General features: G+C 37.3%; 11 protein-coding genes and 2 long non-coding RNA genes across 24 annotated transcripts in view; 6 read left to right on the top strand and 7 right to left on the bottom strand.

Annotated features, from left to right (window-relative positions):
- The window catches only part of LOC110683055, a 14,582-nt gene extending 1,592 nt beyond the window's left edge, over nt 1-12,990 (top strand). Inside the window, exons 4-12 of one of the 4 annotated variants that reach the window (XM_021859401.1) lie at nt 1-322; nt 1,596-1,667; nt 4,453-4,506; nt 5,562-5,627; nt 8,719-8,784; nt 9,584-9,712; nt 10,380-10,430; nt 11,265-11,405; nt 11,497-12,990. The exon at nt 1-322 is cut by the window's left edge and continues 235 nt beyond it. In XM_021859401.1, coding sequence (XP_021715093.1) covers nt 1-322; nt 1,596-1,667; nt 4,453-4,506; nt 5,562-5,627; nt 8,719-8,784; nt 9,584-9,712; nt 10,380-10,430; nt 11,265-11,405; nt 11,497-12,531 — 1,936 coding nt within the window. In that variant the 3' untranslated portion in view covers nt 12,532-12,990. Of the gene's footprint in view, nt 323-1,595; nt 1,668-4,452; nt 4,549-5,561; nt 5,628-8,718; nt 8,785-9,583; nt 9,713-10,379; nt 10,431-11,264; nt 11,406-11,496 lie in introns of all 4 variants that reach the window. The other 3 variants (XM_021859399.1, XM_021859402.1, XM_021859403.1) reach the window with 3 other exon arrangements.
- Nucleotides 12,991-38,562: 25,572 nt separating this feature from the next.
- On the top strand, nt 38,563-43,156 carry LOC110683054 (5'-nucleotidase SurE-like). The gene is made up of 10 exons (XM_021859398.1): nt 38,563-39,150; nt 39,265-39,359; nt 39,782-39,849; nt 39,930-39,973; nt 40,159-40,236; nt 40,317-40,470; nt 41,975-42,127; nt 42,224-42,334; nt 42,465-42,530; nt 42,614-43,156. Exons 1-10 carry the CDS (start codon nt 38,765-38,767, stop codon nt 42,713-42,715), a joined length of 1,257 nt encoding a protein of 418 aa, XP_021715090.1. The 5' UTR covers nt 38,563-38,764; the 3' UTR covers nt 42,716-43,156.
- Nucleotides 43,157-55,633: 12,477 nt separating this feature from the next.
- LOC110682954 lies at nt 55,634-56,641 on the top strand. The gene is made up of 2 exons (XR_002503515.1): nt 55,634-56,032; nt 56,448-56,641. It is a non-coding gene; the product is annotated as an uncharacterized LOC110682954 (long non-coding RNA).
- A 14,482-nt stretch (nt 56,642-71,123) lies between these two features.
- Nucleotides 71,124-76,595, bottom strand: LOC110683053 (tRNA:m(4)X modification enzyme TRM13 homolog). 7 transcript variants are annotated; one of them, XM_021859392.1, is made up of 8 exons: nt 76,146-76,595; nt 75,654-75,719; nt 74,732-74,956; nt 73,258-73,307; nt 72,680-72,950; nt 72,353-72,566; nt 72,196-72,258; nt 71,124-71,539 (listed from the first exon to the last, which is right to left on the bottom strand). In XM_021859392.1, exons 5-8 carry the CDS (start codon nt 72,832-72,834, stop codon nt 71,438-71,440), a joined length of 534 nt encoding a protein of 177 aa, XP_021715084.1. In that variant the 5' UTR covers nt 72,835-72,950; nt 73,258-73,307; nt 74,732-74,956; nt 75,654-75,719; nt 76,146-76,595; the 3' UTR covers nt 71,124-71,437. The 7 variants fall into 7 exon arrangements, with proteins under 7 accessions (XP_021715084.1, XP_021715083.1, XP_021715085.1 ...); XM_021859391.1 differs by lacking the exon at nt 76,146-76,595 and adding an exon at nt 75,932-76,139; XM_021859393.1 differs by lacking the exon at nt 75,654-75,719.
- A 320-nt stretch (nt 76,596-76,915) lies between these two features.
- Nucleotides 76,916-78,180, top strand: LOC110682915. Its single transcript, XM_021859265.1, has 3 exons — nt 76,916-77,185; nt 77,267-77,410; nt 77,515-78,180. The coding sequence occupies exons 1-3, from the start codon at nt 76,916-76,918 to the stop codon at nt 78,178-78,180; spliced, it is 1,080 nt and encodes a 359-aa protein (XP_021714957.1).
- An 858-nt stretch (nt 78,181-79,038) lies between these two features.
- LOC110682914 (uncharacterized protein At4g04775-like) lies at nt 79,039-79,497 on the bottom strand. Its single transcript, XM_021859264.1, has one exon. The coding sequence runs from the start codon at nt 79,495-79,497 to the stop codon at nt 79,039-79,041; it is 459 nt and encodes a 152-aa protein (XP_021714956.1).
- Nucleotides 79,496-96,336, bottom strand: LOC110683051 (BTB/POZ domain and ankyrin repeat-containing protein NPR1-like). 2 transcript variants are annotated; one of them, XR_002503551.1, is made up of 6 exons: nt 95,581-96,336; nt 91,312-92,059; nt 89,429-89,620; nt 88,807-89,068; nt 88,511-88,604; nt 79,496-79,514 (listed from the first exon to the last, which is right to left on the bottom strand). XR_002503551.1 is itself a non-coding variant. In XM_021859389.1 (5 exons), the coding sequence occupies exons 1-5, from the start codon at nt 96,181-96,183 to the stop codon at nt 88,586-88,588; spliced, it is 1,824 nt and encodes a 607-aa protein (XP_021715081.1). In that variant the 5' UTR covers nt 96,184-96,336; the 3' UTR covers nt 88,486-88,585. The 2 variants fall into 2 exon arrangements, 1 of the variants encoding a protein (XP_021715081.1); XM_021859389.1 differs by lacking the exon at nt 79,496-79,514 and having other exon boundaries at nt 88,486-88,604.
- Nucleotides 81,028-83,977, top strand: LOC110683052 (heat stress transcription factor A-7a-like). Its single transcript, XM_021859390.1, has 3 exons — nt 81,028-81,850; nt 82,574-83,351; nt 83,458-83,977. The coding sequence occupies exons 1-3, from the start codon at nt 81,494-81,496 to the stop codon at nt 83,463-83,465; spliced, it is 1,143 nt and encodes a 380-aa protein (XP_021715082.1). The 5' UTR covers nt 81,028-81,493; the 3' UTR covers nt 83,466-83,977.
- Nucleotides 96,337-101,447: 5,111 nt separating the features above from the next.
- Nucleotides 101,448-102,429, top strand: LOC110682953. Its single transcript, XR_002503514.1, has 2 exons — nt 101,448-101,839; nt 102,254-102,429. It is a non-coding gene; the product is annotated as an uncharacterized LOC110682953 (long non-coding RNA).
- Nucleotides 102,430-104,927: 2,498 nt separating this feature from the next.
- On the bottom strand, nt 104,928-106,191 carry LOC110683050 (serine/threonine-protein phosphatase 7 long form homolog). Its single transcript, XM_021859388.1, has 3 exons — nt 105,888-106,191; nt 105,727-105,814; nt 104,928-105,637 (listed from the first exon to the last, which is right to left on the bottom strand). Exons 1-3 carry the CDS (start codon nt 106,184-106,186, stop codon nt 105,020-105,022), a joined length of 1,005 nt encoding a protein of 334 aa, XP_021715080.1. The 5' UTR covers nt 106,187-106,191; the 3' UTR covers nt 104,928-105,019.
- Nucleotides 106,192-106,253: 62 nt separating this feature from the next.
- On the bottom strand, nt 106,254-110,199 carry LOC110683049. 2 transcript variants are annotated; one of them, XR_002503550.1, is made up of 2 exons: nt 109,887-110,199; nt 106,254-106,654 (listed from the first exon to the last, which is right to left on the bottom strand). XR_002503550.1 is itself a non-coding variant. In XM_021859387.1 (2 exons), exons 1-2 carry the CDS (start codon nt 108,859-108,861, stop codon nt 106,618-106,620), a joined length of 2,157 nt encoding a protein of 718 aa, XP_021715079.1. In that variant the 5' UTR covers nt 108,862-108,916; the 3' UTR covers nt 106,254-106,617. The 2 variants fall into 2 exon arrangements, 1 of the variants encoding a protein (XP_021715079.1); XM_021859387.1 differs by lacking the exon at nt 109,887-110,199 and adding an exon at nt 106,742-108,916.
- A 7,496-nt stretch (nt 110,200-117,695) lies between these two features.
- LOC110683048 (microtubule-associated protein 1B-like) lies at nt 117,696-122,126 on the bottom strand. Its single transcript, XM_021859386.1, has 5 exons — nt 121,814-122,126; nt 121,116-121,244; nt 119,833-120,013; nt 118,843-118,886; nt 117,696-118,372 (listed from the first exon to the last, which is right to left on the bottom strand). The coding sequence occupies exons 1-5, from the start codon at nt 121,830-121,832 to the stop codon at nt 117,924-117,926; spliced, it is 822 nt and encodes a 273-aa protein (XP_021715078.1). The 5' UTR covers nt 121,833-122,126; the 3' UTR covers nt 117,696-117,923.
- A 14,591-nt stretch (nt 122,127-136,717) lies between these two features.
- LOC110682912 lies at nt 136,718-137,831 on the bottom strand. Its single transcript, XM_021859263.1, has 2 exons — nt 137,733-137,831; nt 136,718-137,401 (listed from the first exon to the last, which is right to left on the bottom strand). The coding sequence occupies exons 1-2, from the start codon at nt 137,829-137,831 to the stop codon at nt 136,718-136,720; spliced, it is 783 nt and encodes a 260-aa protein (XP_021714955.1).
- Between the last annotated feature and the right edge of the window lie 5,476 nt (nt 137,832-143,307).

Genomic DNA, 143,307 nt, shown 5'->3' with positions numbered 1-143,307 from the left:
GATGCCTCTGGAAAAGCAAAGAAAAGCTCCTCAAGGTTTATCTGAAGATCTTACTTTTGCTGCACCGAAAAGCAACAATATAGGAGGAACAATCTCAAATAGCATTAAGATGGGGAATAAATCTAGTGCTGTTATTAAGGGCAAAATAAAGAAGGTTAAGAAGATATCTGCGAAGGATGTCAATTCAGGAAAAAGTAAGATTTTATCTATAGATAGTGGGACTTCCTACAACATGAGTTCTGGTGGTGTTGATCCAATTGTGTGTGAGAAGATGGTGAAGCAAAGTGTATATGGTAACATAGGAAAATCTACTGCAAGGAAGGTATTGTCTTCTTTATGGATTTAAATATGTATTCATGAAATAAGTTTGATGTTTTGCTCAAAAGTTGTGAATATTATATTATTTAATAATTACTTTAAGATGACGCCTTTGTCTTAGGGAGTATGTCTTTATCAGTTATTTGCAATGTTGCAATCTTTTGGAATAATTTCTGTTTCTAATTATTTTCATGGATTGGAGAGGTGCCCAGTGGCTTTCCACTTCACTCACTCATTCTTGCTAGTTGGTACTAGCATATAAACTCTTGTTTCTTTCTAGAAGAAAAGAGGTCTGCTGGTGACACTTTACAGTGTGATCTTCCACGTCTGTCCTTCTTTCTATATCAAATATAATCTGTTTTGAAGTCCTCTTAATTTTATTCTTTTTCCTCTTCTCTATAGAGTTGAATTTGAGAACCTTTTGCTTTTGATGGTAGAATCTTCCTTGATCTCCAAATCTTGAGAGTTGTATGACTGTATGAGGTTAATTTTGTATGACATTTTGCTACTATTGCAAGCTTTCCAATAATAACTATTTTTTCATCTGGATATGTAGAAGACATGTATAAGTTAGGATAAAGCTTATATTATTATCTACTAAGTATTCAACGTGTGCAAAAATTTGTTTTCTTTCTTTCCATGGAGTTCTATTTATCAGAAGTCTGGAACATATCTATACTAATACATACTACGTAAATAACTACTGTGAGAGGTAGGAATTGCAAAGCAGCAGCTTCTCATTAATTGTCAACTGTTTTCATATTTTTTTTCAAAAAAAGAAATTCAACATTTGGTTGAGAGGTTCTGTGTAGCTAATTTAACAATACCTTAGATTAAATTTAAACTTATGTTTGCTGAAAATTAAAAGACTGAATCATGTATTTACTTAACTTTAATTGTTTATAAATAAAACTGATTTAATCCTACTTCATATATTCTCTCTTGAAAATTTTCACTGGATTATACTATCCTAAACCATTCCAGTTTTTAAGTCTATGAAAGATATAAAAGCGCACATTGATCTTAAGTAACCATACAAATGAAAATGGATAAACCATATAAAGTTTTCTTCTCACGTTTTTAATTACATTCTCCTTATTTATAGGTGGGTAGTTCTAGTGTTCTACCTTATTTCCGCTTCCATATGTATTATCTTCTGATGTTGGTGAATTTACAAGAAAGATTATGTCTTTTGATGACCACTATGTTTGGATTCAATATAAATTTATGATACTTCAAATGCTTAATTTTGTTGAAATTCTACTTTCCTTTGTTAGGTTGGAAATAATTGGCCCAAGAGTTGTGCAAAGATTCAGTACTCTCGCCAGGAGTTACTAAATATTTGGAAGGTAGGTGTGAAGTGTGGCTATGTTTGATAATCATATTCTGTTTGATTGGTCCTACTCAATGTTTCTACTTTGCATGTTCAATAAGTTTATATGTCTACTGCGGATTGCTGTATTGGTTCGTTAATTTGAGCTTAATACTAGAGTAGCATTGAGAAGACATGTGCCACTTATTTGGAAGTCAACTACTTGTTGTCTTCTTTCATTCTTTCTTATATCAACTTCAAAACTTTAAAATTATTAAGCCAAAGTTTGTGCTGACAAGTGACAAATACTAAGCTTGTTGATGTATCCTATTCTTGGTTTGTTTGGACTAGTTAGTGGTAAGTCTACATAGCCTGGAAACTATTCCTCCTCTTGTTAAAGTGCCAATGGTTTATTTGATGTCGCTGCTATTACAATATGGCTGTGAGATATCAAAAGTTGCGCATGATGTAAGTTATATGGAGTATAATGGATATCATACTAGTTATACTCACTCTAGTCATGTTAATTTTGAAAATTAGCAACTGATAATTGAAAACTAAGTCTGGTTTTCAAACTTGTTTTAATATATATAAAAAAAAAAAAAAAGAATTAAAACTTACAATAATAACAAACCAGCTGTCTACTGTTACATTTGTTTTCTTTTCATTTTTTATTTCTTTTATTACTTATTGCAATTAATTTTTTAATAAAAAGTTTATGCATTTAAAGTTATACCTCTTAGTATAAATGTACCTTGTAAGGATGAGATGAATGCTAGATTTACAAGTTTTCCTATGTAGTTCAGGCTTGAATATAATAATACTTAAAGTAGAAGGAGCAATTTACTGTCCAAATAAAAGAGAATAGGGTAAGAGAGCCTTTGGGGGGAGGGTTACTTAAGTGTGTACAACACGTAGGATACACAAACACTTAACCCAACACGTGTGTCCGGACGTGGTGTTGGAAACCGACACGCTTTGGATACACGACAATGTCTTAGACATGCCAAAAAAACCGTGTCCCCCCCCCCCCCTTTTTAATGTTTTATAACACTTGGACACGAAAGTGTACTATTATGACTTGTTTTGCCTTTTAACACGCCTCATCTTTGGAACACACTCTCTCTCTTTTATTAGGAGAGAATGTGAGGGTTATTATTATGGGTGTTTTCATAGCTGATTTTTAGAAATACAAAATGAAGGTGGACGAATGCAACGAGGTGTTGTTCGCTAATTAATAGAGTGAGGGGAGTGGAGGAGGAGATTAAGCCAAAAGAGAGTGTTAAAAGATTGTTAAGTGAGATTGTTGATTTCGATGTACTTTATTAGTTAATGTAATAGTGTGTGATCCGAGAAGAGGGAAAAGTGGGAATATAAAGAAAGAAAAAGAGGAAAGAATTAATGTGTGCAAGTAGTTTATGCTAATTCAATTTATAAAAATATACATCCTCTGTTTCCACTGCAATCTTAGCAACTTCGGCATCACGTTGAACAATAGTCAAGTCAGTCTTTTGGTTTTTAATTGCAATATTGAAAATTTTGCACTATTCACACACACTACTTTGTGGTTTATTTAGAAAAAACATAGTCATTTGGGGTTTTGTTAGATCCCTCTCGATATACAGTTCCACAATATGAATTTTTTTATAATTCTTGGTTAAGTATAATAAAAGATATTAATGGTATAATGTGTGCATTGGCAAGCATGAAAACTCTAACATTGCAATTAAAAATGAATGGAGGAAGTACTATCTGGATTAATGATTTTAAGACCAAGTCCTTTAATTTTGTTTATGCGATGCAATTTCTTTAGCGATTTGTTGAATAAACCTATTTTTTTTACATTTATAATATGAGTTGTCTTATGGCTGTACCTGTATCCCATAATTTGAGATTAATGTTTTTTCCATATCCTTTTTATACTTAAACCCGTGTCCGTACCCGATCTCGTGCATTCTAAGTGTACACACCTGACACCTGTGGCCAGTGGGATATTGCTGAGTTAAGGGTAGCAAGAACATCACATAATTACAATTTTGGGTTGTTAGTCCATTCAATGCATAAGGAATTAAGGATAATTCTTTCAAATCCTCACCTTATGCTCTTTTTCTTTGGATAATAAAGCTTCATTCACCTGTGTGATATAAGACTTGTTAGAAGTTTGGGTGCTTACCACTCATATATGTATTGTAATATGGTAAGGGGAGAACTGTTTGTTCTCACTCCCTCAGCTAGCCACCCTTGTTTAGCATAGTGTTTAGGATTTCTGAAGTGCATCAGGCTTGCCTTTGCTAAGTTTTTTATGCACTTATTGGTGACTTTGTTGGGATTCGAAATGTGGCAATGTTGTAGGTCTCACTGATGGATAGAAAAGTTACTAGGATTTTTGTAAGTAGGGTTTTTGTCTGTACAGTGTCTGTGGAGTGTGGATACTCTGGGTAGAGCTTGTATACCTTGCTTCTCTTTGGTGTCTGTTGACATGTTGCAAGGACTTTTCTTTGACCTTTCAGCTGTCCAATTTAAGCTCCAGTTTGATCAGCAATATTGTACCTCTTTACTGGCTTTAATCTTATCATTGATTTTTAGTTTAATAAATTTAATTCATGTCTAAATTCTGAAAAAAAACTATTCTTCTATATTTGTTGCATTTGAAACCAGTTTGTTTTTGGTTTCTTGTTTGTTTCATAGTCTTTATAGATTGTTGCTGGCTGATATTTTGTTCCAAGTCTCTGTCCTTCTCTGAAATGAGTTAGCTGAGATATATCATTACAAAATTCTTAGTTTATTATTCTTATGATATCTTTTACTTAATTTTCTTGAAGATGACGTCTGTTCCCGAGGATGTCCTGAAAATTGTACAAGAAATTGATGCTGAGGTACATAGTAAATACCAGGATTCTGCCGCTGGAATAATGACTGTGAGTTGTATCTGGCCGTTCTGATTGTTTTTCCCTCTTTGTGCTCTAATGTGATTGCTTGATCCTTTTTTTGGCTACATTATAGTAGTATGATCATATTCCTATGATCCTCTTCCTCACTGTCAAGCTTAGTATGATTATATGTGAATGTGAATTGGATGGAACTCATTTTGCATCACTTTTATCTATTATGTAACACTGCAGTAAATATTTCCAAATTAGTCATTGTGCATTATTGTCTGCTTTACTTGTATGCTTATAGAGTCATTACTTTCATATTAGTAGCGCTATCTATGGAATGTTGAAATTAAGAAAGTAGGTATCATCTATTTGGACTATGTGGTCTTTGTGAAGGCAAGGGCAACTGACAAAACTTTATTGTTTTCCCTTGAAAAATGCTTTGTTTTTCACATTGGGGTGCTTGTGTCAAGGAATGGTGGATTCTCCGATAATAGATGTTAGTGTTTGTTTCCTTTGGCAGTGTTTTGTTTGGGCTTCTCCATGGTGGAATATGAAAGGAGATTAGGGCCATTAGACTTATAATTGATTTGGAAAAACAAATTATTTTCAATAATTGCCACTTCTCCTTTAACTTATTTATTTTAATAGTTTCACTTGGAAAAGCACAGATAACCAAGCCATGGCTATAACTCATACTTCGTATTATTTTTTGTTAATAAATACTACCTCCGTTTCCAAAGTTCCCATAACATTAACTATTTGCGCACAAATTAAGGCATTTAGATTTGTTCCCCCCATCTCTTCAAAGTCCACCACAGGGAAGGTTTTTTCAGTTTTTATACTTTTGCTTTTCATCTCTACCTCAAATTTCACATCTTATTATTTTATTTTGTTTTGCTCTTATATTGCCCCCCCTCTCTTATTTTGTTGTTGTTGACTTTTGGTTCTCTTTGTTGCTGTTGTGTAAATGTTTTCATCACTCATGTTTAACACTTCCTCCTAGCCTATTGAATGCTTTCTTTTTTTTTGGTTATGTTGATCATTTATAACAGGATGCTGGCAGTGCTAAGAAGAAAAACCCAGGTCCTCCTACAGAGAATAAAATGGCTGAAGAAGAGGTAAAGAAATGGTGTCATTCGTTTATGTATGACAGGATATACTAATTATTTTTGTTGATGCTCTTTAGCTTTGCTGATGCTGTTAGTTCTAGATTTATCCATTTTCTGATTTTCTGTGCCTTTCTGAAGGGTCCAGTTTTGATTTTCATAATGACCTTTATCTTTCTGCCACATTTAACTTTGGCACTTTATATTTATTTATTTATTTATTTATTTATATATATGTGCATTATCATTGTTACTATGAAATGGAATATTAGGCTTTTTGGAAGTATGAACGTACAGGAAACTTAACAAATAAAATGAAACAATAATTAACAGACACCAGTAAGCTGGAAGTTAGCATAGGAAAGCTGACATGATAACTTCTGAAAGCAAACCTAATAAAAAGGTGTCGGGTATAGTGGGAGTGTCTTGACTATATACATTTATAAAGAGTGTATGAAGCCGACCGATTGATCCTCACAATTAGAACTCCTGGATTTTGTGAAAAAGGACAATCAATTAATCAATCAAAGCCTTAATCCCATAAGTGGGGTTGGCTACATGAACCAAAAGTGATTATTCCGTATTGTTATCCCCAAAAATCTTCCTTCTCCATCCCTTACGATCAAATACCTCATTCTCATGCAAATGCATATGCTTCATATCCTTCCTAACTCCTTCCAACCAAGTCATTTTCGGTCTCCCTCTACCTCGTTTAACCTCTCCATGATCCCACTCTTCCACTCTCGTACTGGTGCACCCCTTAGTTTTAGACGCTATTGAGGCGCAAGGCAATGCGAGGCCGGCTGAGGTGCAGGCCAAAACGCCTCGGTCTTCCTAGGCGTAGCGCATTCCAGATGGCGAGCGCCTCAGACCGCCTCTATCAAGGCGTAAGGCATACCCCCTGAGCTGCCTTATGTTTAAAAGCATGAGAAAAAGAAGTTCGGATTAATTTTTGTATATTTTTTTTTCCAATTGAAGCTTACCTAGTCTTTAGATTGATAATTCGAGCAAAAGCCCCTTGTTAATTGAATGAAATCACTTCAATTTGACCCCCAATTTAAAACCCTAATTTACGGGTTGCTTTGCAATTGAAGAATTGGTGGGTTCAGCTACGGCAGACATTGCTGGAGATCAATCCCCAGCGGTTTCCGGCAGCAGATTATACCGGCGGCCAGCGGTGGTGAGGCAACCCAGGCAGGGTTTTTTTTTTTGTTCTTCTATTATCTCTCTTCGACCTCTGCTCTTCTCCATTACGTAAAGTTTTTTTTCTTTATTATTTTTTCTGTTTTTTTTTTCTTTCTCTCTTTTTTTTTTTTATTTTTTTTTTATTGAAGTAACAAAAGCCTGCTCCTCCTCCTCTGACCACCTTCCCTCTTTTTTTTCTTTTACCAAAATAAAATAGTTTTAATTATTTATTATGCCTAAATTTGAGTATTTTTAGAAAAATAATAACAAAAAAGCAGTAAAATTTCTTCAAAAAGCACTAAATTAAGTAATTATCATTTTAATTTGATTTTAAATAAATTTTTAATGCTAAAAAAGAAGTAAAATAAAAATTAAAAAGTTTGCGCCTCATATCCAAAAGGCGTGTGCTTTCGCTTTGCGCCTAGGCTCCAAGGATCCTTTGCGCCTCGGTGCGCCTCACGCTTTTTAAAACTAAGGTGCGCCTTGGGGTCTCCATCTTACATGCGAAACAACGCAGTCGATATTCCCTTAGTTTGTCTGCAATGCCTGTAACACCCTCTTTCTTGCGAATAACTTCATTTCTGATTCTATTTCTTAGAGTGTTCCCGCACATCCATCTTAACATGCGCATTTCCGTAACCTCTATCTTTTTAATGTGCTCCTTCTTAGAAGCCAGGTGCATGAAAAAGGACAAGAACTGAAATTGTATATTTTATAGCTAGCATATTATGTGATATTATTTGTTTCTTGAATAAAATTGGATTTGTTGCTGAATCAAACAAAGATGTGGGAGCCAGGTGCATGAGATTTAGCTCTTTAGAATTGGGGACATGAAGACCTTCCCACTGCCCTTCCTCATCCCAACTCTTTCCTGGTTTTCTTCTATTCAAGCTTGAGTGTCTGAAATGATCTAATTAATATGGAGTAGAGTTTTAAACCCCAACTTGAGGGTGGTCAGAGAGACAAAGACCCAATATAACAGCTATCCTGGAGATAAATTGAATCTGTTCCCCACATGTGCATGGATTAAAATATTCTGTTTTAGATGCAGATTTATACCTATTGCTTGGAACCATTGAGGTTTCTTTTTTATCTGCTTTGTATGGTGTTGTTTGGGAGGTTTGGAGTAAACCTAACCAATCCATAATCTTTGTTTCATAAAATTGTTTTGAGGGGTTTACTCTCCAAAACCTCATTGATACATAGGTAGGTGAGTTCAACTTCAAATTACAATTAATCTTTATTCCCTCTAGCCCTGCCCTCATTCTTCATCCCTCCCCCCCCCCCCCCCCCCCCCCCCCCCCCCCCCCCCCCCTTCTAAAACACACACATCCAACTCTTGCTACTCCATCCTTCCCATCACAAACACCAAAACCATGACCCTCACAGGGGTATCCATTAGAAGTAGAACCCAAAGTTTCAAACATAGGGACATGGTCCTTTGATTGGACACAGATGTGGGACATATTCTAATGTCCTTTTTTTTTTAATCTCTACTCCCTCTTTTTAAAAAGTGCCCTAATTTGACTAGGCATGCATGCCAATGCAGAAATGTGACCAATAATATTTTTAGTTATCAATTAAGTATAAAATGTAAAAAATTGGTATTTAAAAACTATACATTGAGACGATTCCAACAAGTAGCCACATGACTATATTTTTTCATATGTATAAATTACTAACATTGGTCCAAGTGGATTATGTGAATTGTACAAAAACTCAAATTGGGATGGTTTGGAGGAGTACTTTTTTTCCTCTATGAATTTGTGTTTTAAGATGATTTGTTGAATTTAAATTGTAACTTACATTTTGTTTTTGATGTACTGGGCTGTTTTGTTTGCAGCATCCATGTTTGACGACTTGACATTGTTTGCAACATTTGCTAACATTTTTCATCTTGGTATTACCATCTATTCAGGGCTCAAGCATCCCAAAGAATAAAAAACGAGGCTCTTCTTCAGAGGCAAGGAAAGAAAAGAAAAAGGTTTTATTTATTTTGTTTTATTTTATATATTCTCTTTTATATTTTTCTAACATTGGATGGAGTAGTCAAGAAAAGCCTTTGTTTTTATGGGGCTTTAGCTTTTCTACTTGCATCAATCTAATATTACAACAATAGACTTTACAAGAATTCATGCGAAGCAGATTTTGGAGAAACCTAATGTTTTAAGATGAATATTTCTACAATCAATTTTTTGCCATTTCAAAAAGTTACCATGAGGGGGTTTGGGGAAGTATCTTCCAATAGAAGATATGGTGGTTCTTACTGAGATATGGTCTGTAGTTGGATATCTGTTGGAAGCATTGTTCCTAGCTCCTCCAGGGGCTCTTCTCAAGAGTGTGTTTCTCTGGATTGCCCTGTTCAGATGTAATTAACGACTGGAGCTTTCTTCATTTGCTTTACGAGTATCCAAATGATTCCTTATTATAGTACACTTTCCTATTGTGACTGGATACTACTACTAAGAATTATTACATGTATTTCAGATTCTAGATGCTGTTAATTGAGTTCTCTCATTAACAGCTTTAATAAAATGAAGTACTGAACTTCTATCTTGCATCCCGCAGTGATTCGCTTCTATATCTGTTCTGGAACTTAGTAATTAATGATCATATCTCTGTCAAATTTACTAATTTCTCTTGATCAATAAATTTATGTCTCTTTTTTTGAAAGTAATAAACAGAAAATTTTGTGCCGGTTGCTTCATTTTAAAAATTTTGTTTTGCTGCAGTAATTTAACTTTTTAGGTAACACATTCTTTTTTGCTAATTTAATTCTGCAGCAGAATAAAAGGAAGAAACGAGCAGAAATGGATAAGAAACTTGGTGTCAAGAGATTAAAACTTACTACTATCGTGAAACCAAAAATCATTGCACCCTGTCGCCATTATCTCAGGGGAAGATGCCAAGAGGTGGTTATATTTTAATATTTGAGGTTCTTTTTTTTTTTTTTTTTTTTTTTAAATTTTTTTTTTTTTTTATTATCTCCTGCTGTTCTATTATGATTTGAATTTAGATTGATGAATTATTTATTTTCACATTTGGATCATCAGCATGAAGCTAGGTGTTTTATTTTGTTTACTGCATTTGGTGGGTTATATAATTTTTACTATCAGAATTGATTTTAAGTTGTATATTTTGTATCTTCTGTCTTGTGCTATTCATGTGATGTTGCACCTTCCTTTTAGCATTTTATGTACCATCTCATGAGATTGCTTTTCATTTAGCTGTTTACGGCTCAATGGTCTACAGTTCTCTTGTCTTTTGATTAATTGTTCTTCTTGCGTAAGTCAAGTAATTGACCACATGTTTTGCATAATTTTATATATTGCGTAAGGTGGGATTTGATGATACTATGGAACAAATTTATGTAATATATGAATACATGCGTATGTCATGATATCTAACAAGTACTATGTAATTTATGCTTTGGATCCTCTAGTCTTTAGCCAAGTTTTACCTTGTACCTAAGGGCATGTAAAGTCTGATTATTTATTCAGTAGTGTTCCTTGCTAATTTGAGTAAATAGTTCTTTATATATTATAATAGGTTTCTCATGTATGCCTTTTCTATTTTCAGGGTGAGAAATGCAAGTTTTCACATGACGTGATACCACTTACAAAATCCATGGTACAATAATTGGTTATTGAACACTTTCTGTGGATTAACTGATTAGTGTTATTGTCTACATACATAATAGCTAGTATATTAAGCACTTTGTTATGTCTATTTGATGTTATTTTGTTCACCTTAGTAAAGGTTTCCGTACATGGTTAATGACTTGGAATATTAGGCATCTAAGAACCATAAGAAGTATCAAATAATCGAAGATGAGTGTAGCAAAAACTTTTATGCTATTATAACTGTATGGGAGCACCCTCAGGGATAGAATTCAAAATGAGGATTGTTGATGTAAGGTTGTTGCTGTGAAGGTAAGATAAGAATGAACCTGCTGTGTTGATTTTGGCATGGGTGACATCCCGTTGTGTCTTTCTATTACTTCTATATGTCTTCATTACTTCCTCCCTCCCCCCCCCCCCCCACAACACCCCGCCCCAGGAAAAAAAAAGAAACCTGGTCATTTGAAGTGATCAATTTAGGGACCTGGTTAAATGCTTGTTGGAAAATCTGGCCTGGCACTCGTTGAGCATTGATCTCATAAATTTTGATACCGGGAGAAAAAGACCAGGTCTGGATGAATAATCAATTTTTGCTCACACAGAAATGAAAGGTGTCCAGCTGAGAACTGGATTCTTCTTCATGCACTATGGTTTTCATACCATTGACCTGATGCCTCTTATAAGGCTCATGGAGAGGAGGGAATGAGAGATATAGCCTTGTCATGTGCGTTAAAGATAACCGTTTGTGTCATTACTCATTTTTGTCAGATTTGTTGCATGGACTTTTCTATTTGCTCTACTCTCTTTCTCTAGGGCTCATCCTTTTGTTCACTTTGTGCTACAGCCATGCTGTCATTTTGCACGTCAAGCTTGCATGAAGGGGGATGATTGTCCATATGATCATCAATTATCCAATTATCCATGTAACATCTATGTTTCTACAGGTTTTTGTAGCAGAGGTGATAGCTGCTCTTTTTCACACAAGGTATATTCAATTATTCATGCATCTAAGTGTCTTATCTTTAAAACCAGCTGTTTTATTTGCTGAAAATTATTCATGACTCGTGTTTCATCAGATTCCAGCTAAGGAAGTCGCAGAAACTTCTGCAGGAGTTTCCAACTTTGGGACTACTATTCCAGATCAACTTGACAAGTCAAATTCTAAACAGCAGCTTGATGCTAATGCATCCTTCTCTTCTGGTGTTGCGACCCCCAAGAATCTGAAGGAGAATATAGCAACTCAAGCCAGTCTGCCAGGAAAGGCACCAAAAGGTTTAAGCTTTCTTTCATCTGGAAAATCATCACTGAAGGATTCTGGTAAGCTTAAAGAACTTGATTTATCCCAGAAAAGTGGCAGTGCTACAGGAACTAGTAGTCAGCCAAATATAGCAACAACAGCTGTCAATGTAGTTAAATATTTGATTGATACCCCTGCTTTAGATACACAAGGAAAGGATTTTATCTCATTTTTGAGACACTCAGCTGGTAGTTCAGGGGATAAAAAACAAGCTAACCCCTCACATCATAGGGATAATTCTAGATTTTATTCATTTGGACAGTCCGAGAATGTGAACCCATCTCACAAAAGCGATGATCCTTCTGCTACTAGTAATCAGCTGAACAAGGGAATGTCAAGCAGAGTGCTAAGTGTTTGTGAGATGCCTGAGGCTAACCCAGCTTCAATTAGTCCCAAGCAAATTAGTATTCCGTCTTCTGGTGGATTTGCATATGATAATTGTGCTGCCAAATCACAAGCTACCTTGCCTAATAATGGGCATCTGGATTCCCAGATTAGAGAAAACGAAAGTGCAAATGGATCCGATAAGGCAGTACAACCGAAGCTTTGGGGTTCTCCAGCTTCTTCAGGTCAATCCCCAATCAAGGTTGGAGTTAAAAACACACCAGGCACAGCTCAAAGGGCTCTCTTATCCACGCTCTCATTTGCGGCAAAATATGGATCTGGGATAAAAATGACTTCAGCAAGTTCTGCCAAGGAGGTCACAAAGAATGAAAAGACTAGTAGTGGTAGTGGATGCACACAGGACGAACCATCAAAAGCTTCAGCAATTTTGGATTTCTTGTATAGTGGAAGCAATAAAGAGAAGCAATAGATCACTTCGTAACCTTCAAGGCTCCAAGGTATTAGTCTATGAAATTTCTTGAGAACACATAGCCTCTTTTAACTTGTAAATGTTTGAAAAGCATTGTGTTAGTGAGTAGCGGCATTATACAGTACTAATTTAAGTGACAAAACCTCAAGAGATGTGAAGTTTAGGTCAAAGATTTTGCCAAATTAGCTCACAAACGGTGACTTACGAGAAATTCGATCCCCTCTTCTCTACCCTCTATTAGTCGCGCACTCTCTCTCTCTCTCTCTAGTTTGAAGATTTTACATCATTGGCTTTTTTTTTTTTTTTTTTTTTTTTTTTTTGAAATTAGGCTGACTAATATTTGGAATATCAAGTATATTCTTCTCCTTGTGAAATCATTCATGTACCAATTGTACTTGTATATATGCATGATATAATAATAATAAGATATTTCTCAAAAATTGATAGTGATAAATTGATAATAAGATGTGTTTGTGAAAGAAACATATGCACAAGGGCTAGGGCCACCCACCATAAGCAGGGTAAAACCTTGAGCACATGTACAAACTTTGAGTCTGACACAACAAGCCATAACTTAGCTGTTCTACTTGATCTAACGTAGGGACATTTACAATTTTATGTCCCATCTCAAATAAAATGTCATAATTACTGATGAATTTTCAGTTATTTGTCACAATATTCACTTCCTCACAATAATAATCTTATCCAAAATAGATGTCATTACTTATTATGGTTATTTGTCAATGTATTCATACTTACCCACTCTTTTTATCTTATCTAAAAAAATATGTGATGATATCTATTGTTATACGTAGTACGGTGTGTCGGTGTAAGTGTTTTAAGAGTGAGACTATTTGATTAACGTTGGTTGTTTCAAGGGTAAATTAGAGAGTTTGTCAAAAAAGGTAAATTAGATAGGAAAAATAATGTTTTACTAGTGGATGCATAATTCAATTGAATACCAAGTTCATTGAATACCAAGTTCGTTAAAATCTTGGAGATGCTATTTGTGACTTTTTTAAACCAAAATAAAAATAACTTATTACTGGTGTTGTTCACTAAGCTCCTATGTCTTTCACCTAAGTCAGGGGATTTGAATACCCTAACCGCCCTTTTCTCTTTTCTCTTTAGGTTTTCCAAATTCAAATATTTCTAGCCTCGAAATATAGTCAACTAGGTGTGAAGCCTGTGCGATGCACGACTTTATTTTATTTTATTATTATTATTTAAGATTTGTATCCTTTTACATAATAATAATAATCATAAATAGACAAGTCATAAACAAAAAGACATTTATTATTATAATTATTATCATTGAATAACTATTGGAATCAATTAAAAACTTCTTTTTATTAATAAGATATAAAAATAAAAAATAAAAAACAATTTGTCAGGTTCAAATAGAATTCTCTCTTGTAAACCTCTATGTAGAGTAGTCTATTCTTTTTTTGTAATTCTGGTATATGTATCTCTGTGAATTACACTGGCAGGATTATCCTATTCCCCTCTTCAGCCCTAATTATGTAGTGTGTAGAGTATATCGTTTCTTTGTAATTCTTGTACATGTTTCTTGTGCCTTCGATGAATGATGGTGACAAGATTAATTTTTTCAGTCTCCAACCTTAGTTGTATCTTTGTTTAGGTTTGCATCTCCAAGGGTATTGTAAATTTCACTTTGTGAAGCCATGAAACTTGGGTCTCCGACTATGAAAAGAAACCAATTAATATTTTTCGATGTACTGTGTGGTTGATTGGCATTGCATGTACAGTGAATTAAATTAAGCCTATTTATAAAGAAATACAATAAATCGTATCTTCTCTACATAAATTTTATCATTCTTTGTAATCTAATCCTATTTTTTAATTGTTATCCATATCATTATTCCTTTTTTTTTTTCTTCTGTATATTCATACTACCTTTTAGATATTTGTGATAATAATTATCATATATAATGATTTTTATATACAGATACGGACTTACGACTATTGCATTAACTATATTTCTAAGGACACTATTTGGAAGAGGTAAACGACCTTGTTTATAGACAGTTACTTAATGCTAGTATGCAAGTGGAGAAAAAGGATAAGGACCCCATTATATTTGTAACAACTACCAAATAAAGTTGAGAAGTTGACATGGAACAATTATGCTGACTATATTACTATGTCATATTAACTAAATACGGAGTAGTATATAAGGTCATGTTGGAGTAGATCTCTAGTGTTAATATGATAGTTTTCCATCTTTAAAAAATAATTTTTTTTATTTTTATTTTTAAAGTTCAATGTTATGATAATTTTATATAAATTGTTCTTTAATATGTTGTATAAGTTTATCTTATATTCAACAAGATTATGATTAAAAAATATAAATAGGTATGTTTATAATTAACTTACCTTATTTAAAAGTATAAATATATGTTTTCATATAAATAAGATGATTATTATTTGTAAAAATCTTGTTGGAGTTATTATTATTATTTTTTTTTAATCTTGTATTGTAACTTATGATATTTTTTTGGAGTAACTCTCTTGGTTAATATGTTGTATAAGTTAATCTTATTTAATGGGATAGCGATTTTTATTTTTTTCTAGCACAAAATCATACGTTTTAATATGATAGTGAAATGTAAGTTATAGTTAGTTCTGAACACAATTTAGTGGACCTAAACTTATTTTTTAAAATTTTCTTTTGTGCTATATTAAATTATTAACACATTAACTTCAAAAATTTTTATGCCCTGTTAACTTGTAGCCTTGAAGTGAATAGGCTTTAAATGAATTGAACTTAACTTATCAACCCACAACTAACTTAGTCAAACTAAAACTAAGTGTTAGAGTTGTAAAATTTTTATTAATTTCCAAAGGCATCCTTGAAATTGAAATAAGTCGAATAAGTATATCCAAATACAAACTAAAAAAAAAAAAAATAGTGTATAAACTCTTGTTGGAGTTATTATTATTATTATTATGATTGTTATTATTATTATTATTATTTTGATCTTGTATTATAATTTATGATATATTTTTGGAGTATCTCTCTTGGACTCTTTGTTAATATGTTGTATAAGTTTATCTTATTTAATGAGATTATGATTTTTATTTTTTTTTACGGCACAAAATCATACGTTTTAATATGATAGTGAAATGTAAGCTATAGTTAGTCCTGAATACAATTTAGTGGCCCTAAACTGATCTTTTTTAAATTTTCTTTTGTGCTATATTAAATTATAACACATTAATTTCAAAAAATTTCGTGTCCTATTAACCTATAGCCTTGGAGTGAATAGCCTTTAAATGAATTGAACTTAACTTATCAACCCACAACTAACTTAGTCAAACTAAAACTAAGTGTTAGAGTTGTAAAAATTTTATAAATTTCCAAAGGCATCCTTGAAATTGAAATAATACGAATAAGTATATCCAAATACAAACTAAAACTAAGTGTTAGGTTTTTTTTTTTTGGATAATTTGTAAATTACCACCCAAAAAATAGACCAATTTTGATATAACCACCCAAAAAATATTTTATTTTAAATTACCACCCATTAAATTAAAAAAACGAGCAGATTACCACCCATTTAGAATTTCCGGTGGAATTTCCGTCAGTGGGCCCCACTTTTTTTATTTTTTTCCTTTTTTTTCTTCTATTTTCTAGCTTTCTCACTCTCTCTCCCCGATTTTTTCACTCTTCTTCTTCCTACCTTCTTTCTTTCTTCTTCCCAACCACCACCACCACCATTCCATCATCAACAACAACAACAATAACCATACTACAGTACTACTACTCCCTTCTTTTTTTCCGCGTTTACCAAACGCCCCCTTATTTTATACGGAGTACTAATCATTTTGAGGTTGTGATGATTTTGTTCTTTCCATTGTTGTCAATTTCAATTTGGTATTGTGTAGGATAATAGTTTTTGAGTTGGGTAATTTACCCATTTGGCTTGGCAGCAATTTAATTGAGATGGCTTGGCTGTAATTATGAACCATTACCAACATCATCATCTGCAATTATGAACCCCACCAACATTCCCATCTGCAACATCTTCCACCCCAGCCAAATTTCCCACCCCATCGACATTCTCATCCGCAATTAATCAAGGGGATTGGGGGTTTTCTGAAATTAGGGTTCATGCTTCAATTAATTGGGGGTTTATTAAATTAGGGTTCTTATTTTAATTGAATTGGGTGTTTTTTGAAATTTCGAGCAAAACCAATTATTACAAAAGTTGTTAATTTTATACAGCTGATATGTGGAGGGAATTGCTGCTGTTTTTGCGCTTCTTGCGGTGGCTGGTGCGGCTGTGCGAGGTGGAGGAGATGGATGGGTTGGTGTTGTTTGCGTGAGGATGGATGTTGCGAGATGAAGCAGGGGGCTGTTTTGGGCAGCGATTTTTGGTGGTGGTGCTGGGGTTAAGGGTTGCCAGAGGTGGTGTAAAAGGTGGAGCAACGGTGGTGGTGGTGGTGGTTGGAAAGAAGAAAGGAAGAAGGAAAGTGAAAAAATCGGGGAGAGAGAGTGAGAAAGCCAGAGAATAGAAGGAAAAAAAAGGAAAAAAAAAAAAAAAAAAAGTGGGCCCACTGACGGAATTTTCACCAGAAATTCTAAATGGGTGGTAATCTGCGCGTTTTTTTAATTTAATGGGTGGTAATTTAAAATAAAATATTTTTTGGGTGGTTATGTCAAAATTGGTCTATTTTTTGGGTGGTAATTTACAAATTATCTTTTTTTTTTTTTATTTTTTTTTATATTTTTATTTATTTATTTATTTATTTATTTATTATTATTATTACTATTTTTATTTTTTATTTTTAATTATGTATTGCCATATTGGTAATTCCACCACCCCAATGCTAAAAATCTCTTCTTCTTTTTTTTTTTTCCTTTCTTTTCCTTTGAAACGAAATAATTAATGGTAATTTTATTTATAAATGGCATTCATGATCTTGGCTTTATTGCTTACCTTATTTGAATAATTCTATGTGGCATACACGCTACCTATTGATTAATGTTACTTCTACAAAATTTCCCTTTTTTCTTTTTTGTAGTTGGGAAGTATGAGAAATCTAATTAATATAATTATAGTTATAGAGTTTTGTCAAAGCTTATTTAGTTTAACCATATGTGTCATCAATGACGAATTGACGACTATGTGATCTACAATTGAATAATTTATCATCTTTGTCTTCACCAAAAAAAAAAAATAATAAATAAATAAAAAATTATCGTCTTTGTTTATTACTTCTTGCTTTGTATTAATTTTGAGTTCTACTATTATTATACCAAGGGTGTTATACTTATATTTTTAAAAAATTAAAAATTAGTAAACTAAGGGTGTTAAATAATATTAAAATTGATATAACAATTCAAAAATAACGTAAACAAAAGTATTATATAATTTGCTGTTAATAAAATATAAAAGAAAAACTATCATCTAGAATCTCGAAAGTTGTTACATAATTAAAAAAATTAAAAAAGCTAACATAAGTATTATTTGTTACTATCATCTAAATCTCTATTTCTTGACCATGGAGTTTTATTAAGTTTCGAAAGTATCCTTGATTCATAAAACTAAACCTGCATCATACACAAAGTATACAAATTAAAGGGTTATTATTAGTTTACTATTAAATAATCTATAAGATAAAATTAGACTTAATAAGAAATATTTAATAAATTATATATATTCTAAAAAATATATACCTTTATCTTCTTTGATGTGATTTGGTCGGATAAACCATGATCCTTCTTCATTGAATCAATATTATTAAAAGGGCGTTTTGCGGGTTCTTCAATGACCGTAACTTCATCTTTTGAAGCATCCTCATTATCTTTAATGACATCTTTATTCTACATCAAAATTATTTATGTAAAGTTTTAACAAATTTAAATTTTAAATTCATGACTTCTAATAACACATTAAATACTTGTAACAATTATTTAGTACCTCAATGACACTTTTGTCAAAAATTCTCATCACCATAAAAGTTTGCCGAATCGTTGTACGATTATAAGCGGTGATTTTAACTTTGAACACTAACTCTCTTCCAATGATATTTCCAATCATATTTGGAAATTGTGTATCATCATCTTCATTGTCATTATCATCATCATTATAATCATTAATCTGTAAATTTTGATTGAAATAAGTGATAAAAGCATTTGTAGAACAATTTAATCTTTAAACCATTTTAAAAAGTCAAATATTAAAACCTTTCATAAGTATGAGCATCAAAAAGAGTACTTGCATCTTGTCCTATTAGTTTCTTAGCTTCTTCATCAAAAACTACAAATATTGTTGACCCACTATGATCGATAACACTAAGCTCCAAATGATATCTGATCGAGAAAAAAAAAATAATGCATGAAGATAATTAGGCATTATATAATTTATTATTAGTTTGATCTAATATTGTAATATGGATGAAGAAGAAATTTGAAACGAACCTTGGGATGGGCCTTTCAATTTGTTTCTCACAAGGAATGCACCAAAAATATGTTTTCCTTGGAGTGATACGTCTTTTACATGTTGGGCATGTGATATAATACCAACTATTTTCACTCATAATTGCATCCACTTTAGCCTTGCAATAAAAGATCAAATCCTATATGATTTTAAAAATAAAATTAGGTTTGAATTTAAGATTTATCATATACTTGTATTAAATATAATAAATTGATGTATTAAAATACCTTATCCTAAAGTTTTTTGCGCATGATTCATAAGCGTTAAAATATTAACTTTTTTAGAGTTGATTTCTCCCGATCCAACGTTGATATGCTGAATCTCAAGTTTTCCAATGGTAGCATTATCTAACTTTTCACTGCATTATAATGATCATATATAAGAGATAAAGTCATAAACACAAATACATTTATTATTATTATCATTGATAAACTCTTGCAATTAATTAAAAACTTCTTTTTATTAATAAGATATAAAAAGAAAGAATAGCATAAAAATTAAATTTATTGAATCATAATACCTCCATAAAGATTTCAATTCATTAACCTCAGAAATTTGAAGATCAATATTAATTTTGGTTGATGCAGAAGTATTTAGATTAATTTTTTCCTGTAAACAAAATAGTAAATATAATAAATGAACATCAAAATGGTAAATTAGGTTATTAGTTGTAAATATTAAAAAAAAAAGTTGTTATAATGACTAATATATGATACTTACCATTAGAATATTTGACCATTGTTGAAGTAATAATTATACCAAAAGGCTTAGTAGAATCAGCAAGTAAGTCTTTTTGCCTTGAATAATCAGGAAATACATTATCCCAAATCTTTAATTGGATTCGTTGTCCTCTAACCATGATGTCCAAATGCAAATAATTTACTAATATATCTAAAATTAATCAAATATAAATAATTTTAAAATAATAAATCTTAGTTTATCGTGATTGATAATAATAATAATAATAATAATATATACAAATATATTAAAATAATGATTACCATTTGTCTTCTATTTCAATTGAATCTCTAACTTCGTTTACAACCATACCAACCACATCTTGCAAGACAAAGTGATATAAAAAAAATGATTAGTAAAACGAACGATAACATTATAGAATTTTTAAAATAATAAAAATTGAAAATATGAAAAATATATACCAAGGAGTCTTGCATTACTACTGATCTAAATGTTGTAATTGAACAAAATCAAATCTATTCAATGAAATTTTATTATTATCTACAACACCCTTGACAGTTGTATTTTGAAAAAATCGTATCATTATCTTGTTATCGCTCACAACACGATATTCATTTTTGTTAGGTACAACGGAAAAATATGAATCGTGTAAACTTTGCCTTCAAATAGTTTTGAACGAAATTGTTGGACAAATTTTTCTTTGATGGAAGCATGGACATAATCACCCTGCACATGAAAAATAATATTGTAAGTTACACAATGAATTTGAAAAAAATATTATATATTATTCAATGATTTAAAACGATAAGTATGATCAAATAAAAAAAAAATTAAATGCATACCTCTTAGTCAATTAAAACCATGTCCAAACTAATCAAACTATTATGTTTTCGAAAGTTCAAAACATCACAAATCCTTGATACACGCACTTTAATTTTTTAATCATTTTTGGAAGAATTAATTTCTCGAATCGACAAAATAGACCTAAGAAAGCAATGCAATGAAAAGAAAATAGTTAAAAATAATATTACGAGTAACAATAATTTGAAATATTTTTTTTTTAGATTAAGGAATTAGACCGACATATTTTTAAACCACAATATAAAATCCCAAATTATTTTGTATGAAGTTTTGTGTGATTCTTTGGTGGTGCGTGAATTAAATTAATGCTTATTTATAATAATAACAAATCATAAGCTAATTAAATCAATTCATATCTTTTTCCCAACTTAAATTTTATCATTTTTCAAATTGTTAATTTTTAAAAATTCCTAACAGTCCAAAAATTTATCCATACAACATCATTATTTATTTTCTTAATAAACTATGGAAATATATATATGTATGGCTTAATCCACTACGTATCATTGATTGGATTCTTTAGATTTAATTGGATTCTTTAGCATCTTTTATAAATATCTTAATCCACTTTTAGATTTAATTGGATTCTTTAGTGAAGCAAATCCTAAAGTTTTTATTTGATAAACATAATCCTACGTGACATAGTTTTTTTAAGTTATTATGTTATTTTTTTTAATAATTATTATCCTTTATAAATAATAATCAAAATTTTATAATGTTATTTTTTTAATAAATAATTATCCTACATGACACACTTAAATTACAATCCTACATATCGCATTTTAATCCTATGTGGTGCAAAATCATAGTCTTACGTGGTACTCTAATTATTTGTTTTTTATAACAAAATCCTACGCGTCTCTCTAAAAGCTCGGGAAAAAACTCCCCTTTATATATATACTAGTTTTGTGTCCGGGCGATGCCTAGATGGTTGATAAAAGTTGAGGATAAACTTTTTGGATTGAATGTTAAATACGATCATATAATCCCTTTTGATAATGCAGGAAATTTAGACTAACTGAATTGAAATATATTTTATTGAACTGAAATTATTTTTACTGAACTAAAAGTATTTTTACGAAAACAAAAATTAAATAAATATACTATACTATAAATGGATCTTATTTTAAAGAACTTTTTAAAACGAATTTTATGATGGAAATAATACCAAATTATAAGATATTTATTAAAAGTTATGATTAATTTTGTATATATTCAATATTAGAAGTATATCGATAATAAAACTCTATACAACTTTTTTATCTTTAAAAATATATCCAAACTCGCTTACTTAACATCATATGTGTCACAATAATACTTATTTGTCGCCTACGTGGCGTGACACTTGGCAAAATTTTCTTATATACAACATTTTTATCTTAAAAAAATTATCCAAAATCCATTTACTTAGTATCATATGTCACAATAATATCTATTTTTTGCCTATGTGGTGCGACACTTGGCGAAAAACTGGAATGCCAAGTGTCACTGTCTCGTGACCTGGCTGCAAGACCGGCTTTATATATTAGTGATATATGATATGATATTAGATTTACTAATTTTTTTTTGGAAAAATTGAAAGAAATAATCCCAACTTTGCTCGATTCGCCCAAAATAATCCAAACTTTGGATTATTTTTTAATAATCCGAACTTTAATGTGAATTTTCTTCTAATGGTCCTAGGTGACCTATAACCAGTTAAATAGGTATTTTTTTATAAAAAAATAAAATTTAACTTACACGTGTCACCACGTGATTGGTCAAAAAATACTAATTAACAATTAAAACAAATTATTATTAGTTACTAAACAACACTTAACTACGTAAATATAACTAATTATTTAAATATAATTAAGAAAAACCACCACCACCAGCCAACCTCCCTGCCGCGGTGCCCCCACCCCCGTCGCGCCCAGAACCACCAATTCCCCTCGCCGGCGCTGCCCCTCCCCTACCCCCTGCGTCGCCACTTAATCACCATAAACCCACCACGAAATCCCCTTTTCCTCGCACGAAATCCATTAAATCATCACATCATTGGAAGAAAATTCACATTAAAGTTCGGATTATTAAAAAAATAATCCAAAATTGGGATTATTTTGAGCGAATCGAGCAAAGTAGTGATTATTCTTGTCAATTATTCCTTTTTTTCCGATTATTTTTTACTCAATCTTTAAAATTTTATTTATGTTATAGTCATTAGTTTCAGTAAATCTATACCGTTTAAATGTGGTGAGTGTCCCTATAAAGTGGATTAGCTAATAGAGTATTTTAAGTTGAATTTAGATTTGGTTTTATATTGTAAAGTTGTTTCGTTGAAAATGAATTATGTGGGATCACAATTCACAATTGCAATAAGTTCCAAATGCTTATATTCAATTAGATGAATCAAATGACAGTCATCCTAAAGTTACAACAAATCGTTTAGACTATTTATTGAATGTTAATACACTGTTCTATTGTTAAGTAGCATTTATAACTTATATTTATAATCGACATAATCAAAATGGAGTAGTAATTCTGCAGATTTACTGGCTAACCCTGTACTACTTACAAATAACAATGCATCTTTATCGTTGTCAAAAAAAAAAAAAAAAAAAAAAAAAAGCATCTTTATCAAATTAAATGACTTGTTAAGCTGACAATTAATTGTAAATTTGTTTGTTACCTATAAACAAAATGCTGAGAGGCCACCTCTTCACTAATTTGATCTGATTTATACAATCAATGCCTGGGCAGATCCTTAATAATTGTAGGACCTTATATTAATTAAATCAATTTTTACTTGGTATTTGATTGCTTGATCTCATCAAGGTTATGTTGTCCTTTCCATTTTTTTTTTAATGGTAATTATTTTTCTTAGACAGGACATGTCAATCAATATATCCCCACTAGATATGGAGGGAATCGGTTTACAATATTCTACAAAGAAAGGAGCCCAGGTTAATCTCAGAGATTAACATTCTATTTTATCTCCTCTCACAACTTTATACATTGAAAACTGTGCCACTTTACTATTTTACTTTTATCATTTAAAAAATAAAAGAAAATGATTAGGTTATGAGTAGAGATATATTTAGAAATTTATCTCAGAAAGAAACTTGAATTTACCCAAAGATTATTAATACTAGCTAAATTGGTAGAACTCTCGAGGATGATATAGGATCATATCTTGGTTGGAGTAATAAAATTTCTTTGTTTTAAAAGTTTGGCTCACTTTTCATTGAGAATTTCTCTACCTCAAGTAGCTTGAGTCCTACAATGCCCTTACCTAATTTCTACAACATAAAAACTTACTTCAATGTCCTTACTTGAATCCTAATGCCCTTACTTCAATCCTAGAGGGCTCAAGGTACTTGAGTTAACAGAAGCATTTTTTTTTTCCATTTTAAAACTCCATTGATCATAGAAGGGCCCACTTTTCTATTCACAAAATATATAAATACAGCTAATTACTCCCTCCGTTTTTAAATAAATGAAATGTTTTGATTTTTACGGAGTTTTAGAAAGAGTATTTGAATTTTTAAAATAATAGGTAGTGGGGTATAAGTTTGAGGAGAGAGAAGAAAGAAAGGAGTTTTGTGAGGACTATTTATTAGTAAAAAGTAGAAAGAATATTATTAAACAAAGAGATAGGTTACTTAAAAAGACATCGTTTGAGAGTGAGGGATAGCTCAAGTGATTAGAGCTTCCCTCCCGGTGCCAGGAGATCTGATTGATTCTCACCCACGTCCTTGTGACTCTCTAATCACCAAAAAAAAGGACAACGTTTTATTTATTTAAATACGGCTGTAAAAAGAAAACGTTTCATTTTTTTAAATACGGAGGGAGTACACAATGCCCTAGGTAATTGAGGCAGAGAAATTCTCCTTTTCATTATTAGTCTTTTTAAATAGTTTGACTCAGTTCTACTTTTTTACCCCTTTTATCTCACTGTCTTTACATTTTTTTTTTTTATATAAATTTTACTTTATCTACCTTATAGTCCTTATTCTTACATTATATTTTTGCCCCATGTCTCTTTATTCATTTTCTTTCTTACACCTGCTCACCTTTTCCGTGCATCTATGGAAAACAAGATTATACTGTAATAACAACCAAAAAATCAAACTTTTGGAAAGTGAGAAAATATTACTGTAATTATTTTGGACAACTCTTACTCGTATAATTTAAGCTGCAAATCAATAACAAATTAGAGGGTTTTATTTGATGTGAGGATTAAAAAAAACATACATAGCCATTCACCTCTCAATATTTATGAACATAATTTAATACAAAGTACGACAAGATCTTTGGACTTGAATTGGAATATGTGTTTCTGTGCTTAATGATATGTTAGGTTATTTTCATTACGACCTATATTTCTTTATAACGGTGGTTTAACATGCTTTTTGGATTTGAACATTTTTTTTTAGTTTGAAATATAAAATGATGTTAAATTCCCTTTAGTTTCTTTCATTTTAGGAAAAATAAGTTCAGACGAGTTTAAATAAGGGTTAATAAGAGTGTGTTCTATTCAGAGTAGCTACGATAAGATGAATTCAGGTGAATATAACATAAGCTAGTTTATAAGTATGTCCTTTGTTTGAGGGGCCAGACAATTGGGACAGAGGATTAGAGAATCCCTACCCCTATAAACACCTTCAGTCTCTCATGATTTAAATTCCATCTTTTAGGATTTAAGGTAATAAACCTATCAAATAAGTCAACACTTTGTCGGTAAGTAGATTGTATCTTTGTACTATTAAACTTTGAACAACTAACTTTGCAGTAATATATAGGTCAAGGCTATTAACATAAAACAAACTCCATTAAATTTACACCACTAATCTATAATATAATTATAGAGTCAGTGGTTTCTCCAAAACTACAATTCTCATCCACTACCTCTTTTTATTTATTTGTTTTTTTTTTGCAATACCCTCCGAATAACTTCCACCTTTTTTTAAAAAAAAAACATCCAAATAACTTCCACTTCTCCTTTTTAATATTTTTTCTAATAACACACATACCATCCATTTTACTTAATATTACAAAAAAAAAAAAAAAAATTACCTATTTTATTATATCATTAGGAACCCCAAAATTACAAGGAATTTATATTATTATTGCACTTTTTTTTTTTGCATCAATCTTTAAATTATGTTTTTCTTAAAAGAAAAAAAACCACCATAATGTTCACTATTTTCCGTTAAAAATCACAATTAATTTTCTTTTATATTTTTAAAAACAATCAATAACCACCTTTTTACTAATTCAATAATAATCAAAACAAATATGTAACGTTTTCTGTCTGGTTGCCACACCATCGTGTGACCGACTAACACACACAAAACACTAACCAGGTTTCCCTTGTAGGAGTAACCGCTGACCGAGTAACCCCTGCTCGATTGAGTAACCCTTGACTGAATAACCCCTGATTGACTGAGTAACCTTTGGTCGACCTTTTCCCTGATCAATCAACCCTGACTAACGAGTAACCCCTGATCGAGCAAACCCTAACCGAGTAACCCCTAACCGACCAAGTAATCCTTGATTGATCGAGTAACCCTGACCGACTGAGTAACTCCTAAACAAATTAAATAGCCTGGTCACACGGTGTGGCCAGCTATATATGAAACTTTGTGAAACAAAAATTGTATACATTATGTATTCCATGCGACTAGCCACACCGCGTGAATACTTGCAAAAGAACAAAGTAACCTTTATAAAATTGATTGATATTTCAAAAAATTGTTCAATAATTTACCTTATTATTAATTCAATAATCATCAACGAAAAAATAAAATAAATATATACAACACGTTATCTATGCGACAAACCACTGGTGTGGTTGCTTGCAAAAGAACAAACTAACTCTTATAACACTGCAAAGTTACCCTTATAACACTAACGGGGTTACCTTTATAACACTAAATGGATAACCCCTTTAAAACTGATAAAGTAACTCCTGTTTCGGGGTTTTCTGATGTCCTGCGGGAGAGTTACAATTCCGAGACTGGAACCGGACGCCTGTACCTGCAAAACAAACGGATGCTCCGGATGATTGGAGATCCGCCTCCGACGGTCAAGTTAGTACTTGATTAAGGAGTAATTAATGCGGAAATTAATGTGATTGGGTCTCTCTAGGTGAGAGTGGTTAATGGGTGTAATCTGCGTAATCCCCCTTAATCTCGGATTAAGGGAGGTATTTATAACCTCGGGAAACGTGCCAATCCTAGGTTTAGGTTAACCTTGGGCTGATTGGGCTTCCCTCGGAAGTTGGGCCTAGGTGGCCGACTTCTCCATTAGGCATGGAGTATGCCACGTGTCATGACATAATAGGTCCAGGGTGGACGAATAAGCGTGTGCCACGTGGCAAGCCCTGAGAGGTCCAACTGGGGGACACTTGGCAGGACCTGATTGGCCCACGTGGCGCATTCCGATTGGTGGGAGAAAAATCCCCTAATAATTTGCCCCTCACAGGTGGCACGTGACTGGTCACGTGTTACCTGTGACAGGTGTCGCCCTGTAACAGGCGACGACCTGCTACAGGTGTCACTCGGCGAAAGGCCGAGAGATTCTCCCGCCCAAATTTTGAATTCCGGAAGTGACCCTTCGCCTTCTCACTTCGCCTACATAAGGGAGTGTTGCCTTCAGTCATTTTCACACTTGAGAACTTTGTGAGAGAACATTCGGACCCCTGAACTTGCTCTGACATTTTGGACCATTTCTGCCTACCGCCTGCTCTGACAAGCCGACTGCAAAGGATTTTCAGAACTTCATCAATCGTCTCTCGTTCAGGTAACCGTCGGTTCTCTTACTCTTAATTTTCTCTTTACTTTATTCGTTTTTGAAATGGCACCACGGAAGCACACGACACGACCTAGGTTAGCGATCAGCCGGTCACCGGGGATGGCTGAATCTAGGACTAGGAGTGCCGCCTGCCCTTTTCTAGACCCATCTTTGCCCTTTATACAAATTCCGACTGTATCTGTGTCTATGCAGAACATGATGGCCAGAACAAAAAAGACTGATAGGATCTCGAACTCAGACGACTCCTCCCACAGGGTGCCGATTAGTGAAACATCTGACCAGGCACCAGATGTGGAAGTGAAACAAAGCGGCTTGAAAGCCGGCAGTTCTGAGGGAGGAGTCAAAGTGACCCCTTCCCATTTTACAGTTGACAATTCTACATTCTCTCCTGCTCCTTTTGAAGGAGAGGAGGCGGGCCCCTCTGGGAGAGGGGAGGAGTCGTCCTCTTCGGACTCGTCAGAGGACGAATCCGAGTCTAGCTCTTCTGTCCATGCTTCTCTGGACACAGAAGAGAAAAACAGTCGCCTACAAGAGGCGAGGCTTTCTCACGCAGTTGAGAAGGGGGACAATTGGGCGGAGCCATCCGCCTCTCACCGAGAGCAAAATACCCTCTACTACTGCACGGTACCTCGGGGCCGGATCACGGCCATGCAAGAGAAAGTGGGGAGCTTTATCGCAAACCACACAATGGGCCCCGACTTTTTAGTGTTCGTGCCGGATCCAGAAGACACAGTCGTTTGGCCGGATGGTACTAGTTATGATGGCGTCTGCTTTGGCTGCTACGAGGCGGCCATCAAGGCTGGGCTGCGCTTCCCACTACATCCGGCTGTTCAGCGGATCTTGGATGGGTATGAGTTGGGGTTATGGCAGTTAGCCCCGAACTCATGGGTCAACGTACTCGGCTATGTGGCCGGGTGCGAACTGCACGGGGTGGAGCCGAACTTCGAGGCTTCGCCCACATGAACTACCTCAGCCGGACCCCTAAGGCAGGCGGTACCGGCTGGTATCAATTGACGAGCCACAGGGGCTACCTCATGACAAGAGGTAAAGAAAACAAATGGAAGGACTGGCGGAGCACGTTCCTTATCATTGAGAGTTCAGACACAAAGCTGAACAAGCGCTTCAACAGGTGGAACAGGAATCCGCCCCTTCTTGCAGGCGGCCGCAGCATGCCGCCTGTTCCCCCCAAGGCTAAGAAAGAGATCCTGGATAAAGGACTCTTTAAAGTAGAGTCAAGGGTCGACTCTACTACAGGGGTACGAGAGCAAGTACCTCTGTACTGCGTCCCGAGCTTCAAATGGCTCTACGACGAGTACTTTTTGGCCGCCTGTGGCCTCAGCAGTCGATGCTCAAGAGGTAGCCGGCCTGTCGAATACTCTGTTGTTCCATGTATTTCTGTTATGACTTTTATTAACTTTGCTATTTGTTTTTGCAGCGGGCGCCATGAGCAAAATTACCGCCTCCAAGACTGCGGTGGCCATGTTGCGGGCCTCCATCATGCAACAGTCTTCAACCGACTCCCCCAACAAGGGGGCACCCTTGGTGGGCTTCGAACCTTTCACTCTCTTTTTGGAGTTGTGTTTATGCATATACTAACTTTTTTCTTCTTTTTTAGACGGGCGCTCCAAGAGCTTCTTCTTCCCAACAGCCGGACTCCAAGGCCCGGAGGACGACTGTTGCGAGCTCTCCTGGTTCTGCCAAGAAACATGCGGCGGCTGAGAAACAGCCGGCCACTCCTTCCAAAACTTCAATTGGGCCGCCTAGAAGTATGAAGTTGTCCTTGTAAACTTTAGACTTGCTCCCTTCTTTACTAGGTCTAATCCGTTTGTCTATGCTTAATGCAGCCGGCCCTCAGGAGCCTGACTTGGTCGAGGTGGCCAAGTCTATGATCAAGGCCGTTCCTCCAGCTGAAAGGGAGGCGGTTAGGGGTGTCGACACCCTTGACCTAGACGGGATTGCAGGAGTCCTTGCTGAGGTATACTTAACATATTTTTGAGTATTTGAATTCCAGGACGCATTTTTTTTTTTTTTTTTGTTTGGAAACTGACGCCTGTTCCCCTTTTTACTTAGGCCCTGCTCAGAGTAAACGGCCTCCGTAAGCCGCTTGACAGGAAGAACAAAGAGGTAAAGGCTGCAAAAGCTATGGCCGCCTCTGACTGTGATAAGGCAATGTTTCAAATTGCCCAAAATGAGGTTTTGACAATTGATATTCTTTATTATCAGGCGCAAGCTACCGCCGCTATCCGGGCTCAGTTAGAGGCGGCCCAGAAGAGGAATAGCGAGCTGGAGGCGACCATCAACAATCTCAAGGCCGAGCTGAGACCTCTTCGCCAAAAGCTGTCCTCATACGACACCTTGGAGAAATCCTTGGCGGCTGTTAAGGAACGCCTGGTGACCCAGGAGAAGAGTCTTACTCAGGAGCTCTCGGAAAAGGCCGAGCAAGAAAAGAAAGAGCTGGTCCGGGAGATGATGGAAGACTCTGCTCAAATCCAGCGCATGAATTGGGGCCGCCTCTTCCCAAATGCCGACTTTGCCTCCTGGGAAAAAACGTACCGCTAGTGTTCTGATAGATATAATCAAGAGATCCTGGCGGCTGCTGAGGACGAGGCGTTGGAGGAGGAGGAGCAGCCGGTAGTGGCGCTTGTGCCGCTTGGGGGTAATGCATCGAAGAAGGATGCAGCTGAAGCCGAGTCCAGCAAAAAGAGTGCTGACCAGGCGGCAGCTGCTAATATTGAAGATCTGCCCCCTTCTTAAGCTTTATGTCTTATTTCCACGGCCTGCGTGCCGTTTGTTTGTATTTACCCGGCCAGGGGGCCGGGGCTCTGAATATTTGGCCGGTCTTTAATGACCGGCTTCCTTTTAATGAATATTTTTGTTTTGCTTCAAATTTGTTTAAGTATTGAATATTCTGATATTCAATTGCACACTATACCGACTGTTTTACATGGCCGATAGTTGCAGACAGGTACGGATAGTTAGTCACGCCGCCTATGCCCCTGGACGACTGGTTGTCTATTTCCAGGCTAGGCGATCAGTCGGCCATTTATCCAATCGGTATTCGACCCATTTTAAAGACTGGATCCCCTTTAGGCAGTCGGTCCTGTCATTTGTAAAATTAACCAAGTAGGAAAGTGGTTTCCTACCTGTCATGTTTTTAGGCTAGAGACTTTAGGCAATCTAGGCCGACTGTTCCCCGCCACATTTAATCTAGTGTGAACAGGTGCTGTATGAACACCTTTTTAGTTTCATACTAAATTTTTAAGGAGTGACCAAGTAAACATGATTGTTGTCTAGTCGCCGAGTGACTGAGTAGTAGAGGTTTCAAGCGGTGGGTACCGGTTGCTCCCCTTTATTCGCCAATGTTTGTTGGCTATCAACTCATAAGATACCGACTGTTCTTATCCCAAGTAGTCCAGTCGGTTGGTTGACACGGATGGTTACTGCGAACACTTGTTTGACCTGATTAGACAGTTAAGTGAGAGGTATCCTTGTCCGGGAAACAACTACGTGGTTGTCTTGTTTAGACAGTCGTATAGGTGTCGTGTAATGATTTTATAGAACAATGTTCCACCCAAAAGGGAGCTGCTCTCTGCGACGAATTTCATCCGGATGGATGCCGTCGGACGCCTGCTATAACGTTGGGACATGTCGGATTGAATTTTTATATTTTGATCAGTTGGCTTGACGCCTTGTCTGATCATTTTAGCCATGAGCCTTTGATAGTTCTTGGTGAACTGTATTATGGGAGAGTAGCCGGTTGAGTGAAACAAGCGGCGTGCCCCTCTTAAGTAAGAATAAAAACTAAATATGGAGAGTAGCCGACTGTTTGTTAGTAGGCGTGCCCCTCTTAGTACAAAATTGAATGAAACAGCAAACTTTTATTAAGTAGCCCTTGACTATTTACATCATTCAAAGGAAATATTTCTTAAGATTATGTACATTCCAAGTTCGAGGCAACGGTTGGCCGTCTGGTGTTTCCAGACGGTAGGTACCGTCCCTGACCTCTTCACAGATTCGGTAGGGTCCTTCCCAGTTGGGAGTTAGTTTGCCAGACTCATTAGCCCTACCAACTGCTTCCATATTTCTAAGTACAAAGTCCCCCACTTTGAGTGGACGCTTGTGTACTTTTTTGTTGTATGATCTAGTCATTCTCAAGCGGTAAATTTCATGGCGCAAGACAGCGTTGCCCCTCCTTTCAGGGAGTGAGTCTAATGCCAGGCGCATGGCTTCCCAGTTTGCCTCTTCGTCATATAGCATTACTCGAAGAGTCGGCTCGTAGTGTTCTATTGGAAGAACAGCTTCCGCACCATAAGTTAGGAGGAATGGAGTTTCTCCAGTCGCCCCTTTTTCAGTCGTCCTAATGGCCCAGAGAACATGTGGTAATTCATCCGCCCATAGGCCGCCTGCTCGTTCAATCTTTTTCTTGAGACCGTCTGAGATGATTTTATTAAAGGCTTCTACCTGGCCGTTTGCTTGTGGACGGCCGACAGATGCAAAGTAGTGTGCAATTCCTTGGTCACCCAACCAGCTTTTGAGAACAGGCGTCTCAAATTGGGGACCATTATCAAAAACCATAGACATGGGAACCCCGAACTGAGTGATGACATTTTTCCAAATGAATGAAATTACATCCTTCGTCTTGATTCCCTTTACAGCCCCCGCCTCTACCCATTTAGTGAAGTAGTCGACTGCAACAAGTATGTACCTCCTTCCTCCTGTAGCAGGCGTATATGGACCCAGAATATCCATGCCCCACTTAGCAAACGGTAGTGGGCTATGAATGGTAGTGAGGTCAGTAGCCGGACGGTGAATTAGTTTGCCAAACCTTTGGCACTTGTCACATTTTTTCACCATCTCCATTGCATCTGCTTCTAAAGTAGGCCAAAAGTAGCCCTGCCGCCTTGCCCGTTGAGCAAGCGTCCTACCGCCTATATGGGAAGCACAGTAACCAGAGTGAAGATCGTCTAGTATCTCTCGCCCCTTTTCTGGAGTAACACACTTCAAGAAGGGTTGAAGGTACCCCCTATTGTGAAGTTCTCCCTTTATCATTTCAAAACTGGTTGCTCGTTTTTTCAGTGCTGCCGCCTGTTGATGATCATCCGGCAGGGTACCGTTTGTCAGATATGCCCTGATTGGATCCATCCAGGTTGAGCTTCTGTCTAGGATTCCAATAGGGTCTTCCTCGATGCTTCTCTTCCCCATTACTTCCCAAAAAACAGTTCGAGGAGTATCACAAGAAGCGGATGATGTTAATTTTGAAAGTGCATCCGCCTGGTTGTTTTCTGATCTCGGCACTTGAGTCAGACGAAAATCTTCAAGGGATCCGACCGCCTGTCGTACCGCCTGTAAATACTTGATCATGGCCGGATGGGTTGCTTCGTATTCGCCATTATACTGACTCACTATCAATTGTGAATCGGAACAGGCGTCTATCTTTCGTGCCCCTGCCGCCTTGCAAATGCGGATTCCAGCTAGTAAAGCTTCATATTCTGCCTCATTGTTTGAGGCCTGAAAACTGAAGCGTAGAGCATACTCGTACCTGTCGCCCTCTGGCGACTGACATATGACGCCTGCTCCACAACCATTTGATGTAGAGATTCCATCCACATATACCTTCCAGACTTGGTCTGGATCTCGAGAATCAGGGGGACGAGTCATCTCAACAATAAAGTCAGCAAAGGCTTGCCACTTCACTGCTTTTCTAGGCTCGAAAGTAACTTCGAGGCTCTGTATTTTTATGGCCCATTTGATCATTCGGCCTGACGACTCCATGGTGGTCAGTGGCCGCTTGATAGGTTGATCTGTATACACGACGACTGCATGTGCCAAAAAGTAGGGCTTCAATTTTTTAACAGCCATGAAGAGTGCAAGACCAAATTTCTCCACTAAGGGATACCTCAACTCGGCATTTTTAAGTACATGACTGACAAAGTAGACCGGGAGCTGACAGCCGTCTCTTTCAGCAAGAAGAACAGCGCTTAACGCATGATCAGAGACGGCCAGGTACATGTAAAGTACTTCTTTGGGTAAAGGGCTGACCAGCCTCGGCAAGGAATGCAAGTGAACTTTCAATTTCTGGAAGGCCGCCTCAGCATCCGGCCCCCATTCAAACCTTGCCTTCTTCTTAATTGCCTGGAAAAAGTATAGGCATTTGTCGCCTGATCGGCTTAGAAATCTTCCCAAGGCCACCAGACAACCTGTTAACTTCTGAACGTCTCGGATGGTACGAGGCGACTGCATGTCGATGACCGCCTGCACCTTCTCAGGGTTCGCCTCTATTCCTCTCTGATTGATAAGGAATCAGAGAAATTTCCCAGACTCAACTCCAAAGACACATTTCTTGGGATTGAGCATGACATGGTGCCGCCTGAGTGTGGCGAAAGTTTCTCGGAGGTCCGACAGATGATCTTTTTGAAGTTTAGACTTGACAATCATATCATCAATATATGCCTCGACATTTCTCCCAATCTGAACAAAGAACACAGTGTTTATCATTCGCTGGAAAGTGGCCGGGGCATTCTTAAGACCAAACGGCATGACCGTGTAACAGTATAACCCCTGATCAGTGACGAAGGCCGTCTTCTCCTGATCTTTCTTCCATAAAGGAATTTGATGGAAACCAGAGTAGGCGTCCATAAAGCTCATCAAAGCATGGCCGACTGTTGAGTCGACCAGGTTATCAATTTTAGGCAGAGGGTAACTGTCTTTGGGGCACGCCTTGTTTAAGTCTGTGTAGTCTACACACATTCGCCAGGTGCCATTCGGCTTTTTAACAAGCACCACATTTGCAACCAGTCTGGGAAGTAACATTGCTGGATGAACCCTGCATCAAGTAATTTTTTAACTTCGGCGGCTGCCGCCTGACTTCTTTCTTCGCCATGGTTCCGCTTCTTCTGCCTTACCGGCTTCTTTTTCGGATCCACGGCCATTTTATGTACCGCCAGATCAGGACTGATGCCTGGAATTTCATGGACTTCGAATGCAAAGATGTCCTTGTATTCTTTCAATAGTTTGTGAAAGTCGTCACCCAGGACCCTTAGAGCAGTCGTCCCAACTTTGACTGTTCTGTCAGGACGCGAGTCATCTAAGATCAGGTCCGTATGCTCACCAGCTGGCTGAGGGCGGAATTCATCCGACCGCTCCTCTGCCAATGATTGCTATTTTCTGTCTTTTCTTGCGGCCCCCGTCTAGGATGCCTTTCTCTTCTTGCCGCCTGCTTCTTGAGCAGGCGCACTCTCCTTGACATTGTCAAGGTCTATTTTTCCACCACTCGACCCAGCGGCCATAACAGTGGGCTTGACATCCGAGAGATAGCACTCTCGGGCCATCCTCTGATCTCCACTTAGGGACCCGACTGTTCCATTATCCCTCTCAAACTTGAGCAACATAAAAGATGGGATTATAACAGCCTTGGAATTATTCAGGGTTGGTCGTCCCAAAATCATGTTGTAGGCCGAGAGTTCTTCTACTACCAGGAACCGGACTACCATGTGTCGTCCTTCCCCTTTTTCACCCAGGCGGATGGGTAAATCCACTCGTCCCACTGGGTGGACTCCTCCTCCTCCAAACCCTACTAAAGGGTGGGATGCCGGATGTATGCAATCAGTCTGATATTTTAGTTTCGACAGACATTTTCTACTGATGAGATTCGAGGAGCTTCCGGTATCTATGAGGATTCGGCCAACTCTCTGGTTGGCCACTTTACATTCAATAACGATAGGGTTGTCATGCGGCCCTCTTACCCCTCCTAGATCTTCTTCAGTGATGACAATCTCATGAAATGAATATTTGGAGGGCCGTTCTTGGTGAACGGAATTTACATCTAGCCGTCTGATATTGTCTTTGTTGCCCCTAATAGTGGGGCCGCCTCCTGAGAAGCCGCCTGCAATGGTGTAGACGGCTGCATCATCTGTATCGGAGCTGTCGGCCTGTTGATTCTTTTTGGCCGACTGCTTTTTCGAGGAAGTGTTCCCCGTAGATTTCTTGACATAAGTGTCAAGATCACCTTGCTCAGCCAGGCGGTCCAGATACCGCATGAGACTGATGCATTCATTGGTGTGATGACCAACATCTTCATGATAATCACAGAATTTTTCTTGGTTCCGGTTGTTTGCAGAACCCTTCATGGGGACCGGCTTCTCAATTGAGATCCGTCCCTTGATTTCCTTTAGGATAAATTGGCTATCCTTGTTAAACGCATACTTTGGGGAGTACGGTTTGAATTCTTTTTTCTTCTTCTGGGCCGGCTGTTTAGAGGAATCAGCCGCCCAGACCTCTTTTCTCTTCTCATCTTTGTTTGACGACTGTTTCTGTCGTCCTTCTCTTTTGTCGGACCTTTTCCCGTCTGACTGTTTTGCCGTACTACAAAGATTAGTCGCCTGTATATAGGCTTCCGCTTCAATCAAGGCCTCTTGAAGAGTCGCCACCCTCTTTCAGACCAAATCAAATTTGAAGGTCGACCCGTCTTTGAGACCTCTGAAAAAGTCAGTATAGGCTACTTCATCCGGTAACCCTTGAATCTGTATTCTCATCAGGTTAAACCGCCTGATGTAAGAACGAAGCCCCTCCTTCTCGCCCTGCTGAATCGTTCCTAAATCAAGGGTCGTCTTCTTCGCAGGGATGTTCATGGCGAAGTTGGAGGTGAATAAGTAAGCAAGCGTCCTGAAGTTATTTACACAACCAGTCAGCAGGTTGCCGAACCATTGTTGTGCGATTCCTTTGAGAGTCGCTGGGAAACACTTGCACCAAGTGGGATCATCCAACCCTTGAAGGTACATTAGGTTGGTGAATGCCATCAGATGGTCTTCTGGGTTAGTAGTGCCGTCATAGGCGCCTACTAATACATTTTTCACTTTGGCTGGCTGAGCGGCTTCAGTAATTTCCTTGGAGAAGGCCGACGGCTGTTCGCCAAGTCTAAGCAACCGTAGCTGCCAGTCTATAGGTTGGACATTTTTTGCTGCATGTCCACCAAACGGAGGTGGCTGCAAAAAAATACTGTTGTTGCGGTACAAACGGTAAGTTTGGTACCGCCTGGTCGCTATGAAAGCCGGACTGACGGGAGGTGCCGCCTGACTGACTCTCATGATACGACTGAGTATGCCTCATCGAGGTATTGCGCAGACTGTCTTGGAAGTTTGAAGTAGAGGCCGACTCTGACAATCGGTCACTCTTCTTCTGCTCTAGCAGTAGCCGAGCATCTGTGTATGTTTTCCTCGACCCGTCCGCCTGAATATGACGAACAGGTTTCCTCTTTCCTGGAGTAGGAAAACGGTATTTTGTGAAATCAAGGGCAGGCGGCTCCCACTTCCTAGATTTAGGATGAGGGGTCGCCTCTCGCCCTTGAACTGGCTTCCTCTTCCGTGAAGTGGAGGGTTTCTTAGCCGACTGCTCCTTGTCCAGAGCAGGCGGCTTCTTGTTGATCAACTCTTGAATTTCTCCCTTGAAGTCCCTCATGAAGGTCATGAGTTCGTTCCTTGTGATGGGAGCAGACCCATCAGTCGGCTGCTGCCGAACAGGCGGTGCGCCTGCTGGCTCACTTCCAGTTTGAAGATGTTCCCGTTCCCTCCTTTCGGTATGACGGGTACGTCGGGCCCTTAGGGTCCCGTCTGAAGCTGTGTGAGCTTCAACTTCAAATTCATTCTCAGTATCGTGGTCCGACTGAACTAGAGGGTCGTCCAGGGGACGTCTCTCTTCAGGAGCCGGTACAAACGTGGATGCCATCTCAGAAGTACTCTCCCCACAGACGACGCCAAAAATGTTTCGGGGTTTTCTGATGTCCTGCGGGAGAGTTACTATTTCGAGACTGGAACCGGACGCTCGTACCTGCAAAACAAACGGATGCTCCGGATGATTGGAGATCCGCCTCCGACGGTCAAGTTAGTACTTGATTAAGGAGTAATTAATGCGGAAATTAATGTGATTGGGTCTCTCTAGGTGAGAGTGTTTAATGGGTGTAATCTGCGTAATCCCCCTTAATCTCGGATTAAGGGAGGTATTTATAACCTCGGGAAACGTGCCAATCCTAGGTTTAGGTTAACCTTGAGCTTCCCTCGGAAGTTGGGCCTAGGTGGCCGACTTCTCCATTAGGCATGGAGTATGCCACGTGTCATGACATAATAGGTCCAGGGTGGACGAATAAGCGTGTGCCACGTGGCAAGCCCTGAGAGGTCCAACTGGGGGACACTTGGCAGGACCTGATTGGCCCACGTGGCGCATTCCGTTTGGTGGGAGCAAAATCCCCTAATCAACTCCCATAATAGCTGGCCACACGGTGTCGCGAGCCACAGTGTTAGTTATCATATCAAAATCAACTTTCCCGTATTTGAAATATAAATTTTGTTATTAAATTTTTTATTTTTTATTTTTAATATCACTATGTAAAATATATACCGTGCATTTATGCACGAGTACACTCTAATTTTATATACAATTTAAGAGTTGTTTTTCCAACTTTCATTCGCAGCACTCCAAATTCTCATCCTTGCAATTCTAGTCAATTTATTTATTTTTTTTTTTAAAAAAATAAACCAATAACCACCCTTTTTACCCATAACTACCCATATCACTCAATTAAAATCTAGCCCTTCTATTTTTATTTATCTTAAAAAAAATAACCAATAACTACCCTTTTTACTCATAACTACCCATATCACTCAATAAAAAAAAAACCAATAACCAGGCCATCCTTTGATAACTTTCACTTCAACTTTTTTTTTTCCTTAGACATATATACTACATATATCCCGTGCATGGGCACGGATACACTCTAGTAAATACTCTCTCCGTCCCATAATACATGAGACGTTGGAATTTTTTCACTATTCATGCATTAGCTTTGACCATACTTTTTTACTAACATAATAAAAACATATTTATCATAAAATATGTTGTTAAATAGGTATTAATATAAGGTTTCACTATATAATTTTTAAAATAATTTTCATTAATACTTAATTATATAACAATAAAGTTAAACTAGTATATTGATATGTGTACAATGTTGATTATGTCATATATTATGAGACAGAGGGACTAATTAAGTTAAAAACATCCAAAAGAGCAAACAACGTAAAGACGTGGAAACCATTAAAAATAACTGTCACCAAAATAAAATAAAAAAGAAAAAAAATCCAAAAAAATTCATAAATCTCTCCCTCCAATTTATCCATCTCTCCACGTCGGAAATTCCACCCCTCAATTTTTTTATTTTTTATTTTAAATTTTGACATCATCATCATTTTCATTCTTCCTCTGTAAAACTAGTTAAAATAATTGTTCCCAAAATTTCTCTCTGTTTCATTTTCTCTCTCCTCTGTAGAAAGAGAAAGTAAACCTTCCGATCAAACCCCCAATTTGATTTGATTCCATTCCTTTCTTCCCAATCTAGGGTTTCTTCTTCAATCAATTCAATCATGGATTCTAGCAGAAGAAATGCTTTACCTCCCTCCCTTGTTGCCAATCTTCAGCAAGTTTTGTCTTCCAGAAAAAATGTTGAACAAATTCAATCACAAACAACTTCCGAATCAGGCAACGAGTTGACTCAGTCTTCTTCTACTCAAGAACAGCACCAGAAATTGGAGAAAGAGAAAGAGGTTGAAGAAGAAGCTCCTTCTTCTTGTTCTCCTACTACTGCGAATGATGATGACGTTGTTGTTGTTGTTGCTTCTGAAGAACCGAGCTCGAAACCGGTGATTTTGGTTACAAATGGTGACGGAATTGAGTCGCCTGGTCTTGTTGCTCTTGTTGATGCGCTTGTTCGTAATGGTCGCTTTGATGTTCACGTTTGTGCTCCTCAATTGTTAGTCCTATTTTAATTTTTTCTTTTTTTTGGAATTTTTTTTTTTGGATTTTTTTTTTTGCGATTTTTGAGTGATTTTATTTGGTTTTGTTGATGAAATGGTTCTTTTTGTAGTGATAAATCTGCATCTGGACATTCGTTGACAGTTCGTGAGACGGTTGAGGTAAATTCTGCTGAAATCAGTGGCGCTACCGCTTTCGAAGTTTCTGGTAATCTTTCTTTTAGTATTGAACCTTTAATTGTTTGTGGAATTGTTGATAAAATTTCATTTAGTTATTGATTTTCTGGAAAATGTGATTGGTTTGAGCAATGTTTGTTGATTGGAGATTAATTATATTATGATTAATTAATAATCATGATTAATTCTGGATTTGTTCAAAAAGGTTTAAACTACATTGTTGTTAGTCTGTTAATGAGACTTTAGATATTTCTTGCTAGTGATAATAACCGACTATTGCGATTTAGTAATGAACTCTTGGCCATTTCGTTGTGGATGCCCTATAGTTTTAGGTGCTTAAATTCCTTGGTTGTTGTTGAACTAAGACCTTTGAAATGTTATTATTTTGGATTGTATCGGATTTGATGGGTTCGGCAGCAAGAGCCTGAGTCTTTTGTTTTACACTTTGACCAGGTACACCTGCAGATTGTGTGTCATTAGCTTTATCTCAGGCATTGTTTTCTTGGTCAAAGCCTTTATTGGTATGTTTTCTGAGGTGTATCGCTTTTGTGTTAGTAATCGATTTTCTCATGTTTATGATATTATAACTGAAATTTTTTAGGTACTAAGTGGAATTAATAGAGGATCAAGCTGTGGTCAAAACATGTGAGTATTTGGTGGAATGGTGGTTTCCTATCCAACATTTTCTTATAGTAATCTATGGCTATTCCATTATGCAATGTAACAAATGGTTAAATAAAATAATATTATGTTTAACCTTTCTCTCCCCGTTTTTTCTGCCTTGTGTTCCAAATGTTCTTATCTGTTGGTCTTTTAAAATGTGTGTCTAGGCTGTATTCGGGGGCTATTGCTGGATCAAGAGAGGCATTGATATATGGAGTACCATCAATTTGTATGTCATTGGACTGGTAAGTATCTTTCTTGTTGCTTTTTTTTTTTTCTTTGGTTGTCTTCTTTCTTCATTATTTTTAAATCAATTATGCTGCAGGAAAAAAGATGTTAGCTCTGAAAATGATTTCAAGGATGCTGTTGAAATTTGCCTGCCATTGATAAATGCAACAATAAAAGATATCGAGAATGGAAGTTTCCCGAAAGGCTGCTTTCTTAATGTAGAGATTCCAAATTCTCCTTCCTCAAACAAGGTTTGTTGGTGCTAGTGTTTCTATGTCACTCTTCTTTTGCCATTTTAGTGTCTTATAACACTGGTCTAATTTTGATATGGAACTTGTTGTATGTATCAATGAAAATTTAAGATTCCTCTGTGGGAGAGATTTGTTCAGCATATGCTAGGTATAGCCGTGTAGACTATCAGGCGTTTAGAAAACTGTGTTACTAGTTCTTTAATCTTTAATTTCTCTTTCAGTACATGAAGAATTTACGGAAATTTCCTTTTGAACTAATTTTACTGACCACTTTTTATTGTTGTTGTATGACGTCCTGCCGTATTGAAGATGTTATGACATGGATAGTTAACTGCTTAGTTTTTGCAAATGCATGACATGTCAATAGATATGGTAATTACAACTTACATGTTAAATCCAGACTCTTATTTATGAGGGATTTAGGGCTGGACAAGGCAATTTATCCATCCTAGTATCCTACCTCACAAATTGGGATAGAATAGTTGATTGCAAAATCATGTATGACTCTTTATTTTGCTTGTTCTCGGCTTTTTAGCTGGCTCGCAATAACCTCATGTATTCTGTCCCACTGGAATCGTCAAATTTTTCCTTTTTGGTTTACAATTTGACTATTATGCTGTTAAAAACTAATTAACTTACAATGTGAAGATATTAGGTTCGTTTAAAAGTGCATTTTATAAGAGTACGTTTTCAGGATTTTTACCAATGTAGAGAGATTTAGATAATAGTCAAACTTATTTAATTAACTTTGCAATGTCGCTTGGATAAAGGGAATACTATGTTGGTTTGGAGAATCCAATCTTTTGTGAATGTTGAAACTGGGTGTTCAAATAATTCGCTGAAATGCACTGCATGGTGTGATTACATAATCATGAATATTAGTTTCCATTCAAACCAATATTGCCACTGCAGTGTTTAAGGAAATGTACAACATCTTAGATTTGAGTTATTTGATTAATGTCTATCGACTGGATTAGAGTTTCTGCATGCTGAGAGTTGTATGCTTTAAATTGTCATTAGAGGGTATCTTATTGGTGGAAAATAAAGCCTCTTTTTAATTGTCATTAGAGGGTATCTTATCGGTGGAAAATCTAAAGCCTCTTCACTTTTAATAATCTTGGAGTAATGAGGATCTTTCTTCCATTTATCTCTTTGTCTTGTGTCTGACCGCATCACCAAGTTAAATAGCTCATCTATGTTGATGTTTTAAGGCTGTTGAGGTACCAGGAAAATCAGGAGGGTAAGACACGTGGTAGGGGGCACAAAGTTGGCATGAAAATTTTTGTATTTTGGTTTGTGCAATACCTACTATGTAATTTTTTTGTGGGATGGTTATTGGTCATCACTTCTGCGTGGACCTGCAGTTCAGGGCCCTTCAAGCACTGATTCAATTGTTAGTAATAATATCATTAGTCATTAATGTATTAAAGGTGTGTTCAAATTTAGAAACGGTCCTGCTATGCTGGACAACTAAACTGATTAGTTTGTTTGCTGTTCTTGGCAGGGTTTCAGATTGACTAGGCAGAGCCTGTGGAGGTCTAGTCTATCTTGGCGAGCCATTTCTTCATACAAACATCCGTCTGCAATGAATTTTATGGCCAATCAGCAAAGCCTTGGTATTCAGCTTGCTCAGCTGGGACGAGATGCCTCAGCAGCTGTGAGTACTTTTTTTTTTTTTTTTTTTTGCTTCACGGGATACTGTAATGCTGTTTGTATATTAATCCAATTATGGTATATGTTACATGTTTTCCAGGGTGCAGCACGCCGGCTGAATACAAATAGAAAGACAGTAGAGGTTGAATCTGTTGGGGTTGCAGGTAAACCAAAGACCAGACAAACAATTAGAAAACATTACCGTCTTGAGGTATGTAATTGTCAGTTATGTCCTGCTGTTTTTGCCAGAAGTTGACCCATCACTTTGTTCTTCTGGCTCTTTTGTGTGCTTCGTAAATATTGTGAATGAGTAGTCAATACGTTCTTTGCCTAATTTGCAGTTCTTGGATGAGGAGAAGGAAGATGCAGATGATGAATTAGATTTTAAAGCAGTACAAAATGGATTTGTGAGTTCTAAGCTTTTTAGTCGATAATTACAGAGCTACACTTTATTATCTCTTTGATGAACTATGTGTTTTCGGAATGGCAGGTTGCTATTACACCGCTAGCCTTGTCTTCAGATCTTCAGTCAGAGATTCATTTATCTGTCTCAAATTGGCTATCTTCAGTCCTTGCAGCATGGGAACAATAGCGTCTCCTTAACCCAGTACCAAGTAAAAAATATTCTTACTTGCAGACGGACAGTCGACAACTCGACATACATTTGGGCTGGTTTCTTTTGCCTCCTTTGATTGAAGAAAGCACATATATTATTTGTTCATGTGCTGACTTAGGTAGTTCAGTGTGAGTGATCTCCGTTGGAATTTGAACTTTTTTGTCAACTGCTTTACTTGTGAAAATGATTATCCGTCATGTTCTAGTCTCAGCCATTCGAATTATTTGTTGTACAGAGGTCGTTGGACCTTTTTCCATATTGTTAAAGAGATATAAATGCACGTCAATTCTTAACTTGTTTATGCTCTATTTGGTTGTAATGATGCACCATAACTCTTTTTATGTGTGGAGCTTGTAACAGAGATACCTCCCTGTAAATTTCGCAAAGACGAAAGAAAGGCATTGCTATTTTTTGGGATGTTTTATAACTTAACATGCATTAATTTATCAGTTTGTGTCTTTCATTGTCTCTTTTTTTTTGGGCTTGGTTGTTGCCATTATGTGCTTTTATGCAAGGAAATGAAGTTTTTATTTGGCTGACACATCCATATCTGAGTAACGAAAATATTACTAATATTACTGTCTATATATAACTTCTTCCGTAAATCCATAGCCTGTACAATATAATTACCTGTACAAGACAATAGGAGTTCATCCATTTACCAATTAGTTGATTCAGTTCTTTATTATCATTATTGTTTGGGTCCAATTCAGTCATCCTAATTGGGTCGGTCCAAATGATTTAATTACAAAAGCCCAAAACAAGGATCAACTCTCCAAAGCATGCTAAGTCAACCAAGCCCAGTTAGCATGGCAAGCCCATCTGACTTGTGGCCCACTCATCCATTGAACAAGGTATAAAAGCCTTCAATTTTCCCTCTTACATTAATTCACAATCAGCCTTAGGCAATTAATTCTCTTGCATAGCTTTATCTCTCAATACACTGAACTGACTTTAGCATCGGTGGGGCCTTCCTCGGCACAACCCCCGAGGCTAGTTTACGTGTGTTTGCTGTGCAGGAAATCCTCGGCTCAGTCTCCACTTGGACCGAGTTCAGTCTTCTCCCACCGAAGAGAGCCTGCCGAAGGTCCTATTGTTTTCATACTGAAACAATTTGGCGCCGTCTGTGGGGAAGACTTTAAAAAACAAGCCATAAATCAACCAATCTTAGCGTAAAAATGACTAAGATCGGTAAGAGTGCCAAGAGTACTAAGAAAAATGATCTTTCCTCTTCGAAGAGATCTAATTATGGTGAGAATGAATCCACCAATTCCACCATCACCGAAACCTTCTTCTTCTTCAAAGACTCCCTCTTCCCCGAAAAGGGTAGCATCGAAGAAGTCACCCTCCCATCATACTCGCCAGCCGACAAGTTTGTCTAGGCCGAATCAATCAAGTGCAAAGAGTCCTCCTCCACGAAGCTTACATTCTCAGTCTCAACTGAGAACAACTCCTCAAACAGGGCCCTCTACGGAGGAAGTGCTGAGAGCTATTGCGGTCTTTATGGACCTTATGAAGGCCCAAGCAGGCAACTTTCCACCACCCTGTGATCACTCACCTCTTCCGCCAAGAAACCTTAGAAGGAGGATTGGCCAAGAGGATAGTGGACGGGCTCCTTCCTTCAAGGAGCTCGGGGACAAGTATGAGGTGGGCACTTGGAGGACCGAGCTAGAAAGGAAAAGGTACCCCCAGTTATTTGACAATTCCAAAACCCGGGACTTAAAGAGCTACAAAAGCAGCAATTCCACCTCCGCGTGGCAAGAGCCTGCTCGCCTAAACGTTAACGAACGTTTAGGCTCAAGGGAGATGAGCGTGCATAGTCGCCTCACCTACCCAGGGGGGACCGAGCCATACCTCGAATCGTCTCAGCCGAGAACGAAAACCACTTCAACCTCTTTAAGAGGAAGGAGCGAGGTCCCAACAGCTAGACGTAAAGGGAAGACCGTTATGGTTCCTACCAGCTCACCCTTCCAAAGCTGGATATTGGAAGAACATGTGCCAAAGGTAAAAATCTCGGCGCACATCACTTGTGACGGTACTTTGGACCCGAAGTACCACATTGCCTCTTACGAGGGGCACATGTACCTTAATCCCAGGTCCGAGGCTACTTGGTGTAAGTACTTCCCAACCACTCTCAAAGGTGTTGCACAAGCGTGGATCACCAAGGGGGTGAAAGAAGGCTCAATAACCGGTTGGAAGGATCTTTCCAACAAATTCAAGAGCAAGTTTTCCACGGAAAATCGCCGAGAGAAAACAACTGCATAACTGATGGGTCCGCAGCAAGGGCAGGACAAAAGCCTCCGAGACTATCTGACTCGCTTCAGCAACGAGTCGTCCAGAATCACAAGCCTGGACCAAGAGCTAGCCGTTTTCGCATTGCGGAATGGCCTGCAAGCTGGCAAGTTCCTTGACTTCATGGTCATGCATCCCCCGCAAACCTTGGAGGAAGCTTTAGATATCTCGGATAAATACATCCGGGCCGAAGAATGGAATAAAACAAAGTCCTAGTCCCAATCCGGGGCTGGGAATGCAAAAGGACAACTGTCCGAAGGCCATGGACAGAGGAAAGGGAAAGCAAAAGCCTCTGAACCGTCCTCGGCTCCTGAGCCGAAGAAAGAAAAGACCCCCTATACGGGAAGATATGATTCTTACACTCCTCTCACTCTTCCACGTGCTAAAATCTTTAGCATAACTAAAGACGAGGGCAGGTTCAAGAAGCCAAGGCCTTTCCCACCATGGCATTAGAAAAAAGGCAAGGACCGGTGGTGTGAGTTCCATGAATCTCCTGGACAGCACACCGAGGACTGCCTCCAGCTGAAAGATCAGATCGAGGACATGGTCCGAAAGGGCTACTTGAAAAATATCTCGCGGATCGCCGCAAAGAGAAAAGGGCCGAAAAGGATCCTCGGCAAGATCTAGATTTTCCCCGAAAAAAGGACAAGCCGAAAGGCAAAGAAACTCCTGATATCCTTGTAATTTCTGGAGAAACCTCCCGGATTGCATTAAAACGCCACTTGAGGGGCTTGACCTATTAAGTGAATCATGCTGACATTCGAGCACCTCAGCCTGCGGTGTCGAACATCCTGTTCACAGCTGAAGACTGCCGGGGGGTGGTGTACCCCCATGACGACCCGTTGGTTATTGTGACAGGCATTGCAAACCACAACGTCTGGCGAACCATCGTCGACGGTGGTAGCGGTGCGAATATCCTCTTTCGAGGAGCATTCGACCAATTAAAGTTGGAGACCAAGTACCTGACCCCAGTACCCCATTCCCAGTATCTGGATTCAATGGTTCTTCATCGTATCCTGATGGGAAGATCCTTCTTCCTTTCACCATCGGCAAGGGCCGAGCAACCCGGAACATCATGGCCGAATTTTTGGTCGTGGACGTTCCGTCGGTGTACAACGTGATTATGAGGAGACCCCTCATTCACGAAATTCAAGGAGTCGTCTCAACGTGCCATCAGACGATGATATATGTTTCGGATGAGGGACACTCTGAAAAAATTCTGGGTAGCCAAACGGAGGCCCGAAGATGCAATCACCTCAAACCATCCAAAAGTCGCCACGACGACTGGGATGATGAGGAGAAAAAAGAAAAGGACCGATGCACAAAAAGACCTAAGGGTTTAAGTGCTTCGGCCTAGGGCACCCCAACAAAAGAAAAATCTCTGGGGAAGGAAAAAACTGGTTCCTCATCTGAGCCGAAAGACTCAGAATATCAGCCAAAGTCTGGGAAGCCTGCTAATATCGAAAGTAGGCCCGATCGAGAAGAGTCTAGTGCCAAAGCTATGGAACTGGACAATCAGACTGAATTAATAGAGTTGGTCGAAGGGGATTCTGAAAGATGTGTCAGCATTGGGCTAGGACTTGATCCGAGCGTCCGTGTTGAACTCATCCAACTCCTTCGGGAAAACAAAGATGTGTTCGCTTTCTCGGCAGCAGACATGCCTGGGATTGATCTGAACCTTATCTCTCACAAGCTTAATGTCGACCCTACATGTCGGCCAATTAAGCAGAAGAAGCGGAATCACTCCATAAATAAGAACCAAGACATCGCAGCCGAGGTCAAAAAGCTTCTGGATGCAGGTTTCATTGAACCTTGTTAGTATCCAGAATGGTTGGCCAATGTGGTGATGGTTCAGAAGGCAAATGGCACCTGGAGAATGTGCGTTGACTTCACAGATCTAAATAAGGCCTGTCCGAAGGACTTTTATCCCTTGCCGAGGATCGATCAGTTAGTCAACTCGACAAGCGGGCATACCCTGCTTAGTTTTTATGGACGCATTCTCGGGGTATCATTAGATCTTCATGCATTCCGATGACCGAGCAAAAACGGCCTTCGTTACAAGCGTCGAGGTGTATAACTATAAAATGATGCCCTTCGGATTGAAAAATGCGGGGGCAACATATCAAAGGCTGGTTGATCAGGTCTTCGCCGAGAAAAAGGAGCGTAACATGGAAGTCTATGTTGATGATTCTATCGTCAAAAGAAAAAAGGACCAAGACCATGTCACGGACCTGGCCGAAACCTTCGCCACCCTTAGAAAGCATCAAATGAAGCTGAATCCGAAGAAGTGTGTCTTCGGCGTGAATTTAGGCAAGTTCCTCAGCTTCATGGTCAGAAAAAGGGTGATTGATGCCAATCCCGCCAAAGTTCAGGCAGCTCTGGATCTTCCCGAGCCAAAACAAAGAGGGACGTTCAGCGCCTCACTGGCAGAATGGCTGCCCTGTCTAGGTTCATCTCTAGAGCCTCGGACAAAGGGTTGCCCTTCTTCAAAGCGCTAAAACTCCAAAGGAGCTCATCTAGGAAGATGAGCTAAAAGAAGCCTTTAAGAAGCTCCGTGAGCATCTGTCTCAACTCCCAACATTGGCACCGCCAGTTGAAGGAGAATCTCTATACTTATATGTGGCAGTCAGCTCGGCCACTATAAGCGTGGTGTTGCTAAGGGAAGAAGAAAAAATTCAGCAGCCGATCTATTTTGTCAGTCACACTCTAACAGATGTCGAGACTCGCTACCCCCTACTCGAAAAAGTTGCATACGCAGTAGTGGTAGCCGCTCGGAAGTTAAGGCCCTATTTCAATTGCCATCAAATAGTGGTCTTAACTGATCAACCGCTTGAAAAAGTCATCGGCAAAGTAGAAAAATCTGGTAGACTAGCAAAGTGGGCCTTCGAGCTCACTGAGTTCAGTATCAGCTACTAGCCGAGAGAAGCTATCAAGGCTCAGGCCTTAGTAGACTTCCTGGCCGAGTGTTCTTATCAAGAGACACTTGATGAGGAAAATAAATGTGGACCGCTTTCACGGATGGATCCTCCACCGTGAATGGTTCGGGGGGCAGGGTAGTCATAACCTCGCTCGAAGGCAAGTCGTTTGAATATGCACTGAAATTCTCATTCAAAGCTTCGAATAATGAAGCCAAGTATGAAGTAATAGTCGCTGGCTTGGAGCTGTGCATAACATTGGAAGCCAAGCATGTCTGTTTAAAGACAGACTCTCAGCTCGTCGCAAATCAGATCCGAGGTGAATATGAGACCAAAGAGCCCTCAATGATAGCTTACCTTGCAAAGATCAAAACAGTCATTGCGAAGCTGAGATCTTTTGAAGTCGAGTTGATCCCAAGGGTCAAAACCCACAAGCCGACGCACTCTCCAAACTTGAAAGTTTGACTCTAACTGAGCTGAATCGATCTGTATATGTGGAAGTGCGCCGAGAAAGAAGTGTGGACCAAGAACTTGAGGTTTGCTGCGTCACACACGAGCCGAGCTGGATGGACCCCATCCTAGCTTACAAATTTCGGGGAGAGATTCTCGAAGACAAGAACTTAGCCTCTAAGATGAAGAGAATCAGCTCAAGGTTTATCGTCTTCAGAGGAGAGCTTCTGAAAAAGTCCTTTCAGGCCCACTACTGAAATGCGTGGGTCCAACAGATGCTGACTACATCCTTCGGGAGATCCATCTCGGCATCTGCGGAAACCACATTAGGGATTAGAGCCTTAGCCCATAAAGCGCTAAGGGCTGGATATTATTGGCCAACCATAATTCTGGATGCTAAGGAGCTGGTTAGAAAATGCGAAAAATGTCAAAAGTTCGCACCAGTCATCCATCAGTCATCCCGAGATCTTCAGCCAATCTTGAATCCTCTTCCATTTGCTCATTGGGGACTGGACATTTTGGGACCATTTCCCAATGCTCCTTACCAAAAAAATGGCTGATAGTCGGCATAAACTATTTTAGCGAGTGAATTGAGGCCGAAGCAGCCTCGAACATCATAGAGCAAACTGTCAGGAAGTTCATCTGGCATAACATTATCACTCGCTTTAGGATTCCGAAGATCTTTGTATTCGATCATGGGAGGCAATTTGATAATTTGCCGCTAAGGTGGTACACTGATCAGTTCGGCGTTAAATTGGCATATTTTGCAGTATGTCACCCGCAGAGTAATGGTCAGGCTGAAGCTGCGAATAAGCAGATCCTCAACGCTCTCAAGAAGAGAGTTGAAGATCAAAAGTCCAAGTGGATAGAGGAACTTCCAGGAACTCTCTGGTCACTTCGGACAACAGAAAAAAAGGCAACGGGGCATTCACCTTTTGAGCTGGTGTATGGATCCGAAGCCAATCTTCTAGTGGAAATTGGCTCAGAAAATCTACGAGTGAATCTCTTCTCAGCTAAAGAAAATGAACAACTTATGAAAGAGTCCCTTGACTTCTTAGACGAGATCCGAGATTCGACTCGAGATAGAATGGCTGCATACAAGCAGAGAATCTGCAAATTTTACAACCGAAAAGTCCATGCAAGACTTCTCAAAATTGGGGATCTTGTTCTTCGGAATGCTGCTGCTGTGCAAAAAGGCCGCATTCATTGGAAACTCTCAGCCACTTGGGAGGGACCCTATGAAATATACGGTGAGCTTTAGCCAGGAACATACTTCGGCAGTTGGATGGTACTGAGTTGAAAAATCACTAGAATGCCGATGTACTTAAGAAACATCATGTGTAAAGCCCTTCGGGGAAGAACAATCTATGTAAGTGCATCTTTCTTATTAATGAAGGGCGTTTGAGCCACAATTTATTCAAATTCAGCAAGTTTCTATTTTTTGTCTTCAATGGTTTTTGAAAAAATTCAAGGTTTCCCGCGGTGCTGCCCGAAGTATTTCCTAATGAGGCATTGTACTTCGGCAAGCCGTAAAACTTGCCGAGACGAGGATAAATGATAAACCCCTGAAGCATTTCCTAATGAAGCATTGTACTTCGGATGAATCAGTTCCTCCAGGCAAAGAGGCCATAGACGCATCCGAAACATTTAAAAAATAGGAACTGATAAACCCCCGAAGTATTGCCTAATGAAGCATTGTACTTCGGACGAATTAGTTTCAGGTGATAATTGCACCTCCAAAGTATTACCTGATGAAGCATTGTACTTCGGATAGATCATTGCCCTGGCATCGTGTTTCGGATGGCCGTTCCCTCGGATGAGTTACAAGGATCAAGATATATTGTTCTCGGAGCCTAAGGCGTATGGATAACAAAATCAGATTTCTCAAAAACAAAATAGTATGGAAAAGGAAAATGAGTAGAAACTTTAAAGTCTGAATTATTACAAAAATTTGCCGAGGCTTACCAAAAAGTCGAAGCAATCACCTCAAAAACCTGAAGATCTCATCTTCAGATTTCTTAGGGGGGAAAGAGGCACTCAGCTAGCAAGTTCCGAGCCGAAGCTTAGTTCTAAGTAGAAGGAGCATGGCAAAAGGAATGAAAGCAAAACAGTGCACTCACAGCAAATCAAGAAGTTCTCAGCTAAGAATATCTCCAAGTCGAGGTTCAATACTTAGAAATTTTGTTAAAGAAAGTTCAAAGACCAGCTAAGTAAAGAAAATAAGGCAATGGAAGAGGAAAATTGAGAAAAATATCATATACATTCAAACTGAGGATTTCAAAGTCAATTACAACGAAATCTTAAATCGGCAGCTGCCCACAAGCGGAAAACACAGCTGCCGAACCTAGTACAAAGACTTAAAGTAAACAAAATTAAGTTTGTACAATTCATGGCAAGCTAAAGCAAAAGAAAGGCAAAAAGCAGATGCGGCGATAATATTACTTAAGCACATGTTGATCCGCAAGATTCTGCAGACGACTGCCTGAGTTCCTATGCTTCGGCTTTGGCTAGATCAGCACTAGGAGCCTTGGAGGTCTCGGCACCAGAAGAGGATGAGGCAGGCTGAGTAGCATCTTTTTCCTTTATTGCAGCCTCTTCCTCTTCTCGCGCTTCTGCCTCGGCCATCCGAGCAAGAAAAGCAAATTCAGCTAGGTGAGCATTGAGCAGATTCGGATGGTCAGGATCCATTTACCATTCTACGGCCACATCCTAGTTGATGCTCGGATCAGCATGGAAAGCGAGGCGTCGGGCTACGCACTTTGAAGCCATTATCGAAACCCTCATCATACTGATCTTGGGTGTAGATTCTGACTTGTAGAAACGTTTGGGTAGCCTCGAGATCAGCCTTGGCCTTAGCAGCTTCATTAGTTTGGACTTCAAGATGGTTCTGGATTCCCTTTAGCTCAGTTTTGGCATTAGAGAGCTCTGAATCCTTGGCTTCCAGTTGATCGCCTAGTCGCTGAATCTCAGCCTCAAGCTCGGATTGCTTCTTCTTCGCTTCAGCCTCAGCTTGGGCAGCCTTCACATTGAACTCGTCCGCCCTCATCGGCCGAACTTCAGCTTCCTGCTTCATTTTTTGCTCAATCCGAGCCTTGAAGCTAGGAATATCAGTAGCCCTATACTCATGGATCAAGGCTTTACCTTCGTCAATCCAGGGAAATATGGACAACTCGATTTCCCGACAGAAGTTGTGGAAGTTGTCCACCATTTCGCCCATTTGAGTCTGGCTCGCAGCAGATTCTTCTTCAGCCTTTTGGCTCTTGAGTTCTGCAAGCCGAGCTTGGCACTCTGCTTCTTCAGCCTTACTCTTCAACTCCTCGTTCATTCCCACAGCCATGACGTGGTTATGAACGACCTACAAGTTTCAAGAGTGAGTTAGCTGAAGAAAAGGTCTTAAGCGAAAAACTTGAGTAAAAGTACTTAAGTAAAAAAGTTTAAGTCAAAGCAAGCTACCAGCATTAACAACTTGTGATTCTCAGCAAATGGGTCTGGTACCCTAACAAAGGGCTCGAACACCCTAGCAGCAGCTCGAAGGGCCCAGACCTACACCTTTTCCAGTTCGGAAAGGCCAGAAAGATCACCGAAGAACTCGATAGCCGAGGTTCGGTGAGATAGAAGATTGTTCCTGACAGCCTCCGGAACAGTTGATAGTGGGGCAGTCTCAAATCCCATCTCTAAAGACTAGAAGGTCCGAAAAGAGCTTCCAGCAGAAGTAGAAGGAACATCAAAATTCTTCGGCTCTTCAACTCTTCCCTGGGCCTTCTTAAAATCTCCAGGCCTCCGAACAAGAATCTAAACGTCATCGTCCTCAGGCTGCACGATCAGTGCATCAGCCTATCTCCGAACCTCTTCAGCAAAAGGTTCGGCAGTGTGCCGAGGAGATTGAAGGGAATTGTGGATGGGAGGAGTCCTCTGTTGAACTTCCTCATCCCGAATCTCGGGAGGAGGAGGAGGGGTCTTCTCTTTAGCAACCTCGGCTTGGTCCTCATCTAGCCAAGGTCTCTTCGCGGGGGGCTTAGTAGCTGGAAACTGCCCCGGATTTATTACAGCTCTTATTCTTCTCTGTTCAGCCATTTCCTCGGCTAAAGACTCGTCTGAAAAGGATGGTATGTTAGATGGCTCTCCTTTGCCCTCTTCTTCTTCGTCAGACTGCAACAGAAGAGACAGGGGGGCAAAGAGTAATGTCAGCATCATAAAAAAAAAAGAAAAAAGAAACTCCAAGCCGAAGCTTAGTACTTAAATTTTTTTTTGAAGAAATTCAAAGAAAAGGCTAAGTAGAAGGAGCAAGGCAACGAGAAAAAGGAAAAGAGAAGAAAGATTAAGACTCACCGAAGTCTTCAACAGTTGCTCGTCCTCGGCACTAAGCACATGAGGTCAGCAATAAAGGTTGTTTGCTCAGCGCGTTGGTCAGAAACTCCAAAGTTTCCTGCTCTAACAGCGGCAGCAGCAACAACTACTTGTTCTTTAGGGCCCAACAAACAAAATGGGTCCTTCTTCAAATACTAGGGTTTCTGCTTAGAATGTTCGGCAGGCTTGACTATCTCGAGTGTTGAAGGGCACAGTGAAGGGGCCCGATCTGAGGGATTAGTTATGGCTGGGGCATTCCTCGTCACACGCGTAGTAGCGTTTATGCCGAGTTTGTTATAGTCAAGGCCGCAGTTCCCTTCGTGCAGCACTGAAAAACCAAAAGTAAAGGGTTATTCTGTGTGAAAGAGCACAACCAATAAAAACAGAAAGAAAAGTGAAGGAAAATCAAAGGCCTTCGGCCCCAACCGGACCCCTTACCATCCTAGTACTTTCGGCTGAGGCCGATAGCAGTAACATCTTCTCTTTGAAGATGTAGTGATAGCATGGCAGCCAAGTCTCCGGCACGTGGGCCATTTGGCCAGTGCCCCCCGGATTTCTCTTTTGCCAAAGAGGGTAGCAGCTCAATTTCTTCTGCTGAGAACTCATCCGGTCCAATGGCGCTCATCCGAGGATCTGGCATACTCAGATACCTAGGCCCTCCAAAATAATTCGGGTGATCCTCCTCAGTAGGAGCCCGAATCCAAATCCACTGGCCTCGCCAGTCCTTATCAGATGTATCGTTCGGCCAGGTGGTCAAATACCCCCTTTGGGTCTCAATTCTCCACCACCATGATGCTCGTCTGATTTCTGGTTCGGCATCAACTTATGCAATTTTCGGAATATGTGGATGCTCGGCTCAAATCCGTAGAACAGACACACCCAAAGGAATGTCATTACTCTTCGGATGCTAGCTGGAGTTAATTGGCACAACGAGATGTTGTACCCGTTCAGCACCTCCATAACGAATGCATGCAATGGAAACCGAAGCCCAAACTGCAACTTCTTGGTATACACTCCGATGTAACCAGGAGGGGGCCTATGAATCCTATCTTCGGTAGTGGGCATTCGGCACCAATATCCATCTTCCTCCATAATGCTGTAAAATACTTCAAGTTGCTCGGCAAAGCTATGGAGGGCACTTCCGTTGACCCACCAGTCATACGGAGCAGCATTCATCAACCTAGCATTCTTGGGTGGGTTATACCACTCAGTAGCCCCATATGGCAGCTGCCGAGGCCCATGCGTTGAACCACTGCTAGAAGTGCTTGCCTCTTCCCAACCTCGGCGAGGCACAGAGGCCAGAGGTATCACTGGAATGGGAGGCTCTCTCAAAGAGGCCCTGGTTTCCCTCCTAGGGTGAGAGGTTTGGCTGCTTAAAGGCGACATCGGCCCAAGTGGCCGATTACGCCGAGCACCCAATTGAGGAATTTCCTCCTCTTCTTCAGCAACCATTGGTCTTTTTCCTCGGTCTTGAGCCATTTTTATGCGAATAATCGAGAAATCGGGAAAAAGGGGAAAGCTTTGAAAAACAATGAAATCTGAACAAGTTTCGGAGAAAATTACCTTTATTAGATGCAGAATTTTTCGATCTATTTGTTCAGAGCAACGAATTTCAGTATAAGGTTCGGAATCGCAGAGAATAAGGGAAAGAAAGAAATCGGTTTGCAAGGGAGTTGGCGAAGTCTGGGAAGAGTGTTTGCGAGAAGTGATTAAAGAGAGTGGAGAGGGAGGTTTAAATAGGCTTTCCGGAATCAAGAATTCTTGGAGTCAGAACCGCCAAAAACCCCACTAATTCCACTTAAATTCAACCGTTAAACACTTCCCCAAGTTAACCACCCACTAAAACCTTCCATTTTCAATTCCCTAATTATTCTCCTTAAACGGCAGTTAAAACATCAATAACTGTCCAAATTCCAAATTCAAATTACAATCATTTGTTTCCCTCCATTTTGTAAGTCAAAACCCGACCCGTCATCCTTTCAAATTGGGTCTGGGGGGCCAAGTTGTTTAGGTCCAATTCAGTCATCCTAATTGGGCTGGTCCAAATAAATTAATTACAAAATCCCAAAACAAGGTTCAACTCTCCAAAACATGCTAAGTCAACCAAGCCCAGTCAGCATGGCAAGCCCATTTGACTTGCGGCCCACTCATCCATTGAGCAAGGTATAAAAGCCTTCAATTTCCCCTCTTACATTCATTCACAATCAGCCATAGGCCTTCCTCGGCACAACCCTCGAGGCTAATTTACGTGTGTTTGCCGTGCAGGAAATTCTCGGCCCAATCTCCACTTGGACCGAGTTCAGTCTTCTCCCACCGAAAAGGGCCTGCCGAAGGTCATATTGTTCTCATACTGAAACAATTAGTTTCATCCAACTTTTTCTTACATCCAGGTTGGCAACAGGGCTGCCCAACTCCTAACCTTGATAAAACTTATCAAAGGATAAATTTGTAATTGCATAGTAACACCTACCTTGCTCCCTTAACAACTAGTAAACGATATGGACAAAAAGTCTACACTTTGTTAACTGAGGGTAACAGTACTAACACTGCATTTTTTGTGTTTTTATGATTTTATAATACAAAAGTTCTTTTTATTTTCAAATTTTCCACTTGATAAGTTTATTCAGTGTTAAGAGTTAGGAATTTCCCTCCAATTTGCCTTTTTACACTTTCTCCTACTATTTTCATTTTTTTTTTACACATACCAACTTTTTACGCTCTCGTTTAGGGGTGAAAGTAATATGGTTTAAAACCGAAAACCGAACCGAATTAACAATTCGGTTTGGATTTTTTCGGTTTTCGATTTGGACCGGTTCCAAAAATCCAAAACTGAAATATTTCGGTTTGGATTCAGTTTGGGGCTTCAAAAAACCGAACATCGAAATTCCAACCGAATTATACAAGCCCAGGCCATTTCCCCTTCATATATAAACCTAAACCCTAATTTTCTTTCCCTCTTTTCCATTTCCTCTTTCCTTTCTTCTGAACTTTAGATCTCCGTATCTCCCTGCCTCCCTCACCAAGTCACCACCTCCCTAAATTCTCCCCCTTTTCTCACCATTCACCACCTTGCGCGAACACCACCACCTTACGACCTCCCTCACCACCTTGCGTGAACTATGAGTTGCGAATTCTGAGTTGCGAGTTCAGATCTTGCGAATTTTGGGTTGCGAGTTTAGATTTTACGAGTTGCGGCTCCCTCACCACCTTGCGCGAACACCTCCCTCACCACCTTGCGGCTCCCTTGTGCGTGCTCCCTCACCAACACCTCCGTCACTTTCACTCAAAGGTAACAGATCTACTCCGTTGTTATTTTTGAATTAATTCCATTGATGTTGGTTGTTTATTTTCTGGTTTTTTCCCCAATTGTGTTGGTTGTTATGTTTGAAATCTTCAAATTAATTCCATTGATTGTTGCCCTTACTTAGTCACTTGTTTTTTAGATTATACATCATACATTAATTTTATTGTTTTAGTTTGGTTGTTCTATATTTTAAGCTTGGAACTTTAAGTTAGATTATATGTTTATATATTGTTCTGAATTTTGAGTTTGTTGTATTATATGTTGTTCTAAGGTGTTTATATGCTGTTCTGAATCTTAAGTTTGTTGTATTATATATATTTAAGCTCTTTTACTTCTCTATATATGGCTATGCATGGTAAATCTTTCAATTATTAATTGCCTTATTGTATGTACTATGCAGTATGAACTCTGAAGGTTTGAAGAGTTGAAGATGCGGAAGCTGCTGCCATCATGTTGAATCTGTTGCTATGTTGAAGCAGCCATGTTAAATTTATTAGTTGAATTTTAAATGAGGACTTTTATTACATTTTTAAGACTTTTGTTATGTGAAATTTTATTCTAATGGCTGGCTATTTATTTATTTATTTTATTATGCTATCTCCTAATTTTGGAAAATATTAGGCTATTTTAAAGGCCAAAATTATAGGTCCAATAACAGGCCCAATTTTTTAGGCCCAAAACAACAGCCCAACAAAATTCTGTTTGGATTGGATTCGTTTCCGAAAACCGAATTATTTCGGTTCGGATTGGATTGGATTCAATCTAATTTTGGTTTGGATTCGGTTCCAAAAATCCGAAACCAGAATAATTCGGTTTGGATTCTATTTGGCCAATAATCCAAATCGAAATCCGAACTTTCTCCCTTACTCTCGTTTGCCTTAATTTTTTGTGCAAACTGTAGATGTTATGAACATTATGAAAAATAGGTAGTATGTTACTTGTATATGTTATGTTTTCTTCACTTTTGATACAAAATAACAAAGGAACAACAAAATTGCAATTATATCCTCCAACTTCAAGTTGCAAGCTTGCTAGAATGTTGGAGTTTTGTTAAATTTGTGTGTAAATTGAGGGAGAAAAAACAATCAAGATAGAAATTAAGGGTTTTAATCTAATCTAAACACAAGGTTAAGCAAAGATTAAGAGAGAAGTCACAAAGATTATAAGTAGAGAAAGAAAATCTCAATCAAATTCAAAATATGGCAAAAGATTCAAGTTTACATCCAACATAGCCCTATCCATATGGTAGCTTACATAACCCTAAAGTTCATAAATAATAGTCTTTGGATTTCATGTGAAGATTAAAAGATTAAAAAAAAAGATTGGAGCTTAAATTCGTCCATCAAACAGGAGGCATTGGAGTGGGCGCTCTAGCAATTGGAGCAGTTACTCCGGCAGGCATTTCGCTCGACTGCTACAGTTAAGCGCAGATGCGTGGAAAGAAGGGGGTGTGAACACGCATTTAGGCAGTGGCGATGCATGTACAAGGAAGTGAGGTCAAGTGACCCCACTTGAATATAAATTTTTTTTTTCTTATAAAACACAGGGTTTTTTTTTTTTTTTTTTTTTTTTTTTTTTTTTTTTGTGTGTGTGTGTGTGTTATAAAATTTAGATTTTTTCCATAAAATTATCCACTTGACCCCATTAAAATTTATAAAATGTATTTTAAACTCGTTAAATATTTTTCCTGGATTCGCCACTGCATATAGGTAGAAGCGACCAACTTAAATTTTAATGATTATAACTTCATTGTTTCTCGCTCACGCTCAATTTGGACACATTTTCTATCTATGTAATGCTCATGGACTCTAGTTTAATACTTAACTTGAATCACTTCAAAATTCCTTGTATTGAACATGTTGGTGTTTGAAGTTGAACAGTTTATTTTGATCAAATAGACAAATACTAGCCTTTCTTTATTTTACCCGTGTAACTGTATTTCTATGTTTCTATCTCCAACTATGTCGTCATTATTCACTAGAGCCACGTCATAAAATAGGATACTCATCTAAAGAGTTGTTTAATTGGAGCCCAAAAAATAACACCAATCAAGTCATATCAATATTTTCCATAGGTTTTGAGGATGCTCCGGCATCAACTTTAATGTTATGTGTAGCAATACTTTTCAATCACCTTAAAAAATAAGCTTCTATTTAAGGTACTAAACATAATTATAATTTTTTGACAAACACCTTACATAAAATGTAGGAAATTTTGGAAACAACTACCAATTTAAGTCCCCATTTTGAAAACAACTACCTTTTAATTTTTTTTTTTAAAACAACTACCACAAAAATATTAAAAGTTAGAGTAGCACTACCACATGTGAAATTCTGGCAAGAATCTCCGGCAACTGGTGATTAGGGGATTTTGCTCCCACCAATCACCATCTGACAAGTGGACCAATCAGGTTCCGCCATGTGTCCGTCACATGGGCCAATAGGAGCCTGCCACGTGTCAAGCAATGATCCGTCCACCATGGACCAATTACGACACGACACGTGTCCTTCCCATGACACTTGGGATAACCGGTCACCTAGGCCCAACTTCCGAGGGAAGCCCAATCAGCCCAAGGTTAACCTAAACCTAGATTGGCACGTTTCCCGAGGTTATAAATACCTCCCTTAATCCTCATTAAGGGGGATTACATGCAGATCACGCTAAAAAAGCAGATTACACACATTAAACACTCTCACCTAGAGAGACCCAATCACTTTAATTTCCGCATTAATTACTCCTTAATCAAGTACTAACTTGACCGTCGGAGGCGGATCTCCAACCATCCGGAGCATCCGTTTGTTTTGCAGGTACAGGCGTCCGGTTCCAGTCTTGGAATTGTAACTCTCCCGCAGGACATCAGAAAACCCCGAAACATTTGGCGCCGTCTGTGGGGAGAGTACTTCTGAGATGGCATCCACGTCTGTACCGACTCCTGAAGAGAGACGTCCCCTGGACGACCCTCTAGTTCAGTCGGACCACGATACTGAGAATGAATTTGAAGTTGAAGCTCACACAGCTTTAGACGGGACCCTAAGGGCCCGACGTACCCATCATACCGAAAGGAGGGAACGGGAACATCTTCAAACTGGAAGTGAGCCAGCAGGCGCACCGCCTGTTCGGCAGCAGCCGACTGATGGATCTGCTCCCATCACAAGGAGTGAACTCATGACCTTCATGAGGGACTTCAAGGGAGAAATTCAAGAGTTGATCAACAAGAAGCCGCCTGCTCTGGACAAGGAGCAGTCGGCTAAGAAACCCTCCACTTCACAAAAGAGGAAGCCAGTTCAAAGGCGAGAGGCGACTCCTCATCCTAAATCTAGGAAGCGGGAGCCGACTGCCCTTGACTTCACAAAATACCGTTTTCCTACTCCAGGAAATAGGAAACCTGTTCGTCATATTCAGGCGGACGGGTCGAGGAAAACATACACAGACGCTCGGCTACTGCTAGAGCAGAAGAAGAGCGACCGATTGTCAGAGTCGGCCTCTACTTCAAACTTCCAAGACAGTCTGCGAAATACCTCGATGAGGCATACTCAGTCGTATCATGAGAGTCAGTCAGGCGGCACATCCCGTCAGTCCGGCTTTCATAGCGACCAGGCGGTACCAAACTTACCGTTTGTACCGCAACAACAATATTTTTTACAGCCACCTCCGTTTGGTGGACATGCAGCAAAAAATGTCCAACCTATGGACTGGCAGCTACGGTTGCTTAGACTTGGTGAACAGCCGTCGGCCTTCTCCAAGGAAATTACTGAAGCCGCTCAGCCGACCAAAGTGAAAAATGTATTAGTAGGCGCCTATGACGGCACTACTAACCCAGAAGACCATCTGATGGCATTCACCAACCTGATGTACCTTCAAGGGTTGGATGATCCCACTTGGTGCAAGTGTTTCCCAGCGACTCTCAAAGGAATCGCACAACAATGGTTCGGCAACCTGCCGACTGGTTGTGTAAATAACTTCAGGACGCTTGCTTACTTATTCACCTCCAACTTCGCCATGAACATCCCTGCGAAGAAGACGACCCTTGATTTAGGAACAATTCAGCAGGGCGAGAAGGAGAGGCTTCGTTCTTACATCAGGCTGTTTAACCTGATGAGAATACAGATTCAAGGGTTACCGGATGAAGTAGCCTATACTGAATTTTTCTGAGGTCTCAAAGACGGGTCGACCTTCAAATTTGATTTGGTCTGAAAGAGGGTGGCGACTCTTCAAGAGGCCTTGATTGAAGCGGAATCCTATATACAGGCGACTGATCTTTGTGGTACGGTAAAACAGTCTGACGGGAAAAGGTCTGACAAAGAGAAGGACGACAGAAGCAGTCGTCAAACAAAGACGAGAAGAGAAAAGAGGTCTGGGCGGCTGATTCCTCTAAACAGCCGGCCCAGAAGAAGAAAAAAGAATTCAAACCATACTCCCCAAAGTATGCGTTTAACAAGGATAGCCGATTTATCTTAAAGGAAATCAAGGGATGGATCTCAATTGAGAAGCCGGTCCCCATGAAGGGTTCTGCAAACAGTCGAAACCAAGAAAAATTATGTGATTATCATGAAGATGTTGGTCATCACACCAATGAATGCATCAGTCTCATGCGGTATCTGGACCACCTGGCTGAGCAAGGTGATCTTGATACTTATGTCAAGAAATCTACGGGGAACACTTCCTCAAAAAAGCAGTCGGCCAAAAAGAATCAAAAGGCCGACAGCTCCGATACAGATGATGCAGTCGTCTACACCATTGCAGGCGGCTTCTCAGGAGGCGACCCCACTATTAGGGGCAACAAAGACAATATCAGACGGTTAGATGTAAATTCCGTTCACCAAGAACGACCCTCCAAATATTCATTTTCTGAGATTGTCATCACTGAAGAAGATCTAGGAGGGGTAAGAGGGTCGCATGACGACCCTATCGTTATTGAATGTAAAGTGGCCAACCAGAGAGTTGGCCGAATCCTCATAGATACCGGAAGCTCTTCAGATCTCATCAGTAGCAAATGTCTGTCGAAACTAAAATATCAGACTGATTGCATACATCCGGCATCCCACCCTTTAGTAGGGTTTGGAGGAGGAGTCGTCCACCCAGTGGGACGAGTGGATTTACCCATCCGTCTGGGCGAAAAAGGGGAAGGACGACACATGGTAGTCCGGTTCCTGGTAGTAGAAGAACTCTCGGCCTACAACATGATTCTGGGACGACCAACCCTGAATAATTCCAAGGCTGTTATAATCCCATCTCTTATGTTGCTCAAGTTTGAGAGGGATAATGGAACAGTCGGGTCCCTAAGGGGAGATCAGAGGATGGGCCGAGAGTGTTATCTCTCGGATGTCAAGCCCACTTTTATGGCCACTGGGTCGAGTGGTGGAAAAATAGACCTTGACAATGTCAAGGAGAGTGCGCCTGTTCAAGAAGCAGGCGGCAAGAAGAGAAAGGCATCCTAGACAGAAGCTCAACCTGGATGGATCCAATCAGGGCATATCTGACAAACGGTACCCTGCCGGATGATCATCAACAGGCGGCAGCACTAAAAAAACGAGCAACCAGTTTTGAAATAATAAAGGGAGAACTTCACAAAAGGGGGTACCTTCAACCCTTCTTAAAGTGTGTTACTCCAGAAAAGGGACGAGAGATACTAGACGATCTTCACTCTGGTTACTGTGCTTCCCATATAGGCGGTAGGACGCTTGCTCAACGGGCAAGGCGGCAGGGCTACTTTTGGCCTACTTTAGAAGCAGATGCGATGGTGATTCACCGTCCGGCTACTGACCTCACTACCATTCATAGCCCACTACTGTTTGCTAAGTGGGGTATGGATATTCTGGGTCCATATACGTCTGCTACAGGAGGAAGGAGGTATATACTTGTTGCCGTCGACTACTTCACTAAATGGGTAGAGGCGGAGGCTGTAAAGGGAATCAAGACGAAATGTAATTGCATTCATTTGGAAAAATGTCATCACTCGGTTCGGGGTTCCCATGTCTATGGTTTTTGATAATGGTCCCCAATTTGAGACGTCTGTTCTCAAAAGCTGGTTGGGTGACCAGGGAATTGCACACTACTTTGCATCTGTCGGCCGTCCACAAGCAAACGGCCAGGTAGAAGCCTTTAATAAAATCATCTCAGACGGTCTCAAGAAAAAGATTGAACGAGCAGGCGGCCTATGGGCGGATGAATTACCACATGTTCTCTGAGCCATTAGGACGACTGAAAAAGGGGCGACTGGAGAAACTCCATTCCTCCTAACTTATGGTGCGGAAGCTGTTCTTCCAATAGAACACTACGAGTCGACTCTTCGAGTAATGCTATATGACGAAGAGGCAAACTGGGAAGCCATGCGCCTGGCATTAGACTCACTTCCTGAAAGGAGGGGCAATGTTGTCTTGCGCCATGAAATTTACCGCTTGAGAATGACTAGATCATACAACAAAAAAGTACACAGGCGTCCACTCAAAGTGGGGGACTTTGTACTTAGAAAAATGGAAGCAGTTGGTAGGGCTAATGAGTCTGGCAAACTAACTCCCAACTGGGAAGGACCCTACCGAATTTGTGAAGAGGTCAGGGACGGTACCTACCGTCTGGGAACACCAGACGGACAACCGTTGCCTCGAACTTGGAATGTAGATAATCTTAAGAAATATTTCTTTTGAATGATGTAAATAGTCAAGGGCTACTTAATAAAAGTTTGCATACTTAATATTCAATTTTGTACTAAGAGGGGCACGCCTACTAACAAACAGTCGGCTACTCTCCATACTCAGTTTTTATTCTTACTTAGGAGGGGCATGCCTGCTGACAAACAGTCGGCTACTCTCCATGTTTAATTTTTATTCTTACTTCAGAGGGGCATGCCGTCTGTACCTTTACAGTCGGCTACTCTCCATTGAGTATTTTACTCTATCTTCAGAGGGGCATGCCGTCTGTACCTTTACAGTCGGCTACTCTTCATTGAGTATTTTACTCTATCTTCAGAGGGGCATGCCGTCTGTACCTTTACAGTCGGCTACTCTCCATTGAGTATTTTACTCTATCTTCAGAGGGGCATGCCGTCTGTACCTTTACTGTCGGCTACTCTCCATTGAGTATTTTACTCTATCCTCAGAGGGGCATGCCGTCTGTACCTTTACAGTCGGCTACTCTCCATTGAGTATTTTACTCTATCTTTCGAGGGGCATGCCGTCTGTACCTTTACAGTCGGCTACTCTCCATTGAGTATTTTACTCTATCTTCAGAGGGGCATGCCGTCTGTACCTTTACAGTCGGCTACTCTCCATTGAATATTTCTCTATCTTCATAGGGGCACACCGTCTGGACATATAGTCGGCTAATCTCCATAGAAGAGGGCCGACTGGTTCCAAACACACATCCACCCCCCTTATACTTAAAATGATCAAGGCCTGGCCGACCCTGTGCCTAAACAGGCGGCTACCTTCCTTTTACTTAGCACCTACGTTCACCAAGAACTAACCAAGGCCACAGGCCGAATGATCAGACCAGGCGCCAAGCCAACTGATCCAATCTTCAAAACTAATACGACCTGTCCCAACATCATAGCAGGAGTCCGGCGGCATCCCTCTGGATGAAATTCGTCGCAGAGAGCAGCTCCCTTTTGGGTGGAACATTGCTCTATAAACTAATTACACGGCACCTATACGACTGTCCCCAAGGGCAACCACGTAGCCGTTTTTGAGACAAGGATAACTCTATCACTAACCAAACCAGTGGTAGCAGTTGACATCTGAGTCAGATGACCGCCTGTATTACTTGGGATAAATGCAGGGGGTACCTCTTGAGTTAATAGCCAACAAACATTGGCGAATCAAAAGGTTCAGCCGGCCTCCGCCGCCTGGTACCTTTACTACTCAAGCAGGAGTGACGGCGACTGAGTAACACCAAAGTTAACTCATAGTCACTCTCTCAAACTTAGTATGGAGCCTAAAAGGTATGAGTCGTCCGCCTGTTTTTAGAAACAGGGGCTCTCAACCACTACTCCTGCTAGGTTAACAACCTATGAGTTAAAAGCCAACAAACATTGGCGAATAAAGGGGAACAACCGGTACCCACCGCTTGATACCTCTACTACTCAGTTACTTGGCGACTAGGTAACAATCATGTTTACTTGGTCACTCCTTAAAAATTTAGTATGAAACTAAAAAGGTGTTCATACAGCACCTGTTCACACTAGATTAAATGTGGCGGGGAACAGTCGGCCTAGATTGCCTAAAGTCTCTAGCTTAAAAACATGACAGGTAGGAAACCACTTTCCTACTTGGTTAATTTATATGACGGAACCGCCTGCCTAAAGGGGATCCAGTCTTTAAAATGGTTCGAATACCGATTGGATAGATGGCCGACTGATCGTCTAGCTTGGAAACAGACAACCAGTCGTCCAGGGGCATAGGCGGCGTGACTAACTATCGGCCATGTAAAACAGTCGGTATAGTGTACAATTGGATCAGAATATTCAATACTTAAAATTTGAAGCAAAACAAAAAAAATTCATTAAAAAGAAGCCGGTCATTAAAGACCGGCAAAATATTCAGAGCCCCGGCCCCCTGGCCGGGTAAATACAAAACAAACGGCACGCAGGCCGTGGAAAGAAGACATAAAGCTTAAGAAAGGGGCAGATCTTCAATATCAGCAGCTGCCGCCTGGTCAGCACTCTTCTTGCTGGACTCGGCTTCAGCTGCATCCTTCTTTGATGCATTACCCCCAAGCGGCACAAGCGCCACTACCGGCTGCTCCTCCTCCAACGCCTCCTCCAACCTCTTCCTCAGCAGCCGCCAGGATCTCTTGATTATATCTATCAGAACACTGGCGGTACGTTTTTTCCCATGAGGCAAAGTTGGCATTGGGGAAGAGGCGGCCCCAAGTCATGCGCTGGATTTGAGCAGAGTCTTCCATCATCTCCCGGACCAGCTCTTTCTTTTCTTGCTCGGCCTTTTCCGAGAGCTCCTGAGTAAGACTCTTCTCCTGGGTCACCAGGCGTACCTTTACGCTCGCCAAGGATTTCTCCAAGGTTTCGTATGAGGACATCTTTTGGCGAAGAGGTTTCAGCTCGGCCTTGAGGTTGTTGATGGTCGCCTCCAGCTCGCTATTCCTCTTCTGGGCCGCCTCTAACTGAGCCCGGATAGCAGCGGTAGCCTGCGCCTGATAATAAAGAATATCAATGGTCAGAACTTCATTTTGGGCAATTTGAAACATTGCCTTATCACAGTCAGAGGCGGCCATAGCTTTTGCAGCCTTTACCTCTTTGTTCTTCCGGTCAAGCAGCTTGCGAAGGTCGTTCACTCGGAGCAGGGCCTAAGTAAAAAGGGGAACAGGCGTCCTGGAAATCAAATACTCAAAAATATGCTAAGTATACCTCAGCAAGGACCCCTGCAATCCCGTCTAGGTCAAGGGTGCCGACACCCCTGACCGCCTCCCTTTCAGCTGGAGGTCCGACCTTGATCATAGACTTGGCCACCTCGACCAAGTCAGGCTCCTGAGGGCCGGCTGCATCAAGCATAAACAAACGGATTAGACCTAGTAAAGAAGGGAGCAAGTCTAAAATTTACAAGGACAATTTAATACTTCTAGGTGGCCCAGCTGGAGTTTTAGAAGAACTGGTCGGTTGTTTCTCAGCCGCCGCATGTTTCCTGGCAGAACCAGGAGAGCTCACAACAGTCGTCCTCCGGGCCTTGGGGTCCGGTTGTTGGGAAGAAGAAGCTCTTGGAGCGCCCGTCTAAAAAAAAAAAAAAAGAAGAAAAAAGTCAGTATATGCATAAACACAACTCCAAAAAGAGGGTGAAAGGTTCGAAGCCCACAAAGGGTGCCCCCTTGTTGGGGGAGTCGGTTGAAGACTGTTGCATGATGGAGGCCCGCAACATGGCCACCGCAGTCTTGGAGGCGGTAATTTTGCTCATGGCGTCCGCTGCAAAAACAAATAGCAAAGTTAATTAAAGTCATAACAAGAAATGCATGGAACAACAGAGTATTCGACAGGCCGGCTACCTCTTGAGCACCGATTGCTGAGGCCACAGGCGGCCAAAAAGTACTCGTCGTAGAGCCATTCGAAGCTCGGGACGCAGTGCAGGGGTACTTGCTCTCGTACCCCTGAAGTAGAGTTCACCTTCGACTCTACTTTGAAGAGTCCTTTATCTAGGATCTCTTTCTTAGCCTTGGGGGGAACAGGCGGCATGCTGCGGCCGCCTGCAAGAAGGGGCGGATTCCTATTCCACCTGTTGAAGCGCTTGTTCAGCTCTGTGTCTGAACTCTCAATGATGAGGAAGGTGCTCCGCCAGTCCTTCCATTTGTTTGCTTTACCTCTCGTCATGAGGTAGCCCCTGTGGCTCGTCAACTGATACCAGCCGGTACCGCCTGCCTTAGGGGTCCGGCTGAGGTAGTTCATGTGGGCGAAAGCCTCGAAGCTCGACTCCACCCCGTGCAGTTGGCACCCGGCCACATAGCCGAGTACATTGACCCAGGAGTTCGGGGCTAACTGCCATAACCCCAACTCATACCCATCCAAGATCCGCTAAACAGCCGGATGTAGTGGGAAGCGCATCCCAGCCTTGATGGCCTCCTCATAGCAGCCAAAGAAGGCGCTATCATAATAGGTACCAGCCGGCCAGACGACTGTGTCTTCTGGATCCGGCACAAACACTAAAAAGCTGGGGCCCATTGTGTGGTTTGCGATAAAGCTCTCCACTTTCTCTTGCATGGCCGTGATCCAGCCCCGAGGTACCGTGCAGTAGTAGGGGGTATTTTGCTCTCGGTGAGAGGCGGATGGCTCCGCCCAATCGTCCCCCTTCTCAACTGCGTGAGAAAGCCTCGCCTCTTGTAGGCGACTGTTTTTCTCTTCTGTGTCTAGAGAAGCATGGCCAGAAGAGCTAGACTCGGAATCGTCCTCTGACGAGTCCGAAGAGGACGACTCTTCCCCTCTCCCGGAGGGGCCCGCCTCCTCTCCTTTAAAAGGAGCAGGAGAGAATGAAGAATTGTCAAATGTAAAATGGGAAGGGGTCACTTTGACTCCTCCCTCAGAACTGCCGGCTTTCAAGTCGCTTTGTTTCACCTCCACATCTGGCGCCTGGTCAGATGTTTCACTAATCGGCACCCTGTGGGAGGAGCCGTCTGAGTTTGAGATCCTGGCAGTCTTTTTTGTCCTGGCCATCATGCTCTGCATAGACACAGATACAGTCGGACTTTGTATAAAGGGCAAAGATGGGTCCAGAAAAGGGCAGGCGGCACTCCTAGTCCTAGATTCAGCCGTCCCCGGTGACCGGCTGATCACTAACCTAGGTCGTGTCGTGTGCTTCCGTGGTGCCATTTCAAAAAAGAATAAAGTAAAGAGAAAATTAAGAGTAAGAGAACCGACGGTTACCTGAACGAGTGACGTTGATGGAGTTCTGAAAATCCTGTGCAGTCGGCTTGTCAGAGCAGGCGGTAGGCAGAAAGGGTCCAAAATGTCAGAGCAAGTTCAGGGGTCCGAATGTTCTCTCACAAAGTTCTCAAGTGTGAAAATGACCGAAGTCAACACTCCTTTATATAGGCAAAGTGAGAAGGCGAAGGGTCACTTCCAGAATTCATAATTTGGGCGGGAGAATCTCTCGGCCTTTCGCCGAGTGACACCTGTAGCAGGTCGTCGCCTGTTACAGTGCGACACCTGTCACAGGTAACACGTGACCAGTCACGTGCCACCTGTGAGGGGCAAATGATTAGGGGATTTTGCTCCCACCAATCACCATCTGACAAGTGGACCAATCAGGTTCCGCCATGTGTCCGTCACATGGGCCAATAGGAGCATGCCAAGTGTCAAGCAATGATCCGTCCACCATGGACCAATTACGACACGACACGTGTCCTTCCCATGACACTTGGGATAACCGGTCACCTAGGCCCAACTTCCGAGGGAAGCCCAATCAGCCCAAGGTTAACCTAAACCTAGATTGGCACGTTTCCCGACGTTATAAATACCTCCCTTAATCCTCATTAAGGGGGATTACATGCAGATCACGCTAAAAAAGCAGATTACACACATTAAACACTCTCACCTAGAGAGACCCAATCACTTTAATTTCCGCATTAATTACTCCTTAATCAAGTACTAACTTGACCGTTGGAGGCGGAGCTCCCACCACAAGGAGTCTCCGTTGTTTTTGCAGGTACAGGCGTCCGGTTCCAGTCTCGGAATTGTAACTCTCCCGCAGGACATCAGAAAACCCCGAAACAACTGGGTCTCACATTCTACATTTCCCTCCAATTTGACCATGAAAAATTACCTTATTACCCCTCTTTTAATTTACACCCAACCACCTTCCCTTCTCCTCAATTAATTCCCGCCTAACTCTCCCGTATTCTATGTTCAACCTCCATTGTCAAGTTTATCTGAAATTCTCAGAGTATATTCGCAGTTTCTCACCTCACACTTAGGTCATTGAATTCGCCCCACTATTCCCCACCTTTTCTGTCTTTGTCGCGGTGGTCCAAAGTTGCAACGAAAGTGGAGTTGTCGTTTCTACATTGGGACAGTTGGAGCTTTAATGGAGAAGGGGATGATGGTGACAGCTGAGCAAGGACAAATTCCACTTAAAGTCAGGTATAGTTTGTAATTTTAATTAAAATCTATGGCGTTTTGTTTGGGAAAGTAATGTTTGACTTGAACCCTAATTTTTTATTGAACAATGTCAGAACTGGAAACCCTAAATTAAGTAAATTAACTTATAATTAAGCAATTGGAGTACCCAATGCGACTAATTAGTTAAATAATGTTGTTGTTACTGCTTTGATTTTTAGAAATTGTATTTTTTTTTTGTTGGAGCATGTGTTGTTGCTTTGCATGTGTTTATAAATGGCTAATAAACAATGAATTGAAATTTGATTAAACAATATTTAATTGTAGGCCTGTTCCTGAGTATATTGACATGAATATATGGGTATGGGGTGTGTTTGAATATAAAAAGGGAAAGACTGAGTATATTAGGGGAGGAATGTTTATGAAGTTGAGTTTCTAGTTGAAGGAGTTGGCTGTGAACAGTGTAAGGAGAGCAGTGATACAAGCTTATGACTTGGTTCTGAAAAGAGTTCCTATGAACTTCAGTGTATGGTATAGGTTGCATGGAAGAAATTTGACAAATAGGAGGAGGAAGTTGGAATCAAAAGAGGACTTGAGGAATTTGGTTAATAGGAGGGATATGAATGACAGGGTGATTATATGGGTTGTAGTTGAGCCTGATAGCCCACAAATTAGGCCCAACCCCAATGTTAGGTCCAAAAATCCAACTTATGTTCCACCTAGACCAGCAGCCCAAATTCTGTCCAACCCCACCAAAAAATCACCTCCAAAGAAGCTTAAACTCATTAAAAAGGAGAGTGTTGGTCTGAGAAGAAGTTATAGGCTATTTCCTGTTAAAGCAAGTGGTGCAAATGTGGATTTAGATGGTTTGGTTGTCAGTAAAAGGGAGTTTGAAGAACACATGGCTAGAAGAGGCCTAACAGTGACTCATACATCCAACACCACTCAACAAACATCAACCTCCACTCCTCAGAATCCCATTGAATGTGAAAAAAATCCTTTAACTACCTCTGAGCCCAATGTTCCTTCTGTGAACAACAACTCCACCATTACCAACCCTAATATTGCATCTGCATCTCCCCTAAGTACTGGAACACCCAGAAGAAAGAGTGTTGCTGTGAGGAAAAAGAAGACAGGGAAGGCAGTACAGAAGGAGAGGAAGACAGGGAAGGGAGTACAAAAGGAGAAGAAAACAGGGAAGGGAGTACAGAAGGAGAAGAAAGGGCAAGGCACCAAGAAAGCAAAGAGAGTGCTTGACTTAGGATGTGACTCTGACTGCAGTGATGAAGGGCAGTGGTCAAGTGATTTAGGGTTCTCTGACCTTGATGTTGATTTTGATCCATGTGAGGAAGATGATGATGAAGAGTATGGCGAGGGAGACAAGTCTGTAAGGGTTGCAGCCAGGGCAAATGGTGAGGGTACATCTCAACCCACAGCACAGGATGACATCAAAGTGAATGCAGACAGTGTGCAACAAGAAGATGTGGTCATTGGTGATGTGCAGGAGGTTGAGTATGATTCTGAGGAGCTGAGAAGTTTACATGGATCTGATGATGAGGTAAATCCATACCCAACCTTCAATCCTGAGGTAGATTTTAAGAGTAAAATTAACTTTTCAATTGGTTTGAAATTTCCAAATGTTTATGCAGTTAGAAATGCAATTAGGAATCACAACATTGAGAATACTTATGATTATTATTTGTTGCATAACAGTAGCAATAGAGTGACTGCATATTGTAGGAATAGGTGTAAATGTCCTTGGGATAAAAAACATGGGAAATTGATTGAGTGTAAGTGTGGTGATGAAAATAAGTGCAATTTTAGGATATATTTTAGACAGTTGAAAGGTGAATCCACTCTTCAATTGAAGACCATGAACCTGAAACATACTTGTGGGTTTTTTCATTGTAATTCAAAAGTGAACTCAAAGTGGATTGCAATGAAGTATCTGGATGATTGGAGGTCAGATCCTAGTTGTAAGTTGGCAAGATTTAAGGATAGGGTGTACAAAGATTTGGGCATACATATCAGTTATTACAAGGCTTGGTATGCTAGGGCTAGAGAAAAACTGATACTGTATAGAGATGCATCAGAAGAGTATGCAAGGATTTTTTACTATGGGTATGCAATTCTAAAATACAACCACTACTACATTTTTGATCTATTGCAACCCCTAAATCCGTTGCATTAGGCATCAAAATCCGTGGCATTAGGCCTAATGCAACGGCCATGTACCGTGGCATCTACTGGCGTTGCAGTAGGTCTAATGCAACGGCTTATGACACCTAATGCCACGGCACCACTGATCCGTGGCAATAGATCAATACATGTTGCAACGGCATAACTTATCTATGGCAATAGAGTACTGACTAATAATTATGATGAAATTGAACCTATTGCAACGGCATAACTTATCCGTGGCAATAGAGTACTGACTAATAATTATGATGAAATTGAACCTGTTGCAACGAATGAAGCTAATTAATAAAATGGTAGGAGTACGTATCTACTGCAACGGATTGATCATTGTTTTTTTTTTTTTTTGTTGGGATGGAATGGTAATATAATATTAATTAGTCAGTACAAATCTAAATATACTAACATAAACAAATTAAAGTATCATTTATATATAATAATTATAATGCAAAATACATACATTACAAAATATTACTTGCCTATTTTTGATATGACATACCGTACTAATAATAAATAAAAGTTAGATAATTAATTTGATCGTCCAAAATACAAATTGTCAACATATATATAAGCCGAAATATCCAAATCTTCACAAAGACGGAACTTGAATAAGAGTCGCCAACATATATGCACCATTTGTTAGATGGCTAGTCACTATACTTCGTACAATCTTGTAGTAACCTTGTGCATATCTTGTCAAGAACACATGCAATTAAAATCTTTATTTCCAATTTCTTCCTGCAAGTAAGCTGGAATTCTGGTTATAAATAAACTGGACAAAACACAGTATGAAAGCATCAATTAGCCTACCCAAGCGACTTAACTGAAGGAGAGTCAAGCCTCATACAAATTTCATTTGATATCTGATTAATAGTAGAGAAAGTAAATTGAATTCATTGTGTATGGTAGGTTTAACATTCAAAGATACTAAATATAGCAGATCACGCTAAGGACAACATATACTACGTGTTATTCTGCCCCTCTAGGTGCAAGGGTGGGGATTAAGTAAATCATCAGGATGCTGAACCCCAAAGAAAAAAAAAATAAAAAATAAAAAATAAAAAAAGAAAAAAAAAGAGCAGTATTAATAATGACACAAGTTAATAAGTTTTTCTCAAAGAAATTTCCACTATGAAAATTAGGTTAACGCCACTTCCGCAACAATTATAGGTAATGCAACAATAAGTTTAGTTAATTGTATCACAAAACAACAGTATGGTTTTGAAGTCAATTATGTTTTATGATCATGTTGTATGCATATAGATTATTTTATGTACTAAAGCATAAAAAAGCTCAGAAGAGGATATTTCTAGGTAACGCAACAATAAGTTACTATACAAAAACATAACATAGCTCACACGAGGATAAAGGCCTCAAAAAACCAGACATAAGGTTTTAGGAAAACCTTACGGTCAATTCTCAAACGCTCCAATGTTAAGTTGTCTATCTGTGGTAGACTTCGATCAGCCTAAAGTTTAAGATACTAAGATATATGAGCATAAATATAATGAGTTTAGTTACATCTTATATGAGCATAAAGAAGTGTTTTAATGTACACTGACCTTTAGCTTGTATGCCTTACGCTCAACCAAAAAGACCTTATTGATCCCATAAAAATCAGCTAATATTTGGGTTAAGTAACCCCCGCCAGCTCCAAACTCAACAACAGCAGAGAGATCAGATTGACAGTATTTCTCAGACAAAACCCCAAAATCCTCCAAGTTGCCAAGAATCGATGCATGTTGGCGGACATGCTTCTCTTGGTATGGCAATTTCCTTAAAGCACAAACAAATTAAGTGTACCAATCAAACAAACAGCATTTATCAATGCATACAAAAATAAATTCGATTCAGTGAAACACGAAAAAAGAAGACAGAGAAGCACATACCTGTCATTCTGTCTCTTAATCCAATCATCACAGGCATTAGGTATCCTATAAGAAAGCTCTATATCCTTACAAATTAAAGTATGAAGAGAGCGGATCTTGGAGAGTAAGTAAGGAAATTGAGGAATACTCAAATTATAAACCCAATTTCGCTTCATCTCAGAAGTAAATTCAGCATCTTTATACAAATTAGGGTGAAGAAAATTATACGCTGCCCATTCACTCAGAGGGGTGATATTTTTTATTTTTCATTGTATAACCAGCGGCTTCTTACCTGAATACACAAGAAGAAGAGAAACAAAACGAATTGAATCCAATAACAAGTCGAAAACAAATTATATTAAATTGAAACTTACTGGATTCTGTTTTTCATAAATTACATAAACCCTAGAATTTTGTTTTTCATAAATTACATAAACCAAAATTATTAAACAAGTAAAGAGAATAACATATAAATTATTAAACAAGTAAACAGAATAACATATAAATTCTCAGTATAATCAGAACATTACTTTTCGGCAATTAAAAGAGCATACTAAACCCGAATGTATATAGCAGATCACGCTAAGGACAGTATATACCTGCGAAAATCTGAGTAGAACGAGCACTAAGTTATATAGCACAAAAACACCTGCAAGCAACACAAAATTCTGCTCAGCTCACTATAACAGGCAGTAAAAGACAAACTCGTTCATAAACAATACATCATCGCACAAGCCAACATTTCCTCTATATTATGCTCCTAAAGTATGTACAATTCAATGATCCAATTAATACAAACCAAACAAAACCCGTCACTTTAAGATCTATAAATCGGGAACCAAACCAAAATGATGCCTCCACTAATATAATTTTTCCCCCCTAAGACACGATTTTTCACACAGCAACAAACAAATTCAAAGTTCACTTTTTAACCAAGAACATTCATATTATTTTTTCTTTTCTTCAGCACAATGGCATATACTGAGAATTTTAAATCCAAAATGTACTCACCAATAGCTAATTATAAAAACTATAAATTAAATCTGAAAACCTAACAACAGTATGATAGGCAAGCTTATTTAAGCCTAAACTATAATCAAATAATCGATTAAGCTAATTTACACAGAAATGTATATAAGATCAGACATTTTAAATATTCTAATTATCTAAATTACAATTCATTTGTTCCAGTTGAGTAATCAACGTAGGTAAAGATCATTTTCGTCACAGTGTTCTTTAAACCAAGCTCGTTTTTCCAGTAAAAGTCCAATAACAAAAACCAATTAGCATGAATAAGCAAAATAAAGCTCCAAGAACTCATTACCTGAACCACCTTGATCAGTGAAGATACCAACAGATAGCTCAACTCAAAAGAGAGTGGTCATATATATAGTAAGGGTAAACCGACCCTCTTAAAGCTAACTCCTTCCCCAGAAAAAGACAAGATATGAAAAGGCCTTAAAAACTGGCCAAGCTTTTTCTGCCTAAAATTAGGATTCTAAATCATATTTCCAACATAGCAGTTGCCATCACCAACCATAAACAGTAAAAATCCAGCAAGCAACGACCTCAATTGACACAAAAGCAAAAGAAAAAGGAAAGTAGGCACACACAAAAAAAACAATCTTAATCCAAGCAGCACACACCCACCATAAATACAAGCAAAACTTGAGTTCCGCATCACCCAGTAAGGCCTTGCTAAACGCATACCCACCCAAAAACAATGAATGAAACAATTAGAAATCCTAAACGGTAAACTATTTATTATAGATAAAAAAAAAATCAAACTACACTTAGGTCAGCCTAAATTGCAAACACTCTCTGATTATTTAGCAGCAATAACTAAACTATTAACCTAAAAACAATGCATGAAACAATTAGAAATACTTAACAGCAACCTAATTATAAATCAAAATAGATAATTACCAATTCAAACTACAATTAGCTCAGACTAAATTGCAAATACTCTCTGATTAATTAGCAACAATAACTAATCATAAGAAAAACCAGAACACCCCAATTAAGCTACAATTAGACCATAGCAAACTGCAACCACTAACTCAAATTGCTTACCTCTGCTTATCCGAGTTTATAGTTGCTGTCAATTGAAAACCCACACCTCGAAACGCCATTAGAGCTATCAATTAACGCAAAGGCGCCGCTGCGCAGTCGGAGGTGATAAACTGAGAGGGGAATTCAGCAAAACTTGAAGAATCTTGCTCTAAATAATTTGAACCCCTCAAATTCTGCACAACTTGAAGAATCTAGCTCTAAATAATACTAAACCCCTCAAAATTTCTGCACAACCGAAGAATCTGGATTTTAGTTCACCTTTTTTATTACTAAAACAATCTCAAACAAGATATAGCTTTAACCAGAATGAAGAAGGTGAAAATCCATATCAAAGTATAATCATTCTTCTAGTATTTTAAGAGCCACCATCAAATAAACAATACAAATCAAGATAAACCATATTTGCATAAACTGTCTGCCTTAAATAGAAAACTTAAGAGGCAAAGTAAGTTAGGCAGAAATGCTATAGTATGATACATCACTGTCCTAGTGAACAACTTCCATAAATCCGGTTGACACACCAAAGCATGAGACATTGATATCGCCCAAGTGTCGTTGCCTTAATTCACATTGAAGAGAAAAATTAAGAATCTACTAAGACTACTACCAATCTATCATTGACTCTTCATTATCCAAATCAAAGGGTGAAAAAAGAGGAATTACAGAAAGCCGAGGAAATCAGGTTTGGTTTTCAAGCAATTACGACCCTCTATTTCATTTTTTGTTTGAAAGAGGGAAGTGTTCAAAAGGAGAGCAGTGGAAGAACGGTAATCATAAGAGAATATGCATGCTGTGAAATAAAACATTCACCAAAAAGAAAGCCACAGAACTAGTACAGCCTAAAGCCAAACATACACTAAACAACTAAAGTTAAAAAGGATACTACGAAATAAACTACAAGGTATTAGCCAAAAAGTAGAACCTGTAGGTTCCAGCATACCAACTGCTCATGCACCTGCTTCTGAAGACTCAATAATGGGATGGTGGGCTGCAATTAGCTCACAAACAATTCAATGATCTCGTCAGCCAATACATTTAGATCAATTGAATAGTAAAGAATAAAAAAAATTGAGCAGAATCAGAAAAATTGAAAACACAAAAATTTAAACAAAACGCAAGGAAACCATAAATAAGATAAAAAAAAAATGTAGTACTACGGTAAGACTGTAGAACAGGAAGAGTATTAAGAAGATTGCTCACCTTAATTGTTCTCTTTCTCTCAATTAAACCAGCAAAAATGCAAAATTAATTTAACAAAATTGATGACATCAGAATTATTGAAGCAATTACTTACGAAAACCCTAATTAAAAAAATAGTAGCTTAATTTTTGAGAAATTATAGCATTTAACAACTAAATAGAGCCATTTTCAACAAATTATACTAGAATAAATTTAATTATTTCAAAATACATACCATTAACTTGAGATTAATTGAGTTCAGCGAGAGAGGACTGGGTTTGAAGGTTAGAGATGTAGGATTCGGAGTCAAAAGGAGGGAGAAAGAGGTTGTTCTTGAACCATAAAGGGGTAAATTCGTAGATTGGGTCGCCGAAGAGGTCGGTATATGAGCGCGGTGGTGGTGCAAGTGGTGGTTGCGCCATTGTTGGTAGTTTTCAGGTCTGGGTTTTAAATCAGATGCAACAACTACAACAAAAACGTACTCCTTCTCATCTACTGTGAAAATATGAGATCTGAGAAGATGAGAAAATGGAGAAATTGGAAAAATGGTACTGTGAAAATGGTCCTCTATAATCAATTAAGGTGAGAATGGGGAAAATTGGAGAAAAGGGGGAAAATGGTACTGTACTTGAGAATTGTGAATAGAGGGAAGCAAATTAAAGACAAGTATTGTTCAAATATTTGGTGAAAAAAATAGAGGGAAGAAATGCGCACTTCTAAATTTTTCATAATACAACACATACCGTTGCAATAGCTCTCATTTTTTTAAAAAATAGCTAGGCTATTGCAACGGCTCTTTTAAAGCCGTGGCAATAGCTCTACCTCTAAGAACATTAGTGTTAAATCCGTGGCAATAGCCTACTCTATTGCAACGGCAATTAAAATACCGTTGCATTAGCCTTTATTAGGCCGTTGCATTTGGTAAAAAATGTAGTAGTGAACCCTGGTTCCAGTGCCATAGTTGTGATTGATGGCATTAACAAACCTCCCCCTTTTTTTCAAAGAATGTATGTTTGCTTGGAGGCTTGCAAAGTGGGGTTTAAAAGGGGTTTTAGGCCATTGCTAGGTGTTAATGGCTGTCACCTTAAGGGTGCTTTTCCAGGCCAGATCATGATTGCAGTCAGTAAAGATGGGAATAATAATATATTCCCAGTTGCATGGGCTATTGTGGAGGTTGAAAACAAGGACAACTGGACTTGGTTTTTAGATTTGTTGTTGAAGGACACAGGCTTTGAACAAGGCCATGGACTAACACTAATGTTAGACAGGCAAAAGGTAAGTTTACTGATGTTAATTGGTATTTGGTTTATTATAACAGTTAATGTATCTTTGGCATGTGAATGCAAATACATACAGGGCCTGATTGAAGCTATTGCAGTGGTGGATTCAAAAGCAGAAGTCAGGTTTTGTGCCAGACACATTTGGGCTAATTTCAAGCTCAGATTCCATGGTGATACTTTTAAGGAGCTGTTTTGGAAGGCAGCAAGGTCTACAAATAAGGTATTGGTTTAATGTTGAGCTTTTCCTATAATTAACTATGTCCCTATACAATATTCTGTTTATGTGATGATGATATTGTTTACCTTTGTACTTGTTTGGATTAGGCTGATTTTGATGCTCAACTAGAAAGCATAAGGCTCTTAGATGAGGAGGCATTCAACTACCTAGATGCTATCCCACCACAACATTGGGCAAGGCATGCTTTCAGCACTTTCTCTAAGTTAAACATGCTGCTGAATAACCTCTGTGAGACCTTTAATGCTGTGATCAGAGATGCTAGAGATAAGCCTGTCATAACATGCCTTGAATGGATTAGAAGGTATGTTATGAGAAGGAACACAGAAAAGTGGGAGGCAGTTCAAGCTCAGGAGGGGAGGTTTATGCCTTATGTGCATAAGGTGTTCAAATGGATTGCATCATATGCAGCAAAGTGTACTGTTGTGCCATCTAGGTTTGATGTGTGGGAGGTGGATTATGACTGTGACAGGTTTGTAGTGAACCTAAATGATAATACATGCACATGCTTTCACTGGGAGTTGACTGGTATTCCATGTCCTTATGCCTGGGCATGTATTGTGAAAAAAAGACTCAAGCCTGAAGATTATGTCCATGAATGTTACACAAAGCAAACATACTTGGAAGCTTATACCCCAACAATCAAACCCATGCCAGGAATGAAGCAATGGGAGACATCCAACATGGTTCAACCATTGCCACCTCTAATCAAGAAGATGCCAGGGAGACCCTCCTTGAAAAAGAGAAGGAAGTAGCCAGGAGAGGGAGAAGAGTCAAGGTTCATAAAGAGGCCAAAAAGACAGAACAAATGCTCAAACTGTGGAGTTGCTGGCCATTACAAAAACAAATGCAAAAATCCTTCTGCCCCTCCTTCATTAGACAAGGGTGGAAGGCCCTTTTCAACAAATTCTTGGACTGTCTCGAGAAGGAAGAACAAAATGGAAAGGGTTGTGAGACAGGTATGAGTACTTCTATTATAATTGATTATCACAGTTGTTTTTTGTTATTAATTTCTTGTTTATGTACTCTTTTGTTGATGCAGGATGTACCAGCTGCAGGGACCCAAACCATGGATCCCCAATGCAGTCAGGAAGGGTCTTCCAATGTCATTCATCAAGCACAACTTTCCTCCCAGGCTTCAGCAACAGGAAAGGCTAAATAAGTTGCCAAACCAAAGCAGCCTCCAAAACAGCCACCCAAATCAAAGCTACCTGTGAAGTCAACAAAGAAAAAGCAAGCAGCTTGGAAGCCTTGATAGTTTAGGCTTAGTTTAGTTAGTTAGTGTCTATTAGTATTAAGTTCTGTAGTTTTATAAAACAGTGATACAAAAGTGAAAGTTTTTGCTAATCTTGCAAACAATGATGTAATTATGTGTGCTCTCATTTTGCCTAAAACAAATTATGAGCTTTTGTGGTCATTTGGCCTAAAACAATTCTCATATTTGTGTTATATGATTCAACTTTTATTTGCAAAATAGAACATTGCATTTTCATTTCATATTCATCATCAATTACAATCAAACATGCACATATCATTTGAAGTATTCCACTTCCACAGTACTTCTAACAAAATTAGTGGCATTTACTAATTGTGCATTAACTAAGTACAAAAACTCAAAACATAAAAACAAATGCTAGGTACATAATCATCATCCCAAATACAACATAGAAACCCACTGTCCTGTAGCCTGATTTGGCAGGGGAACTTGAGTTCTTCAACTCCAAAGATGAACCTTTCAATTTCTTGCTGAATTTTTCATTTTTCTCAACCAATCTTGCGTTTTGATCTTGTAGCAAACAAACCTCTTGCTTCAAATTAGCAATTTCTGCCTTCATCAGCTTCTTCTCCAACACAAGCTGGTTGGTAATCACCCTTTGCCATTCCACAATCTCTACATCAATCCATTCAAAAAAGTTGTATCCACGCCTACCAGTATAGGCATCATAAAACTTACACGCAACAAACTTTCTTCCAGGATTGGTGCTAGTCCACGAAGTCTCGACTTTGGGGGGGATTCCACAGTAGCACTTGCCAGGAATAGGTCGAGCTGATTCATAGGATGAATTGGACATGATTCAATTCGTAAAATCTTGCAAAAACATGTACAACAACCAATTAATAAACCCTAATGTCAATAAATCAATTCAATCTACCCAAAAATTGCTAATTTAGCGAAACCCTAATTTCCCCAATTTTTCCCAATTTCCCCAATTTTGAATCCAAATTAGCATATAAGATTCTCAAATTACCTGAGGTAGCGTTCAAGAAATTATTCCTCTTGCTCAATTTGTGAAAAAAGGAGAAAATTTGAGAAATTTATTGGGAATTTTTGTTTAATTAAAGCTCGAACAATAGCAGTTATATACAGAGGAGAGAGAAAAAAAATTGGAGGGAACTGTAGAATGTGGGACCCAGTTGCCGCATATTCTTGCCGGAATTTCACATGTGGTAGTGCTACTCTAACTTTTAATATTTTTGTGGTAGTTGTTTTTAAATTTTTTTTTAAAAGGTAGTTGTTTTCAAAACGGGGACTTAAATTGGTAGTTGTTCCCAAAATTTCCTAAAATGTATAATGGTAAAAAGGACTAAAATTGAGATACTATTTTGAGTAAAATCTAAAAACACAATATTATTTACTTATTTATCAATCTAAATCATCTCTTATTTTAAATTTAAAAATGTTACTCGCTTTATGTTTGCGCCTTTTTTTTATACATTTTTAGAAAAAGTGGATTTCAAATAAGATAATGAGGATTGATTGGAAAAAAAGGTGAATAAACAAAATAATGGGTAAAACAATCTGATATTAGCGTTTCATTGATTAACAATAATGTCAAATGAGTAAACTTTACACCTGATTGAACCTTGCCATAAGTTGTATGATACATGGGCTGTTTGTATTTTCTTAATTTTTATAGTACATTAGTTTATGTTTAAAATTCTAAATCATGTTCAATAATTTTAGCTGAAATTTATTTTAAGTTGAATAATAGGATACTAATCCATTTTGTCATCCCTAACATACACGATACACAAGGTGTAAAACAGTAAAAATGCAATCCAATCAAAATCGTATCCATGTTATGAAGAGGAGCCCCATGCGGCCATACCTCATGCGGATAAAATGAGTGCCACGTACCAACAAAATCAATTCTATCCTAATGAAACCCCTTTCACCTACCAAATTGGTCCACATCAAATCAAACTACAACCAAAAACATACAAATATGCAACCATTTTCTTCTAATTTTTTGAAAAAAAAAAACGAGTAATTTGTATTATAAAATTTAATTTATTATTAAAATTATGCATTAATAAACGTGAAAAAAAAATTAAATAAACACGTTAACTAAAAAAAACAGAGGTAGCAATATCTTCGGCTATTTAAATCCAAAATTATAATATTTTGATATTTAATAAGTAGACTTTGAGATGAATAAAAAAAGACTTCACTCGACTATGGTTTTTTTTTCTTATGATTAATTTGATTATTACGAAGTCAAATGTAAATTTGATTTTAAAAAACGCACTTCCTCTGTTTTCTATTAGTTAACACATTTCTTTTAGGTGCGTTTTTTTTTTCCTTCTCTTTTTTGTAAGTTAAGAGAAGACATTCTATCGGATTGAAATCTCAATTCGCAAATCAACCAAATATGAATACGTGGGCAAGCCGGCAACGACGCTAAGGTCCTTTGGGAATGAGAGATAAGCAGGAATTGTCACCCCCAAAATACCCTATTGAAAAATGATTCTATTACTTTAAGTTTGTGAAATACAATTCTTACCATTAGATCGAGTATTATTTGATTAAAAAAAATTAAAAAAAGTGCTTCAAATCAAAATCACACACCATGTACTTACTACAAATGGCAAGTCATCACCACTTCTAAGTGGACACTTTATAATTATTTTTGGATTTTTACACTTTTTTCCCACCTCCCCCTTTCCATTTTTAGACACCCATCTTTTTCATTCTCTCTCCACCTCTTCACAATCAAATTCCCAAAAAACAAAAAACCCCAAAAACCATTTTTCACTCTGCAAATTCTGAAGTTCTTTTTGCAAATTATGGACCCCAACAACGAGTTATCACTCGGACTACAACTCAACGGTGGAATCGGTGTTGAAAACAAGCTTAATAATGTTAATGGAGTAACAGTGAAAGAAGAAGAAGTAGTTGAAGAAGAAGAAGAAATTATGGAGATGCCGAAGCCACTGATGAGTTTACATGAATTTGGACCACCCCCTTTTCTGAATAAAACTTTTGATATGGTTGAAGACCCAGAAAGTGACCAAATTATTTCATGGGGTGAATCTTTTAATAGTTTTATTATTTGGGATGAACATAAATTTTCCACTGATTTGCTTTCTAAGTATTTTAAACACTCCAATTTCTCCAGCTTTGTTCGTCAGCTTAACACCTATGTAAGTAATTTATCTCCATTTATTATTATTTGGATTGTTTTTGGTTTAATTTTTCTGGTTGTGATATTTTCATTGGGTGTTGATTGCTTTGTTTAGCTTAGACGGGATTTGATCTCGGGTTTTAAAAAGTTTTGTGTAGACGGGATTTGATCTCGGTATGTTTTGTGTAGACGGGATATGTTCTCGGGTTTAGTATGTTTAGTGTGGAGGTATGGACATTATGTTGTAGATGGAATTTGATCTCGGGTCTTTGTAATGCGTCTTAATTCTTTTTTAATCAATTTTTAATTGTTCATGTGCTTAATACACTCATTTAAATATATAGCTATGTGAGTACTTTGTGTACTGTATTTTAAATGGGTGACATTTTGTTTATTGGGTATTGTATTTTTTATCATCCCTAAGATGTAGGACTTTAATTATTTTATGCCAAAATTAATATTGCTAATAGTACCCTTTTGGATGAACTTGCTGCTAGATTAGATGAATTTACAGTACAGTGATGAGTTATAGATAGAATTGAAAAGCATTGATTAATACAAGTTGTATTCTATTGCTCATCCTATTGATTGAACTGGTTCATTTATATGGTATGAGAGATTGAGAGTATAATACGACTATCATTTTTTGGGATTTGAGTTTTGTATTTCATATAATATTTGCTGGTCGTATGAAATTTATGTAGTGATTTTGATATGGATGGATACTTGGTAATTGGTATAGGGATTCAGAAAAGTGTCAACAGCCCATCCTGTTAGATGGGAGTTTGCACATCCAGGGTTTCAGAAGGGCAAGAAAGATTTGCTGAAGACTATAAAGCGGCGAGTCCAGGGTAATGGTACAAACAGCAATGCTAGATTGCTGCATCAAAAGGAGACTGAAATAGAAATTCTTAAGAAAGAGCAGGAGGCACTGAAAGTTGAGATATCTGATCTGAAGCAACAGCAGCAGAACTCGGACACGTGCTTGGCTGCAATGGGAGAGCGTATGAAGACTGTTGAATGGAAGCAACAGGAGTTCATTATGCTACTTGCCAAGGCAATGAAAAAAACTAACTCATTTGAGCGGCTGCTCCAAAACTACAGGCAGAACAAAGTTCTGGGTGGTGGAGAAGTACATAAGAGACGTCGATTGGTCTCTAATGATAATTTTTTGGAGTCATTTATAGCAAAGCATGGTGATCAATTCCATAAGGAAGAAGTTTCTGCTGCTCACTTAGAACTAAAGTCATATCTTGGCTCCTCGGCGATTGATTTAGGCTCTAGCTTAATGTCGGACCAGAAATCTAACCTGACATCCGAGATTAGTAGTCCCGACTTATCTTCTGGCAGCTACATAATGTGGGAGAAGCTAATGGCAGATGATGTGATATGTGAAGGTAACAGAGAGGAAGCAGGGTTTGGCGTTGATCAGAGTAAGATTGTACATGAATTGGAGGACTTGATTAAGCCTTGCAGCTTGATTGGCTATACTAATGTTGGTGAAATAGCTTGTCCATTAGGTAATAAAAACTTGCTTATTTGTTACTACTTTCGCTATTGGTTTAAGAGATAATTCCTTTATTCTTAAAATTTATAATACTAACATAATGTTTTCTTCTTGAGCAGGACACTAGGACACTTAAATGTTAGATGCAGCAGGAAAAGGAAAAGAAACCAGATCACTTTCGGATGGTTGGACAGAATTAGAAGTTTCGATAGTTTATTTAGAACTGTGTAGTGCCTGTAGTTATATTATCTAGCTAATTTCATGTCGATTTTACTAACAACGTAGAGATTACTTTGTATTAGACATAGATTTTTGAGGAGAAAATGTTGATGAACGTTGTATAATCCCTTTGTATATGCATGACTGTCCAGTGGGCTTTAAAGTAAGAGAATACCTTTGGACATTTGAAGTTGTAATCAGCAGGATATTAGCAAGTGTTAATTGTAAACCTTTGTAGATCAGTTTTAATCAAGTATCCATATCTTATGTATTTATTCATATAAATGCTTGATTACAACCCATTAATTTTAAACCTTTGTAGATCAGTTTAATTAAGCATCTATACCTCAATTATTTATATAAAAGCTTGATTACAACACTAATTTCATTTTTTATCCAATCTTTTTGTATTTGGCTTTTACTAAGCAAGAAACGGTCGAGAGTATATTATAAAGTCGGGTATAGACGACATTTGCATTGTAGTTCATTTACTAAGCAGATGGATTGACCACAGCTCAAGAATTTGGGTCTCACGGCCCGTGCCCAGAAGTTTTTGTGAGACCCTAGCAAATATCATCCCATAAGCCTAAAGTTCTCAAAATACTCGCCCTTTTAAAAATGGTCTAACCGATCACGTGGTCGCTTAGGAATAAGTCAAGAGTTTAGACAAAATCCTTGAGCTAAAGTGCTAAACCCGTCATAAATTGGTTTGAACCGAGCAAAACTAGGCCAAGGACCAAGGTTGATCTACTCAAATATTAACCCAACACAATGGAACACTTCTACTCTTCATGTAACAAAAACGCCCTTAACACTTAAACTCTTCATTTAACAAAAACGTCCTTTATAAAGGTCGCATTTTAGGGACCTCTTTTTAATTTTTTTATTCAAGCAATACTTGTAGTACTATTAAAACATCATCTATCATAAAGTTGGAAAATAAGACCGCATAAATATGCCTCTCAAATACAGGACAAAGTGGACAACTCTACACTTGACATAAGCTTAAATAATGATTTGTGGCAGTAATTACTCGTATATTAAAATAAGATTAAGGAAATCACCAGAAAGTTAATGGGGTCCTAATCTAGTAAGTGATCTACAAATCGACACTTGTCGGATTCGTTTTGGTTGTTAATAATGGACACTTGTATTTATGTATGAAGCCGCAAAATGCACATTAGTGTGGTGGGTCTAAGTGTAATTAGGACTTTTATCAATGAAAAGAAAAGTGCTTAAATAGTTGAGATTATGTAACGTAAAGCAAACAAATGGGTAGGATAGTTTTTGACTGTTAGCATGATTATCTCTAGATGTATCCTTGAAGAACTATTCATCTAATAGGAATGACATTAGTACGATTAACGAAAGTGGTTCGTTTATTTATCATTTTGGGTTTAAGTGAAATTGTGTGTTGTAGTTTGAATAAAATGGCAATAATTTTGAAATTGTTTGACAGAAAGAGTACTTTTTTTTTTTGGAAGAATAGAGTACTTTTTTATGGAGCATATTGCTAGTGGCATGTAATAGTAATGCTCATCTATTGTTACATTTCTTCCTCATGCGTGTTTCTTAATTGATACAAGTATAATTTAGTTGCTGCTGATGTCCCCAAAAAAAAAAGAAAAAAAAAAAAAAAAAAAACCCTTCAAAATAATACTATGTATAACGGTATAAGTGATGAACTTAAGTAAACTTATTTTGTTAATAGAGTTAGAATATGTACCTCATTTTAATATAGAAATATACGTAAAAAGAAATACTTTAATTTTTCAATTTACCTTGGACAGTAATGTTTGGTGAATATGATCCTTCGTATTAACAATCTCTAAAAGGGACTAATGAATGAAATGTACCCAAGTAAATGGATTGGGGACCCTTATTATCACTTTCTCTACACCTTCAAATTGTTGAAATTATTTTTTTATTTTTTAGTTTTTTTTTTGTGTTCCACCCGGTTCACCCTTTGAACTAATTCAGATTCGGGATCGGTTTTGGGTGGTTAGATTCTAATATTCAATCCAATTAAAAATAATAGCATCCTACTATTCCTTAATGCGGGTTGACACATCATTATTACTAATTAAGTAATTAGGATTAAGGAGAAAAAAATGGACCCATTAAGCTACATTAACTCGACTAATTACTACGAAAAACATTTGGGACTTGCCTATCGGTTCACCCAAAAAAAAATTGACTTTAACAAGCAACCATTTAAACAGTGGAGTACGTACATTCTCCTTAAAATTTGGCACTACTTTGAATCGGTTAGCCATATCATAAGCTATTCGTGCATATTTTGTTGTTGTCTCGTCTTTAGTTTGGCACTATCGTCTAGGACATTGTAGGGATCATATTTAGGGGCCGTTTGGTTGGGGGTATTCAATAAAGAGAAAGGAAATCAACTGTCGTGATCCCCTTTGTTGATGTTTGATAGGCAAATTCAATTATTCCCTTTACCCCTCCCATTACCCCATTTTCCTCTATTTTCATTCCCCACCTCCTAAGGGAATCACCCTAACCCCCAAACTCCTCTTCACCCAACTACCTTGACCACCCTCGAAACATCAACTGCCCACCGACACCACCGCCCAACCACCACTAGAACCATCGCCTAGCCACCAACAAATCGTCGACACACTGACGCCACCACCCAGCCACCACCGCACCACACTCCCCACCATCGAAACAGCTAGCCACCCCACCGAAACCCCTTGCCTCACCCTCGCCCACCACCGAAACCCCTCGCCTCACCTTACCTTGCCTTACCCTCCCTGAAAATCACCCCACCGAAAACACCCTAAACCCACCCTCCCCGAAAACATTCGCACTAAAATCGACCCAAACCCACTCGAAAAATCCACCTTTTGTGTAAACCACCTAACCCAATTCGACACAACCACCACCCATATCTCCAAAACCTCCAGATCCACCACAAAACCACCCCAAAAAAATAAAAATTGAGAGAGAAGAGGGCATCAACGGCAGTAGAGGGGAGGGAATCAGTGTGGCCAGGCAGGCGACAGGGGAGACGGTGGCAAGTCGTGAGGAGGGTGGTGGCTAAATTGGTGGTGGTGGTAGGTGAATGGTAGATTTAAGGGGTAATGGTGGTTGACTGGTTGTAAAAGGAGGAGAGTAGTGATAGTTGCAAATGTGATTCCCTTTGTTTATGTAAAACAAACAACAATACAAAAATGAGGGATTAGCTTTCCTTTCTCCTCCTTTCCCTTTGTTGATTCCATTTTGTTTACCCTGTGCGAACCAGACGACCCCTTAAAGTTTTCTTCCAAAAATTGAGCCTATCCTATGTCTTAAAAAGACAGCTCTCCCGTCCAACCCAAAAAAAAAAAAAAAAAAAAAAAACGAGACAGCTCCATTCTTGGTCCCTCTCCTGATCAAGTAAAAAACAAAAAATATTGCCTTTTTTTTTTTTTGGTGATACTGGACAATAAGAGAGCCTTTCCAAAAGCTGGCTCGAGAGGAGAGCCCATGGTCCTATAAAAACCCCACATCCATCCCCATACAACTGATGTGGGACTCAAGTCTCATACCTTACAATAGACTATAACACTTTCCCCTGTGGCACTCTATCTTCGACATAGCACGTACAAGTAAAATAATCGGACGTAGAGTAATTGCTTGTATGTGGATTTCCCAATTCCCAAGTTTCAATATTAATCAAGGCTTGATCTAATGAAAATGTTTATAATCTTTATATCCCTCCCTCGACTAGGTGGAGAGTTTTTTCCCCCTACTTTCAATAATCATACCACTATTACCTTCGTTCTTTTATGTCTGTATCATTTGTTTTTTGCACACTCTTCAATGTAGAAACTTCATCATTTTATACATCAATGAATTTACTTATAATCAAAGTGTTTTTTTTTTTATTTGACCACATGATTACTTAATGTGATAATAAAAAGGAAGGGAGATTATTATTGTTACAACTATTATTACTAGTATTGTTTGTACATGGATAACTTTAACTTTTGAAGTGATATTAGGCCGTAAGTCTTCTCTTAGGCCCTATTCATTTCACCTTACAAAAATATTATTCAATAAAAATAATTTCAATTCAGTAAACATCAGTAATTTTAAAAAAGATTTATAATATAGAATCAATAAAAATAATTTCAATTTAGTAAAAATAATTCCAGTTCAACAAAAATAAGATAAAGACCTTATTGAGATAATTACAATTTACTTTTAGCTTAATCATACAATAAAAAATACAAGTCGATTTGTTGCTTAATTTGTCATTTGGGAGATAGCTAAAGAGCAAAATAATTGATCATGGATAGACCGTGTGTATGGTATATCTAAATGTGAAATAAAGTTAAGTGAATTCATTTATCATTCAAAAAGGATGTGTTTCAATATCTCAAGTTGTCTAAGAATCTGCCGATCAACTAGCACAGATACAACAATTGACAATTCAACACCAAATTTTGTCTAATCTTCTACTACATCCGTTTTTTTTTGTTGCCACGTTTTGACTTTAGCACTATTCATATTCCCCTTTGATCGTATTTTGTGCTTTATACGTAATGAAAAATATAGTCATGAAGGATCTTGTTAGATTCGTCACGATATATATTTTCAAAATATCAATTTTTCATAATTTTAGCATATCGGTAATAAAAGATATGAATGGTTAAATTTGTGCATTGACAAACATGACTAAAGAAACGAAGGAAGTATTAATTTAAGAACCAAGCCTTAATAAGGTATAGTGAAGATCTTGATTCATTTTTTCTATCAGGACAAGCCGACAAGACCTCAATAAATTTTTACTAACAAACTGTGACTAAGATGAGGATGCTCCAATTCAAGTAATTTTTACTAAAAAACAGTGGCATCTCGTCTCTAATACCAATTCAGCCATTGGTCAAGATCATAATTTCCAATTGTAAAGACTACAAAAATTTTAAACAGAACAAAAATGTGTACCTCGATTTATTTTTTGCGGTGTGATGAAGAATAATTCTTGAAATCTGATAGTTTATCTCACAAAAGAGTATGCCTTCAATGGTAGTACCTAAATCTGGTATAATTATGATTTTATGAAGATGTATAGAATACAATTCTTTCATGTAATAGCTAATCAATCGGTCAAAAATTATACTACAGACCAAAAAGATAGCAAGAATAGTCGAGATACAAATAGAGAAAAAAGGTAGAAAATTTATCATACATACATATCATACAAATGAAGGCATTACGTGATTATGCTGCCAAGGGATTACCTTTTGAAATTGGTCTTACCATAAGGCCTCCCCAACGGTGTTGATGATGATGACGACGATAATGTGGTACGATCATACTCTTCTTTATCCTCTGTAAAGGCCTTAGTTAAAGCGTCTTGTAGTTCTAAATATCTTTTTCTCTTCCTTTGTCTTTCTTCTGGGGTATCTTGTCCTAAAAATGCAAGCTGAGATAGATCCTCGGCGTCCATAATCTTATTAAGAACTTCAGAGCACCGGGGAAAGAAGCGCTTTCCAAGCTCAACTGCCAATAAAAAATATTATTAGAACTATGAATAGTTGAATACTCTATGCATATACATATCCTCAACCCTCGGTCCTAAACAAAATAAACTCATGAAATTGTAGTACCAATCGTACATTAAAGAATCTTAAACATCATTTCCAGTTCAAGCAAACACAAATCAAATGACAGAGTACTCTTATATGGCGTTTGTGTGTTTACCCATTGTACAGTGTCCTAGAAATTTTTGCTTCTAAGTGTTTGTCATATTAGGAGAACATTCCTTACAAATTTGAAAGACATTTCAAAAATACAAGAGGAATTAAAAACCAAAAAGGTAGCATCTTATAGGAACAGCGGAGTATTTAATGATGTGTTTACCAGTTTTAGACAATGCGTTCATCCTTTGTAGATGCTCCGCTTTCAATATAAAGGGGGCCTCATTCAAGTCCACAGCATTTCTTCGTGCATCCGCTATATTTTTTGACAATGTAAATTCAGAAGTACCATCCACTTGAGCAATATCCATAGCAACCTTCGCTTCCATTGGAAAAAGTAGCCGTGCAAGTGCAACTGTTAAAAAAAACGGCTGAGCATTAGATACTGACATCACAATCAATAAAAGGCATATGCCACAAGGAGGGAAAAAACGGGAAGATAATGTGAAAGGGGGGAAAAAAAAAAAACCTATGATAACGAATTGACCAAAATTGATACTCAGTAAACGTATCTCCAAAAAGTGGGAGAGAAAGAAAAGAATAGGAAGTTAACTAATCAATACTTCAACAATCTTCCTATAAAATCCTCCATTGAATTTTAATATGTAGTTTAACCATCAGCAAATTATAATATAATCATCAGCAAAAAGTCTACGACTTTTTTCAGGTTATAGCAAATATTGCATGTCAACTAATATCAAACACCAGTTACCACACATGGATAGGCAATCTAAAATAATAATAAGATAAACCTAAATGATGTTCAGAAGCAACAAGAATACAAACTTTTGATATGTATAGGTTTGTACAGTATTTTTGTGTTTTTTAAGAATAGTGTTCAACAATGACAGCAGAAAGCAGGCAACAAGATATCCAAAGCTCTAATACAATTATGTTGGGGAAGGATAAATGCCCTTGCATAAAATTGACCAAATCAAGCATTAGGAACCCATCTAAAACAAAGTGTTGTTGCATTGTCACATTTCACAAACATCTGTGCCGGCATGTCTGCTCAGTGCTCACACATGTGATGCCTGCAGCTTTAATAGGCAACCACCAATCATCGATTATAAATATCATCTGAGCACTCACTAAAAACCCAACATCCAAAAGTTAACAAAATCTTTAGAGAAAATGGGAAAGCAAGAAGATTTGCAATTAGTTTCACTTGAATATCCTGTAAGCATACATTTTTTCAAATAACAGTTTGTTAGCCTCGTGACCCTATCAGAAGGTTCAAAGAAACCTTTCTACCCAAACATGAAGTAAAATTTTCTTACAGGAGGTTAATGCTAGGCTGCAGATACCAACTTTGCTACTACATCATCCAAAGACAAGTCTGTGATTGATTGCACTTCAACTTCAGAAAAAGAACAATTAAAGCAAGAGAACCCCTTCATATCATTGTTATTACCAGATGACTCGCACACTCACACTACTAATTTCTTCTATGAGGGGGTGTGTATGGAGGGGATGTTTAGGGGCCAGAAATGGAATACAAAATCCAACTAATAGATGGATGCCAAAATAATTATATGCATAAACTGAATCCTCAGCACACCAAGAACTAAGATACTAAAATGAACTTGAACCTTCTTCCCCCATACCCCCATTAGAGCATTTTTATGCTACTAAAATAAAAAAAATTGTTAATACAGATCAAATTTGGTTTTGTTATGACCTGCTGCTAGCTTATTCCATCGTACTGTATCTGCTAGCAGTTGGGGAATATGTATACTGGGTAATCTCCAATGGTTAATGCAGCATTTATCCCTTTGGGGATTTGGTATGGTAGTGCTCCCAGTGTAAGTAGACTTGTTAGTTGAAGTTATCTTGGCATGGTAGATATTTGAACATAGTAAAAACTTTCCAGGAAGATGTGCTATTTTGATTCCCTAATGCAATGATTGGTTTGGTTGTCAAATAACACATTTATAGGCTTGTATAATCACTTCTACTTCAGCCCCAAAAAACCAGACTACAAGGTGGATCACACACCATCATATATTAGCAATAAGTAAAGTCTGCATTCAAATATAGCATTACCTCTATTTTCAAGATATAAAAGCTTCATACGGAGATCCTCCCCTGCCTTTGCAAGAGAAACAGAACCTTCCCCAAGCAACGGTTCTCTTCTTTCAGCTTGTTCTAGTATTTCAATGCACAGACGGTCCTTTGGCGCGTCCTTTCCTTGTTCTGTATGTTTAAGAAAATCTACATATTTTGTAAGTCTCTTTGCTATCTGCAGTGCCTTTCTTCCATCTGAAGTAGTATCTGATGGACGGGCTCCCTTGGTCAACAGGGATACAATTATTTTAGGCTCTTTCCTCATGGCTGCAATGTGTAGCACAGTATAACCCCTTGGATTCGTAAGATTCACATCTGCAGTCCCAAGCTCAAGAAGTTCCGTGGTAGTCTTGGCATCGCAATGTTCAACAGCATAGTGAAGGGCATATGCATCATCTAGAGTCGTATGCCGCTCTTTTAAAAGCATTCTAACTAACTCGACATCATCAGATTCCAAAGCTCTGTGTATTCTCTTCACGTGTTTATCAGGAAACTCAACAAATCCAGGCTCAGTAAAACCAAGTTCCTTGCGTGTGTCAATTATTTGTTTCACAATAGGCTGTGGCAATGATTTATCAAGAGTGGTGACATCAACATCAGATCTCACAATTTTGTCAATACACCTTCCCAGCAATCTTTCACATGCATTACCGCACAATTCAGCAACAGATAATACTATTAGAACATCATCTGGTGCGACCTTGTCAAGAATCTCCAGTAGGTGCCTCTGCAAGCACAAATTTTATTAAGAAATTACTAAGCCAATGTAATTAATGCTGTATTGACAATTCATAAAGCATAGTGAAACCTCTGGCCTAAAGATATTTTGAGACCAGTATTCCAGTGCAAGCTTGGCAGTGCCACATAACAATCTAACATAAAATTTTGCCCAAAAAACAAAAAAGCTAACATAAATAGAAAGTTATAATCTTGGCAATATAAGAACAACTCATCCTTGAAGTTCCTCCCTTTGTCCACAATATCAAACATACCTCCTATGCTTGTTCCTAAATAATTACAAAACCTCTGATATATAGAAGAACATTCAAACTGCCACAAGTTAGAGTTAGACTGTTAGATAAATGGGAAGAACGAATGATATTTGCCTTCAAATCCCTTCTTATAGCATATGATAGTGGATGGGATGAGTTTTTATCAATGCATGCATACGTTAACATGATAGCATCAGACAAGCTTTGCATAAGTGGGATCTAGAAAGATGATGTTACCACCAACAAGCATGTGAATCTAGTATGACCATTACAATTGCAAACTCCAGCTTAATATTATCCACTAGATTAAAAAACTGACTAACTTAATTGCTATGGACCTATGCTTAGAAACTCTCTCAGTTTTATCTTACTCTTAATGCAGAATTTTACAGGTGAGCTTTTATTATGCTTTATTATTAGTAATAATGGGGCTTTGAGCTTCCAAAGTTGTACTAGTTACTCATACTCATAGCCATCATTGGTATCAAGAAGTTCATAAAGCCAAACATAGTCAGCCTCTGAGGCGATGGAAAGAACAAAAAAAAAACAAGCTATGACCCATTAAAATCATGATCAACACACCCATGGAACAGGCAAGTCCTCAGAGCCATAGCAAATTACAACATAGATATAGACGATTAAGAAATATAAGAAATACTATGGCTAAAAGAAATAGTAAAAATAGAAATATAAATTACAGAAAATACTACTCCGCAACTATTAATAGCGACACTTCTTAATGGGGTCTAACTTTAAGTTTTCAAGCTCAAGAATCTTTTCCGGATTAGACGTAATAATTATGGATTAGACTCTATCCAATCATCCATTTACTTCCAATGGGCAGAAAGTACATTTTTATTTCAGCAAGCTGATCAATAATTTTGACTATCCAATCATCCATTTATTATCAATGGGCAGAAAGTACTTTTTTTCAGCAAGCTGATCAATAATTTTGACTACCCAATTATCCATTTACTTTCAATGGGCAGAAAGAAATTTTTTTTCAGCAAGCTGATCAATAATTTTGACTACCCAAATCATCCATTTACTTTCAATGGGCAGAAAGTACATATTTTTTAGCAAGCTGATCAATAAGTTTGACAACAGTTGAGAGCACCATACAGAAAGACTGATCTATGTTTTGGACATGTGTATCGTAGTCCTAAACAGCTGGTAAATCTCCTGCAACTTGGTTCCCAACCTCAGGCTTGAATCTGCGGCCCTTATAGTCAAGAGTCCTCCTAAGAGAGTGCCAGACTTAGTGTCCTCAAAAGTAGAGTTCCTGGCTAAGGAGATAAGTCATATTACTTTATTCTCATGGAGTCAACCAACATAAACATTTTTTTATCCAATGAGCACTAAGACATTAACCATGATCAAATGTGTCTCACCCCTAAAGTAAGTGCAGTCAGACTATAGGTTAGACGACTAATGCCTTATGCGCCAACCCTTGGGGAACCTAGCACCAGAAAGCAGCTTTTCACGTTCCAGCACCATCCTTAAGGGAAAGCCAGCTTTTGTGCTTATAAATGATGGGTGTTTCAAACTGGTCTCCACCCATCTTTCACGGGTGTACGCATTTCAATAAATCATTTAAGCTACTATATAAGAATATAAAGTAATCAATGGATTTGCCAAAATCAGTAAATCATCTAAGCTACTACATAAGAATTCGCAGTATCAAGTCATCATTAAAAAAAAAAAAAAAAAGGCTTCAACACATAAAAAGGCTTCTTCATCTTTAGTGATAATGAGTCTAGTTGTCTACCAAAACCCAGCTCCCATTACTGGCCTTATAAATCTAAGTAAAACACTTAATGGAACATAGACCTTGAATCCACCTCCCATGTGCTCCACATTGGTTCTTTTATAAAGATATGTCATCAGGAGTGTTTTAAATAACTTAATCAATAAGGATGCCCTACATATTTTTACCCTTGCCTACGAAAAAGCTTGTAACACCAAAACCATTTGGATTTCCATTCTTTTTTTAGCTCAAACTCTGTTTAACTCTAACTGATTGACAATTACATGATGTTGGTCACTCGAATAATCATAAACGGACAAAAAAAAAAAAGCTAATCCTTTTCTCCATTCAAAACCATTCATTGCTAAAAGAAAAGCTGCCTAAAAGTTCCAGGTCTGTAATAATGTGAAAAATGGCCCCAATAACAGCCAGATCAAAAACCTGTATCCTGTTCTATCTTCATCATGAGCTAAATCCAGTTTGCTAATATGCTTCCCTTTACAGTGCTCAGAATTTCAAGTCCACCTCCTATTTCACTGAATCATATATTCACTAGATTAGAAAATGTACATTATTTTCATAAATGTCAATCATAATCTTCCTGTTGAAGCTGCATTTTAGACATATTGTCATTAGGCCAACTAATCCTGAAATGAAAAAAACTTTGGTCTTTTCTTAAGATGACTTGGTTAAGTTAATCCCAACAAATCAATATAAAGTTCAGATCCTAAAGCAATGGTGCAGCACAAAAATGTTTAGTACTTTAGTTTTAAGATTGCCAATTACCAAGCACACAAATTCTTCAGTAACTTTCAAGGTAAGTACTTATTGTGCCATACTGCCATCCTTGAACTGAACCTGCAGCACACTGATCACTAATATATCCATAAAAATCCTCACTCTTGATCATATCTCGTAGCACATACTCTTAAATTGGTTTACAGACTAATTAGTCATATAAATACCCTAATACAAAAATAAAAATCTCATAGACATAAGGCCTAATATCCTAACACCACCTAATTTTAATGCCTAATATCCTAATCCTGCCTAACACATTCGCAGATTTTTCCCAAAGTCATCTTTTTTTCACAAAAATAGGATGATTTATGTTACTGGGAGAAGAAGGGAAAGTAAATTACTACTCCACAAGAAACCACAAAGCAAAGCTACGTCTCAAGCAACCCGAAAGGTACGAAAAGTCCTTTGCATTAGGCAAAACCATTATTGCATAAAAACAGACTTAAGCTAAGCTAAGATCAAACTTGCAAAAACAAAAGTTGCAATAATTCTTAAATCCTAAGTTAAAACTTGAAATTCTTCATACTAATTTCCACCACCAGTCCAGAATAATAGTCGATAGTCTAATTCAAACTAGTAACGCGACAATCAAAACCGGATTAACATACACTATGAATCAACATAACTTCAACTTCAACTCAATTGATTAACTCAAACAATTCAATGTTTTAATTCAAACCAAATAAAATTACAAAACGATGAAATTACCTGATAAAGAGCAACCAATTCAACGATCTCAAATTTATGAGATAAATAGAGAACTTCAACAGCAAAATCAACAGCAGGACGGCAAGCAACATGAGAACAATCATCATCAGCACAAACACAAACACCTTTAGGTAACTGTCTAGTTTTTCCACTATACAAATACCCTAAAACCGCAACTAACGACTCGAATCCAACCTCAAAATCACCCGCCATATCCTTAAGCTCAAGCTTCACCATTCTATCTTTCTCCTTCTCTTTTTCCTTCTCCTTCTCTCTCTTCGCCGCGAACTCCAACCTGAAGAACGCGCTACGAGACGACAGAATACACCGATGAACCGCGACTTCACGAGAATCACCTGCCACGACGATTTTAGCGTCGGCGTAGGAGTCGGAGTCGGAGAGCGAGGGTTGGAACAGGGAATCGAGGTTTTCAGAGAGACGGAGGAGTGCGGCGGAGGAAGGAGTGGAGGAGAGAGAGTTTTCGGCGGCGATTGCGGTGGCGGTGGTGGTTGTTGTGGCGGCGCAACAGATGCTGCTGCCGTTGCTGATGTCGTTGGAATCGGAGAAGGCGGTGCGCGAGTCGATGAGCATCGTCGTCGTCATCGGCGCCGGCGAAGTCGCCGGAAAAAGGTGGATTAGAGGATGGAATCCGGCATTGGATTGGTGGAGGAGAGAGAGTGGATGAAGTCAAAGTGGAGTCGAAGAGAGAGAAAATTTATGGTGTTTTTTAGAGAGAGAGAGTGTGGAAAGAGAAAATACGAGAGAGTGTGGAAAGAGGGAAGGGGTTGACGGTAATCCTGGGCACCGTGCCGTGCCGGGCCGCCGCGGGCCGTGCTTGGCGGGCCACGGGCTGGTTCGTGCCGTGCCGGTCGTGCCGGCGGGCCCAGGATTTCGTGTCGTGACGTGCCGGCCATTTTCACAGGGCAGCCCACGGCACGGCACGGCCCTCGTGCCTGGCGGACTCGTGCCGTGCCGGCCACGTGCCGGCCTGCGGGCTGGCAGCGGGCTGGTGCAGTTTTCAATTTTTTTTTTTTTTTTTTTTTTATGACAACATTATAAATTAATAAGTTTATAATGTATATAAGTTATAAAATTATAATTATAAGTTTTATAAGGTAACTTATAAGTTTATAACTTATAAGTTATTAAGTTATGAATTTTATAATTTGTATATTCAATATTTATATTTATATATTTACTTTATACTATTACTTTAAAATTTAATGTTTATGATTTATTAGTAATTGGTATAATTTTATTATTTTTTTTAATATGAATTTACAAATTGTAACAAAACGGGGAAAAAAGGCAAATTGGACTTTGGATGTGAATAATGCGTACTTTATATTATTATTACTTGAGTTGAGAAAATTGTACAATGATAACAATGATAAAAATCATACAATGATGGTATCAAACAAAAATTGGAAAATGATAAAATTGATATTTTTAAAATCGTACAATATACAATAATTGTCTATTCTTCTTCTCCTTCTTCTTGCTCGTCTTCGTCTTCGTCTTCGCCTTCAAGGTCATCGGCTAGTTGCATAGATTGGGAACTAGCCGAACCCGAACCGGAAGCGGAGGTTCCTTCTTCGTTGTCGTTGTGGTCGTAAGAACGGTCTTGTGAGCGATTTTCCGCATCCAACCAATCTTTGAAACACACGCACATTTCTAGTGTTTCGGGTTTTAGACTTGTTCTTCTATCGTCTAAAACCCTTCTGGATGCGCTGAAAGCTCGTTCGGAGGCGACGGAGGAAACTTGGATAGCAAGAATGTCTCGTGCCATTGCCGCCAAAGTTGGATGCTTCGAGCTTTGTTGTTTCCACCATGCAAGGAGGTCGAGGTTGTTTATCTCATCGTCGTCCATGTCTTTGGTGAAGTCGTAACTCAAGTACATCTGCAACTCCGAGACGTCGCTTTGCGTTCTCCTGATTGATGAATCACCTGAAAACCTTGAAATCAAGTTAGTAGCTTGTGAAAATAAATGTTTGGCCTTCTTACTTACGTTTTTGGATGGTTGGGAAGGCCCTGAGCGAGGAACGGTGCCATATTTGGCTTCATAGACTCTATATAAAGCAAAAAACTGATCCTTCACATTAGTCTTATAGTTTTCAACATCATCGTCAAGAAACATGCATTGAAAGTAAATGTCAACTAACATAAATGTGTTTTCATACTTTTGCCTAGGATCTAATATGGAAGCAAAAATATAAATCAAAGGAATCTCACTATAATATTTACGCCACTTTTTTTCCATTGCTGGAAGATACTGATCATAATCACTTTGATGGCGATGATCAGCGAAAAGTTGGGCGAGTAAGCATGCATTAGAAAGAAAGTTTTGAGCACAAGGATTGTAAACAGTAGAAAAACAATACGTCATGTTATATAATAACTGTAAAAATTGCATATATCTTTCACAGTTTTTCCAATCATCATCATACAAAGCATTTTGTGGAAATTTTTGGTTGTAAAATAATGTTAACGGGCCCTTGTACTCAATTGCCTTTGTTAACATGTCATAGGTGGAATTCCACCTAGTTGGGCAATCGGTTCTAATTTTTATTACCCTTATCTTTTGTTGTTTTAGAAAACTCTTCCATTCTTGGTATCTCATGTTAGAGCTATTAATAGACATAATAGCATCTCTGATTTTGCTGTAGTATGGGCCAATTGCCCGAACTCCATCCTGTACACATAAGTTAAGTACATGGCAAACACATCTAGTATGAAGAGCTTCACCGTCTAATAGTACATCGGTTAAGTTTTGTTTGATAAGATTAGCTGTGTATGTCATAGAGGTTGCATTATCAAAAGTCATAGACATCATTTTATCTCGAAGGTTGTATTCGTCTATTGCTTGCATTAAATGGTGAGCAATGTTAATGCCGGTGTGTGGGTATTCAAGCATTTTGAAATGTATTATTCTTTTTTGTAACATCCATTGATCATCTACCCAATGGCAAGTCACACATAAATAGTGATATTTATAACCACTATCCCAAGAATCGGCTGTTAAAGATACTCTACAGTTAAGGTTACTCAACTCGGCTTGTAACCGGACTTTGTACTCTAGGAAATTTTTCATTGCGGCGGAACGAACGGTTTTCCTAGAGATTCTTTTATGTTGGGGTTGTAGTGCTTTGTTAATGTAGGTGTTGAATGCGTCACTTTCCGAGAAAAGAAAAGGTTGTTTGGCGTGTACTATCATTTTTCCTAGTTCATCCCTATCCCTCTCATAGTTGTATGTAAAGCCGTATGGATGGAATTGGGAAATTTTGGGCTGGGTTGGATCACTAGCTGGTTTTGCACAAGCTTTCATGTGTCTAGATAAGTGTCCCGTCCCGTTTTTGGTAACTGCCGTGAATACACTATTACATGTTTTACATTTTGCCCATTGTTCACCATCTTTACTTAGGACAAAATAACGCCATACCTCACTCCTTCGGTTTTTCAAAAGTAGCATCTCAGTTTCGGTTAACCATTCATGATGTGTGTGATGGTTAGTAGTGGGACTAGTGGGAGTGGCAGTAGAAGGGGTAGAACCGGAGGGAATTCGGGTACTTTCTTGGCTACCTTGGCTAGAACAATAGTTTTGTTGATCACCGATATAATTAGGTGGAAATTGGTATGGTGGTAGTGGAAATTGGTTTAGTGGTGGTGCTGGAAATCCCGACGTATTATATGGCTCATAGCCCGGGGGGAAGTAAATGGGGTCATTGGTTTGACTCGTAATTTGGGGGCTCGTTGTATTTGGTGGTTCCCTAGAACTACTACTACGGATAAGTCGGCCTTTCCCCCTAGACCTAGATGATGGGTTGTTCGATGCCATAATTAACAATTAATTTTTTAATAAAAAGTGGTTAACTATAATAATAATAATTAATAACAACAATTTTAACAATAAAAATATCAATAATATTAATTAATAACAACAACTATAACAATAACAATAACACCAAAAATAAATAATAACAACAATTGTAACAATAAATAATAACTAATAACAACAATTATAACAACAACAATAACAATTAACAACAATAATAATTAAACAAGATTATTCTAATAATAACAATAAAACAATAATAAATTTAAGATTAGTTTAGATCTTACAACCGTGCTTCAACGCTCCACTAATTACGATTACGAACTTTTTAATTTTTTCCGATATTAGGAAAATAATTAGAGAATTTAAGAGAATAATTAGAGAATTTAAGAAAATAAGGATTATTAGAGACTTAGAGAATATAAGAGATAAGAAGAAGAGATTGTGATTTTGTGATTTGGGAATGAAATGGAGGTGAGTATTTATAGAATTTTTGGGGAGCAAATTGGCAAAAAACTAGCCGTTTTATAGCCGTTTTTTTGGCTTATTAGAGCTAGATGAAACGGTAACATTATTGTTGGCCCGCGGGCCGTGCCTGCGGGCCATGCCAGTGCTCGTGTCGGGCCGTGCTTGGGAATTCTCAACCCTGTCCGTGGCACGGGAGTTGAACTTCGTGCCGTGCCGTGCTTGACTTCGAGTCGTGCCGGGCTGCGCCGAACGGCGGGCCGTGCCGGGCGGCACGCGGGCCAACCCGGCCCGTGCCCAGGTTTAGTTGACGGCTTGACTTGGAAATTGGCTGGTTATTGCCAATATTTGGCTATTTGCGGTAGTGAAACTAGTGATAATTAATTGATTAGTAATAAAACTCAAGGAAAATGTATTAAAAAAGAGAAAAAAAAAGGTGAAATGTTTAAGATAGGTTGCATAGAAATGGATACGTTACACTAACGGATATGATTTGGATACGAAGACGTCATTCAAAAAAAAAACATGAGATGTAGCATGTAAATGCAAATATCATCTACAAAGTAGAATGTCACTACAAGAAAATTGTCGTTTCGTAGCGATTTTACATTCGCTACAATATGCACATATGTTTGTGAAATAGAACTGGAATTCGTATCAGTTTACAATTAACATAGTAAACCCATATGAAATCGATACGAAAAACATAATAATATTTATTTACCATATTTATGCACAATTATAAAATTATAGAAATGCGTATCGTTTACAATCACCACTAAAACCCAAAAATCGATACGAAACGTCTTTTTTACACTAGATTTTAAAATTTTGTTTGACAAAAAGAACATAAAATATGTCATAGCTTCTCGAATAAACATTTAATATTAAAGCTTGAGGTTGCATGTTCGAATCTTGTATAGATCATATGTAGGGATTTTTTTTTTAGTAGAAAATGAAAAACATTTGTAGCGATTGGTAGAAAATGAGTTCAACATTTGTAGCGATTATAATCGCTACAATAATCAGCATGATTGAATGTTGTTTTCCATATCAATTAATAAGGACAACCCCAGCGAAAGTGAAAAAACATTACTAAAGGCTATGACAACGGCGGATATTGTATCGAATAACCATTCGTTGGGATTTTTTTTCTATAGCAATTACAATCGATACGAAATGTTAAAATAATCGCTACGAAAAGGTATTTTTCTTATAGTGTATACACTCTTGTTATTATTTTATTAATTATTTAATTTTATGCTTTGTAGAAAATGACTAAAAAAAAGAGTTTGATTTTGAAAACATAGAAAAACTCTTTTGATTAATAAAAACAATTCATAATACTTGGGGATCTTGGTGACTAAAGAAACTTAGGGTGTGTTTAGGGGTGAAAGTAATACGGTTTAAAACCGAAAACTGAACCAAACCGAACCGAATTAATAATTTGGTTTGGATTTTTTTCGGTTTTCGGTTCGGATCGGTTCCAAATATCCAAAACTGAAATATTTCGGTTTGGATTCAGTTTGGGGCTTCAAAAAAACCGAACATCGAAATTCCAAACCGAATTATACAAGCCCAGCCCATTTCCCCTCCATATATAAACCTAAACCCTAATTTTCTTTCCTTTTTTTCCATTTCCTCTTTCCTTTCTTCTGAACTTTAGATCTCCGCATTTCCCTGCCTCCCTCACCAAGTCACCACCTCCCTAAATTCTCCCCCTTTTCTCACCAGTCACCACCTTGCGGGAACACCACCACCTCACGACCTCCTTCACCACCTTGCGTGAACTATGAGTTGCGAATTCTGAGTTGCGAGTTCAGATCTTGCGAATTCTGGGTTGCGAGTTCAGATCTTGCGAGTTGCGACTCCCTCACCACCTTGCGCGAACACCTCCATCACCACCTTGCGGCTCCCTTGTGCGCACTCCCTCACCAACATCTCTGTCACTTTCACTCAAAGGTAACAGATCTACTCCATTGTTATGTTTGAATTAATTCCATTGATGTTGGTTGTTTATTTTCTGGTTTTTTCCCCAATTATGTTGGTTGTTATGTTCGAAATCTTCGAATTAATTCCATTGATTGTCGCTCTTAGTTAGTCACTTGTTTTTTAGATTATACATCATACATCAATTAGATTGTTTTAGTTTGGTTGTTCTATATTTTAAGCTTGGAACTTTAAGTTAGATTATATGTTTATATGTTGTTCTGAATTTTAAGTTTGTTGTATTATATGTTGTTCTGAGGTGTTTATATGTTGTTCTGAATTTTAAGTTTGCTGTATTATATGTATTTACGCTCTTTTACTTCACTATATATGGCTATGCATGGTAAATCTTTCAATTATTAATGCCTTAGTGTATGTACTATGCAGTATGAACTCCGAAGGTTTGAAGAGTTGAAGATGCCGAAGCTGCTGCCATCATGTTGAATATGTTGCTGTGTTGAAGCAGCCATGTTGAATTTATTAGTTGAATCTTGAATGAGGACTTTTATTGCATTTTTAAGACTTTTGTAATGTGAAATTTTATTCTAATGGCTGGATTTTTTTATTATTTTTTATTATGCTATCTCCTAATTTTGGCAAATATTAGGCTATTTTAAGGGCCAAAACAATAGGTTCAATAACAGGCCCAATTTTTTAGGCCCAAACCTAAAACAACATCCCAACAAAATTTCACTTTGGATTGGATTCGTTTCTGAAAACCGAATTATTTCGGTTTGGATTGGATTGGATCCAATCCAAATTCGTTTTGGATTCGGTTCCAAAAATACGAAACCGAATTCGGTTTGGATTCAGTTTGGCCAATAATCCAAACCGAAATCCGAACTTTCATCCCTAAGTGTGTTCTACACACCTAATTTTCACTTATTTGAACTGATCTTATTTAAGCTTAGTTGAGCTTACCTGAGCTAATCTAAACTTACCAAGCTTATTATACCTTATTGAAATTTATTTTATTTGTAATAAGTTGGGTAACTCTTATCAAAACATGTTTTCTTGAACTTATCAAAACTTATTTCTTGAACTTATCTAAATTGATTAAACTTGAAATAAGTAAAAATAAGGTGAACAAAACAAGTCTTCAATACAAATGATGAGGATAAGTGCTTGTCCATTATTTTCTTATAATCACTCACCTTATTACTTTAAACTAGTGTGTGACCCGGGCTTCGCTCCGGGTGATACTTTTAATAATTTTATTTTTGTATTAGACGCTTTAAAAGTCTGGTTAAGTTTTATATTGTGGGTAAATTAGAATACAATGACAAAAATAACTCATTTATTTTGTTTTTAATCTACATTTTAATACTTGTATTTATATATAAATGTGAATTAATAGAACGTGATTTATTTCTAGCTAAGATGGTAATATATGTTGTTTTCATTCAATGAGGTTTTGGGTTCGAATCTCTATGTATGCATTTTTAATTCATTGAATGATGTTGTGGCATGATGTTAAAGGCCGTTGAATGAGGATGTGGTGCAGTACTTGTGTGAGAAAGGATACACGTGGCACATACACAAATTTAGAAACACCTTTTAATATATAGTATAGATTTCTTATTTAACCACCTAATTCTTACACTCACTTACTTTTTCAAACGAAGGAGTACATATAATTCATCAATGAGAATATTCAACACAAGGAGAATTAACATTTCTACACTAATACTTAACAGACATCAATGCATGGTTTCTACAGGCGTCTATAGATGTTTCTGTAAAAAAAAAAGCGGAAAGAACATATTATAGAAATGTCATGTACATTTAAGTATAGTGAAAAGAACATACTGTTAAAATGTAATGAACATATACCTAGAGTGAAAAGAACATATGTCCATGTTCTTTGTTTGCATTGTAATGTACTTTTATTTATGACATAATGTTCATTACTTATTGTGAATTGTTCTTTGAATTTTGTCTTTAAATTATGGTGGGTATATATAACATTCATTATATAATATTATCATGTTCTTTATTAATATTATACATGTCCTTTAGATACACACACACACACACACACACACACAAAAAGATGGATGATCTTTACAAAACAGTTATATGTTCTTTTCAAAACAACCGTATGCTCTTTACAAAATAGCTACGTGTTCTTTTCGTTTTTTTTGCCTGTACCAAGCTTGGTACAAACGCCTGTACCTTAAAAATTTCATACAGACATAACCTCTCTCTTCTCTTCTCTTCTCTTTCATTCTACTATGATTTATTGAAACTAAAAATCAGATTAGATTCCAATTGGATGAAAGCTTTCTCAACAAGTGTTGTTGCGTTTTCAAGTTTCAAACCCCGATACCTAAACAATTTTTACAAGTTGATCTAAGCTCTTATTGGTAAAATTTTGTTGTTAAGCATAAATGAGAAAAAAAAAAAAATTATGTTGCAAAGTAATTAAGATTTACCCTTGTCAAAAAATAAAAAATAAAAAATAAAAAAGAATTATCAAGTGCTCCAAGAATCTTTAGATATAAAAAGCTATAGTGGATGATTTTCTAACCACCGCCACCCTTCCAAATGATGTCATACCATATGAAACATATTGCGAACGTAAGGGTGCATGATCTCACCCATTTGCGTAGAAATGTTTTTTGAGCTCTTTCCCAAATTAAAGTCAAGAAGAACCGTAATTCCCAAATTGCAGCCAAATCTTTTTATTTTCCCATTCTACCGTCCACGTAAGCACTGGTTAAAAAACCGGTTTTTTTTTTTTCCGGTCCAGGGTAAACCGCTACTTGAAGTAGCGGTTTCTTTGCAATAAACCGCCACTTCAAGTAGCGGTTTCTTAGTTTAAAACCGCTACTTGAAGTAGCTGTTTGTTTACAAAAAACCGCTATTTTATGTAGCGGTTTACTTTGAAAAACCGCTACTTGAAGTAGCGGTTTACCCTGGACTGGTTTTTTTTTCAAACTTGCATAATCACTCAAAAAAAAACCTGCAAGTTGTGTACCTGTAAAACATGAGATATATAGCATATTTTCAACACAACCACCATAAATAACAAGTTTATGAAGATCTAAGGAAGTCGAAATTGCAAAGTCGAATATTTTTCAATTGATTAAATATAACAAAATCCAATTCTAAGCATTTACAAAAAAATTAGTTTAGTTCCAAAATATACACTTAGCTCGGGCGTTGCTTCTTCCCATGAGGTGACGATGAAGATGATGCAGCTGTCTCCTCTGGAATGTCATCCAGGCCAACTCCAACCCCAGACGTAGTGTTGCTACGCCGTCGGTTTCTCTGATACTGGCGATGCACTAGTGGAGGAGATGTCATGATAGTATGCTGAGAAGGAGTCGGTGGACGGAAGGCACGTGCTGAATGGCCTCCACGATGAGGTGGTGGTCTGATCGGCATAGTGTGCACAGTAGAAGATGAAGACGTGGACGGTCGAGGCTGCTGAATAAGGTGTGACTGCCCCACCCTAGAAGTCCCAGTGAACGGGTATCCCTGGACGACTAATGCCTCTCGTCGACTCCACTCGTGTACATGGTCCGAATGCTGAATCTCCCAATTACGCTGTCCCCTTCGATCCTTCCTGTGTAGAGCAACGTCCGTGTCTACATCCTGTGGGATCGGCTGGTCTAACCCGAACTGACGAAGGACTCGGTCTGGGAGGTGGAACTCAACGACGTCAAAGCATATCAGAGGTGCCCGTGAACGCCAAATGTGCATGTCTGAGCGACAAATCTCCGGAAGTCGATCCATCACCGCCTCAGTATATGGCTGCCAAATCATCTAATTCCCAAAACAAGTATGTCAACATGTATATGACTAACATAATGGAAGAAATACAATGCACAAAAAAAAAGAAACACCGATTGTACCTGGTCCTCGCGCTGATGGTCAAACGCATCTCTGTAGTATGGTAGTCCAGAAGCAGTATGCGCACACGATAGATGGACACGTAACCACCTGTAAAGACATGTTAATAATAATTCTTGAAAGATAGAATTGTAAGAACATGAACTTGAAGCAAACATTGTACCTGCACGCCAAAGGGTCAACACCTCGCTGATGCTGAGTCCCCAAAATGTCATCCTCATCCTCAGCCTCAGGGTCCTCCTGTGGCGGATCTCGAGGCCTCCTAATGTATGGTCGGCCAATAGTAATATGCTCCCACGACCACAACTGTAGTAGGATGAGCGGGCCTCCAATCTGTCTTGAATCTCGCTGACATGCTCGACATAGCTGCCGATACAAAAAAACAAGAGTCGCACTCCCCCAGCTGTAGGTCGAAGCTGTCTCCCAGTCTCGAAGGAACGACAAGTAGTAGAGTGACAACATCGCCACTCTTGTCGGCGAACAGAATAGATCCCATGAGAGTGAGAATGTAAGCACGGCTATGGCGCTGAACTGTCAAGTCATCAGCTCCCTCTGGCATCTGTGAGAAGTGACGTCTGAGCCACGTCAACTTCAAAGTAGATCCCTCCAGAAACGGCTTACCGTTATCATCATGGCCAGGTCGAACTCCCAGCAACTCCTCAACTAGGTCAACCAACGCCGTAAGAAGAGATCGATCAAGCAAAAACCCTCCTCCCAAAATCCTATGTACACCGTAAAACCCAGCAAGCCTAACGTACTCTAGTACTCCGCCATCTACCCTCCACTCACGTCCCACGCTGACCATATGCTCCCTAACTGAGAGAACTCTATCAGCTACGCCACTCCAAACATCGTGGCTCCTATGGGAAGTCTGCAAGCGTAGAACAGATGGATCAACTGGGCCTGGACGAATCACCGGCTCCATGGGACCTACACGATAACAAAAAATTGAATTAATGTTAAGCGTTCGAGAAAAAACATAAATATTAAACAAGAATATATAATTAATCATGTTACCCAGATGATCCAAATCCACCAATAAGAGTAGGACATGTCTTCTTGTTATGCCCAGGTCGCCGACAAACACTGCATGCCTTCTTCACACGATTGGGACGCTCATCCATTTCATTTCGAATTCCAGTGGACCGTCGGCCTGGGCCTCTTTTCAAATCTGGGTTGGCAATAGTAGTAGGACCATTGTAAGCTGACCAGTGGCAAGGATCAGGAACTGGTGCGAAACACTTCGCGTATGAACGCCTATATTCGGCGGTCATGAAAAAAGAATCCACAAAGTCTGCATGTGATAGGCTTCTATGACGACAAACTGCTAGTACATGAGAGCATGGGAGCTTGTATATTCTCAATTTCTCACAAGTACATGTCTTGCTCAACAGATTCACAGTGTGGGAGTTACCACCTTTACCAGCTTTTCTTCTTCCACGACCGGTCCTAACCTGATACAACCCGATGGCATCATAGTCAAAAGCAACAACCTCATGGTGCGTGGCTTTCTCCATGTTGGCTTCTATTGTCTTCTTAGCCTTTTCCGATAACTCATGGCCCTCTTCAAGTCTTCTAGTACTCCAACTTCTTCTAGTTGCAAAATAGGAGTTAACCCGGAAAAAGGTCATTTGCACTAAAGCGGTTATCGGGAGACATCGAGCCCCCTTTAAGACTCCGTTGAAAACTTCCGACATGTTTGTAGTCTTCACACCAAACCTGAAACCACCATCATGATGAATGGACCACTTACTGTACGGAATTTCCATCAAGTACCTACGGGCCTCTACATTCAAGTCACCAATTTTGTTGATGTAGTAATCAAACTTCTTCTTCTGCCTTGCAGTAGCTGCTTTGCCAAAGAGGTTCTTTATGACGACACTTTTAAATTTTGAGTTCACATTAGAAGCCAAGTGTCGTGTACAGTACTTGTGGTAGGCATTGGGCTCCTCCCAACCACTTCCAACTTCTTCCATTGCTGCTAAAATACCAGCATGTCTGTCAGATATCACACATAGCCCTTTCCTATCTGTAACTCGAGCACGAATACAAGCCATGAACCAAGACCAACTATCATTGTTCTCTCCTTCGACAACCGCAAAAGCAAGGGGGAATAGTTGAAAATTGGCATCCGTTCCCATAGCAATGAGTAGAGTGCCTTTGTATTTGCCATATAAATGAGTGCCATCAATGGTGATAAGGGGTCTGCAGTGACGGAATCCATCAATACATGGCTTGAATGCCCAAAAGACTCGTTGAAAAACATGTGTTCCAGGAACCGTACACTCTAACAACCTCCACTCAACAACAGTTCCAGGATTTGATTCCTTGAGAGCTTGCATGTACTTAGGCAACTGTTCATATGAACCCTCCCAATCCCCATAAATGAGTTTTATTGCCTTTTGTTTCGCTAGCCATGCTCTCTTGTAGGTTATTTGGAATCCATCAAATTTCTCTTTCACAAGTTGCACCATTGTCTTGATTTTCAATGAAGGATCAACGCGAATGACATCTAGAAGAGCATTGCAAACGAACTCGGAAGTCAGTAGCTTATGATCTCCCGAGTCGATGTCACCAACACAGTTACTTGCATGAGGGCCGTTGTACCTCACAATTTTAAATGTAGAGAGTGTTGGATCTTTCACTCCTCTAAGCCTCCACGAACAACTACATTGTTCTTTCCTCTTGCACTCAACAACATATTTCTCTGGCTCTGCCTCCACAATTCGAATTGTTTGATTTCTAGCTATGGAGTAAGATTTCACAGCATCTTTCAGTTGTTGCAATGAGTCAAACTGCTGACCAACCTCAAATTCTCCCCCATTGTTATATGTCTCATTTCCTAACCAAGACATCCATGAGTTATTCAAACGAGGATCAACTTGCGCCACTTCATTGAAGTCTGAAGTGGGGGCGCTTCCTTTAATTGCCTTATCACGAGCTTCAATTACCTCTTCATCATCATCTTCATCAGTGTCATTCATCTCTGCATCGCCAAATACATCAACATTGTTTGGGTCAAGAGAATCAAGAATGCCTTGTGGTTGTGTGCTTGTCGAGGTTCCAACATTAGGCGATGAGGCCGGAGACCTAAACTGTGAGAGATGGTCATTGACATAATGTGGATCAACAAGCATTCTTGTGAATGACCCTATGCCCACACTTTGAACACCAGTGGAAAACGGTTGATCCACACTATCAAAAAAATCCATCCCCGGAAAGGAACCAGTGTTAGTTTGCACAACTGGCTCCTTTGGAACTTGTTCAATGAACAATTGCATTGCAACAGAAGAACTCTGAGTCACAGCAATCCACATAGCTCTAACAGCGTTGTCGTCATTTAACGGAATTGCAACATATGCCCCAGCCATAGGATAACGCATAACCACCTTCAACTCCACACCTCTAGGATCAACACTCAATTCTTCATATAGCTTGTTCAGAACTTGTGAATATGTCATCGCAGAATGTACAAACACAAATTTTTGATTCCCACCCCTATACGTTATATCGCTATCTTTGTGGACAATTTCTCCACCCCAATAGCAATATAGAGGGTAGTTCGAAACCTCCATGTTTCATTCTAGAAAAGACCATTATTAATCAAAGATATTAGATTGCAAAAATTCATTAACAGTGTGGCAATGTCCTAACATCAAGCAAGCAAACTACACAATTATAGCAACCTAAACTGAGCTATGAAGGTCTTAATACCTCTTGAAGCTCAACATGGGCATAAGTCATGACTACATGTACTTTGAGCTCATGTACTTTGTGTATAGAAGCTCTATTTTCACTTTCAAAATCAGCAATTATAGCAACCTAAACTGAGTAATGTGATCGAAACCATTAATAATTCTACAAGGGTTATATGTAAGGTAAGTAAATCAACAACAACAACCAAAACCAACCACAAACATACATACAATTCTGAAACTCAATAACAACAACAATAAACAAGAACACTAACAACAACAACACAACCAAAACCGAAACCGAAACTCAATAACAACAACAATAAACAAGAACACTAACAACAACAACACAACCAAAACCAACAACAACAACACATACATACAATTCTGAAACTCAATAACAACAACAAACTCAATAACAACAACAAACCCAATAACTGAATACAAAAAATAATTAGGGCACTTACCACAAACAAGAAGATCAGCACGTTTCTTCTGAAATTAGCGAAGCCGACCACTAAAGTCGAACCCTCGGCGTCAACAGCGGCGGCCTTCGTTGCTGAGGAATGCTCCGGCGGCGTCGGTGGATTCCTTGGCTGCGCCGGCTTCCGTTGAAGGAGGTGTGATTTTGGTGGAAGGCGTGGATGGGATTTTGGTGAGAAGACGAAAATGAAAGAGGAAAGTGAAATCAGGAAATTATACCTGCTAGAAAACCGCTACTTGAAGTAGCGGTTTATTAAACAAAAACCGCTACTTGAAGTAGCGGTTTATTAAAAAGAAACCGCTACCTGAAGTAGCGTTTTATTAGTAAAAACCGCTACTTCAGGTAGCGGTTTTGCTGTAGACCGGATTTAAAATTTCTTCCCCCTGAACCGGTGACGTGGACGGTACTTTGGGAATTCTTAAAACTTTGGCTGCAATTTGGGAATTGCGGTTCTTCTTGACTTTAATTTGGGAAAGAGCTCATGTTTTTTATTTTGGAGTATTTGTTTTTGGCAATGCTAGCATTTTTTATACGGAGTATTTATATATTTTGTGGGTACATAAAGTCATAAAGACAAAAAAATAATTACGAGTATACATAAACAAGATTCATCTTCGATCTAACATTTGCTGCAACTCCATTATTTTAAGGTTCTTAAACAATCCTGGGTGGTATTAAGGAATAAGGACGCTAAGCATCTTTCTCTTAAATAGTGCATTCAAAGCATCTCGATTGATCTAAGACTATCCAGACCAAGTGTCATTATTAAATAGCTTGTTTTCATATTGATTACACTATAATATATGCATTCAACAATTTATTATATTAGTTCAATAATATATAGGCATAAAACTTTGATAAGCTTGTGACAATTACCTATCAAGATGCTTATGTTAAAAATCAAGTTTGTTGGTTTTAAATTTCTGCTGTATATAGACTAAAGCTTTTTCAATAGCTAAAGTTATTATTATAGTCAGAATATTTGTAGTGGGCAATGTAATTATTTATCCAATTTAGTCAATGATATGTTTTATGGTTTAGTCAAATGCTAACAATGTGTTAAAATGAGGTTTTTTATTTATTTATTTATTTATTTATTTTATTTATTATTTTTTTTTACTGTCGTCTTAATTAGTAACTTCAAATTATGATCAATTAATCTATTTGTTTATTGCATGCATGCCTTATAAAATCTTATTACAAATAATTTAAAGATGAAATAAGTGTATGTATATATATATATATATATATATATATATATATATATATATATATATATATATATATATATATATATATATATATATATATATATATATATATATATATATATATATATATATATATATATATATATATATATATATATATATATATATATATATATATATGAAAAATTGTCAAAAATAAAAAGACCTTTGGGTTGTCTACGAAAAATAAAACGATCTTTTGATTATTCCAAAATAAAACAACCTTTGACATACATCTGTTCAAAATAGAACAAAAAACCGGTAACCTATATAAAAGGTTAATACCGGACACATGTCGCATTGTGATTGGTTTGACTTTTTTTATTTTAATTTTTAACATTTTTGTTATCTGAAAAATTGATTCTAAATTAATAAAAAATTTAAAAAATAAAATAAAACACCTTTTCTCTCTCCTCCGGTCCTCCCCTCCCCTTCCTCGTGAGATCACCTAAACCCCCTCCCCACCACCAACCCTCACCTCCCTAACCTCGTCCCCCTTATGTTAAGCGTAAGGTGAAAGATATGGGCCAATTTTCATGATCAAGCTCGGTGTTCACCGAGCCTTGGTTTTGAGCACAACAGAAATGGTGAAAGAGTGCCTTGGCACCAATGACAAGGTATTCTTAAACAGGACCTACAAAATATTTGTAGAGTAGGTTATAATTCTGTTATGTTTTCATTTAGTCTTTATGGCTCGTATTATGGCTCGTACTGGCGGGAGATGCGCAAAATAGTAATGATTGAGCTACTGTCCAATCATCGGGAGACAGTGTCGGGTGGGGGAAAGGGGAAAGGGAGGGAGGACGGTGTTGGGGTGGGGGAAAGGGAGGAGTGTAATACTCGATTATTTTACGATTTTATATAATATATTTTATAGGAAAAAAAAGTTACTTTTAATATAATTAGGAAAGTTTTAAACCATATTTTAATATAAATAGGACTTTATGGTTTTTTAAGCATGTATAACTATTTTAAATCCTATAAATGTTTTAAAACCCTACAAGATATTTATATATATATATATATATAAAAAAAAAATCGCTAGTCGTTGTATATGAAGGCGTTAAATTCCGTTAAACCAAACTAATTCTTTCACCTTCCAATGTGAAATTTGCAATTGACCAAGCCTCATCAAGTTCATGCGAATAATTTCTTAAAGGTCTTTGTGAACGTGGTGTAATTAACACTCTGAGTTGGGTCGAACGAGTATTTGGCTCAAAAAGGTAATCACACTATTGATTTATTGGAGTTGTTTGATTATAGATTATCATTTGTATTGATTGTAATTCGTATTATTATGTGTACATTTTATGAATTGTTATTTGTAAGACCAAGATTTATATATATGTGATTAGTATTGTATATTTGTATTATATGATTTAATTATCATATTAATTGATTGTGTTATTATGCTAGGGTTTTTAATGTTGTTGTTATCGGGAGTATTATTATTGAGATTTTAGAGGTACTAATGTAATTTTGGGTTGAGAATTGATTAAATTTGGGTATTAGTATTATTGCCCTGTAAGAGTTAAGATATTTTGTGAATTGATCGAGTATGTTGTGTTATATTATTTGGGAACATGTGCACCCTACGAATGGTTATTTGATCAAAAGGTTGAGAATTATTATTTTATTCTTGGCGTTATAGACCTTAGTCCTTGACTCCTTGGCATATGCATGTTGGTAAGGAGATGATACTCATGAGTTAAGAATGAGGTACAATCTTTATACTTCCTCCGAGGCAAAATTTGGTAGTGGAAAAAAGTAAGAGAGAGAAACGTAAAAATACAAAATTGTCCATGAAATGTAAGATAAAATAAAAAGTAAGTGTGAAAAAATAAGGGTATGTTGGGTATTTGCAGTGTGAACATAGATATTTTTTATCCTAAAAAGGAAATGATGCAATAATAAGTAAACTTCCTAAAGTAGTAAGTGATGCGATAAAAAAAGAACGGAGGAAGTATATTTTTTTTGTGGTCCCCTGTAGTGGGATTTTGGCCCGTATGTTGATCTGGTTCAAGGTGTTTTTTTGGTTATTGAGAGTATTCAAGTTTTTATACTTGTTGGTTTATTTATTCGAATTACCCATGTCCAAGGCTAGGTATAAAACAAAGAGTGTGGCACACTTTTGGGATAGATGAGTTAATTAGTAAAGGTTCGTATTATTATTCGAGGTTGGGTTTGACAAAGGTTATTTTCAGAGTACGGAGTTGTTTACCCTTGAGGTATATATGTGTAATGTAGTTTCGATCTACATTGTTTAAGTGAGCTAGTTATATTGATTATTCTATCATTCTCTGTATTCTGATATGTGGTGAATACTCAGTTTTTTGTTGACGTGTGTGTATTGTTTTTGTTGCGCCACTTGTATTTGCGGCTATGTCTTTTTCTTATGGTGGCCCTGCGACGATCTATTTTTGGAATTTGTCCTTAATGGAGAGTAGTTAAGATTGTCTAAACAGGTTGATCAAGTGATCGTAGCTAAAGGGGCTCAAGTGTTTCGAAATGTTTTGAATGAGTAAGTAAAGTTGTATAAATAGCTCACTTAGTTTTATTGGGTTGTAATTATTGGAATTTTGTAGGCCTTAGCATCTGACAAGTTGTTTAGTGTGGCAGTGATACCTCCGATTTAGGTGTATGCTCCCGCAGTTTTGTTATAAAGGTTAATTATTTTCCTTTAATTCTGGTTTATTATTAGTTAGTAAATCGGGCGTGTTATAAGGAGAGATGATGTCGCGTGAGGTGGGGGAAAGGGAGGGAAGCCGGGAAAGGAAGGGGTCTTGGTTGGGGGCTGCCGAGGAAGGTGGTTGTTCATGGGGTGGGTGTAGTTGGATGAGGTTTTTTTTTAAAAAAACTAAAATTAATTTTTTAATGAAAGAAAATTGTAAAAAAATTAAACTACTAATAGCATTGTGACACATGTCACTATTAACCTATTAAAAGGTTACAAACTGGTCATATTCTATTTTGAATAGATCTATGTCAAAGTCGTTTTATTTTGGAATAATCAAAAGGTCGTTTTATTTTGGAATAATTAAATGATCGTTTTGTTTTTAAAAGACCGCCCAAAGGTTGTTTTATTTTTGACAATATTCTATAAAACACAATGTCACCAATTATATTTTTGTTATATTGTTCATATTGAAGGCTCTTTCCTCTTCTCCACCATGGTACCATGTTACATATTCTCTCTCTCTTTTTTTTTAAGATATAAAAGCTGATTTTTTTTTTCTAACTTTTCCGCCTGTGAAATTGCCAATTGTTTCTTAGTTTCATCAGTTGTGGCCTTTATGATGACCATAATTTTTTAAATCCTTGCTTGCCATTGCCGTTGAGACTAATCAAACTCTTACAATTTTTTTTTTTTTTTAATAGGTGAGTGAAAGAACTGAATAGTGAGAGGCGTATTTATAGATTGAGTGTAGTGGCTAAACTTGACGAATCAAGAATAAATGTTGTGGTATGACCTGACACTTGTATGTCAATGTGTTTGAATGAGTTGTACGGTAATTATTTTTACCGTCAAGCTTTCTTTATTTTTATTTTTATTTTATTTTATTTTTTTATGGATGACTTAATGTACTACTTTGTCTAGTTTCTACAATCCGAATGACTCGATCTCATTAAGTACTAATATTCTTTGCATGCGATACCTGCGTGATGTTTTAAAAAATGTATAATTTATAATTATAATTAAATGTAAAATTATTTATCCCTTAAAGATTTTCTATCTCTAAATTTCAATGAATTAAGAGTATTAAATGTGTACTATGTATATAATTTAGACAAAACTTTTTATATACATCAGGGTGCACATTAAAGTAGGTGAACCCAAAGGTGGTTTTTTTGCTCATTTGATATTATATCTATTTTTTTATTTTAAGATTTTTAAATGAGCAAAAAGTTATTAAATGGGCAAAAAACACCCTTAATACACCCTTAGACCCTTGCACCAAGGGTGTATAAAAAAATTTCACAATTTTGGGAGTAAGGTAAATTTTTTTTTTTTTTTTTTACTATCCCATAAATTTCCTTTTTAACTAATATTAATTGAATATTTGATTTATTTTCAATTTTTTTATTAGCTTGATTGAATTATGTATATGGAATGTTAATTACTAGTATTTGATATTGGGGTCATTATGGCCTGGGTAGCTCAAAAGTTAAACATCAAGTTTTCACAACTTCCCCCTTTCCTTATATTCCACTACATACTACTTTTTTTTATGCACGCAATGCGTATGAGAGTAAAATTGACTAATGAATTTTAAATTTTTTTTGGCAAAAAAACCTAATCAAGGGGTGAAAATGATAAAATCATGTAGATTTTTATAAAATATAAAGCAATAGAGATAGGTAAGAGAGATAAACATAATTTATTGAAAATTTATTCGCATGATTTTTTAAGGTGTTATTCTCGTCAGATATTGTTTTGAACTAGGTAATATCTCGTGCTATGCACGGTAATTTTCAATATTTATCATTAGTTTAATATTATTATTTAACTATAAAAATTTATATCTAATTGCAAAATAGGATTTTTTTTTTGAACAAAGATTGATTCATAAATAAAAAGTCATACGACATCTACAAAAAAGATTTATATCAAACAAATACATGACAATTGAATCAAATAAAAACATCCTTTCAGCAAAGTTACGATCATTGTTGCTGCAAATCGTACATTCTTTATACCCTCTTTCACATCGCTGTGATTTACAGTCTTCTTCGACGAGGGGTTCCATCGATTTGTTGTAGCCGTGAAGAAAATTTTTGCTTGATTTGTCTTGTTGTATCGGAAGATTAACCTCTTTTTCGATCTCACACAAATCTTTACCCATGAAACAACTCTACAGCAATCCATCAAACAATGAAGGCCAAAAACACATCAATTTTTTCCATCAAAAGATGCAGCAACTCACCCCTCTCCTCCCCATCTTTTTCGTGAGTTTCAAAGGAAAATTAAGGGGGAAATCAAAGCCTAATTTGCTGCTTAAACCATCCCCAATTCGTGCTCAAATTCCTCCTCTTTCGAAGTGTCAAAACCAAAGCACTTCGAGGGTTTTCAAGAGGGCTGCTTGGGTGGGTATTTGTGCGTATTGTTGCTGCTGCTTGTGCTTGGTGTTGCTGTCCTTTTTTTCTAGTTTTGGTGGCCTATACATCAAGGTAACTAGCCTTTCTTCCCAAGGGAAGCCGGTGGTGGTGTTGGTGGTTGGGTTAGGGTTTAGGATTTTTTTTTATTTTAATTTTTTTTTAAAACCAATAAACAACTGCACGTGTACATGGCGGGCCCCACTAAATAGATTCCATCCAAGGATCCGTTAAGTGATAGTGAAATCCAATTTTTGGGTTTTTTTTTTTCTTTTTTTTTTAGTGTATAATCAAAATCGTGAGAATTTTGTGGTGTTATTTTTCTAAAAAATCCTAATGTTTAATTTACTTGAAAAACTCTTCGTATGTATATCCTCCCAATTTAAATTTGACATATCTTATATATATTAATGAAAGATAATCCATAAAGGAAAAAGCTAATTAACGAACGTCCCGGGCTAAGGGCGTTGGATAAACTAACTAAAAGTAGAAATATTAAATAAAAATGAACATTAATTACACCGATTGACGCGTGATTTTGACATACATTTCCAAATTAATACTACTTTAGGAAATATTTTAAATGCTTATCTAATGTCTAGAGGGCGTTCGTCAGCAAGATCCATAAATATACTTATATATAATTTTCAACATTAACCTTTCTTAATTAATTTTGATCAAACTTATTAATTTATATTATAATGTACCGGGGCATCGCTCGGGCCAATAATTAGTTCTAAAGTAAAAAAAATAAGAGATACAATGAAAAATGACGGACCCCTAGTTTATCACGTATGTTGATAAACAAAATTCGTTTATCAAGTGGTTAAAATGTAATTAAATCTACAAAAATGTCTAATAATCATCATGTCATTGTTGGCCCATATTTAATAAAAAGTTGTTGATTTATTTGCATTGTCATTTGATAAACAAATTATAAACTTGTATTTTCACATGAAAAACAACTTAAATAAATGTTATTAATGCAAAATAACTTAACTGGATCACTTCAAGAAAAAGTTTATAAGGGATTGGTTTTTGCAACTATGTACCTAGCTTAATATTATGAGTATATTGGTTAAATTGTAATAATTAGATTTAATTTATTATTATAAGTATAAGAAATATATTCATTAACAAAGAGTCAAAGAGTGTATGCAAATAATCCATATATAGATATGATTGCCAAATGTTAGGTACACAATATTCAAAATAGAGAAAGAAAAGAGTATTATTTGTCTTTTGAACTACTATTACTAAAAAAATATATGTAATACATCAATAATTTTGCATAAAACAAGCAAAGAATGAAATTACTCCATATAATGTACTAGTCTTATTTGAGACTAGTTAAAATAAAATTGTATGCAAAAAAGTACATGGAGCAATTAATTATAGATACATGGATATTGGATAACTATGAAATTTCTTCTTTACGTACAATTACATGCACGAAAATATAACAAAAGGATCAATTAATATCATGGTATTCACAAAGTATCCTTGCAATCATTCCACACCCATCAAGGTCATACATGCAACCTTGTAACCAATCCATACAAAGTTAAAATTACAAATTAGAACCAATTATACACCATTGGATACATTTACATATATCCATGCAAAAAAAAAAAATAAAAAAAAAATAAAAAAAAAAATAAAAAAAATATAGAACACTAGTCTTCTTTGTTGTTGTTGTTGTTCCTTGTTGCACACATCTTTTGTAGCTCTTCTGCCAAATAAGTGAAACAATTTACCTCTTGCTTATTCTCAGGGTTCTCTCCTGGTTGACTAGTTGCCTCCGTTTTTGTTGGCTCAGCCACCCTGGTAGCAGCCACAACATCATCTTGATGATCTAGCCCTGTTGGACTTGGACTTGACAATGGCACAGGCACGTTCGCTTCATCGGTTTTGACATCTTTTACTTCGAGTTTCTTATCATCTATAGGTTGTTGCTCAATTGGTGCGGCCTTCTTGTATGTTGATGTGAATGCTTTGTATGCTTCCGTAAGACCGCCTTCTACCTTCTTGAACTCTTCCTTGGCTTTACCTTGTAGCTCTTCCTTGGCTTTTTCAGCTCCTTCCTTTATTTTGCTAAAGAACTCTGGTTTCTTCTCTTCAGTTGCTGCAATCACGTCCATAAACGTTGCTTATCTTTATAACAGTTTTAGTAATATGTATGGAGTAATAATTTAATTAATTATCATGGGGGATATTTATATATTTCCAGAGGGGACCTTTTACCGGGGCCATTTGTGGCCCGGCCCCTGATAAATTATTGTAATTATTTAGTTAATGAACTTAAATAAACTTATTTTACTCATAACATATCAGGACATAATGATTAGTTTTGAACGAGAGGTAAAAGATTTAAATTTTGGCCCTTCTAATATTTTTAGCCAAGATCCACCACTGTATATTTCAACGTCGCAAATTTAAAATTAAGTTAGGATATCAATTGTCAAGATTGTGTTACGCATATTTTAAGATAGTAAATTGATCATTTATTAACCGGTATACTCTGTATATATTAGGATGATAAAATTTGACACTAAAAAAGTACATTAACATTATAATTAAAAAATTAAAATTTACCTGGAGTTGACTCTTTGCGTTCGGCAACTGGAATAGCCTTTGTCCTGCAATATTATCACCAAAACAATCATATTGAGTATTTATCTTACTTTGAAACATATGTATTCAATAACTGTACGTTATGCTAAAACACTATAGGTCCATAACAAGTTCTTAATATGTTAGTCCAAATCATCACTTACATATAGATTAAAAAGTATGAAGTGCATATAATCCGATCCCTTAATTTGTTCCATAAAGATGTTCTAGCGTTTTGTTTAAAATCTGTTATATAAAAATGTTTCTTATACCATGTACTTTAATTTCTCCGTTCCAATAATATTACAATAAGGATGAAATTACGCATCTAACAAGATTGTAGCTGGGGATGTAAGGGAAATCCCTTCTAAAATGTGCTTGGTGAGATTTGACCTCTGACCCCATGTCTGGAAGTCGAAGAACTAGCCAACTACTCTACCCTCCTATCTCACGTGACCCATCATATATACTACGTATATAATTAAGAGGAAGCCCCAGTTTATCTCCTTGATAAACAAAATTCGTTTATCAAATGGCAAGGCTGTAAATAAATCAACAATTTTGCCTAGTTATCATGGCATATTTGTAAATAAATAAACTAATGTGGAGTCCATTTTTATTAAAAAGTTGTAGGTTTATTTACAGTTTTGCCATTTGATAAACATATTTTATTTATCAAAGAGATAAACTTGTATTTTCTCTATAATTTATATGTATATATGTTCACTTTATTCATTATTTAATACACTATTATTAACACTCATATCGTCTCTAAATATCTTTATCTCATCCTTATAAAACAAACGGAGTTGATCATTTCAAAACTAAATAGAGTAAACCAACAGGGACACCCTTATGAAACAAAGGGAGTAGATTTCAAAACTCAATCACCCGTGGCATGTCATATATAAAGACATTACCGAGAAAACAAAATGATCCAATGATTTACAAATTAGATAGGCAAAAACTTACAACTCTGCAGCCAGGTTTTCTGCCTTAGCATGACTAACCACTTTTTCAATAATTTTTGGAGCATCTTCTTTGAGTTTTTCTAGGAGAGTTGCCGGAGCAGTTTCTCCGATCACCTCAGTATCAGCTTCAGTAGTGTTACTTGGATCACTTTCATCAGCATCCTCCGATTCATTTTTCTTATCTACCAACACCAGCAAGCTAGATCAGATATTATTCGGCTTTATATTGCTATTAATGCTATATACCGTTACTCTATTGATATATAGACTAACACTATGTTTTGATAAGAAGAGATAGAGAGAAAGGGAGCAAAACTACTGCCCTTGTTTGGATAAGAGAAAGAAGCGAGGGAGATGAGTGTGTAGGAACTAGGAATGAAGAATCCATTTTCCCTAGCCTCCCTCTTTAATAAATACAATTCGTCCATAATTGAAGAAATTTGGAAGGAAAATGGGCACTCAAGCTGGCTTGAGTATAATTGAAGATATTTGGAAAGAAAATGAGACGCTCAAGTTGACTTGAGTTTGATAAATTAATAATCAAACGATTATATATGACTTTATTTTATACTCCGTATATATGTCAACAACAATCTTATGCATGATATGGTACAATTAAGCTCGTTAACATATCAAATTAATACGGAGTAAAAAAATTCATTATGTTCATATGAAGGTAAGTTAGAGTACGTAAACAAGAAGAAATTTTCAGCGCAAGAATATTCAATTTTGTTGAAAAGTATGAAGTAATGTTTGAGTACAAAATACGGTTACTCTTGTACAAATAACAAAATATATAGTTGAATCGGATTAATGGTTGAATTAATCAAAGGTACGTATTTTATGTGGGTATATAGTGTATTTCAGCATATTGTATTTACATAGCATGTAATTCAAGTGATATATGTTATATATTTCAAAAAAAAAAAAAAATGTTATTTGCAACTATATTTTTGTACTATGAAATAGATTTGTTTTGTCTTTTTTAGATGTTACAAGAATAGAATAAGTAAATCATCAATTGTTTAAAATTAGTAACCATATTGTTCACTTATACACGTACTTTATATAACCTGGCGTGATGATGGATATAACTTTTTTTTTATAGATTAGGAACTTATTATAAAGGTTGATTAAATCAAACTTGTAAAACCCATACACGTTTTATTAATTGACTGATAGACACAATAATTAATTATCTTTGCAAGTTGAATGGAAAAAAATGCCTAATATTATAACTAGAAGAAATAAAAATTAAAGAGATAATAGAAGATAAGAGAATACCTAACTTCTTGCTTCGGGTGAACATCTTAATGAATGGATTTGCACTTTTCTTGGAAGACACGGTACGTGCTGGGCTTTTCCCAAAGATCTTGAAGCTATTTGTCTTCGTAACGCTTTTGTCATCGTTACCTTTTCATTAAACCATAATTCAACCATTGTTAATCAATAATTCACATTGAAAAATATATGGAGTATTAATTAGAGGCTTTTAGTAAAAAGATAATGAAAAAAAAAATTAAAAAATGACATACATCCTGAATAACTTATACAAGTACTTCGTATTACCTTACCGCAACCTATACTTTTAACCAAATAGATGGTTGTATTTCATATATGCAACGATATATATAAGGCACATCATACATGCGCCCTCTTATAAGGGATGCACACACCAATAAGGAGGACCGTTGTGGCCTTACTATGGGCATTCTATATCACATCTAATAATTAATCACATGATGCAATTAAAAAAAAAAATAAAAAAAATAAAAAAAAAGTAAGAGCATAGGAGATTACTACTTATGATATTAATCAATAGTAGACCATATAATAAACTTCTATTCCAACAATATTATGTTGCTTTTGTTTCATATATGCAACGGCATGCGAGGAGCATGCACATCATAGGCGAACACATGTGATTATCAGCAACAAGAAACCCATATAAAGAATTAAGAAACATAATTAAATACACATACCTGCTGATAAATCCGCCATTACGACTAACAGATAAGGAGATTAATTAATAACAAGCAAGTGATTGTTCTGAATAATCTCTATTAATTACTTCTTGTGAAGTAATTAAGCTAGGCCTTTTCCTGCTTATGCAATTCTGATACTTCCGCAAATACACAAATGCAGAGAGCAAACAGAAGAGCAAAAGAACAGGCCACCTTCAAAACCAAAAACTTGTTAATTAAAGAGAAGAAATAAACAAATTTAATTAGAGAGATTCTTCAAATTTTATTAATTACTTGCTTAAGTTGAACTATATTGTGTAATATGATAATGTTAACTTGTTGAGCACTAAGATTAAATTTATAATTATTTGGTTATGTTATGAATCTTTCTCCTGCCAGATTGGAGAGGGTCCCACAAAAATTGCCAAATGGTGGCTTATCAATTGAGTTTAGAGGTGAAAGCAATATTTTGTAGTTACGTACAGAAGGCGTGATGGCACGGTCCAATGTTAAGTTGTACAAGTTAGACAAAAAATTTATAATATATAGTTTTCTATTTGATTATATTTGGTAGAATAGACTGATTGATTAATGTTAGTGTATATAATTGGGTGCATGATCTTTGATATCATATTATGATTGTTAAGTACCTTTTGTTTTTTTAACTTGATCTCTTTGTCTAATGTCAACTGCTTTATGCGTTGTTTTATGGAAATACTTGGTTTATGAGGCTTAAAAGCCTTAAATTTAAGTAGTCCAAATGTATTATAAAACTTGCTTAAACTTGGATTAACTTAAATGATCATATTTAAAGCCCATGTAAGGTTTTGCAATGATTATATTTAAAGCCCATGTACGGTTTTTGTCAAAAAAAAAAAAAAAAAAAACACTTATGTACGGTAGGAAGAACTATAACCCATTGATTTGGCAAAGACTACTAAATTTATTACACATTTTGTATCACAGTCCAAGTCCAACTAGACCTTATCAAAGTCGGCCCAGCCTAAAATTGGGCCGGTTCAGGTAAAATTTTCCGGCCCGAAAGTTGAATTGTGAATTTTAGGCTCCGTTTGGTTTGATATAAAACTTTTTCACTGAAAAATTAGTTTTCATGGAAAATATATTTTTCAGGAAAAACACAATTGTAAATTAGTTTTTCTTCATTTGGTTGCTTGCATACAAGAAAAGTAAAAGAAAAATAAAAAATAGGAGTGGGAATGTAAGGATGGATGAGATGAAAGTAAAAAGAAAGAAAGGAGAAGGAAGGAAAATGTGGCTTTCCTTGTTTCGTGAAGGAAAATATTTTCCATCATTAAGGATGCAATTTTCTACCATTAGGAAAATTGGTTTTCACCCTTCACAAACCAAACAAAGGAAAATAGAAGAAAAAAAAATGGAAAACTCTGAAAAACTCATTTTCCATGAAAACATTTTACATCAAACCAAACAGGGCCTTAAATGAAAAAGAAGGGAGAATAAAAGGTTTAGTGGCTAGGTGGCGCACAACCATCGATGGTAGGCGACAACATAATTTTGAGCTGCTATGGATACGTAGCATCGGGTTAGTTAGGGAGGGGTTAGAGGCTAGGGGCATGAGTAGGCTAGCCGAGGTGTTTTTAGATGGCCGGTAGGTGGGGTTGTTGATTTTGGTTGTGGTGGTGGTGGGGAAGGAGCTAGAGGGAAGAACAGAGGAGAGAGAAAGTGTAATTGGAGGGGAAAAGGGGGTAAAAATTAAAAGCGGGGGTATTGAATGTGAGAGGCACGTGGGGTAGTCAATGTCGGAAAACATGATCAATGTCTTGAAACTGGTGTACGGTGTGATCTTGGGAAAAAATAAAATTTAGGTTTAGGTGTGTTCTTACAAAAAGTAAATTTATAAGGTGATTTTTCAAAAAAAAAAAAAATGTTTTAAAAGGTGATTTCTCCCAAATTTTCTAGTAGAAAATATAAGTATAAAAATCAAAGAAAACAAAATAATAATTGAAAAAAGAGGAAAGAGATAAAGCAAAAAAAGACTATGGATCTACAAGGCCAATAAATCATTCTTCTGCATAATTGCAAAAATCAAAAAGTTACTTAATCCAGTTTCCTAATGTTATCTCTTTTTCTAACCATTTTAAAAAGAATACAAAACCAAAACTCAACAAGAACTTGGATCTCTTTTATACATTTAGAAGCACCATGCATATGCATAATAATCTATCAATTGAATTGAGCTTTTTATCTAAAAGCAATTTGTTCACGAAGTAGATTACAAACAACAACTAGGTGTCATTCAAATAAAATTCTATCTTTAACTAAAATATATCTAAATAAAAACAAAAATTCTATCTCAAAACAATTTGTCAGCATTGTCTCATTGTTATAAATACTCCCTCCGTCCCTCACATTTTGCTCCATAGTGTAATGTTACTTTATTAAGTTTTGGTTGGAAAAAAGTGATGAGAGAGAAAAGTGGTGGGGTTAATGGGGTGGTCGTGAGAGTAGAAATGTGGACCCATATATCCAAAAATAGAATGGGGCAAAATTAAAGGGACACCCTAAAAAAGAAATTGGGACAAAAATTAAGGAACAGAGGGAGTACAAGGCTAAGAATGAAGGTAAAGAGAGGGGCTTATAACGCCTGTGGAACTCGGCGTTTACTATGTCAACTCCAAGATCAATATTATGGCTATGTATTGCCCTATTGCATTGATCTTGGGATTGAGATAGTAAACAACGATTTCTTTTTATGTGATCCTTGAGATCATGGATGGTTTCTTCTCTGGTGAATGCTCCTCCTGTTTTTAACTAGATGGTCATGTGGATGATGTTAAAGCAAGCCGGGTTGGGTGTGGTGTTTCGGGACGGGTGATAACACGATATTTTACACGATTTCTATGTTATATTTGATCATGTATGATTGTGTATTCTCTATTCTCTTTAGGAAATTTTGTCAAAAACCTCCTTATAAAATAACTTTTTTGTGAAAAACCTCCTTATAATTTTTTTTTTGTAAGATCATACCTTAAACATAATTTTATTTTTAATTTTTTTTTTTTTGTGCAAGGTCATACCTTATGTCGGAAAAAGGGATTTGACCCTGTTTTTCGGCATTGACTAACCTAGCCCCACCCACGAAACCACCACTTCCCCAGCCCCACCCACAAAACCGCCATTTCACGGTTTTGACCACCCTAATTCCACCCAGGCCCCTTTCACGGCAGCCACCCCTCCCTCTTCCCCAAAACCCCCTCCCCTTTCACGGTAGCCTTCGCAACAACCCCGACCACCCCCTCCCTTTCCCCCCACCCCTTCCTCCACCCCCATCCGCGCTCCCCAAACCCTAAATCCACAATTGAACCACCCTAAACCCTAAATGACTTAGGGAAGAGCGTTCAAGGTGGTTTAGGGGTGAAGGAAAGGGAAGGGGTGGTTTTGGGGTGGCGAGAAGTGAGGGTTGTTGGCTTCGAGGGTGGGGGTCGATTTCGTGGAGTGGGCGGTTTCGTGGGTGGGGTTGAGGAGGGGGCGGTTTTGTGGGTGGGGCTTGGGTAGTCTTTGCTGGAAATAGGGTCAAACCCCATTTTCGGCATAACGCATAAGGTATAACTTCGCAAAAATTAATTTGTTTAAGGTATGATCTTACAAAAAAAAAAAAAAAAAAAAATTATAAAGAACTTTCTCACAAAAAGTTGTTTTATAAGAAGGTTTCTGACAAATTTTCCTTCTCTTCATAACTAATATCCATCATATTTCGATATTGCTCTCCAATAAGGCTCGATTTCACAAATATCAATGGTACATTTCACAATTTAGTGGTATCGATGTTAAATTTCTAAATATTTATGAATTTACTATGTTATGTAACAACAAACAATTTCGATATACTTCATATAATAAAGATAACGTACGATAACAATCTTGATGTTGTTGATAATAGTAATACGGAAAAAGATAACGTACGATAACAATATTATTGTTGTTGATAATAGTAATACGGAAAAAGATAACTTACGATAACAATATTAGTGTTATTGATAATATTAATACAGAAATTATAATTTGAGTATATGATAGGTTATTCGTTCTAATCTAGTATATAAAAAATGTAATAATCAATAAGTATTAATAATCAGACTTGGATATAAATAATAATCATTGAAAAAGATATCTACCAAACAAAATACCAAGAATCAAATTGCAATAGGCATTAAATACAATGGTTTCCAAACTAACCAAGTAGACACAAGAAAAATTCCTATGAAGATTTTAAGTCCTTAGCATGTTATGATTATGGCCATTAAAGATATTTGAGGCTAGTTGCTGGGCCAACTTAGGGAATTTATTGCGTATTAGTTCTTAGATTTTATGACAATCATACATTGACCTTGTTCAGCATATACTTGGTTTCTAATAATTAATTCTCCCTAATTTTATTTACTTGGTTTCTAATATTTTATGGCCATTAAAGTAATTTTTTTTTTTGATACAATTGTTCAGCATATAATTGGTTTATAGTAATTAATTCTCCCTAATTTTATTTACTTTACTATTATTTATATATTTTGTTAATTTTTTAATTTAATATAATGTGGTCGAATAGCAACGATGTGTTTGGCACTTGGTAGATAGGTCTTAAATATCTTAATTATCATTCGCTGAAAGCTAGTTTTCAACTAGTATGAAAGGGCTTAAACAGCTTAATATAGGAGATAAAAGGTATTTTGGTGATATGAAAATAGTGTTAGTTATATTTTTTAGAGAGTCACTAAGGCGGATGATAAAAATCGATTGTAAGATCTCCTAGAACTAGGAAGAAAGTTTTAACCACTTAAGTTATCCTTCACTCTCGAAATTAGTATTAGATTAATGAGATATAATTTGGAAAAAAAAATTTGTGTATGTATTTTTTATAGTTATATTAGGAGAATAATTCTTTAGGGTTATACAGATAAGAATTAAGATACAATTTAGTGTTATCACGAATATCGTTTGCATATCTGGTTATTCTATGAGATGTCGGAAGGTGTTAGAAATTACTACCTAATGATCAAGAGTATCTAGGTTATCTCTTGTATTTATATTTGATTATTAACTTTAATAATAATCAATTAGAGCACTTATTGACTTAGACAACCTCGTGATATCTATCAACTTCATGCACTATGGCACTATACGTGCTTATGGCTTTTGCCAAATTTGTATATAATTCCAACTAAAAAAAAAAAAAAAACGAAAAATTTAGGGAACACAATTTTTTATAGCCCATGCTTTATAATTGATGGAAATAGTTCACTCAATTAACCAACACAAACAAATAACAATATTGATAGTCAAAGAAGCTTACTTAACTTGTAGATACCCATAAACTAATTGTCAAGGACGACCATTCTCTTGGGGTATTTAGGCTTAGATAATTGGATCCAACATCCAAGAGTTGATAACTAGCTATTACTCCCTCTTTTCATAGAAGTTCTTGCCCTGTGTAACCTGCCCATTTTTTTAACGGTCTAGGAAACTTAGCACTATTTATAAGATTGAGAGAATCATTTAAATTATTCCTAATATATAAAACATAATACATACAGTCATATTAGGTAGTCTTATTTGATTCGACTCAATAATGAATGATTAGAATGAGCTTCGTTTATGAACGATCATCATGAAAAGACTTATTTAATTCTTAGTTTGTTTCAAACACTACTTGCTTGAATGACCATAAGTCCTAATGGACTCTCAAGTGGGCTTGCATAGCCTAGCTTGTTCCAACTCTATTTGTATATACTGAGCGAACTATTAAATTATGTGTTTGAGAATCCTGATTTTAGGGCTTAACCATTCTATTCATGGCTCCATGCAAGGTGCAAAGCAAATACATTGAATGACTCCACTTAAAATTGAAAATTTTGAAGCTTTACTTGAATTCTAAATTGAATATTATACATGTACGCACGTTAAAGTAGGAGAGAGATGAGTGTTGAGTGTTAGGGTGTCAACGTAAATCTCAGTCTGGCATGGGAAAAACAAAGAAGCAATGCATTCATAATAAAGTTATAAGTGTCCACTATCTATTCTATTAGCATTAGAACTTTTAAGGTCCCAAAATAAATCTGTACATGCAAACAATATCATACTAATATAGACCGTAGGTATACGCGAGCATGCATCCAACAAGCTAAGTTGGATGAATGGGGCCTAACAATGAGTAATTTTTTTTAATTCTTCCTCATGAGTGAAATGAAAATTTTCTCACAAAATTTGCTAAGAGAAAACTGAAGTGGATGAGTGAGAAAATAAGTATTAAAGAGAGAGTGGTAGATCATCCACAATGTGTGGCTACATAAACATGTAGTTTTGAGTTGTCACATCATTATTTTCCAAGCTACATGATTAAAGCTACAACCTCTACAATAATCTCTTTATTTCCGTAGTTTCAAACTTTCAAGTGATAAAATTAGTATAAACTTGAAATAAGAACAAAACTTCTAATTAACATACTTAGCTTGTAATATATATATATATATATATATATATATATATATATATATATACACACACTCCCTCCGCCCGTGAATATCTGCAACAAACGACATATTTTCGGAATCCTAGGAAAAACTTTTAGGGGAGTGTTAATTGAGTTTTGGTGGGTTTAATTAATGAGAGAGAAAGGTAAAAATACAAAATTACCCATATGATGATATATAAACTAAACATTTAAGTGTTGAAAAATAAGGGTATATTTGGTATTTGTAGTGTGAACACAAATATTTGTAGTGGGTTTTAGGTAGTGGGTAATAGGTGGTGGAGGGGACCACTAACCAAAAAGTGGGTAATAGTGGGTAATTAATAGTTAAATATTACCCAAAAAGGAAATAAAAAAATTTGTTGCAGATAATAAAAGCATCCGTTTTTGGCAAATGTTGCAGATATTCACGGGCGGAGGGAGTATATATATATATATATATATATATATATATATATATATATATATATATATATATATATATATATATATATATATATATATATATATATATATATATATATATATATATATATACGGGGAGGTTCCGCTGAAAACAGGGCTTATGGTGAAAACAGGAAACAAAGGTCACTATATGCAAAAAAAGGGTAACTATATCAAATTTTACAACATTTACATTAAGGTCACTATGTATAAAATTATGGTAATTATATCAATTTGACAACATTTACACAAAGGTCACTATATACAAAAATAAGGTAACTATATCAATTTTTACAATATTTACTTAGAGGTTACTATATACAAAAATAAGGTAACTATATCAATTTTTACAATATTTACTTAGAGGTTACTATTTACAAAAATAAGGTAACTATATCAATTTTGACCACATTTACATAAAGGTCACTATATACAAAAATAAGGTCACTATATACAAAAATAAGATAACTTCTCCTTCTCCTCCTTGTCATCAGATAACTTCTCCTGCTCCTCCATGTCATCAGATAACTTTTTCTGCTCCTCCTTGTCAAGCAACCAAATGCTGGCAAGAAAAATGCAGAAGATATTGGTTTGGCGGATTCAAAAAAAGCATTATTGAGCAGCAGGCAAAAAGAAAATCCAGTCAGAGATGGCAACTTCATGAGCTCAGAAGATAAAAGAAATAGCTCAGCGAGTTTGAGATCAGATGAAAATGGCTCTTCGAAAGATGAGATGTCTGAATCACACATGACAGAAGCTTGTGCTAGACCAAATATAGCGAAAAGTGTACCCATGATTAACACAAAAAGGTGGTAGGTGACATAAAACCACCCAAAATTAGGCTTGTGGTGAAGACAAAAGAAGATATCAGAAAGACAGTCACAATTTCAAGGTCAACAACCAGGGCTTTAAGGCCTCACAGACCAACATCATACAGACTGAAGCAAAACAAGCCTGACAAGATCAACGTTATAAGGACAGAAGCAGAGGCAAATGAAAGCATACCAGGAAATCATGATACGAGCAAGCCACCTGTATATGAGGAATCCCGACAAAATGTAGATATTGAGCAGGCAGGCACCAAAAATCATACAATCAGAGATAAATATTCACAAAGGCTGAAGAAGGTTACTACACTAATTCCAGCTGACAAGGTAAGATCAGGAATGATAGAGCTCGCAATAACGCAAACTAGCATACTCGAGTTCTAGAAATAAATTTCTAAAGACACACTTCTACCATTTAACTAACATGTCCTTTACCCTGCATATTTCAGGATGAGAATAAAGTATCAACAGTTATTGAAGATCAAAGGGAAAAATTGATACCTGGTGAAGTACAAATCATGCATCAGATAACAGAAAAAGGTAAGCAATTACATGCCTAAAATTTTCAAGAGCAATTCTTAAAAAAAGACTCCAATTCCCCAATAAAAGAATATACCATCAGAGACTAGAGGATATGTATCCTCTACGAGTTTCTGACCCAAACAAATCTATTCATTTCCTGTCCATATTCTTTTTTCCATTTGATTCTTACACATATATATTCCCATGTTCAAACACCATTTAAACCACAATCGCAAGAACAACCATCAATGCTCTTGGTTAAAGAAAGAAACAAACAAGCTTATCAAACATCCTATAGTTCATCAAATATTATCTTCCTAATATCTGATCAAGAAAAAAGATTTTCAAAACTAATTTATATGTTTTAACGAAAAAGAAATAGATACTAATCCTTCACATTTTACACTGCAGATGTCCAAGAGGAATGCGATAATAACTCATGTAATCAACAACAGAAGCACCAGGAGCCTATAAAGATGGTAAAACAAGAGCCACTCACAGAAGATGAGTTGTTCTTGAAGCAGAAACTCATAAAGAGCTTATCAAATTCTTGAATATTCCTCAATGATTCCAGCAAAATGAAAATATCATAGCAAATCAACGCAAAATTCACAAACAAAAACCAAATCCAAACCCTAATTAACAGATCTACCAAACAAAAAAAGGAAAAAATTAATTATACCTGAGCAGCCTTGTAGGATGTGAGAATACTCTCAGCGGCTTCTTTCCTCTCAGCACCAGTCTTAAACTCAGCCGCAAATACCTATGATAATCTCCCATCATCTTCAAATAAAAGACCTTAGAATCACCACTACTAGCAGGAGGAATAAGCTTAGTGTCCAGAAGCTTCAAAATACCGTCACAAATATCAAAAAGCTAATTCTCAATGCGAGTGAAAAATCGTGAAAGCTGTAGATCTTCTTCTACTTAGATCTCCGTCTCATCTTTCGGCGCTTCCTCTTCAATCTCCTCATACGCTTCTTCTTCCACTGCAAAAATCAATCAAATCAACAAGTTGAACTTCAAATTAGTTAACAATGGTGGAAAAACTCGAACCGAACAAATCAATGAAATCAAGGAAGAAACTAAAGTTAATCGATTAGTAAAACAGGAAATCGAACTAAATTGAACAAAATCGAACTGAAAATCGCAAAATCAAACAAAATCGAACAAAATTGATGAAAATTTCAGAAACCTTAAAACCTCAAATCATGCAAAAAATAGCGAAATTAACACAAAGAACTCACCTGATAATAGATCGTAGAGCTGAAAAATTGCTGAAAATCAAAGTAATTAAAGCTGAATTTGAAAACAGTAGCGTGAAAATTGGGGAAAAAATGTCGAGAAATTAGGAGAGAGAAAGTAGGAGAGAGGAGGAAGAGGAGGAAGAAAATAACGGAGGAGAGAGAAATTGTTTTCCTGGGAGGAGAGAGAAAATTAGTATATAAACGTTAGATGTCATCCACTAGATGATAATCTACGGCTAGGATGAATCGTTTTCAGTTTTCACCCTAACATTTGTTTTCACATGATCCATACTATATATATATATATATATATATATATATATATATATATATATATATATATATATATATATATTAACTTTATTTTGTTTTGTCATTTTATCAATTATGTAGTATGACCAAACAACCAACTAAAATTTTTAATTTATCCATTTTAAGATTTTATTTCACATACGTGATCCTTAAAATACACCGTATTTACTTTAATGTTTTAAACTAAAAATCATGGTATATACTTTATACATGACAAAATTATATTACGTATATTATTTATATGTATGCAATGTACGTGTGCTTTAAATTTTCTAAATTTATGTATAGATGTATACCAATCACTTTAAAATAGGTTGAAAACTAATTTAAGTAAAATTAGCGACATTTTTTTTATATTTTAGGTGGATACCGTTACCTCACTCCATATTCCGTATTGTATATAATGCAATTATAATTTGCATTGTAGTGACAAATCTGACAATGACCAAGGGAAGAAAGAATACAATTGCAGATTTGCTGATTTTTTTTTTTTTTTTTTTTTTTAAATTTTTTTTTATTATGTTAATTAATTTCGTTAAAAAAAAATTATGTTAATTAATTAAATTAAACTAAGGAGAACAAAACTAAAGAAGACAAAGTGACTGACACTATGGATAACATATAAATAGGACAAGAGTATTGACTTTTATATAACCCTACATTTCTTGTAGTCAATACTAGTAGTTGGCTATTTAATATACGGAATTACTCCGTATTATATACTACGTGTAAAGTTTACGTATATACCCGTACAAAAGGATAATAAAACATGTTGAAGTGTTCAACATAAGGCTGGACTCCTATTCCCGGTGATTTGATTGGGGTCTCCTAGTGGTCTCCTTCATTCCGTACCTTGTTAACTACTCCGTAATTTTTTTTTTTTTTTTTTTTTTTTTTTTTTTTTTTTTTTAACAATAGCTACTCCGTAATACATAGTATTAAAAATGTAGGGTTTTTTGTCAGAAATTACCTAATAAAACATAAATATTGTAAAAAACTACCTAATAAAAAAAATATTGTAAGAAACTACCTTTGACTGAACTTCCACCATTAACCTAATTTTATGGCAGTGATCCACCTTAAAACACCCTCGAAACCACCACGAGGTTGATTTTCAAGGTGGTAAGGTTATTTTCGGGGTGGTTAGAGGATATTCCGAGTTGGTGAGGGTAGTTTCATGATTTGGGATGTTGTTTTTTGGGGTTAGAGGTGGTGGTTTTGGGGTTGGAGGGTGGTTTCGGCGTGGTAGAGGCAATTTCAAGTAGATTGTGTTGGTTTTGGGGTGAAAGCGGTGGTTTTGGGTGTGTTTTGAGGTGGGTCAATGGTGGATTTCAGGGGTAGCATTTTGCAACATTTTACATTTTGTTAGGTAGTTTCTTACAACATTTTACCTTTTATTAATTAGTTTTTTACTAATTTTTTTTATTAGGTAGTTTCTCACAAAATCAGGGCTTTATTAGGTAGTTTGTGACAAAAAATCTAAAAATGTATTCTATACTATATTGTACGAGTAGCAATTTTTTAAAAAATATTTTAAAAAATAAAATGGGATGAATGCTCTAGCCAATTAAGCTCTCATACACGATCAACAATCACATATTCTTGGAAAAATACATACCTTAATTACTTTATTAACTACTTTTTTTTTTTTTTTTTTTGTTGAAGGAGAGGGGAAAGCCCCAAGAAAGCAACAAAACACACAAACTAAACGAAAACAAAGAAAAAGAAAGAAAAGCAAACTACAAACAAATAGGAAAGAAACCCAAGAAAAAGAAACTAAGTCTCAGGCACCATCCTCGACCAAGTCATCCCACCAAGTTCCTCCAATAAAACCGCATGAAGGTCCTTAGGGACCGCTTCAAACATGGTAAACTTCTCCGTCGCCTTCACTCCATAGTTAGTTAGCCAGTCCGCAGCCGGATTAGCCTCCATATAACAGTGATTATTAATGGTCACCTCCCAATCACGAATTGAGATGAGAGCCTTGCAACGACGAATGATGTGAATATATGGAGAGTTGGTAGGAGTTTCCTCAACCAACAAACGAACAACTACCTCTAAGTCCACTGAAAGTTGGACCTTTCCATGGCCTCCATCCCAAGCCACACTCAACCCCTTCAAAACAGCAATTAACTCTGCTTTAGTACATGTGTAGCAGCCGCAATTCACAGCAAAGAGTTCAAAGAGTTCTCCCTTGTGCCCTCGTATAATCCCACCTGCACCAGCTGCTCCTAGGTTGCCCTTTGAGGCACCATCAGTGTTGAGGCTTACCCACCCTTCCCTTGGGAATCTCCACCTGATGAGTCTTTCAACTCGCACTCTCTTTTCAGTCCCAGTAAAAAGCAAACCTCTATCCATAGCCCTTTTAATTTCACCAACTCGAGCCAAAATATAGCTAACATGATCAAATGGAATACTAGGCTCATCTTGAAAAGTTCTGGCATTACGCCATTTCCAAAGCCACCAACATCTCACAAAAAATATTTTAGGCCATTCACTCCCCATGTCAGCCTTATAAGCACTTAGATTTAATAGCACGCATCCACTGTTCTAAAGTCAGGGCATCTCGCATATTTTCTGCTTTCACTCCCAACTTGCTCCATAACATCTTCGCAGTAGGACAAAATCGAAGTATATGATAAACATTCTCCTCACCTTCTCCACAAGTCATACATCTAGGATCATCTGTCAAGGTGCGTATAAATCTAGCAACATTAGTCATCAATCGATCTTGTAAGGCCATCCAAAGAAAAAACTTGATTTTTTGAGGTAACGGGAGCTTCCATATTTCTGCCCAGCCCTCTTTATCATTATCTATTACCCCATCCAATTCCCTCACAATATTCAAGGCTGAACTCATAGTGAAGCCACCTGAAGGAGAACCATTCCACGAAACTGCATCTATGGCCTCATCATCCTCTTTTAATTCTTACGAAGCTATCTCTTGGAGAACTGAATTAGGAAGATAGTCTGCAAACTCTTTAAGCTTCCAACCCAAATTCTTGTCCCAATAATCACGCACAGTATTGTCTTGGGCCTCAATTAGGGGTTCAATAGCAGCATAATTCAAAAGAGGATCCTTGCAAGCCCATCTATGATGCCAGAAAAATGTACGGTTCCCATTCCCCACATCGAACCACATCGATACTACTCATTATTCCACGCCAAGCATTCGAGGAATTTGCCTTCTCTTTAAACATGTCTATATCGCACCTATTATCATAATAGTTGGCTCTCAAAATTCGAGACCACAATGCATTAGGCTCTACCAACAATCGCCACCCTAACTTAGCTAGAAAGGCCTTGTTAGATTGCCTTATACTACGCAAACCTAAACCATCAGCTTGTTTAGGCTTTGTGATAGTATCCCAAGCCACTAAATGTACCTTGCGGCTTCCCTCATTTTCTTCTCGCTTTTCAGTCAATATCATCGCAAGTCGATCTCGGCAACTTGGTGGATTGCATTGTATAAAAGGGAATCGCATTTAGAGTTGACTGAATAAGAGTCATTCGGCCAGCCATAGAAAGGGTTCTAGTCTTCCACCCAGCTAGTTTTCCATTAATACGGTCAACTATATATTGATAATCTCTCTTTGAGGTCCTACCACTAATTGTAGGGACCCCAAGATACTTACCAAAGTCTTCAATTTCTGCCATGCTGAGGGTTCTGCTAATGGCTTCACGCACTTCCAGGTTAGTATTTTGAGAGAAGTAAACTCTGGATTTCTCAATACTAACCTTACTTCCTGAGGCCTTGCAGAATTGGTTTAAACAATGCATCATAACTTCTGCTTGTTCAACTGAAGCATGCCCGAATAAAATCAAGTCGTTCGCAAACGCAAGATTAGAAATCAAGGATCCGTTTCTTCTAGCATGTATTGGAATCCGCGCCCCAAGTTTCACTTCTCTGTCAATCAAGTGAGCCAAACGCTCCATATAAATCACATATAAGTACGGTGAAAGGGGATCACCTTGACGAATTTCATGAGTTGGCTTGAATGAGTCCGTTGGTTCACCATTCCACAATATTGGCAAATTTTTCGACGAGATACACTTCATGACTACTTCAACAATATGGTGAGGGAGGCGAAGTTCAACCAGTGACTCTCTTATAACTGACCAACGAAGACGATCATACGCCTTCTCAAAATCAATCTTAATTGCCATGAGTCCACCTTTTCCTTGCTTATTGCGCATCATATGTAACATCTCCTGAAATATTATCACATTATCAGTTATTTGCCTTTCAGGAACAAAGGAGCATTAGGTTGGTGATATAAGTTTCGATAAAACTGGTTTTAAGCGATTCACAATCACTTTCGTAACCAATTTATAGACAATGTTACACAATCCAATAGGTCGGAATTGATTTGTTTTTTGAGGGACATCCACTTTTGGTATCAGCACCAAGTATGCATCATTAAAGCCAATCGAGAAGTCCTTCCCCTCCAAAATATCTCGAACCAAATTCACCACATTCGGCTTAACTAGACTCCAAAAAGTCTTGTAAAAAATTGGCTAGAAGCCATCAGGCCCCGGCGCCTTGAAAGATTTCATGCTTTTGAGGGTAGCCACTACTTCACACGGGCTAAAGGCTCTTGTGACTCGCTCAAAATCATCTTTGTCCATCTCTGGGAAATAATCCCATAAAAGATGCACTCTTTCGCCAGGGGTATTCTCCTCTTGAAATAATTTTTCCCAATAGTCGACAACTAGCTTTTTGACCGCATCATCTTCCAAAACCCAATTGACATCTCTGTCTTGCAACATTTCAATTCTATTCCTCCTTCGCCTAATAACTGTGGCAATGTGAAAATAACGAGTGCTACAGTCCCCATCACAAATAGCCTCCATTTACGATTTTTGAAACCACAACATCTCTTCATCATTGAGAACCTCATCCAGCTCCTTCCTCAATTTAGCTTCGAGTTTAACCAGATGTCGTTGCCTACCCTTAAAAGCTCACCACTTAGGCGCGCCCAAAGCTCAGACTTTTTCCTAAAAATGTTGTAAAACTCCTTCTTGATCCAACAACTCAATTATTCTGCAAAATTCTCTAAAAAAGGGATTAACGAGGCATTGCTATCCCAATTCCTATGAACAAAGTCTGAGAATTTTTTATGATTGACGTAGCTTGGAACCGGAAGGGTTTAATAGCCATTGGAAGAGGCGCAAACCCTGTAGTACTAACACGTATCGGGCAATGATCTGATTGCGACTTAGGGAGATTTCGAACGGTAGCTTCATCGAACTTCATTCTCCTGGCTTCATTTGCAAATGCTCTATCCAGCCTAGCCGATTTGAAAGTCTCGGGAGAATTCCCTCTAATCCAAGTATGCTCAGGCCCCGAGCAACCCAAATCAATCAATTCGTTATTCTCAATCAAGTTAGAGAAATCTCGGCATCTTCTTTGCATTTTAGAGCCACCAACACCATTCCTCTCATCCATAGTCATCATTTCATTGAAGTCGCCCCCTAAAATCCATGGACTAGAGTAACTATTTTTAATTTTTTCCAATTCATCCCACAATTCTTTTCGGAGAATGCTATCAGGGCTAGCATATATGGCTGAGAAAAGCCATGGATCATCTCCAAACTTTGCAATTTGGACCGTAAGATGCTGAGAATGATCACCAAATGGAGTGACAGTCACCTTGTCAGTGCGCCAAAATAGCCAAATACCACCTTGAAAACCCTGTGCTTCAACTCTCAATTGCCCCGAAAAACCTATCTTGTTACAAATTTGAGTAGCCTACTCTCCACTCATATGTGTCTCAACTAGAACCATAACAGTAGGATCATTAATCCTAACCATTTCACGAATAATCGTTAATTTATTACCCACTCCCTAAACATTCCATATTATTATCTTAATAGACATATTAAATTCTGAAAAACTTGGGTAACTATCAAACACGTTAACAGGAATGTTAAGCAGCATGCTTAGAAACACCTCTCTGAGTGCTTTCATGGACCTATTCGTCTCGAATGGGAGTTGAAACAATACCATAATTTCTGGAACTATGTGCTGGAGGAAGAAACGAGTTCATGACGAGATTGATTTTGTTTGCCAGGGGATGCACCTTGATTGATGTCGATACCTCCGTCTGGTAATCGATGAAGGTCTTGTATTCTGGAGGAACTCGAGTTTCTAAAGTGATTGGCACTCGAAGCGGATTCATTGTGCTTACCAAATTCTCCTAAATCACCCTCAATCTCAGTACTCCGTTTCCCTAGAGCCAAAGGGGTATGTGAGGCAATTTCAAACAAATTTTCCTTACCACTACCACTCACCCACTTAGAAATCGAAAGTGAAGATTTTTGTTCTCCTTTTTTTCCCAGTGGCTTAGAAGGCTTGAGAGAATTATTATGGCGGTGTAAAGGTATCCTCAAATCTTCTTTAGAAGATTTTTCCAATCTTTTTTTTTTGAATTATTATCCTTTACTAAAGAAATATCTTTTTCCAACTCAATCAAATCTCTAACGGAATCCTTTGTATTGCCTAAATGAACAAAGTTTTCTTCCATGTTCAATCCCTTTCCAAACTAGGAGTCTCCAACTTCACAGTAGAATAATTAGTTTCCATATTTTCATCACCATCTCCATCTCGAACATTGCTTCTAGGAGAATCACTAGCACCGAGGTCCACTGTACCATGCACCACTTCCTTAACATTGTGAGCAGACTTATCTTCAATAGCAGCTGTAGCATTACGCGCTTCTTGAGGTTCATCTGAGACCTCCTCTATCTCCAAAGCATCATACCTAGACCCTATTGACCTCCTGCCCTATTGCTTGAGTCATGAGCTTTCGAACCATCCTTTCGAACCTTCCATACTTGTGTAATCTGCTTCATAGGAGCATTATCTTGAACTTGTGCTACTTGCTCAGTTGCAACTTTGTTTTGACCCTGAACCTTTTGCCTTGGTGCATTCTTCCTAGTATTCCTCTAAACTAGCATCCACGCACCATATTTATCTTGTACCTCCGGCTTCTCCTTGTTTATTAGACTTCGATAAAAATGCCTCGACCATTGCTAATCTTTTTAGGTTCCTTTTGCTGGACATTCTTTGGATCATGAAACACCCCACAACCTTCCTTTTTATGTCCCAGTCTTCCACACTTAAAGCAAATCATACGCAAACCCTCATACTGGATTTTCCAAACCAGTCCATCCAGACGAAATTTAGATAGTAATGGCTTGGTCAAATCAACCTCGATGCATAATCGCACATATTGTCCTTGATCCATTGATTCTGTATTTTTATTAATTTTGATAACTTTGCCAATTTTCGAGCCAATCTTGAAGAGAAATGCCTTGTCAAAATATTCAACAGATAATTGAGGAATTCTCACCCATGCCGTAAGAGTTTTGATAGGCTCTTCATCCGAGACGAAGTTTGGTATCCATTTTTGGATGGTCAAGTAGCTATCGCTAATCATCCATGGTTCATTTTTCAGCACATATTCATAATCATCTTGACTACTAAAGCGCACTACATAAAATGCATGCCTTACATCAGTCAAGGCTATTTCTCCTTTAAGGCTCCATTTCGATTTTAGCCGCCCCGTTAGCATTTCATACCCTAATTTCCTATCAAAAAGCTTGATAATTAGAGCATTCAACCATGGACTTTGAAGTCTCCTTTTCTCCTCTTTCGTGAGAAGAATCGTAGGGGCACCCCTCTTCATCTTCAGATTCTGAATGAGGAACATCATCATCAGAGACATCGTCTTCTAATTCCATATCTCCAAAAAGAGGATTATGGCGATGATTACCACCGCTTGCAGCCTGGCTATATGAAATTCCATTAGGGTTTACAGCCCTAACGTTAGGAGTTTCTTTCACAAAAGAATCCATTTCCATACTATCATCATTCTCTACTATAGTTCTAGGGTTGGTGTTAATCACACCATCGAAGCCCCTTTTGCATTTTTTATTAGACCTCTGCAGAAGGTCATTTTCCTCACTCGTTAAGCTTTTCTCTCTATCACTCGCCATTTCTCTATATTAATGAAAAATATTAATTAATTTTACTAATTTGCGCGTAATGTTGTCATTTATTTTCTTTTCATGTGTACTACTTCCTCTGTTTCACAATTATTGCAACACTATGTTTAGTACTTATACCATTCCTTTTCTTTCTTCGGATCTATATATATGTATCCAACTCCAATGGTTTCATTATAAGTACTTGCTTGTAGTATAAATAAAATGTCTAGTTACATGCTTACCATTTGGGAACAAAAAAATGACCAACATACAAGCTATTGTAGTCCAAACAAGCTACGTTGCTTGATTAGATTAGAAACAACTAAACTTCACTCATATTGTGACATGCGTACAACTATGAATTATATATATATATATTTTATTTGCAACCTACAAGGCCCTTGTAACTCACCATTGGAACTTTTTGTAGCCAAAAAGTGTTGTAGCTTAAAAATTGATGTGGCAAAACAAGCTACAAGACCCTTGTAGATTACCATTGGAGATGCTCTAAGTGGGATACTTAAAGTAATACTACCTCATTTTCATATTATTTGCAACTTTTGGAATATTTTATATATTACAAATAATACCCCAAAATTGCAAATAATATAAAACAAAAGGTAGTATAAAGAGCAAATCCAATGGTTGTAGCTAGGGACTTGCTTGCAATTTTAAATATTTAATACTTGACCATTGGAGCTAGAAATTGAAATTAGCTTGGTCCAGCAAAATAGTCTTGTAAAGGTAATTTACTTGGAAAAAAAAAACTCAAAATAGAATAAATAAAATAAAATATAAAAAATTTAATTAAGGAATTAGGATTCATTTTAATAGTAAGTTTATATTTAGCCATTGAAGCTCAAACTAGCTAAAATGACAAGTAACTTAACAACTTATATAGCATGACAAACTAATTTGACAATTAGCTTGCCATTGAAATTCGCCACTTTATTTTTTAAGGAAAATGACATGCGCTCTTTATAATGCAAGTAATGCATTTAAGAAGCTTAAAATGACAAATTATATTAAGGAAATTTTGATTTTTAACACCACAAAAAAACGCGAAAATGGTTGTTAACACTCCAAAAATAAAAAATTATTTTAACACCACCAAAAATTTAAAAAATTTGATGTTACCACCACTTAACAGATTCTTGGATGGAATTCGTTAGTAGGGCCCACGATGCCTATGCGTCAGCATATTATTAGCTAAAAATAAAAATAAAAATAAAAATAATTTTTTTTAAAAAAAAAAAGCCCACCCACCCCATCACCACCACCAACGGCACCCTTTTCCCCAACCAACCCGCGCAACCCCCCGCCCCGATCCTACCTCTGGCGCACTGCCTCCCCAGATCGACCACTGGAAACCCCCTTTCCTTTCTCGCAGCCGTAAACCGACCGACAATCTTTAAACCCACCCAAAATGGTTGGCGTTCCCTAAAAAGCGACCACCAAATTGGCAAGTAATGGCCAAAATTGTCCACTCAGCCCCAAACCCGGCCGTTACTGACTGATTTCATGGCCGTTTTTTGAGTGGATTGTAACACCCCCAAATCTCCCTCTACTAGTATAATATGTATAATTATACTATAGAAATAGATTTAGGCATATTACCGTCGCGTGATTACGCTAGGCTACTCAACTACTAACTTAATTCCAAAACTTTGTAGCGAAACTCAAACTCTTTTATTAATGTTTATAAAATAGTAAACATTGTTATGAGTACTCAAAATAAAACAAAAACCAACATTCCCTAATCTAGGTGAAGCAAATCTCGGAACTCTCATATGCTCGTTCATGACTTCACCTGAAATAGTCAACACTACTTACCATTAAGGTAAACAGGGTGAACCAAAACAAATAGGAAATACGGATTAGCAAAACATGCTAAGTATATTAAGTGAAAGATAAGTAAACTCAATTTATTAGCAAACATGCTTTTAAAACCAATTCCAATATTATTTAATAATTCTAAACTCATAACTCAAACCAATTATCAAGATTTTCAAAACAATTTCAATAACTAAATAATTCAATAATAGTGATTAATAAATCAATTCCTCTTTTTAAAACCCAATTCATCTCCTAAATGTGCACACCCCCAAAGTTAGTATCTTTATATTGAAAGACTATTCTTGAGGAAAGACTCGATCATACAAAGTCCAAAGTCTTATCTACCAAATTCGCATAGTTGGATTAATATAATCATGATTGTAAAGCTTTAATAATAATTCAATAATTCCTCTTTAACTCATGAATCAATAACTCAATCCTTTAAAGTAATTTATCTCAAAACACCTTTTTATTCAATTCAATCATGCTTTAAAAACCAAATTTTTAAACATGATAATTAATTCAAACCATTCAAACCATGATATTAAAAATTCATTCTCAAACATATTTATTTTAAATATGAATTCTCAAGATTATTTCATAAATCATAATATTCAATTTAATTCAAAACAATTAAAAACAAGCTATTCAATTCAATCATTCTCAAAAGTATCTAGCCACCTAAACGTACCTTGATCCTTGCTTAAGAAAAACACAAAGAACCTTAAGCATGTACTCTTGTCAAAGACACCCTACAATTAAATATAACCTCAATCAATATAAGATCATCAAATAATCACAACAATTAAAATAAAAATCCCAACCCTATGTACATGAACCTCATAAAAATTCTTTTTATAAACTTGAATAATAATCTGATTTTATTTAAGTTAAAACATCAATAAAACCACAATAATAATAATAATAATAATAATAATAATAATAATAATAATAATAATAATAATAATAATAATAATAATAATAATAATAATAGAATTAATTAAGAGAGAAGAAAAGAAAGAAAATCGAAAGAAGGAGAAGGAAGAAGGACACAACAGGGATAGCAGCACGCCGACAGGTAGTTGAAGGTGGTGGCTGGCGTCGGTGGCTAGCCGAAGGTGGTGGCATCCGGTGGCTGTGGTAGTGGTGGTGCAAGAAAAATCGAGAAAAAGAGAGGAGAGTGCCGTGAGATTAAGAGAGAAAAAAGAGAGTTTTGGTGTGAGTTTTTGGCTTTGATGCATGGGGTATTTATAGGCTTGAGCATGCAAGAATTAAGCTAAGAATTATAGAAAGAATTATGGTAATTAGGTTTAAGGAATTACTTGAAAAAGAGAGTTTCGGAAAATTTAATTATGGTGATTAAGAAATGAAGAATTAAGGTAAGTAGCTTGGTCATAAAATATAAAATGGTAATTAAGATCCCATATGGTGGCTGAAAATATTGAGCCTTTTATGCTCATATTTTTAGACCCCCTTATTAGTTTTTAGGAATTATTTTGCTAGATTTTAAGGATTAAAATGATTGTGTAAATAATATATTTTGTAGAAAATAATTAATTAGGAAAATATCAATATAAAACTAATTTAATTAATTAAGAAAATAAGATTTTCTATGCTTAGAAAATCCGAAACTTCTAGCTAATTAATTAGGAATTTTTGGCCTTTTTAAAATAAATAGGAAATACAATTTTGTTTAATTAAAATAGAAAATTTTGAATTTTAACACCACAAAAAAGACTAAAAATGGATTTTAACACTACCAAAAAAAAAAAAAAAAAAATTATTTTAACACCACTTAAAAAATTAAAATTTGAAATTACCACCAATTAA

Source organism: Chenopodium quinoa, unplaced genomic scaffold (assembly GCF_001683475.1).
Source record: "Chenopodium quinoa cultivar QQ74 unplaced genomic scaffold, ASM168347v1, whole genome shotgun sequence".
NCBI lineage: Eukaryota > Viridiplantae > Streptophyta > Magnoliopsida > Caryophyllales > Amaranthaceae > Chenopodium > Chenopodium quinoa.
This window is presented reverse-complemented; position numbering and strand designations above follow the sequence as displayed.

Excerpts from the sequence above, each read along its gene's own strand:
- LOC110683054 (XM_021859398.1), top strand. The coding sequence starts at position 38,765 with ATGGATTCTAGCAGAAGAAATGCTTTACCTCCCTCCCTTGTTGCCAAT. Across the intron at positions 40,237-40,316 it reads ATTTGTATGTCATTGGACTG|GAAAAAAGATGTTAGCTCTG; the intron begins GTAAGTATCTTT and ends ATTATGCTGCAG. Across the intron at positions 40,471-41,974 it reads ATTCTCCTTCCTCAAACAAG|GGTTTCAGATTGACTAGGCA; the intron begins GTTTGTTGGTGC and ends TGTTCTTGGCAG.
- LOC110683053 (XM_021859392.1), bottom strand. The coding sequence starts at position 72,834 with ATGAAGCGAAATTGGGTTTATAATTTGAGTATTCCTCAATTTCCTTAC. Across the intron at positions 72,259-72,352 it reads GTAAGGCATACAAGCTAAAG|GCTGATCGAAGTCTACCACA; the intron begins GTCAGTGTACAT and ends CTTAAACTTTAG. Across the intron at positions 71,540-72,195 it reads GTTTGAGAATTGACCGTAAG|CTTACTTGCAGGAAGAAATT; the intron begins GTTTTCCTAAAA and ends CCAGAATTCCAG.
- LOC110682915 (XM_021859265.1), top strand. The coding sequence starts at position 76,916 with ATGTATGTTTGCTTGGAGGCTTGCAAAGTGGGGTTTAAAAGGGGTTTT. Across the intron at positions 77,186-77,266 it reads TAATGTTAGACAGGCAAAAG|GGCCTGATTGAAGCTATTGC; the intron begins GTAAGTTTACTG and ends AAATACATACAG. Across the intron at positions 77,411-77,514 it reads CAGCAAGGTCTACAAATAAG|GCTGATTTTGATGCTCAACT; the intron begins GTATTGGTTTAA and ends TGTTTGGATTAG.
- LOC110682914 (XM_021859264.1), bottom strand. The coding sequence starts at position 79,497 with ATGTCCAATTCATCCTATGAATCAGCTCGACCTATTCCTGGCAAGTGC.
- LOC110683052 (XM_021859390.1), top strand. The coding sequence starts at position 81,494 with ATGGACCCCAACAACGAGTTATCACTCGGACTACAACTCAACGGTGGA. Across the intron at positions 81,851-82,573 it reads TTCGTCAGCTTAACACCTAT|GGATTCAGAAAAGTGTCAAC; the intron begins GTAAGTAATTTA and ends TAATTGGTATAG.
- LOC110683051 (XM_021859389.1), bottom strand. The coding sequence starts at position 96,183 with ATGACGACGACGATGCTCATCGACTCGCGCACCGCCTTCTCCGATTCC. Across the intron at positions 92,060-95,580 it reads AATTGGTTGCTCTTTATCAG|AGGCACCTACTGGAGATTCT; the intron begins GTAATTTCATCG and ends TTGTGCTTGCAG. Across the intron at positions 89,621-91,311 it reads TTTATATCTTGAAAATAGAG|TTGCACTTGCACGGCTACTT; the intron begins GTAATGCTATAT and ends TTTTTTTAACAG.
- LOC110683050 (XM_021859388.1), bottom strand. The coding sequence starts at position 106,186 with ATGTTGTCACTCTACTACTTGTCGTTCCTTCGAGACTGGGAGACAGCT. Across the intron at positions 105,815-105,887 it reads GTTGACCCTTTGGCGTGCAG|GTGGTTACGTGTCCATCTAT; the intron begins GTACAATGTTTG and ends ATGTCTTTACAG. Across the intron at positions 105,638-105,726 it reads ACCATCAGCGCGAGGACCAG|ATGATTTGGCAGCCATATAC; the intron begins GTACAATCGGTG and ends TTTGGGAATTAG.
- LOC110683049 (XM_021859387.1), bottom strand. The coding sequence starts at position 108,861 with ATGCTTGTTGATCCACATTATGTCAATGACCATCTCTCACAGTTTAGG. Across the intron at positions 106,655-106,741 it reads GGTGGATTTGGATCATCTGG|GTCCCATGGAGCCGGTGATT; the intron begins GTAACATGATTA and ends GTTATCGTGTAG.
- LOC110683048 (XM_021859386.1), bottom strand. Across the intron at positions 118,887-119,832 it reads GAAAACCTGGCTGCAGAGTT|GACAAAGGCTATTCCAGTTG; the intron begins GTAAGTTTTTGC and ends ATAATATTGCAG. Across the intron at positions 118,373-118,842 it reads ACGCAAAGAGTCAACTCCAG|CAACTGAAGAGAAGAAACCA; the intron begins GTAAATTTTAAT and ends ACGTGATTGCAG.
- LOC110682912 (XM_021859263.1), bottom strand. The coding sequence starts at position 137,831 with ATGAATCCGCTTCGAGTGCCAATCACTTTAGAAACTCGAGTTCCTCCA. Across the intron at positions 137,402-137,732 it reads AGGTATCGACATCAATCAAG|GCTACTCAAATTTGTAACAA; the intron begins GTGCATCCCCTG and ends AGTGGAGAGTAG.